Source organism: Oryza brachyantha, chromosome 4, assembly GCF_000231095.2.
Source record: "Oryza brachyantha chromosome 4, ObraRS2, whole genome shotgun sequence".
Classification (NCBI taxonomy): domain Eukaryota; kingdom Viridiplantae; phylum Streptophyta; class Magnoliopsida; order Poales; family Poaceae; genus Oryza; species Oryza brachyantha.
Window position 1 is genome coordinate 5,551,059 of NC_023166.2, and position 120,014 is coordinate 5,671,072.

A 120,014-nucleotide genomic window follows, 5' to 3' on the forward strand; every position below is an offset into this window, starting at 1 on the left:
TGATAAGATCAAGGCCTACCTGGCCCACATACGGTAGAGTCTAGTAATCCCAGCATACAATATGGATATCATCAAACTCATAACCGATCAAGTACAAGATACTGTTGCCCTTGTATAGTACCCCTTCTCTGTACGGATAGGTACGGTTAAGGATTCCCCATATACCGGTATGCTACACCAATCATATGTGATGGACCATGGTTATGACCCATCATACATTATGTGTCGCAAGTTATAAATCCAATCGGTCACAAGTTATCTCATTTATGACCAGCCATTCATAAATAATTAATTAGTTACATTATAATTTTTGACCTATTTGAGATGAATCATGTCAAATGGATCGCACTAATCTATCCCAAATAAACCCCCATAGACGTTCATATCTTCCCATCTTCTCATTTCTACTTATGCTTATAATCTGAAATTTGAATTTTGAACCTTAAATTTTGAGTTAATATTAGGATTTTTTAAGTTTATTTTTCAGCCTTGTCTTTTAACTGCTAAGAATATATATATATATATATATATATATATATATATATATATATATATATATAGTCTAGCTACGGTGAGTTGCAACTCATAGGCTGCTCTATGAGTCAGGGTCTAAAAACATATCAAATTACCTCTAATTTTGACTTATATGACTTACTAGATTCTCGGTATCAAAATCTTGTAGCACGCAAAATTTTTTATTTTTGGAGATTTTTAAGTATTTTTTAAGATTTTTAAAAGTGACCATACTATATTAATAAAATAATCAATGTGTTATGTATCACTTTTAAAAATCTCAACAAAAATACTTAAAAATCTTAAAAAATGAAAAAAATTTACGTGCTATGAGATTTGATACAAAGAATCTAGTGAGCCATATAAATCGAAATTTTAAGGTGATTTGATATGTTTTTTGGACACTGACTCACGGAGCAGCCCGTGAGTTACTACTGTAGAGTATATATATATATATATATGTGTGTGTGTGTGTTATACAGATAAATTATTTTTTGTTTCCAAATAATCAGCCAAACAATCACCCCAAAGACAGTGTTAATTAATTATTATGCGCCGGTGATTCGTTCCATTTCACGTGCTGTGAATAATACAAAGTTTGAGTAATATTAGAATCAGTTATAATATATAAATTGTATATCCACCGGTCATCAACCTTTGAGATACATGGGCTGTTGATTTTACCCATAAATTTCAGTTGGAATGATAACGTATTATGTTTATATGTAAAAAATATATTAGTACTCGTGGTTTGATGTGTGCTTTTCAAACTAACAATAAAGATCATGTAACTGCTTTCTAAGGACAGTCTCAATACATGTTTCATGAGGTGCCATGCATATTAAATATGATGTCACATTAGCAAAATTATTGACTTGGTAATGTCATTAAATGACCGAGTTTCATGAGATAAGAGAGGGGTTTCATTCCCATAAAACTCATATGGTTCGGTTACCTAGTTTATATTCTTGCTACCATAAAACTATGCATTAGGACTGGCCTAACACGCCAGCGTTCGGCCGTTTGTCTCTTCTCACGCAAACTTAACTTATTGAGCCGTTTGTCTCGGTTTGTACATTACCGGCACGAGCAGTTTACAAATTTCTCCTTTAAATTTCTGCCACCTTAAATTTATTTATAATAATTTACAGATCCAGCTACAGATCGGGCCGGGGTTTTGGTTTTTTTAAAAGTATCAGAACTGTCTAAGAAAAAGATGTTTCATTATTCATAAAAATGGTTTCAACTATAATTATGAAACACACGTAAATCATACTTTAAAACATTTTTTTGCTTTTTAGAGTACGAAGTATCACGTTTCAACTATCGAAACATACAATAGATCTTATCCATGAAGACCAAACATAAAAACATCGTCTAGAATATTTTAATTTAACAATTAGAACCATCGAAAATTAATTGACTAAAACATAGATAAAACCAAAAAAGGTACCGTTCCAGATGTATTTTTATCTTCAACAATATCCATGAAACAAAGAGCGTCCCTATACGTACGATGGTTTTTGTACGATCTGTGTATGATGGTCCGCATAGCACATCGTGCGCTCCTTTCGTCGGCGGCTCTACACCAGCGCTGTGTGCGTCGTACATGGATCATACGAAAAGAGATTGTACGCATCGCTATTTCCATAAAATAAAGTCACAGAATGTACCTATCTAGATTTGGCTAATTGCCTTATTGCTCCTGTGAGACTCTTGTACTTCCAACCGAGGGCACTGTCAGGCACGTGCAGAAACTCAAGGTCACATGAGCGAACAACACTTACGTCGGGCGCACGAAGAAACTCACCGGCGGTTGCACTTGCACCCATAGGGAGGACGTCAATGGCTAGCCGCCTGCACAAGGATGAATTCTTTTTTTTTATGATTTTTAGAGAAGGGTTTTTTTTTTGTCCAGCACCTATATCCAACTGGATATATGCAGCCATTTTTTTAATTTGAAATTCGGAAACTTAATCCAAATAGAAAAACTATCCTCTTAAATACGTAATCTGAAATTTATGCTCCTATAGAGATTTAAACCCAGAATTTTAAATGTTACTTATAACCATTAGGCTTCGTGTCCTTCCACGCAAGGATGGATTCCTGGCATGGAAGACACTATGGAACTCGACTGACACAGTTGCGACCACTGGCCGGGAGGGCGTCGACGCCGACGAGGATGCAGGCTCATCCACGCTGATATAGGGGAGCGATCGATAGCGCAGCACCCTTTGCTGTTTGCATATACACCACACATTTGTTGCATATACATACACCACACATTTCTCTTGTGCTATTTCTCATAGATTATTTTCAGTTTTATCTAAGCTTTTTTTAAGTAAAAAAATGTATACGTAGAAACTCGACATATTACCTTACTAAAATAGATTTTTAACTTTCTAATGGTATTTGAGACACATGCCCCCAGCCGCAGGCTGCCTCACCCTCACCTCACACTACGCTAAGTGATATGGCAACAACAAGAAACTCCAAACAAGACGGCGGGCGACGGAGCCTCGCCGGCACCGCCGCACTCGTCACCGGCGGCAGCAAAGGGATCGGGTAAACTTTCTTTCAAACTCAGCCACCACCTCTTTGCAAAATAGCATGGAAATCAATATCCCAAATACAGCTAGCTAGCTCTCCGATAAACTCATTGTCTTAACTATATATATATATGCAAGATGGTCAGCAGAACTGTTGTTTCTTTTATTTTTTTTTTGAAAAATCGAATCAATATTGCAGATCCTTACGTATATGCAAGATCAATAGTTGTCCACGAGGTCTTCTTCATCAATCATCGATCAGTTTGATCGATCTTTAATTACTTCAGTGTTTCACATATATACACATGCATGTGTTGTAGGATCGAACAAGATCAAACAAACCTACCAGAGGGGGGTGAATGCTAGGGAAAAACAAAACCCAAAAATCTTTCGCGGAATAAAAGATTACCTCTGTCGAAGAAATTGACGCAGGCTTGCTACCTTGATCGCGTCGCTCCTGTGTCGCCGCTATCTTGATCGCGCCGCTCATGTGCCGCCGAGCAGATCATCGAATCGCGCCACTCCTATGACGTCGATCGGATCGTCGGAATCCAAAAAATCACCAATAGATGAAAGCCGAAAACGTAGATTGAATGATCTTGACTTTATTGCATCAACTGGTATTTACAAAGTGCACCAACAGCACTCCTATCAAAATCGTCGATCTAGAATCAACAACTAAGTCTCACAAAACCACACCGGGGGCATACCCCTCGGTCTCTATTTATATCGAAAAGTCTATCACCAAATAGGAGTAGGACTCCTTATACTAATATGGCTCATCTCTTAGTTTTCCTAATCAAATCCAACATGCCAAAATCAGCCGTGCTACAGTAGTCCGACTGCTACAGTACCCGCCGCGCTACAGCAATCCGATCCGGTTGCTACAGTGCCGCGCGCTACAGTAATCCGGTTGCTACAGCATCGTGCGCTACAGTATCCGATGCTGCTACAGTGTCCGAACCTGTAGCAAATTCCTTTCCTTTTCTCATCCAGTTTTGATCCGATTTACTTCCCGATTTTTTCGGCGCTTACACACATAACATGTGAAGCCCGTTACGATTCCATCTCACACGGTGTTGCTCCACCATGTGCCAACTCGTATTCAATATCACCTGGCATCCTCGATCGTCCGGACCTCAGCTTCTCCCTGAGCCTAGTCACGATCCCACCGCCATTGACCGATATTGACCTCAAGTCACCTGCACAACTAGAGACAAACCAACCGTTTCCGAGCACAGATATCGCAACCTGACTCACATTAGTTACACACACTCGCACCAACACCTTAATTGTTTCCAAACCAAATTCAATTTATAAACCAAATCGCAAGCCAATTGTTCATCAGAAAATATTAATCATGCTTATGATCTTACAATCTCCCCCTTGATGAACACATTGGCAAACACTTCAAAATTTGTTTTGTTGTTTTTGTGAAGTAACTCCAAAAAGCATGCAATGCAAAAATCTCTCACTTTTGAAAAGAAAGAAAATCCTTTGAGTATGACAATTATGCACAAAAGTTTTTTTGTTACCTTGTTCTCCCCCTTTTGACAATAAATTCATCAATGAAGGTTTTTTATTTTCATTTTTTCTCGGAGAGCTTTGCAATGTACCAATAGTAACTCAAGAACTTGTATTGTAATAACAAGGTAGAAAAAGTGACTAGCTAACTAACAAGCATGCACTAAAGTAAAACCATGAACTTGAGATATGGCAATTAAGATCAAGATTAAGAATTCATGATTTCAAAGAGTTATAATGCAACATCGGTACAAGCACATAGATTGAAAAATAAATACTGTACATATATACCCATTGTATTTATCACTCTTTCTCAAATTAGCTCTAGCACAAAATTACCAAGAGAATTTTTAACCTTTTTACTTGAGCCTTTTTGCTCAATTATTCCGGGTACGTCCTTGTTGTCAAGACTGTTTCCAAGGATTCGGCACCCATTATTTTTGCTCACATCGAATACGTCCTTGTCGTCAAGGCTGTCCAAGGATTCGGTATTCATTTTTTTCTCTCAGATATTTTTTATTCTCTTGAGCAATTTAAAAAGCTATTGAGGAATAACAAATCAATAAAGCATATATATAAGTATTTAAAAACAACCTATATGCTAGCATCAATATTGCATATTTACTTAATTCAAGTATAGAATTTAAGTGTCATGCATCATCTCCCTTAAAAGCAATATCAAAAGCTCATGTATAAACCAAAAATGCAGACAAGCTAGATTACTAATCATATTCTCTAACAAGTATTGCAAGCAAGTACTACAATATACTAAAGGCACGAAACAAAGCTCTTCCTTTTTTTTGATTTTTTTTGGTTTTAAAACACACCATGCATTAATTAAAACATGTATGCAAAAACAAAATCAAAAGAGGAAAATGCAACACGGAGCCAAAAACTCCCCCTTAATTGATGCCAAAAGGATGAATAACTCCTAATTCTCCCCGAAGAAAAGCAAATCGAGAAGAATCCAAAGGTTTCGTGAAAATATCAGCCAATTGCAATGTAGTATCAACAAATTTTAATTCCACATCTCCCTTCTCAACATGATCCCTCAAAAAGTGAAAACGAATATCAATGTGCTTAGTGCGTGAGTGTTGAACAGGATTCTTAGCAATATTAATAGCACTTGTATTATCACAAAAGAGAGGACCTTTCTCAAAAGTAAGACCATAATCTCTCAAGGTTGAGATAAGCCACAAAATTTGGGAGCAACAACTAGCAGCAGCAACATATTCAGATTCAGCAATTGATTGAGCAACATTAGATTGTTTTCGAGAAGACCATGCAATCAATGAAGTACCAAGAAAATAGCATGTACCACTGGTACTCTTCCTATCAATTCTACAGCCTCCAAAATCCGCATCCGAATAACCACTCAAGCATATAGAAGATGAAGTAGAATACCAAATTCCAAATTCAAGAGTGTGTTGTAAGTACCTCATGATGCGTTTAACCGCTTGGTGATGTGAAGCTCTCGGAGAAGCTTGAAATCGAGCGCACAAACACACAGCAAATTGTATATCCGGTCTTGAAGCAGTGAGATAAAGCAATGATCCTATCATACTTCTGTATTCCTTTTGATCAACCGCTTCACCATCTTCATCATGATCCAACACAGTAGCAGATCCTATAGGTGTAGTCATCGGCTTGCAATTGTCCATCTTGAAACGTCGTAAAAGATCCTTGGTGTATTTTGTTTGATGCACAAACGTACCTTGAGGTGTTTGTTTAATTTGCAATCCCAAAAAATAAGTCAACTCGCCCATCATACTCATTTCAAATTCCCTGTGCATCGTTTCAGCAAACTCCACAACCAAAGGGTGAGATGAACAACCAAAGATGATATCATCCACATAAATCTGAACGAAAAGTTGATCATCACCATGCTTAAGAACAAAGAGAGTTTTATCAATTTTTCCCATTATAAAACCTTTAGCAAGTAAAAAGTTTTTAAGCCTATCATACCATGCTCTAGGTGCTTGTTTCAAGCCATACAAGGCTTTAGACAAACGAAAAACATGGTTGGGAAAATCAGGATTTTCAAAACCAGGTGGTTGTTTCACATAAACTTTCTCCTGTATATAGCCATTTAGAAAAGCACTTTTAACATCCATTTGAAATAATTTAAAACCTTTTGAAGCAGCAAAAGCCAACAAAAGTCTAATTGCTTCAATTCTAGCAACAGGAGCAAAAGTTTCATCATAATCCAACCCTTCCATTTGAGTAAAACCCTGAGCCACAAGTCTAGCCTTGTTTCTAATAATTAAACCATCCTGATTTTGTTTATTTTTGAAAACCCATTTAGTTCCAATAATATTATGACCAACAGGAGGTTCAACTAAGTACCAAACTTTATTTCTTTCAAAATTCTCAAGTTCTTCATGCATGGCATTAATCCACGATTCATCAGTTAAGGCATGAGTAACATCTTTGGGCTCAAAATTAGCAACAAAAGCAGAATTCACATGAAAATCACGAGTTATTACCTTCGACCTTGTAGTACGTTCATCCAAGTTACCTATTATTTGTTCTGGAGGATGTCGTAGTTGAATATGAAGTGGAGCAGTGGCTTCAGATGAATTTTCATGTTCTGTACCCTGTTCTGACGAACTAGAGGTTTCTGGAGGTCCACCACCATCCGCACCTGAAACACATGAGGAAGATCCTCCGGGCCTGTTTGACCGCTCTTCTGCCTGCGGTCTGACTGACATTGTGCCACCGGTCTGACCAGCCGACAATTCGTCGTCGTCCTCGTCATCACTTTCCTCCACAAATATATCCTCCCCCTGAACCTGTGATATTGTACCTGAAATTTCGGGTCTAGTACCTGGACTAGCCTCATCAAAAGTGACTTCACAAGTCTCAATAATTTTGTTAGTTTCTAAAACAAGTACACGGTAACCTCGAGAATGGGCAGCATATCCTAACATAAGTCCATCACGAGAGCGTGATTCAAATTTATCTAAAATCCCAGACTTTAACACAAAGCACTTACACCTAAAAACACGTAAATGAGAAATCTTAGGTGTATGTCCAAAACGAAGCTCATAAGAAGTCTTTCTAAGTTTTGATCTCAAGAAAACACGATTGGAAATATAGCATGCAGTATTAACCGCTTCAGCCCAAAATTTCCTAGATGTACTGTACTCATCAAGCATAGTCCTAGCCATCTCAACCAAAGAACGATTTTTTCTTTCAACCACACCATTTTGTTGAGGAACCCGGGGAGACGAAAATTGATGTTCAAGACCTTTTTCATTGCAAAACCTCTCAAAAGAAGCGTTTTTAAACTCTCCACCATTATCGCTTCGGATGGTTCTTAAAGATCCAGGAAGTTGAATGGCCAACCGAAGATACAAGCTTTTAAAGTGTTCAAAAGCCTCATCTTTGGTAACCATAAAGAAAACCCAACAATAACGAGAGAAATCGTCAACTATAACCAACACATACCACTTTCCTCCAACAGATTGCACTCTAGCCGGACCGATAGTGTCCATGTGTAAGAGCTGTCCTGGTGCATCCGTCATCACAGAAAATGTAGGAGTATGCGAGCATACAACCATTTTAGCATGACGACATGGCGAGCAAACCAAATCAACATCTTTTTTAAGTTTAGGCAAACCACGAATAAGATCTGAACCACTAATCCTAGTTAGATGATCAAAGCCAATATGTCCAAGTCTGCGATGCCAGAACATCACATCTTTAGAAAACTTGACAGATCTAGTTGCAGTGATCGTACTAGTAGAAGCATCACCGAAGATGATTGAATCCTTCCTTGATGCCCTCACGAGAGAGGAGAACCAACTTTTATCACCGGTCATATGTCGCGAACAACCGGAGTCCACAATCCACACGTTCTCCTTCCTCGCCAAAAATGCCTATGCATAAGCAGATGCCGAAGTCTCAGTACTGGGGTTAGATAATAAACATTTAGGAATCCAGTACTGAGACACACGACCAGATCTAACAGGAACATAACCAGTAGAAAATTCAATATGTTTCCTTTTAGAAAAATGCTCCCAAGGCTGGTTTAACTGCTTAGGAACCTGCGGTCTGACCAAAGCTTTACCACCGTTCTGACGGGGGTTATAACACCGGTTTGACTGCTGGTACTACTGCAGTCTAACCGCCTGCCTCGAGGTAAAAGCAGATTTTTGCCATCTTTGTTTTGCAAAAGCAATTTCCCGTTCCTTTTTCTGCTTTCTAGCAAGTCTAAAACAGAAACCAACAATATGGCCATCTTTGCCACAAAAGGAACATGTATACTTATCACAATGAGTTGAAGCACAAGTTGATATAGCAGGTTTAACATTAACAACCGATGTAGTACTAAAGACAGGTTTGGCATTTACAATAGATTTAGTGTTAAAAGCAGGTTTAGCATTCACGACATGTTTAGCACTCACAACTTTTGATGAAGAAGCACTCAAGGAAGACATGATGCCAGCAGATTTAGATACAGTGGTCTTAGGTTCAGGTTCAGTCAAAATTTTACCATTCTGAACAATACTTAAAACAGTAGGAGGATGTCTAGAAAAGTGAACATGAGGATCAAAACCTAAACCACGATTGTGTGTGCTAACTTTAGATTGGTCAAGAATCATGTTGAGGTTCCTTTTTCCATCAGAAAATCTTTGCAAAGAACTTTTTAAATAAGAAACCTCTTGAGTTAAACTAGCACAATTTTTGCAAGAAATCACTTCTTGAAAATATTCAACACTAGAAGGACCAGTTACCTCGTTGTCATCGTCAGAATCCTCAAAACTTTTAGACATGAGACAAACACCAGCAATGTTCATACTCTTGTCTTCTTCTTCATCATCTTCAAACTCAACGTCACTGTTTTCTTGAACAGCTGCAAAAGCTTCATCCAACGCCTTTTGATAATACTTCTTCATCTTCATATTCTTGATTTGTTTCTTATTCTGCTTGGCATCTTTGGATGCATCTTGAGGTTTAGCTTCTTCCTGTTTACCTCTTCCAAGCTTGGGGCACTGAGAACGGATGTGATTCGGTTGACCACATCCAAAGCATCGAATTGGTCCTGCTCTTCTCCTGATCCTGATATTACTCACAGCTCGAGAAATTCTGTTAGCAGCCAAAACCAAGTCCTCCTCACTGATCTCTTCCAGTTGATCATCGGACAAGGCGGTAAAAGCAGCAAAGGCTGCCAAAGAAATAGACTCAGAAGAAGATCCATATGAGGATATTAAAGCAGTAGATTTCAAATCAGTCCTTTTTGAAAGAATATTCATCTCATATGTTTTCAATTTAGTATAAAGAATATCCAAAGTTAAAGCATTCATATCAACAGACTCTTGAATTGAAGTAACTTCAACATCCCAAACTTTCATATCAAGGCCATTCATAAAGTGACGAGCAATCTCAAATTGAGAATAGTTAACATCATAAGAAGCATCAACAGATCTAAGATCACTCAAGATTTTATTGAAACGAGCCAAATAGTCATCCAAGGATTCTCCAAGTTTCATCTCAAATTTTATGTACTCCTTTTTGAAAACATCCTTTCGCAACTCTTTGATATTTGAAGTTCCAGTATGAAAATCATTTAAAGCTTTCCAAATCTTATTAGCAGTTGCAAAATGCGAAACACGATCAAAATCGGAGCGAGAAATCCCATTCAGAATAATATTGCGCGCTTTGCAATTATTTTCAAATTCTAATTTTAGAGCCGGAGTATCAATGCGTTCAGGAATCTCATAAGATTGATTAACTTTAAGCCAAATATCATAACCCTGAGATGTAATATAAATTCCATCTTTTTCTTCCAATAGTCAAAATCAGATCCATTAAATATGTGAGGTTTGTTTGAAAACTTTTCAGCCATGGCAAACAAATCTAAAAATCGGTGAAGATCAAATAGAAAACGAGGCTCTGATACCACTTGTAGGATCGAACAAGATCAAACAAACCTACCAGAGGGGGGTGAATGGTAGGGAAAAACAAAACCCAAAAATCTTTCGCGGAATAAAAGATTACCTCTGTCGAAGAAATTGACGCAGGCTTGCTACCTTGATCGCGTCGCTCCTGTGTCGCCGCTATCTTGATCGCGCCGCTCATGTGCCGCCGAGCAGATCATTGAATCGCGCCACTCCTATGACGTCGATCGGATCGTCGGAATCCAAAAAATCACCAATAGATGAAAGCCGAAAACGTAGATTGAATGATCTTGACTTTATTGCATCAACTGGTATTTACAAAGTGCACCAACAGCACTCCTATCAAAATCGTCGATCTAGAATCAACAACTAAGTCTCACAAAAGCACACCGGGGGCATACCCCTCGGTCTCTATTTATATCGAAAAGTCTATCACCAAATAGGAGTAGGACTCCTTATACTAATATGGCTCATCTCTTAGTTTTCCTAATCAAATCCAACGTACCAAAATCAGCCGTGCTACAGTAGTCCGACTGCTACAGTACCCGCCGCGCTACAGCAATCCGATCCGGTTGCTACAGTGCCGCGCGCTACAGTAATCCGGTTGCTACAGCATCGTGCGCTACAGTATCCGATGCTGCTACAGTGTCCGAACCTGTAGCAAATTCCTTTCCTTTTCTCATCCAGTTTTGATCCGATTTACTTCCCGATTTTTTCGGCGCTTACACACATAACATGTGAAGCCCGTTACGATTCCATCTCACACGGTGTTGCTCCACCATGTGCCAACTCGTATTCAATATCACCTGGCATCCTCGATCGTCCGGACCTCAGCTTCTCCCTGAGCCTAGTCACGATCCCACCGCCATTGACCGATATTGACCTCAAGTCACCTGCACAACTAGAGACAAACCAACCGTTTCCGAGCACAGATATCGCAACCTGACTCACATTAGTTACACACACTCGCACCAACACCTTAATTGTTTCCAAACCAAATTCAATTTATAAACCAAATCGCAAGCCAATTGTTCATCAGAAAATATTAATCATGCTTATGATCTTACATGTGTGTGTACAGGCTGGCCATCGTGGAGGAGCTAGCGAGCTTCGGCGCGACGGTGCACACGTGCGCCCGGAACGAGGCTGGCCTGAGAAGACGCCTGGAGGAGTGGAGCGCCAGGAAGCTCGCCGTCTCCGTCTCCGTCTCCGTCTGCGACGTGTCGGTGCGCGCCGACCGGGAGGCGCTCGCCGGCAGGGTGCGCGCCATGTTCGACGGCAAGCTCGACATCCTCGTAAGCGCCAAATAACAAGAACGCATATGTGGTACGGCTGGCTTTGTGTCCATCGATCGATCCCTGCCTTTCGCCGTACGTGTGCAAAAGCAACAAGAATGGCCACGTCTGTGCGTGCCGTATGATATGTGTGTCTCAGCTAACGGCGGATCTAGGATCCGAAGGTCGAGCGGGCTGGCCTTCTTTCTCATTCGGTCTTCCCTCTTCTTATTTCTCCCTTTTTTTTCCCTGCCCCTCTCCTATTTTCCATATGAGATCCGTAGAGGACTCGAACCCCGCTAGCCCCCGCTAGATCAGCCCTTGGCCTCAGCCTAGCTTGCTTATGTCAATCTAATGGTGACGCGCCAACGACAGCCGTGGATCACTCTGTTCTTGGTTAAAAATTAGTCCTTGTCTAGCCATATGTTTCGAAAAGCAATTTTACAATTGTTGAAAAAAATACCAGAAGATACTATATTTTTTAGCATAAAATTTAACACCTTTAGTTACTTTTGTACGTTGAGGTATTAAAACCAAGCGTAAATTTTAGTATCTCGAGTTACCTTCTCAACGTTTAAAATTGGCTATTTTTAACTGTTTCCGAAAAATACATATCAATGCGAAAATTTTGATGTGTCAGGTACGTACGTACTTTTATATCGAGAATGATAAAATTGCCCTGTTCAAATTGTTTTCTCGATATATTGAAATTTGAAAGAGTATTATGATGTCTGCATTAGGTCAACAATGCTGGCATGTTCTTCCTGAAACCGGCGGTGGAGGTGACCGGCGAGGAACTGGCCTGCGTGATGGCGAGTAATCTGGAGTCATGCTTTCACCTAAGCCAGCTGATGCATCCTCTTCTCAAGTCCTCCGGGAAGGCCAGCATCGTCAACATTTCCGGCATATCATCCATCACCGGATTCCCAACTCTCCCCGTCTTTGTCTTCTCCGCTGCAAAAGGTAAGCTTTTTTTTTTTTAATTAGGCCTCGATCCAAAGTGCAATCTAAAATGCCTAGCTTTCAGGTGTAATTAAGTACAAAAAGTTAATATTGTGTATGGTAATCGCAGGTGCAATGAATCAAACTACCAAGAGCCTAGCTGTTGAATGGGCGAGCGATGGGATACGAGTGAACTGCATCGCGCCCGGCATCATCGATACGCCCCTTATTGACACTGTACGTCCACAACAACACCCCGCCCGCCCCCCCCCCCCCCCGAAAAAAAAACTTCACTCAATAATATCAAACTCTGTTTGATAGAGCCATAATTGAATTGCAGTAATCGTCATGCATTAAATGAACTATTATTATTGATATTATAAAAAAATAAATTTAAATTATGAGAATGTCTACTATCCTTTTATAAATTAAGTAACTAGAGATATCAAATTGTAGTTTAAAATTTTGGTGCCTCGAGATACGTATGTATAGATATTAGGTTTTAACCTATATAATTTGGTAACTTAAGGTAGAATTTTAAGGATCGTAAAAGAAAACTCTTTAATGATACATAGAATTGTACTCTAAGCACATATATTTGGACTCTAATTGCATATTTTTATTTTTTGCCTTAATATTATAATTTAATGGACCTATCCTAATATAAAAAAAATTCCACTCTCTAGAGCTAGGAATTAGTTGTCGTAGCTATTTTAAAGCATATTTTCTACTAAAATGTTAGATTTGTCTGAACCATAAAATAGAAATTGATAAGTTATGCATGTTTCGTGCAGTTCCACTGAGTTACTGCTAATTTGTTATCGACTGCAGTTCAAGAGCGGAGGAGATGATCCGCAATATCATGGAGTGAGTGGAACGGACTTCGTTCGAGAGGACATGGCGCGCACACCGATGCGGCGCGTAGGCAAGCCGGAGGAGGTTTCGTCACTAGTGGCATTCCTCTGTATGCCAACGGCATCTTATATCACTGGCCAAATTATCTGTGTCCACGGTGGCCCGATAATAGGCTATAAGTCAACTATAAGCATATTTTAAAGAGATAAGATGGGAGAGAAAAAAAAGATGGATTACTAATTTGTAGCCAGCCGTATATGGATTCTAAAACAAAATATATGTATGATATGTGGGACCATGTATTAATGTTTTATAGATAAATATTGTATGAGTTAGCTATTAAATTAGCTATAGATGAACTAGAGCCAGTAGTTGACTATACTATTGAACTTACTCTTAAGAGCAAGTTAATACTCGTACAACCAACCATTGGCTATAAACTAACCAACTTAATAGTCCATTCATACGATAGTCATATACTACACAATTAATATATAGTCCCACCTATCAGACACATATGTTTTAAAGTCCGTACTACAGCTAGCTACAAATCTGTAGCTCGCTGCTCCTCTCTCTTCTCACCTTAAAATACACTTATAGCTGGCTTATAGTCTGCTATTGTACCTGCTCTAAAACCAACCAGGACACCAGCTTATTAGAGCAGTACAATAGCTATAAGCCATCTATAAGTATATTTTAAAAAGAAAAGAGAGGAGAAAGAAGAGATGTGTGCTACTAATTTGTAGCCATATGGGACCATGTATTGATGTTTTATAGCTAACTATTATATCAATTAGCTATTAAATTGACTATAAATTAATTTGAGCCAGTACTAGTTAGCTATACTATAGAACTTGCTCAAACCATATTAATCCACGTCACCTATGTACGTACCCTACTTTATCTTTCCTCAAAGCTGAAGCATATAAAATACGGGCTGGTTTCGAACTTATCAATGAGTTTTCTTTTCCGGTTATTAATAATAGTAAGTGTATCAAAACCAATCAAAGTGTGATCGAAGTATCATAAAACTAAGAATTTAATGGCGTATATAATAAAATTACATGTTTAACATCAATTTTTCCCAAAGCTACAACTTATGTAACTTGAAAAGGACAATAGCAGAACTCTAAAACTATAGTTCTTTGATATATTGTTTCACAACTAAATATGTTGTTTTATGATAAATCCGTAGTTTTTTAAGAAAATTCTGCGTCTCAATTATTTCTGAAATGCTTAATTTAAATGTAGAACAAATGATATATATATATATATATATATATATATATATATATATATATATATATATATTCCTTGAAAGGTAGTATCGTAATCACACATATTTAGTTTTATAAAAATATTTTTACAAAATGTTGGTTATCGTAATATCACACATATTTAGTTTTATAAATTTATTTTTCCTCGAAAGGTCATTTCGCCTTTTGAAGGAAAAAAATGCAAAACCTCATATTTGTAAATGAAAAATAATTTGTTAATAAACATTTATATACATATTATTAGCGATATGAAAGCATATACCAGAAAATAAACTACAATAAAAAACCGAAAAGTAACTCTAAATTTAAAACTAAAAATATAAATGAGAAGTGATTTTGACCGGAGGGAGTATTTTTTAAATAAATTGTATGTATATGTGCTTTCAGCCGGCTTAAACTTGATTTTTTTTATGGACAGTCATGTTTCTTGTCCACATTAAAAGCTATGATGTTGGACGTGTCTTTGGCGATGCAGCTATAATCTGAGGGTCCGTTCAAACTTCCTACTCCCTAGGTTATAAAACAAATCAACATTTTAGTGTTTTTATATAATATTTAACTATTCCTCTTATTTAAAAAAATATAATTAATATTTTTATTTTTATTAGATGATAATATATGAATAGTATTTTATAGTATTTTATATGTGACTAATTTTTTTAAAATTTCTTAATTTTTTTAAATAAGATGAATGATCAAAAACTTGACGTGAAAACCAAATGGTTACCTTTTTCCACGGACAGATGAAGTAGATAAGGCCTTGTTTAGTTCACAAATTTTTTTTCCAAAAACATCACATCTAATTTTTGGACACCTAAATAAAACATTAAATATAGATGAACCAAAAAACTAATTGCACAATTACGGTAGAAATCTTGAGACGAATTTTTTAATCCTAATTAGTTCATGATTAGCCATAAGTGCTACAGTAACCAATATGTGCTAATGACGGATTAATTAGGCTCAAAAGATTCGTCTCGCGGTTTCCAGGCTAGCCGTGAAATTCGTTTTTTTATTGGTGTCCAAAAACCTCTTCCGACATCCGGTCAAACATTTGACGTGATACTTCTCTAAAAAATTTTCTCAATCTAAACACCACCTAAGATTGCCTGTTTTCTATGAAAATTTTCTGTATAAGAAGTTTCTTTTAAAAATCAAATAAATTTATTTTAACATCTTAATATTTAGTTCTTAATTTATCATATACATCGGCGTTACCTAAGGCCTTGTTTAGTCCTAAAATTTTTTTTCCAAAAACATCACATTAAATTTTTAGACACAAGCATTAAATATACATAAACATTAAAACTAATTACATAGTTACAGGGGAAATCATGAGACGAATCTTTTAAGCCTAATTAGGACATGATTAGTCATAAGTACAACGTAACCAACATGTGCTAATGACAGATTAATTAGACTCAAAAGATTCGTCTCACGGTTTCCCGACGAAATCTGAAATTTCTTTTTCCATTCATGTCAAAAATCCACTCTCGATATTCAATCAAACGTTCAATATCACAAAATTCTTTTTTACCAACTAAACAACCCTTAACATATCTATAACTCACGTTGCTCGCTGGCTTGCAAGGCAACAGTGACATGATTGGCCAACACACGCAACACGCACCCGCGATACCAAGCTGGCTCGAATTGGGGACGTGCGCTGCACCACCTCCGCCTTTCCCGTCAGTCAACCAGTCAATCTGATGTCCCGTCAACAATACAGTTTACCATTATTTCACCCCATCATGCATTTCGTTTTTTAAAAACATCGAATCAAATATATCGGACATACAAACATATTAAAAATAGTCTAATCATAAAATAAATTACAGATTTCGTAAACAAACTGTGAGACAAATCTTTTAAGCATAATCAATCCGTCATTAACATATGTCGGTTACTGTAGCACTTATAGCTAATCATGTACTAATTAGATTTAAAAGATTAGTCTCACGGTTTTTTTCATAACTATGTAATTAATTTTATGTTCATATATATATTTAATGTTCTATTTAGATATTCAAAAATTATATTTTTAGACAAACTTTTTAAAAACTAAACAGGGCCTCAAGACATCATCAAATATCCATAAAAATATAGAACAGGACTAAAGTATTACGCACCTTGTGGCATGAACATGTATACACTCTTTTGTACATTACCCTTGTTATCCCAAAATGAGGGACAAGCTCCCGGGCACTGTGCACTCATTTTGTTATAAAAGATGGGACAAACTCAACATGAAGGGAATCGGATCTAGCTTTTCTCAAGTCAAATAGCAAGCAACGCGCTAGGGCCTCGATAGGCGGTGGGGGTGTAAGTGTAAACGTAATAATATATTAGTATATAATTAATTAATTATTAAAAATATAAAATATATTAATATGATTTTTTAAAACAACTTACCTATAAAAAAGTTTTGTAAAAAGTATATTGTTTAGCAGTTCGAAAAATGTATATGTAAAAAACGAGAAAGATAAGTTAACTAATGGGGCTACCGTACACGGCCCAGGGCATTACACATCTTATGACCTGAAGCTATAAAAACTCTTTGTATCTCTTTTGCCCGTGTGAAACTTTTGCTCCAATCTCACCCAGGCCACGTTCGTTCACCCCATAAGTTAACTTACAGCCTCGTTTTTCGTACGTACGTTTCCCAAACTGCTAAATGATGTACTTTCTGTAAAAAAATTATAGGAAAGTTTTTTTAAAAAATTATATTAATCTATTTTATATTTTTAATAATTAATAATTAATTAATTATGTACTAATCTATTACTACTTTTTTCATGCTAGGTTAAGTTAACTTACCCTCCGCAAAACGAATGTGGCCTAGGGATGGTAATTTTGGTACGGGTACCGGGTACTTATGGGTACCCAATTCGATGGGAACGGGTACGGGTATAACTTTTTATCCACGGGTAGTACCCGTACCCGACCCAGATCAACACGGGTATGGGCACGGGTATTTTTTTCCTATCCACGGGTAACCCGTCGGGTACCCGAACATATTGAATTTTGGCTAAAAACTTATTATGCTATTCATGTAATAATATTTGTGATATACTCTCTTTTAACTAAAAACTTTCATGTGACCCTTGAACTTTTGGTGTGTGATATAATATTAATGGTTAAATATGAACATTAGTACTTTCGTCCCATAATAACCTCATTTTTTGTTTTTTCATATCCAATGTTTGACCATTCATTTTATTTAAAAATTTTTTGCGATTAATATTTTTATTGTTATTAGATGATAAAATATAAATAGTATTTTATACGTGACTAATTTTTTTAAGTTTTTGTATAAATTTTTCAAATAAGACGAATGGTCAAACGTTGGACATGGAAAAAATGAAAAATGAGGTTATTATGGGACGAAGGTAGTACATAATGTGCTATTATTATTGCTATGATTAATTTGTTATATTTCTTGTAATATTTTATTATGAGCAATATGTTGTATTTGTTGAACTTTTCATGTGTGATGCAATATTGTATTATGAGCGGTATGTTGTTTGTTCTATATGTTGGAATGATTATTTTGATGTTCTTTTAACATGTAAAATGATAGACCCGACGGGTACCCGATACCTGCCCGGTACCCAACGGGTACGGCTTTGGGTATCCTATTTTACCCGTGGGCATGGGTATGGGTAGAAAATTCTATCCGCAACCTTCGATTTGGCCGACGGGTAATTGCTTTACCCGCACCAAACCCGACTCGTTGCCATCCCTACCCTGTCTCCGGTAGAACTCAGAAAGGGTGGCCAATTGGTTGCCCACTTAAGCAATTCACGCTCTGACAATATACTAATCACATTTCTCATTTTGCATCAATCTCATGGGCTAATTATAACTGCAGAAAATAGTGTCACTACACTGGACATGATCACCTGTGGCGGGCCCAAACCCTTATCTGTGACGGTTTTGGCCATGGTCAGTGATCAGTGGTCACTGGTGAGTGGAGTCACCTCTGACGGGTGGAAAGCCGTCAGAAGTGATTCACACCTCTGACGGGTACATACCTTCCGGCTTGTCAAAGGTGTTGATAGCCCGTACCCTTTGGCCAGTTAGGACCCGTTACAGGTAACACTTGTGACGGGCCCAAAGGGTAGTGACCGTCATAGACAAGTCACCTCTGACGGTTCGTTAGCGAGAACACGTCAGAGTAGTTACTACCTATGACAGATTTTAGTTCTAACCCGTCAGTGATGAGTTAAATTTAGAAAAAAAATAAATGCTAAAAGTTGGCTAGCCTCAGGATTCATTAGTCATGCCCTCTGAAGAATAGACATATACATAGCAGTAAAAATCACAGGTAAGTCACAAATACTCAAATAATGCCCAACTTTACATATTCTCTCCAACTTGACAAATTGCCCAACTTCACATATACCAGTAATTTCCAACATATTCAATTGAAATACCACAAATTCATACCTTGTATATACATTTGAAATGCCACAATTTTGCCCAGCAAAATGCATGAAAGCCACAAATTCTTACCTTTTATATATATGACCTGTCATATTTAAATTCGAGAAACAAATGGAATAGTCCAACGTACTTAGTATTTGATCAAAATTGAAGAAATTTTAGCGAAGAACCATAATATTATACATATGAGAGTAAATTACATTGCATTCATACCACAGAAATATAAAAACAAGGACAACTTGTATTGTGCTCAAATGTACATCACAAGTTTATGGTTAATTGTACATCACATTGAATTAAACTATTCCATTTGATCCCCTTCAAAATGGGATTGTGGACAGGAAGAACCAGACTCATTGAGATGCCTCGGACAATGCTTGATTAGTACAAGACTTCGAATGTCTTTTGGGCTGAAGCCGTCAACACCGCGTGCCACTCCCTCAATCATCTATACCTCCACAAGCTCCTCAAGAAAACTGCATATGAGCTTGTAATCGGTAAAAAACCCAACGTATCCTACTTTCGTGTCTTTGGTTGCAAATGCTTCATTCTTAGCAAAAGGCCTAGATCTTCTAAGTTTGCATCTAAAGTAGATGAAGGCTTCTTACTAGGATACAAGGCAAACGCACGTGCCTACCAGGTCTTGAGAAAAACCACTGGTATTATTGAAGTCTCAAGGGACGTGACGTGTAATAAAACTAATAGCTTTCAAGTAGAGCAAGTTGAAGTGAATGATGCAAGAATTGGAACTTCATAGGAGGATATAGCAACAAGGCCGTTGGAGATGTAAGACAAGAACAAGACATTCGACAAGAACCCTCAATCCAAGACGATCCCGTTTAAGTTGGTGATGGTGGTGGCAATAAAGACCTTGGGTATGGGATTGATCCCGTGGGCGCAAGTGAGTAAGAATCGGCTCTGGCCCCCACGGTGCACTATCCTCAAATTCACCAAACCGTGCAACGCCATCACATGTGAAAAGGGGTAACGACTCGATCCCGAATTGCAAGTTTTTGTGAAAATTACTCCTTTGTTTCATCTTTGGAACCAGTGAAAGTGGAAGACGCAATTGGAGACCCAGATTGGGTAATAGCCATGCAAGAAGAGCTCAATAACTTCAAGAGGAATGAAGTATTGTCACTTGTGTAGAGGCCCAAGCAAAATGTCATCGGGACCAAGTGGGTTTTCCGGAACAAGCAAGATGAGCATGGAGTCGTCACAAGAAACAAAGCCTGGTTAATGGCCCAAGGTTTCACTCAAGTCGAAGGACTTGACTTCGGTAAAACCTTTGCGCCGGTTGCTCGCCTTAAGTCCATTTGAATTCAATTAGTTTATGCCACTAACCATGATTTCAAGTTGTATCAAATGGACATCAAGAGTGCCTTCTTGAATGGACCAATCTCCGAATTAGTGTATGTGGAGCAACCACCGGGATTCGAGGATCCGAAGTACCCCGACCATGTCTACAAACTCAACAAGGCTCTATATGGGCTCAAGCAAGCTCTAAGGGCATGGTATGAGTGCCTTCGCGATTTCTTAGTCCAAAATGGCTTTGAAATCGGGAAGGCCGACACTACTCTCTTCACTAAGAAATTGAAAAGTGATTTATTTGTGTGCCAATTTATGTCGATGACATAATATTTGGTTGGACTAACGTTTTCTTTAATGAAGAGTTTAGTAGAAAGGCCAAGAGGTTTGAGATGTCTATGATGGGGGAGTTAAAGTTCTTTCTTGGACTACAAGTGAGACAACTCAAGGAATGCACATTCATATCGCAAGCCAAGTATTTGAAGGACGTTCTTAAGAAGTTTGATATCGATGGCACCAAACCCATCAAGAACCGATGCCGATAAATGGGCATCTCGACCTTGACATAAATGGTAAGTGTGTGGATATGAAGGTATATCGTTATATCATTGGTTCACTCCTTTACCTTTGTGCATCTACGCCCGATATCATGCTTAGTGTATGCATGTGTGCTAGATTTCAAGCCTCTCCTAAGGAGTGTCATTTGATGGCCGTTAAAAGAATCCTAGGATATCTAGTTAATACTCCAAACCTAGGGCTTTGGTACCGTAAAGGGTGTAGTTTTGAGCTAGTGGGCTGTTCCGATTCAGATTATGCCGGGTGTAAGGTTGATAGAAAAAATGCCTTAGGAACTTGTCAATTCCTTGGGCGGTCTATAGTCTCATGGTCATCCAAGAAACAAAATTTCATAGCCTTATCCACCGCCGAAGCAGAATACATTGCTGCTGGTGCGTGTTGTGCCCAACTCCTATGGATGAAACAAACCCTTCAAGACTTTGGATATACCATGACTAGGATCCCTCTCCTTTATGACAATGATAGTGCTATTAAAATAGCAAACAATCCGGTCCAACACTCGAGAACTAAAGATATCAATATCCGACACCATTTCTTGAGGGACCACGAAACCAAAGGAGACATTTCCCTAACCCATGTGAGAACCGAACACCAACTAGCTGACATTTTCACCAAGCCCTTAGATCAGAAAAGGTTTTGAGTTGAGAAATGAACTAAATATATTGGATTCTCGCAACGTTGCATGAAAATCAAATAAGCTTCTCAATAGCTAAAGCCAATTTCTTGCATGAGTTAAAATAACATGAGTCTTCGTATTTTTAGATGTCAATTCTTCTATAGAATTGGTCTTAAATACCAGGAGAAAGACTCAAACATTCCCCAATACAAAACTTCAAAGTCAACACCTCTCGTCGAGTCTCGCTTCAGCTTCTTGCAATGTTTTGTGAAAAACATTGTGAAAATCTTGTGTGATTTGCGAAAACTTGTTTTCTAGATTGCGGAAAGGTTGATGTTTGGTTGAGGACCATTGTTATGTAATGTTGATTGTACTGGTCCTCAAACAAAGTCAACACCTCTCGTCGAGTCTCGCTTCAGCTTCTTGAAATGTGCCTAGTCTGCTTAGGCCGGACTGTCCGCCCACCGCCGGACGGTCCGACTAAAGCCCTCGGCCTGCCTGTTCTCAGGCGGCCGGACGGTCCGGCCCCCAGGGTATATAAATACCCTGAGAGGCCGACTCCAAGTCAGTTTCTCCCCTCAATCTCTCTCTCCCTCAAACACTAGCTTCCTCTCAACCCCCTGAGGTGATCTCACGATTCCATCGTCGAAACTCCGTCGGGCTCCATGTTTCTCCTTCCATTGGAAGTGAGGAATACATCCTTGCGATAAGGATCGACGACTCTCAACCCAAGGTATTGTATCGATCTGTTCTTCGATTTTCTACGTTCTTTTACCTCGATCTCTCAATCTGAGGACGTAGGAAACATTCCAACCATATAGGGTCATTCTACTAGGTGTCTGTTTAGCCTATCTATTGCGAAACTCAAAATGCATTGGTCGATTATTTTTCCCTGCTAAGGACCAGACGATCCGGTGTTCTTGATCGGATGGTCCGGCCAGGGGACTCGGCCTGGCCGAGAGCCCTGACCGGATTGTCCGGCCCCTGTCAAGTTCTAGGCCTATGCATACCTTGGCTCTATCTTACACTCAAATATTCATACCTTTCTTTGATTCCTTGTTTCCTTGTTTGTGTAAAATCATCATGACTCGTGGAGGGAGCGGCAGCAATGTGCTAGAGAAAGGTAGTCGACTATCTTAAAAACATGGCAAGAGCAAGGATAGATCGTGGCAAGGCTCCGGAGCAGCAATTAGCAAACAATTCAAATTATCGGTTCTACACTCAAGTCCAAGTTGATTGGTATAACTCCGTGTTTCTTGGGAGGAAGAAGTCCTCTATCATGGAAATGAAGTGGATTGACTAGGACATCATGAAAAAGCAATCCAGTCAAGAGGCAAAGATAGCTGTTAATCTTTGCCATCAAAAGAATCTTGATGCTTTGATGAGCTTGGAGCATAACTGGAGTGAGGAGCTCACTGGACAGTTCTATGCAAGAGCTTATTTTGAGGACAGTGATGATGGCTCAGAAGAGAAGGTCAAACGGTTGATGGAGGGACTTGAATATTCCATCACCATCTCACAGTTTGCCTCTGTTCTTGGGCTTGATGCTTCTAATCTCTCAAAGATCGACCTTCACCTTCAGCCCGCTCTCTCTCCAAAAACCATCCGAAAGCTCTATGTGGATGATAGTAACAAGCTAACCTTGGGAACTGTCAAGGGACTTCTCCCTCACTTTGACTTGCTACTAAAGATGATCAAGACCACCATCTCTCCCAAGAGTGGCGATAAGTTAGCCCTCACAGCTCGCTATGCTGCCTTGCTTTGGAGCATGCGCACCTATGCGCCACCTTTCAGCGTAATGAAGTATATCTGGAATGAGATTCAGGCAATTGTACTAGATCCTTCCAAGGGTGTAGCTTATGCTCCGTTCCAGCACATAATGATTCATAGGGTGACCAGCTTCTACTTTGAAGGGGAGTATGTGCATTATCCGTATCGTCCTCAGATCCCTCAAGGGCCCAAGATTTTTGGATCAAAGGGACGCCTAGTTGGTTCTCCTCTTAGCCACCTCACACCTCTTCTCCATCCTCGCCCATCACGAAGGCGCTCTGAGTGATCTTCGGCATTTGCAAGAAAAATGTCGTCAAGATCAAGTCCAATGAGCACAAGATCAATCAGATTTTGCGCGATGCCAGCCATGAAATCCCCCAAGAATCTGAAGATGAAGACTATATCGATCTTTTCAAGGCTTATGAGGCGGATTTGGCGGCAAGGGCAGCTGGTGCTTCCTCCTCTCGCACTCCTCAAGACAGCGATGAGGATACCGAGGAAGATGACGACGATGAGAACAACGATGCTGATGATGATGATGTGAGTGATCCTCTCATTCCACCCTACAATGCTTCCTTTTTGGTGCCTTGATGCCAAAGGCGGAAAAGTTGTAGGGAATTGAGAGGGGTCACCATCTTTTTCCTTGCTGACAGACAGTGTCGGCCGGACTGTCCGCCCTGGAGCCGGACAGTCTAGCCTCCCCCTCTCCAGAACAACACCATACTATCAGACCTTGTTTAATTTTGTTTAAGTGTTCTTGCTGGGTTGTAATGACTGTTAAGTGTTAGCTCGCCTTAATTTCCTTCCATGTATGCCTGAATGATTGTTGAACCTTTAAGTGTTTATTTGTGGATTAGACTAAATCATTATCTACATGCTTGTTTGTATTGATGGCATTTGCCTAGGGGGAGCTAGGATTTATTATTCTCTGCTATTATTGTTGTTTCGGCATGATTTGATTGGTATTGTCATCAATCACCAAAAAGGGAGAGATTGAAAGAGCATCTAGCCCCTAAAGCGGGTTTTGGATGATTAATGACAATCCTAGTCAAAGCATGTGTGTGCTAATCTTTGGTGAATGCAGAGAAGTCAAGCGAAGTTTAACTCACGCTCCAATGCGAAAGTTTCAAGATAAACTAGAAGTAATACAAAAGCGTTTTTATTTTTCGCTTTGAGTCTTAGGAAAATTCGTACTATTAAGAGGGGTCACCTAGTCAACACATGCATCCATGAGTGCTTAAGTGAGTGTTAGAGGCTAGGAAAGAAAATTCCAGAGAACCTAGACCGGACAGTCCGGCCCCAGGCAGCAGCCAGAACCCAAGTGTGGCCCGGATGGTCCGGCCCCTGGGCCCGGACAGTCCGGCCCATGTAACTTTATCCAATGGTTAGCTGACGTTTGACAGCACTATATAATCCACCTTGGGATTCTAGCCGTTGGAGAGGCTTTCAGTTCAAACTGTAGGGTTCCTAGGGTTGTTCTAGCCCTCTCCAAGCCTCCCCCACCAATCCCAACACCTCCTATAGTGATTAAAGTGAGAATCTAGCCTAGGTTGTGTTGAGAGGGATTAAGAGTGACATTGAGTGTTCTTGAGCATTCAAGTGAGTGATTGAGTGATCTTGAGCGACCAAGTGGATGCATGTGGAGACGTCGATGCCTGTTACTCTTGGAGTCTGCACTCCTAGATGGATAGGCGTTGCCTGCAAGCCTCCAAGCTTTCTAGCTCGCCTAGGATCGAGTTTATAAAGGTTGGCACCTAAGCTTCGCAAGGAAAAAGGCAAGTTATTTAGTGGATTCTTGTGCTTCTTCTTACAAGGTTGTCGGCTAGAGCGAATTGCATCTTAGGGCTAGGCAAGGGGTTGATCTTGACCTTGGTGATCGATCAAGGGTTTGATAGTGCCTAAGGGTGAATTCGGAGACTCGTGTTGATTTTGTGTGAAGAAGCCAAGAGAGGAAAAGGATCGAGAGAGATCCCGCTTAGTGGAGCGCCTCAACGGAGTAGGATGTCTCGTGTCCATATTTGTGCTTTCCTTGGTTCCCTGTTGTTCCTATGTTCTTTCTGAGTTCATTTTCCACACACATACACTACATGTTCGCAGGAACTTCACCAAGAAAGGACTGAAAAGTCCCTCCTTTCACTGACCGGACAGTTCGGTCTTCATATCCGGACAGTCTGGCTAGAGCTCTCGATTTAACCTGAGGGCCCCAACCGGACGGTCCGGCCCCTGAGCCCGGACGGTCCGGCTGTAGGCTATCTTCCTGGGACTTCAATCATGACCAAGCCATCGCTCTCCCTCCTACTCCCCTAGACTCCTAGCCTTAGCTTGGTTGCCCCACACACCTGATGCTCCTATGCAGATCTGCCACAGGGTGGCATGAAGCGTTAGATGTAGAGGGCGAAGAGGGAGAGGAGGGGAGCCCAGAGATGGAAAAGCAGAGGGAAGAGGGCAGTGACTGCCACATTACCACAAAACTACTACATGCCTACAATCACTGTTACTATTGCAGGATTAGAGAGGAGAAATTATTACTACCTTCTAACAAGATCCCTAGGAAGAACTAAAACTTGGATCGCATCTATATTTCTCCACGAAACCTCATATCATTCTTTCCCATGAACTTTTCTCTGCTTCACAATTGCAGATACAAGCCATGGTACTGGAATCTGTAAATTAGATAATTAGACTTGAGAAATGTACATGAAAGCAAAGCTTTTACCTCACTCAATAAGGGCTTTATTCCTACTGCTGACGACGTAGAGAAGGTCTTCGAAGTTCTCTCAGCAATCTTGGGAAGTATGTATTGATCTGGAGACATATACAAGAAAATAAGTCTGGACATTCCATATCTATTGCTAGAATATGTTACTCCCTTCCTATTGCATAAACTACTAAAGCCGATCATAATAGTTGAGGATTTCATAAATACCAGTTTTCTCTAGGCTCCAATCAAAATATTCGTCACATACTTGTTGAAGTTGTGGGCAAAAAAAAGGATGATGTCCACGTACCCTAAGGAGATACAAGAAATAAATCATCGGCACAAAACCATTTAGTAACTGTCTATTATCATTTCCCCATGAATCACCCAAAACAGACAAGACAAAAAAAAAAGGCGAGCACATACTGAAAACAAAGCATCATTTCAACCATTGGGAACCAGGCTATCTGAGATAAATAAACCATATAGTGAAGTAGTTTTCCACGAACTTTTTTACCTCTGCACAACTTCCGAATCAGGCGAGTGACATTTTGGCTCCAGATATGCATTTATTACATCACAAAATTAACCATCAGAGTCTTGGGTCATCCCAACCTCGGTAAAACAAGGGCAGTGCATAAATGAAGATTTCTAATCCTGTCCATGACATGTTTTGAACAGAGCTAACTACTTAAATAATTTTAGCAAAAACCACATCTGATTATTTTTTTACCAATGGAACTTGCTTTGGGGCACATGTCATCCACTTTGTTTCCAATATTCCTTCCCCTACATTTTCTTGTTAGAAAGTCTTGGGCACAAATCGTACAGAGTAATTGATGGCACTTATAGAATACCATGACCTCCTATCCCAGAAGAAAGGAAGAGATGCCCGTGGAAGAGATCATATCGACTAAGAGATACAATTAATCCCACTAATGGTCCCTGTGCCACAATCAATTCGAACAAAAACACCAAGTATGAAATGATGTCCTGTTGGACAACACAAAGATGTGATATGAACAATGTCAACCGAAAAGTAGAGGATTTCATATCTTTCATGCACATCTAGAGTAAAAATCTACAGCTTGTTAGCAAAGCGCCTCCCATATGGTGTTCCTGTGAGCTGGCATTTCTTCCTCATCGCCTCATGAATGTCAGGCACCTAACAAATTTTCACAGTAGAAGTTTTTAGGGAAACCACTTTAGGATTATAATCTGTACCATATTAAAAATTAGGCAAAATAGAAACTTTCACATATTTTCACAGGATAGACATTAAGAAGATCGAGGTAACTGAATGCTCACCAGCAGCATGGTGGCGTTGAGCGCATAGTGGATGGAAGCGGGGTCGCCGCTGTAGTCGATGGCGAGGTGCGCCAGCTCCATGACTGGGGCCGGCGACCACATCACCATCCTACCTGCCTCAGCCGCATCGCAGCCCTGCACAAGAACATTCCTTGCGCCTCTCCAAGTCACTCCTTCATTACTAGGGAAAAAAATGACAATTCATGCATATCTAATTGTACTAACAATGTGTGCATGCACTTACAGACACCTATTAATCAGCAAGAAGGTTTCAGCACGTATAGGTCTGGGTCATCCTCAAATTCTGTGAAAGATGCATATAAATCACTTTATTTTCACTTCAACATTGGTGAGCAAGTGAGGTCCAGCTCACAGTTAGATATGTAGTGAGAAATGAAAATTATTGTTATCAAATATAGATTAAACTACCTGGTACAAACAGTATTAGGAAAGGTATACATCAACATGAAAAACATTAACATAGTGCACGCAGAAATGATCATTATATCTAACCTGGATTATCAATCCATGGGACCTTCCATTTTCCCTTGTAGTTAGGGGATACACCTTTCATATACATCCTACTGTTACATGCTTTTACCATAGAGAAGACATAATTGTGCAAATCTAGACAATAATATGGCTTTGGCTGCCAATTAAGTATTATATTTGAATAAGGGGCTCCTGACAGTACCTTGCAAGTATTATAAATATCTATTGTTAAGTCAAGGAACCAAACTTTCTACCAACCAGAGCAAAGGTCAAAACTGGTGATTTAGGAAAACAAAAAAGGAAGTTAAGGATACAATTGAGAAGAATATGAAGCCCAGGTGAGACCAGCTATGTTCTTCCATGGCAATATCAAAGCCCATATAAATGAAGCTGAAAACTGAATTCAGGAATTTTTTATTAAGAGCAAAGAGAATTTTTTTTGTATTACTCAAATAAAGCTACTGTGCTTACACGAATGTTTCCGCTAGAGATGACAGTAAGTGAAAGAAGGCAGAAATGAAGTGCGGCGAGTTGTTTGAGAGATTGGGAATATGTATAGTGCTTCATAACCTGAGAAAAAAAAATAGCAAGTATGATCACAAAAAATCTAGCGGTGGAGCAAACATGCTTTCCATATAATACACTGAATTGCAATGTTGCATATTGTACATACCATCCCTATGAATAGTATAGAAACAATTCTTGACAAGCCAAGTCCTTATGCTAACATAAACCTAGAATTGATACAAAACTTTTTAAGGAAAAAATACAGAAAAGGGATAGGTGAAGTACTGAAGTGTCCTTACCAGAAGCAAGGGAAAAGAACAAAAAGGCAGTACTCCATGTTTTGAAGACTGAAACAGTTAAACAACCCAACAAGCTTAGCACTGGCAACATAAATTAATCATGACAAAGTTTGTCAACTGAAAACAAGTAGCATGACATGACTTACTTGTCAATATCCAGTCCAGCATATTTAAATGGGTACAGAGTGGTTAAAGTTTCACAAGATCTAATAGTAAAATCATTCACAGTAAAACAAGCAACGGGTAAATGGGTATATAATAGTACATAAATGTTGCAGTTAGCACTATTTGAAAGAAAAAATGATGCAATTTACACAAAGCTACTATAAGGAGGAGCCAAAGGACTGATAACACAACTGACATTAAAAACCATAAGAAGGATTTTAACAAGTATTCAAAACAAACAGTTCAAAACATGATTACAAGGAGAAAAGGAATAGTAGAATTCATATTCTACCATGTTTTCTTTGCTGCTATTATCTAAGAGAACTTTTCTTGTGAAATTATTTAAAAGGAGAAAGATTATGAATCATTTTATGAAGATATGATTCAATGCACACAGATCAATACTAAGTACTGAGTCTTTCATGTTTTGCAAACAGAGTTTTCAACGTAGAACCTAGGAATAGGACATAAGAGCAGAGATAAATCCAACTCCAACACCTTTAATCAGACATATGGAATGGTTACATAAGCCAACTGATTGACAATGACTTAAAAACTACTGGATCAGTGCCAACTAGTAATGGAGAATATATTGCTGTCCATAAAATTTCATCCCTGAATTAGAGTAGATAATTATTTTTGGCATTGACTGTATAAAACTAAATTGAGCTTGCTAGAGCATTGAATCAACATGCTAATATGATGAAAATGTTGAATATTCATGTAATGCCCAACAGTTATTATGTACACTACTGCGCTCTTAGATAGCTTACAAATATTTACAACATTATTCTTACCAATTCAAGTAAAATAGTTCTGTTATGGAATATATGATGTTAATTAGCTTGCGTATACAACAGAACTAATCTTATAAGGAAGGCAATGACAATGTCAAATGTCCTTTAGATTTACTTCAGAATTTTGAGCTGTGGTGTACCTGATGACATTGAGCCAACAATGGTCTCAAGGAACTAGAAAACCATCATAAAGAAATTCTCCCCAGCTGTTGTTTCACTTCTGATTGATGACATTGTCCTGAAGAAATGAATAGATAAAAGAAAGAAATGCATATGTTCAATGACCTTTCCACAAGTGTAATCGAAAGAGGCAGATCTGTAAAGAGAAATCGCCATCTGCACTCGCTAGATAAGAAGATACACAAGTTAGTCATGTATACAAGAAACTACTCACAACCATTGCATGCACTCGAGAAGTAAAAACAAACTGCATCGTTTGAAACAAATTCTCCAAAACTAGAGCGTACAAGTTAACATCAATGCCTAGCTCCTGCACAGAATAATTTCAGGAGTTGCATCATTAGTACAGATTCCCAACATCCACATGGCCACTCATCTTCCCACATCTTTTGACATGCCACATTTAAAACAAGGAACATCTTTAAATGAAAATAGATTGTCAAAGAACAACACTATCAATGTACCTAAAAATGAATAACAATGGGTGCATTAAATAGTTTCAGTATGTTACATGAAATATCCAGTAACTTTATCACCACAAACAGGTAGTAATGATTGGTTTCCAAGTTCAACAGAAACACTACCAAAACTATGGTGGGGAGCCACTAGGAAACAAAACAATGTTAAGATTTTAGCACATTCTTTATCAATTACCTGCACGAGGATTTATTCTCCAGGAAGGTTGAATCTTTCCTGATAAAATTTGCTTTCAGGTTAATTAATATTCGTTGAGCAACCAGGTTACCAATTAAAATTCAATTACATTAACCACCATTTTTCACTCTAGCAGTGGGGCACCATGCATAGTATCAGCACTACTAAGAAATGAAGATGACGCATGTCTTTTACGAATGAGAAAAAATAATTTTAAAACCTCTTCAAGCAACAGAGACAACCTTTGATTTATTGACTTCTTACATCCTCATTAAAATTTTCTTTTTGTAATATCCTAATGCGACAGTACAGTGATATGTGCTTCTTGTATCTGGACCTACTGATGTACTATTAGTTGGAAGTCAGGGCTAAGAATACTTTAAGTCTCCTTGTTAGTTAGGCACGCTTCCTTATAGATGTATTACATGTTTTAGGATTAGGATAGGTTCCCCTGATATAGAGTTTTTCTCTTATTGGTAAAGCCAATAAATACAATCCTAAAAAGCAAACATCTATGCGATTTCTTTCATAAAAGATTAAGGCATCCCATGCAAAGTTCTCGGTTCCCAGTCTATGTCTATATAATATCCTAATCTACTTATAACCAATCAACCATGCAAGGCAGTAGTATCCTGATATGAACCATAAATATACATGTCAAAGAATGAGATATGTGGAAACAGAAAACACCTGGAATATTGACAACACAGTGAAAGGATCGGTTGCAGATATAAGCACACTGAACATGAGATACTCAACAATGGAAGTTTGTACATTAGAAATGCGAGCCCACCAAGATAGCTGCAGTATGATAGAGGTTGACTAGTAAGATAACATACTTCAAACAAAATTAGAACAAAAGGGATTTTGAAATTCTTACACAAGACACAAGAACTCTTGTTAAAACAGAAGCAATGAAGGTCCCAAGGAAGGTAAAAGTTACAGTGGCCCCAAAATTTGCAAAGAATGGTTTCTGTAAAAAACAAATTATTTCAAGGAAAGAAGTTTAGATAATTTAAATTATTGCCATCATGAGGTACTTTCCGAGGATAAGTTGAATCCTGATTGGGTACATTGAAGTTAAGGAATCCATACTCGACATTATGAAGTAGCATTTAAGAGATGAAGTAAATAATCAAAGTAGATAACAGCATAAGGAATTATGAGTTCTGAATTAGAAAAGTAAAAGGATATAATATTATAGGAGGCAATAAGAACAAGAAGAAAAAATCGTCATTGAAGTTAAACCACATCCTGCACATTGAAGAATAACATACTCACATCATGCATAAGATCCTGATAACTACAAACCTAGTATTGGTCTCTGTATTTGAAATATTAGCAAGCCCACCGACAACTAGACCTGTGACAGAATCATTGAAGTTCCATAGTTAAAAGAATGTCCACAGTGTGCATCAGCAAAATGAAGTTGATATTATGAATCCGGTATAAAGGAAATCATATGATAACTAAGAATATACAAAATAATTAGAAACTCAATTTATTTTCATGTTGAAATTTTTACTCATGTAGCTGCGCTGGATTTGCAACAGTACACCTTATATGCAAGCAAAACATGGACTGTAGTTCACCTTGATCAAAGGATAACTACTCCTAATCAAGACATATAAATCAAGCATGTATCCACAAAATTGATTTATTATTAAGAACTTCTGGTTTTGTTCATATTTTATTTATGATTCTAATATTGACTTTCTTGAGAGTAACATAAACGCAAGAGAAATAAGAAATTCCAACAAACTTCCATTTAAATCCATTTCTCAGACATGAAACCTGCATGGGTCATAGAAATGCATGACAGGTATATGCAACATCGCTACTTCTCCATACCATTGGGGAACAAGGTAAAACAGAAAGAATGGAACTAGTTCCTACCCACAAATGAACTATCTAAAAAATCAACCAAAAATATTCTTACAACACCATGTCCTTAAATATATGTGTTGTTGTTGTTGTTGTTATACAGAAGCATGTGAGAAAAATTACTAGCAAATGTGCCAATCGAAACCTAATCAGTCAATAAAACAGACATTGCGTTTCCATCGTCCCCTGTACTCTAGGTTTGATATCATCTAGGTTTCCATACACCGTCATCGTCATCATCGCATGACTCAGGTTGATTTAAGATATAAAAAAAGAAAATACACGCCATCGTGTGCTATTTTTATTACACATCGTAAAGCCATTAAAGTAATAGTTGGTTCAATGTTGCTAATAGAAGATAGGAAATGTCAATATGTGAGGATGTTCCTAATGAAAAAAGCTTGAATAGGTAAGATGGATCCTTTCTCTGCACTCTATTCTTCTCATAATATAGAGAACATATGATTCGATATAAATAATGTTATTTAATGCATTTCAATAAATTAATATTTCAATGGAATTCTTGAATATTAGAAGCTGGATTTGTAGGATAGATCTCTTTTGGAATAGAGTCATGGCCCTCGAAAATGCAGGTGAAAGATTACTTGACAGGCTTGGTTTATATTATCAATGTACACTAGGAAATATGAAATAGCAGACCTCTGGTTTAACTTCATCAAGATCTTCAATATATTCCTCATCCCAGTCTTTTGGCTGCAAGAAAAGACAATTACAACAGAAGCTTTTGCTGAAATTTCTCAGGACAGCATTTCTTTGAGTTCAGCAATATGTAGGTTTAGTGGCATAAAAATGGTACCATAGATTGCATTTGGCAGTAATTTCAATCTTGATCTCCAGGTTACTGATATGTAAAATAAATCAACAGTCCAGGCTAAGTATTAGGTTCCATGCAAGTCAATCTGCCAGCACCTCAAACGAGGGAATATATTGATCAATAATATTAACTCCCATCACAGGAAAGAACACTTGATAGACATGATATTCATGGAGGAAAAAATAGTGACTACTTAAACCCAAAAGACAATCGTTTGAGTTATGAATCACCCATGGGGAATTATCTTAATTACTGTTTCACAATAATGTTCTCTATATTGTCTTTCCTTTGCAGCATGTGTTCTCTCATGTGTTTGTTGATGCATTTAAAATTGCAAAAGACGAATGCAGCAGAAGCACAAATTCATGCTCGATGTCCAAAATAACAGATGCAAAATCAACTGTACTGTACCTGAAAAATGAGTATCCTAAGAAGATTCTCGTGTGAATGGTGATCTCGGCTAATGTACAGCAGCTCCTTCCCTATTGCCTCCAACATACACTTCACTAAATCATCTTGAGCTTGCAGAACTTCAATTTGGGAATCTTTGACCTGCCTTGAGTATTATTCACTACACCAAATGCAGTGAAATTAGAGAACCATATTTTGCATTAGTTTACTATGAATAATTCTATGACGAATGTGCCATTATATCAAAGGGTGAAAATTCAACAATATTCATGATGATTTGCAATGAGTAACTTGGTAGTTCCAATGTTGCAGAATCACAAATAGAATAAACTTCCATGATGAAGAACAGTACAAACCGAAAGAAGAAATAAACATTTTCTTCTCGACATCATTTTGCTTCTCTTTCCGTTCATATTCTTGCCTGATCCTCTTCTTTTCAGCTTCCATGGGCTGTAGTTTCTCGATTTGAAATTCCTGAGGAATTATACTTCCCATTAGATCATTGAAAAGGTAAGTCGACGGAGTAATTCACATTGAACAAAAATTATTAGTTTTCACTTATTTCTTAATGGTAGTAAACAGCCATGGAACTTTTAAAATTAAGGCAAAAATTGAACAGTTGTAACTGTTTAGCTCATTAAGCAAAATGCAGGATATTTCACAAGTTCATTTAACCAACATGAATAAGCAAAACTCAGAATATGCCACAAGGGATAATGAATGCAATGGCTTGGACCCAAATACACAACAATCCGACTCTACCCAATGAAATCGCCCATGAGCATAGTGCAGACTACAACTGCATGTCCCCCTAATCCCTATGCCCCAACCAAGGCCTCCTCCATCGTCCGATCTACGCTCAATGTGACACCATCCACTCTGCGATCCCCGTAAGAGCAGATCCGCTGTTTCGGGACCGCCAGATCTCCGCTGTCGCGCAAAGAAACCCAAACCACGATGGATCCCCTTCAAGAAGACATTAATGTAGTGCAGGCGGGCGGGCGGAATAGAGGGTACCTCAGCGGCGGCCGACTCGATCTCGGCGACCTTCTCGATGGCCTCCTAGCGGATGAAGTCCGTCATCTACTTGAGCTGCCGTGCCACGTCACCGTTGTTTATCGTCGTGGTGCTTGGAATCCACACCACCCCATACCCTTCTGCATCATGCCCCTTAAGCATGGCGTCCTTCTCGCCGCCGTCACCAAGATGATACACGCACCTCCTCGACGCAAGTCTCAGTAGCCACCGTGTACAGCCTCGCGGCATGCAACGGGCGCGCCTGAGCTCGCCCTTGCGCGGCACTGAGCGGGAGAGTGACACGGATGGGGCAAGGACGGCGCTGCCAGCAGCTGTCACAGCCGATGCCGCTAGGCGCAGCAGCAAGGCAGGGGGAGCGAGGTAGGGTTGGAGAAATTTTCTAGGAGACGGAGCAAAGGCAAGATAGTTAATCTGACACATCCACACGTGGTGGCGCCCAGGCTCTCATCCATCCATCCGCCCATCTCGGATCCGACGGCCAAGATAACTCTGATGACGTGGCCCGTACTAGCATCTCCCTAGACAACTCTGATGACGTGTGTTCAGGGTAGACCCAGGCTATAAAGAACGAAACCCTAGGACTCGGGACACGGGCTCTCCGGGTTCCTAGGACATAAACCTCGGGAGTCGGAGTACCCGGGGTAGCCTCAAGACCCAGGCCTCCGGAATGGTCCCTGAGGCATCGCCCTTTGGACTTTGGGTCCCCGAGCTCCTCGTGCCATCGGCCTTTTCAGGTCGCCGTGTACCGGGGACATTGACCTCGAGACTACGGATCCCCGGGCCCTCGAGATAGCCTCGGGACCCTAGAATGGTTCCGGTCCTCGACCTTGGTACTCCGGTTCCCTAGAATGGTCCCCAGGTCATATGGCGCTGTTCTTGTATATAATATACATTGAAAAGTACATTGGTAATGAGTGCGACAAAACCGTGAGTGGTGAACGTGTAAATTCAATGGCAGGTGCGAGTTGTGGAAAACATGCAAGCCTAAGGAGATGGAGTGTTAAATCGATTGTACAAAATAGAAATCATTCATAAGTAATTCATTGGAATTTGAACAACCGTATCCACATGTATGTTAATACCAGAGCAATATTATTTAACTTGACTGTATTAGTGTTTCAAATGAGAAAAATGAGAAAAAACGGTCGCTTGTTATATGATCAAAGCTAACCAAATATTGGATTTTACTGACAAAATAGTAAGGGCAAAACCTTCTTCGGCACATGAAATTTGGAACAGTGAAATCAAGATGGACCTTCTTTGACAAGGTTTAGCTTAATCAAATGCTTGGAAGAAATGATGCTGACATAATCATAGCCACTCCAATAATCCAAAACCGATTTGGGCTGGCAAGAAAGAAGGAAACAATTTTATAAATGTGAGTCTAGATGTTGAAGAGTGTGGAGCTGACATTGATTTTTTACAAGATTAGAGTAGATATATATAGATCGGCCACCACAAGTACTTAGAGATCAGAGGCTTAACGTTATTGACGGTGCTACTCCTCTTCGTAAAGAAGAAATGCACCAATTTCACGTAAATACATATCCTATTTGTCTTTTTCAACAAGCATATAACTCCAAAGAAAAATGAACAATAGCCAACTAATAGAAAGGAAAAATAGCCTGGTTTTTACTTATTTTTTTATTTTCTAGCAAAATAAAGTAAGGTGTGAATTAATTAATTACAAACAAAGCAAGAGTGGCGAGCGACCTGGCTGTTGGAGATGGGGATGGCAGTTCCATCATTGGTAAACCATTGAACCGAAATTGCCTTCCAAATCTTCTGAGAAAAAAGTAGAGAAAAAATATCACCAAGCATGATGAAATAACTCAAATCATGCAATTCTCCTAAGTATTTGGTAATCATGGAGTAATTCAGGACAAAACACAAAGTTCTATCCACCTAATTAATCAACCAGGTGTAAATTTTTCCATGCGTGTCTGAAGAACAAAGGCAAACGGCATTTAAACATCGTACCATCTGTGAAGTAATAGATAGAGGATTGGCACAAATCTATCGAGCACATGTCTGTATTTGAACGAATCAACCTGTAAACACTTAGCCTACCTGCCAACCTCGAATAATTTCAGCCTGATCAATATATTATATTGGAAAACAAAATAGACAAAATCAGAATCCACCGAGTTTATGGATACGATAGCACCACTCTTTAATCTCTCTTAAGAAGTGAACGAAATCATGTGTTTGTAGACAGATAGGGAAAGATCCATGTATTACGTGTTGCACTGCTGCCATCACCCACCACTTCCCGTGAGGAACATCTGCTTCAGTACTATTTCAACTCATTACGTTGTATCAGCTGATCTAAAAAAATAAACATGGAGACGGTAAGACAGGGTTCAAGGTTGAAAAGTAAGGATGGAGCAGTCCATAGTTCTTGTGTAGCTTGATGGCAGAAATCACTAGGTTAGGATCGGAGTTAGACAAGAAACAGAAGATAATGATAAAAAACTGCAATCTGAATGTAGAATGATCTATAATTGTTTACGATGACAAAGCGAATAAAAACGAATGGTTCAACACATTACCATCTAATATTGCTACACCCATGTCTCTTGTTCCCTTAAAGAACATGCTGCAGCAGCTAGTACCTACAGAGGAAAACCTGCAAAAAGATGTTAATTTTTGTCCTTTGACTCAGACCCATTAAAGAATTAGCAAGCAAGGGAAAAAAAAATGGGAATTCGTCTATGAATTTCTTCCATGTAAACAGATCTTGGTGACCTGCACAACTCTACCAGTTGCTGGAGCAGTAACTGCATCCAGGTCACCTCATACATCCATCGATCCTTCCATAGCTTTCATATATTAGTCTGCCATATCATTATACAGTAGAAAAATAAACATAGAAGTACTGGAACAAATGGTGCCATTTTCCCTAAACAACACGTAATAGAATAGCCCATAAAATGTGTATAAAAACAAAAAAAAAAGAACATGGCAACCAACCTCTTGCAAGGATCCTAACTTTATATATTGAGGTGAGCCATCAACTGCAATAAGAGCTGGCTCACAATGTTTGATAGCAGCATGCAGATCTTTCAGATGCCCCCACTTTGGCTGCTTTAATATACCTGAAAATAGCAATTCATGGATCTCAGCTAGCATGTCTCAGCTGGCATCTCAGCTAGGTATTTTAGCTTCTTCATTGTTCTGCTTGCCAAGAAGCTGAGTGCCTCTCTTTGCCTTCACCTCTATACCGTGGAGATATTTTATTGGGCTGCCTTCACTGTCATAGTAGCGTCCAAAAATTTTACAAGCAAATCTGCATTATAGGTTGACAGATGCTATAAGAAACATCATCTAACAAGGCATTATTTTACTCAATCCAGAATTTCTAATCAAGTCAAGGTTCATAACCTATAAATAACTTGAAATCATTAGCACGTGTACTTCATGCAAGCTATGTGTACAACTAAATGCTATAGACTCACTATAATGAAAAGTTTCTGAACTGATGCCAAAGCTTTTCTTTTGAATCCAAAAGATATCACAGCTAAGGAAGAATCTAGATCAGATGCTGATTTAGCAGAACATTCTTTAGAAGCTACACCATCTTCAACTTCTTGATAATATTGAGTGAGCAGGAATGAGATGCAGTTCTTTACGAAAGATCTGAATGCAAGCTTCCGTTACACCTGATATAATGGATATCAGAAGAAACTCCAGCAATATCAGAACTTAGAAAGCAACATAAGAAAATTGCATGAGTTCGATGCCACTTTAATAACAAAAGAAAAGGATAAGGAGAAGCAGCAAGAAGAATTAGCCAATAGATCTAAGATATTCTTTGGTGATTCTGGATGTAGATCATACCAGAAGCATCTGTAGAAGAGATTCCCTGGAAATTACCGAGTCTAATGACTCTGTTACAAAATCAGAATAGAAGGTAAGAACGTCTTCGTTTATAAAACATATATACAAAAACAAATAGAAAAACCAGCCAAGTTCATGACTCGTGTGTATAATTTACCTTTATATGCATCATGACGAGGTACAAAATCAGCCTCAAGTGTACCAACGAGATATTGTAGTAGCACCATATTCTTTATATGCTATTACAAAACAAAGCAAGGTCAACTTCAGGCCTAAAACAGCAGCAAACAACAAAAATAACGGAAATGAATATTTTTCTGAATGAATGACTCATTTCATTTACTTGCAATTTCTTTAAGCTATACCAACATAAAAAGATATATTTGTCAGTTAATAAAACAAAGCTGATTTTAATAAAGTAGGTTACAAATCTAGCTTGACTGTTTTACTGCAGTAGCTTTCAGAAATAAAAAGGGAACTTGACCTACTGCAGGAAGTATTGAAATCAAACGATTATTGACAGCATAAACACACCTTCACAATAAAAATATTTAATGAAGAAACTTCTTCAAGATACACCAAACCAGTAGAATGATTTTCTATAGTTTAAAATTTGCATATTTAAACTTACAACCATTACATCAAAATATCAGCAACAGAAATATCAGATAGCAAAATTGCAGAAATAGCCATGTAGTTACAATAACATGGACATCAAAGCTGTACATTGCAATATTCAAGCAAACAACAAATAATGGGTTTCAAGCTGACAGTACAATTTCAGAGGTGTTATTTCCTATGGTCTTCGCATTTGCATGATGGAACTTATCCTCAACCATCAAATTTATTGGAGGTAAACCTTCCTGAAGTTGAGTAAAAAAATTATTTTTTAAAAAACTCATGATACACACACTGTTTGAACACTGTAAATTCATCCATCAGGCAGACAGGCCAGAGGAAGCGCCACCGGGCCGGCCGAATCTGCAGCCTCCTGGGTAGGATGCATCGTCGGCCAGCCCGAATCTACTGCCATCATCGTTCTTGCACATGGGGAGGGGGAGGAGACCGGCGGTGGAGGGAGCAGGAGTACGACATACCTGTCATCCTGGTGACTGGATCCGGCGGTGACACGAAGAGCAGCGGCGGCAAAACCCAGCCAATTATTCACGTATTCCACACATCGCCATCTCTCTTCTTGGAAGGTTATCTACTTATCTGCAATACACATCGTCATCTTTCTTCTCGGAAGATTTCTGCAAGAGAACTTTAAGTCTGAATCAATCAATCAGTAGCCAGTCTTACCCAGCCAAAGGCTATGCGTTCAGTTCAGTACCGTCTCTTTGAAACATGCATAAAGAAAACAATACGATCAAAGCTGTACATTGCAATATTCAAGCAAACCACAAACAATTGGTTTCAAGTTGATAGTAGAATTACTGAGGTGTAATATCCTATGGTCTTCACATTTGCAGCTCCACCAGGGGTTGCACGATGGAACTATCTTCAACTATCAAATTTATTGGAGCAAAATCTTCCTGAAGATGAGTAAATAAATTATTTTTTAAAAATCCATGATACACACACTGTTTGAACATTGTAAATTCATCCATCGGGCAGGCGGCCCGGAGGAAGAACCACTGCCCCGGCCAAACCCACAGCCTCCCCGGCCGGATCCATAGTCGACCAGGCCGAATCCTCCACCGTCGTCATCCTTGCACATGGGGAGGGGGAGGAGACGGCGGTGGAGGAGGGAGCAGGCGTGTGACATACCTCAGTCCTGGTGACTGGATCTGGCGGCGGCAAGAAGAGCAGACACGACAAACTTAGCTCTCGTCCAGCTGACGGACACGGCAGCCTGTGGCACCACCGCCAACAGCGGGGAGGGGGCCGGAGGAAGCGCAGCGCAAGCAGGCAAGGCGTGTCTGGGGAAGAGGAACTTGGGGAGCGGCGGGTGGTAGGGAGCGGAGTGGTGGGTGGTGGAGAGTGGCCAGTGGGGAGGGGAAGGGGAGCAGCAACAGCTTGACGTCCATCAAGAAAAATCTTACCAGATAATAATTCTGTAAGCTTCCACCTCTGGCAGAAACGAGTGACAGCAAAAGCACTGTCTGCGGCTGGCCTGTGAGGTAATGCTCCACCCCAGTCAGCATACCTATCACCATTGGCACACTATGTTATGCTCAAAAAAAAATTGCAGGGCATGAGTGTACTTTGAGAGCTATATATTATTAAGCAACAGAAAATAAAATCTACACAAAACAATAGAGCAAAATAAAATCTCTCATTTACCACTGTTTGGGTTACAGCCATCACAGTAGGACTTATGCCAGTAAACATGAAATTGTTCCTAAATTTCCAAATTTCCGAGCCACAAGTACAATAAGCAAGTTGACCCTTTTTAATCTCTTTCAATGCTTTTCATTTCACTGCCTTTGACCACCAGCTAGAGAAGCAGTTCATGTCTTGGCTTCATGACATAGGTCAGACCTAACTTTTGAAGGATTAATGACAAAACGCTTGAAGGATTAATGTTGGCCAGCATTTCTTTTTACGACAAAACCCAAAACTAATTCTCTTATTCAGATCTACACATGGATTATGTAGACACGTGTTGTAGTATCTTTTGGAAAGTACAAATATTAGAGAATAATATTTTCTAAACTGAAAACTTGATGTGTCACAAGGTCTAACACTGGTTTAAACTCATGGAGTCGAGATTTTGCTATGTTTATCCCAATTCAGAATAAAACATCTTATCATCCCCAGTTTCAAAATTTTCATAGTAGCAGATGGAGCAAAACTAGATCTGATGGAATCCAGGAAGGAACCACATACCATCCATCCCAATGTTCAGTCCATATTGTTGGCTTATTGTAAGAATTTGGCTTAAAACCATCGCAATAAAATGCATTGCACCTATCGATCTGCCAAAAAGGATGAATGACTACTGACCTACTTCATATGATTAGCAACACAATATTAACAAGAATCAAAAGATTATGAGGTCACCTACAATTTCTTCTGGAGCATCAGTCTGCCTGCATATTACCCAAGGAATGCTAGTGTCAAGCCCAATTTCCTTCTGAGCAGCCCTTAGCATATATCTCTTCCCTGCTTGACCGAAATTTCCTTGAATATTCCCATATTCGTTTTCAATCTGTCAAAAATTTTCCACAGAAATGGACAGGATAAGTCATACGTCCATTTTCATTTTAACTTTTGGACATCTATGGTACAATTAACAAAAAGCGTAAATGATTATCAGCAGTTATATAAGAATGTCACATATACTCATCTTTTGGTTTTGGAATGCGCAAATCAGGTGGTGGTTGGTTAAGTGACAAGGTAACATGGGAGACTTAAAGAAGGGGAGAAAAACAGGGTGCATATGGTATTGTGGTTCTATTATTGACCAATTGGTCATGGTGACACATGTACACTGGCTGCTAATCCTAGTTTTCTTTTTGCATCAACTCGTCTACGAGTCCCCCAGGCAAACCCCACATCAGATGGATAGAGGACCTTTCATGTAGAACTACATGAACAGGTGGTTTGTACCCAACAATTGTCCCTCTAAATTCACTACATAAAGACAACTTGCATGCTTACAACAATGTATGTCACAGTTTTCCCTTCATAAGAATGGAATTAAGTATTCAAATCATGCATATCACATAATTATCATAATTATATTACAAGTCTAATATCCACCGATATTGCAGTTTTGCAATACATAGATACAAAACAGTGGCTGAGCAAATATTGTAGCATCCTGTAACACCAGATGGTGTTGGAGATTATTAGCCAAACAGTCTACTTACGTAACATACCTAAAAGATAATGCTTTCCTTGTTCCTTAGAATTCTATGATTATTAGCCAAACAGTCTACTTATACATTTATGTCAGAATTGCTGCATGTCAAGGCTAGGTCTATAGATATTTCATTGAGTACCAATTTCATTGAGTACCAAACTAGTAATTTAATGTCAGTCTAACAGTCTACTCATACAGTTATATGAGAATTGCTGCATGTAAGGATAGGTCTAGAGATATTTCATTGAGTATCAAACTAGTAATTTAATATCAGTGTAGAAATAACATGACTGAAGCATCAAATTAATGTAGACAGAACACAAGACTACATTGTTTCCATTACCAATGAATACAATTCACTGCACCATCCAGCGTAATACATTAATTGGATCACGAGTACTTAAGTTGACAGTTTGCCATCTGAATTCCAAATAAAATAATATTGATTATAATCTCAAGGATTTGTCTCTTGAGAAGGTATCACCTATATTTAGCAAGGCAATATAGAGCATATTCTCTGGAAAAGGCAAAAGTAGCCAAGTTTCACATCCATGGAAAAATGTTCAACAACTGACTAACTAGGAAATAACATCTGAGAATGGTTTAAATACCTGTTGTAATATAATGGGACCACCTTGCCAAGAATAAAGTTTCTCCTCTTTCATCGAAGCGACAATTTTTGTCACGAAAGTCTGCACTTCAGCCTGTAAACGTTTAGAAGATTTAGTGGTTAGAAGATGGTGTTTGCACATGCCCCTTGAAAAAACATTACGTCTTATGTTTCCATACGGAGTTTTTTTTTCCTGGTGTTAAAATCTTGAAGAGTTCGCAGAACATAAATTTATTATCAGATGAAAGTAATATGATCTATAGAGGACATGTGTCAATGTTTTACCTTGAATGGCTCATTGTCAGTTCGGAACTCTATGGCAGGGATGTCACGTAACCAAACAGGGAAACCACTGCAGAAATGGGCAACAAAATAAAGATAGGATAAAGATAAAGAAAAATATTCCTGTAAGAATTCTCAATAGGAGAACCATAAGTACATAGGACTGTGTAATTTTAAATTTAGAGCAAAATACAATGGAAATAAACAGAAAAGTTGTTGAATTGCAAGAAGAGAAAACACACATGTCTGAAGTAATAACGAACGGCCTAGAGTACATAATGGGAAAATTTGTGGCTCTCAAAGTGTTTGGACTAGCTTTATTCATGAGAGTAATTGTGAAGCTGGTTTTTCTATGCTGGCCTATATGAGAACAAATTAATAGAGTAAATTAGTCATAGAGCTCCTAGAATTAACCTCCTTTAATATTCTTGAGCAGCACTATATTAAAACATAAAATGGCCAATGAAATGTGCATGACAATATTACATCATCGCACAGTCCAGGAGCACACGCAGGAGGCACTCACATCCACCTCCACTCCACCCAACACAGGTTGATCGCCGCCGACGGATTCTGGCGCCCAATGCCCAAACCAACAACCAACCATAGCAGAGGCTAGGGGATCATGACCGAGCCATCGCTCTCCCTCCTACTCCCCTAGCCTCCCAGCCTTAGCTTGGTTGCCCCGGACACCCGATGCTCCTGTGCAGATCTGCCACAGGGTGGCAGGAAGCGTTAGATGTACAGCGCGAAGAGGGAGAGGAGGGGAGCCCAGACATGAAAAAGAAGAGAGAAGAGGGCAGTGACCGCCACATTGCCACAAAACTACTACATGCCTACAATTACTGTTACTATTGCAGGATTAGACAGGAGAAATTATTACTACCTTCTAACAGGATCCCCAGGAAGAACTAAAACAACTTGGAGCACATCTATATTTCTCCACGAAACCTCATCATTCTTTCCCATGAACTTTTCTCTGCTTTATAATTGCAGATACAAGCCATGGTACTGGAATATGTAAATTAGATAATTAGACTTGAGAAAGTTACATGGAAAATGTTTGCTTTAGACGAAGCAAAGCTTTTACCTCTCTCAATATGGGCTTTATCCTACTGCTGACGACACAGAGAGAAGGTCTGAAAACCTCCGAAGTTCTCTCTCAGCAATCTTGGGAAGTATGTATTGATCTCGAGACATATACAAGAAAATAAGTCTGGACATTTCATATCTATCGCTAGAATATGTTACTCCCTTCCTATTGCATAAACTACTATCGCTAGAATATGTTACTCCCTTCATAATAGTATCGAAAAAAAGGATGTTGTCCACGTACCTTAAGGAGATAGAAGAAACAAATCATTGGCACAAAACCATTTAGCAGCTGCCTAATATCATTTCCCCATGAATCACCCAAAAGCGACGACAAAAAAACGGAGAGCGCATACTGAAAGCAAAACATCATTTCAACAATTGGGAACCTGGCTATCTGAGATAAATAAACCATATGGTGAAGTAGTTTTCCACGAACTCTTTTACCTCTGCACAGCTTCCGAATAAGGCCATTGACATTTTGGCTCCAAATATGCATTTATTACATCACGAAATTGACCATCAGAGTCTTGGGTCATCCCAACTTCTGTAAAACAAGGCAGTGCGTAAATGAAGATTTCTAATCCTGTCCACGAACTTAAATAATTTTAGCAAAAACCACAGCAGATTATTTTTCTTACCAAAGGAACTTGCTTTGGGGCACGTGTCATCCCCCTTGTTTCCAATATTCCTCCCCCCTATATTTTCTTGTTAGAGAGTGTTGGGCACAAATCGTACAGAGTAATTGATGGCACTTACAGAATTCCAAGCCTTCCTGTCCCAGAAGCAAGGAAGAGGTGCCCGTGGAAGAGATCATATCGACTAATAGATACAATTAATCCCACTAATGGTCCTTGTACCACAATCAATTCCAACAAAAACGCCAAGTATGAATTGATGTCCTGTTGGACAACGCAAAGATGTGATATGAACAATGTCAACCGAAAAGTAAAGGATTTCATATCTTTCATGCACATCTAGAGTAAAAATCTATAGCTTGTTAGCAGAGCGCCTCCCATATGGTGTTCTTGTAGCTAGCATTTGTTCTTGTTCGCCTCATGAATATCACGCACCTAACAAATTTCCACAGTAGAAGTTTTTACGGAAACCACTTTAGGATTATAATTTGTACCACATTAAAAACAGGGCAAAATAGAAACCTTCACATATTTTCACAAGATAGACGCTAAGAAGATCGAGGTAAATGAATGGTCAACAGCAGCATGGTGAGGTCAAGCGCACGGTGGATGGAAGCGGGGTCACCGTTGGAGTCGATGGCGAGGCGCGCCAGCTCCATGACTGGGGCCAACGACCACATCACCATCCTACCTGCCTCAGCCGCATCGCAGCCCTGCACAAGAACATTCCTTGCGCCTCTCCAAGTCACTCCTTCATTGCTAGTAGGAAAAAAATGACAATTCATGCATATCTAATTGTACTAACCATGTGTGCATACCTATTAATCAGCAAGAAGGTTTCAGCATGTATAGGTCTGGGTCATCCTCAAATTCTGTCAAAGATGCATATAAATCACTTTATTTTCACTTCAACATTGGTGAGCAAGTGAGGTCCAGCTCACAGTTAGATATGCAATGAGAAATGAAAATAACTGTTATCAAATATAGATTAAACTACCTGGTACAAACAGTATTAGGCAAGGTACACAGGAACATGAAAAACATTAACATAGTGCACGCAGAAATGATCATTATATCTAACCTGGATTATCAATCCATGGAACCTTCCATTTTCCCTTGTAGTTAGGCGATACACCTTTCATATACATCCTACTGTTACATGCTTTTACCATAGAGAAGACATAATTGTGCAAATCTAGACAATAATATGGCTTTGGCTGCCAATTAAGTATTATATTTGAATAAGGGCTCCTGACAGTACGTTGCAAGTATTATAAATATCTGTTGTTAAGTAAAGGAACCAAACTTTCCACCAACCAGAGCAAAGGTCAAAACTGGTGATTTAGGAAAACAAAAAAGAAAGTTAAGGATACAATTGAGAAGAATATGAAACCCACATATGTTCTTCCATGGCAATATCAAAGCCCACATAAATGAAGCTGAAAAGCGAATTTAGGAATTGTTTGTTAAGAGCAAAGAGATATTTTTTGCATTACTCAAATAAAGCTACTGTGCTTACACGAATGTTTCCGCTAGAGATGACAGTAAGTGAAAGAAGGCAAAAATGAAGCGCTGCGAGTTGCTTCATAACCTGAGAAAAAAAAATAGTAAGTATGATTCCAAAAAACGTAGCGGTGGTGCAAATATGCTTTCCATATAATACATGAATTTGCAATGTTGCATATTGTACATACCATCCCTGTGAATAGTATAGAAACAATTCTTGACAACCCAAGTCCTTATGCTAACATATACCTAGAATTGATACAGAACTTTTTAAGGGAAAAATACAGAAAAAGGATAGGGTGAAGTATAGAAGTGTCCTTACGAGAAGCAAGGGAAGAGAACAAAAACGCAGCACTCCATGTTTTGAAGGCTGAAACAGTTAAACAACCCAGCAGGCTTAGCACTGGGCCACTAGCAACATAAATTAATCATGACAAAGTTTGTCAACTGAAAACAGGTAGCATGATGTGACTTTCTTGTCAATATCTAGCCCAGCATATTTAAATGGGTACAAAGTGGTCAAAGTTTCACAAGATCTAATACTAAAATCATTCAGAGTAGAAGAAGCAATGGGGAAATGGGTATATAATAGTACATAAATGTTGCAATTAGCGCTATTTGAAAGAAAAACTGATGCAATTTACACAAAGCTACTATAAGGAGGAGCCAAAGGACTGATGACACAACTGACATTAAAAACCATAAGAAGGATTTTAACAAGTATTCAAAACAAACAGTTCAAAACATGATTACAAGGAGAAAAGGAATAGTAGAATTCATATTCTACCATGTTTTCTTTGCTGCTATTATCTAAGAGAACTTTTCTTGTGAAATTATTTAAAAGGAGAAAGATTATGAATCATTTTATGAAGATATGATTCAATGCACACAGATCAATACTAAGTACTGAGTCTTTCATGTTTTGCAAACAGAGTTTTCAACGTAGAACCTAGGAATAGGATATAAGAGCAGAGATAAATCCAACTCCAACACCTTTAATCAGACATATGGAATGGTTACATAAGCCAACTGATTGACAATGACTTAAAAACTACTGGATCAGTGCCAACTAGTAATGGAGAATATATTGCTTTCCATAAAATTTCATCCCTGAATTAGAGTAGATAATTATTTTTGGCATCGACTGTATAAAACTAAATTGAGGTATTTGATCGTCGGAATTTAGCTCCTCAAAAGGGAGAACTTTTATGATTGATCTTGCTAGATCATTGAGCCAACATGCTAATATGAAAATGTTGAATATTCATGTAATGCCTAACAGTTATGATTGTACTCTGCTGAGCTGTTAGGTAGCATACAAATATTTACAGCATTATTCTTACGAATTCTAGTAAAATAGTTCTGTTATTACTCTGGAATATATGATGTTAATTAGCTTGCGTATACAACAGAACTAATCTTATAAGGAAGGCAATGACAATGTCAAATGTCCTTTAGATTTACTTGACAATTTTGGGCTGTGGCGTACCTGATGACATTGAGCCAACAAAGGTCTCAAGGAACTAAAAAACCATCATAAAGAAATTCTCCCCAGCTACTGCTTCACTTCTGACTGATGACATTGTCCTGAAGAAATGAATAGATATAAGAAAGAAATGCGTATGTTCAATGACCTCTCCACAAGGGTAATCGAAAGAGGCAGACTTGTAAAGAGAAATCGCCATCTGCACTCTCCAGATAAGAAGATACACAAGTTAGTCATGTATACAAGAAACTACTCACAACCATTGCATGCACTCGAGAAGTAAAAACAACCCGAATTGTTCAAAACAAATTCTCCAAAACCAGAGCGTACAAGTTAACATCAGTGCCCAGCTCCTGCACACAATAATTTCAGGAGTTGCATCATTAGTACAGATTCCCAACATCCACATGGCCACTCATCTTCCCACATTTTTTAACATGCCACATTTGAAACAAGGAACATCTTTAAATGAAAATAGATTGTCTAAGAACAACAATATCAAAGTACGTAAAAATGAACAGCAATGGGTGCATGAAATAGTTTCAGTATGTCGCATGAAATATGCAGTAACTTTGTCACCATAAACAGGAATACGAAATTCCAACAAACTTCCATTTAAATCCATTTCTCAGACTTGAAACATGCATGGGTCACAGAAATGCATGACAGGTATATGCAACATTGCCACTTCTCCATACCATGGGGAAATAAGGTAAAACAGAAAGAATGGAACTAGTTCCTACCCGCAAATGAACTATCTAAAAAATCATGCGTTTCCATCGTCCCCTTAACTCTGGGTTCAGTATCATCTATGTTTCCATACACCGTCATCGTCATCATCGCATGACTCAGGCTGATTTAGTATATAAAAAAAGAAAATACATGCCATTGTGTGCTATTTTTATTACACATCATAGAGCCATTAAAGACAGTTGATTCAATGTTGCTAACAGAAGATAGGAAATGTCAATATGTGAGGATGTTCCTAATGAAAAAAGCTTGAATAGGAAATATGGAACCGTCTGCACTCTGTTCTTCTCATAATATAAAGAAGATATGATTCGATGTAAATAATGTTAATTAATGCATTTCAATAAATTAATATGTCAATGAAATTCATGAATATTAGAAGCTGGATTTGTAGGATAGTTCTAACTACAAAACATTTTGTCCTTTGGATCAGGAATCTCTTTTGGAATAGTCATGGCCCTAGAAAATGCAGGTGAAAGAGTACTCGACAGGCTTGGAAAATGTAGGTTTAGTGGCAAAAAAAATGGTAACATGGATTGCATTTGGCAGTAATTTCAATCTTGATCTCCAGGTTACTGATATGTAAAAGAAATCAACAGTCCAGGCTAAGTATTAGGTTCCATGCAAGTCAATCTGCCCGCACCTCAAACGAGGGAATATATTGATCAATAATATTAACTCTCATCACAGGAAAGAAAACTTGATAGACATGATATTTCTTAGGGAGGAAAAAACAGTGACTACTTAAACCCAAAAGACAATCATTTGAATTATGAATCACCCATGGGGAATTATCTTGATTACTGTTTCACAATAATGTTCTCTATATTGTCTTTCCTTTGTAGCATGTGTGTTCTCATGTGTTTGTTGATGCATTTAAAATTGCCAAAGACGAATGCAGCAGAAGCACAAATTCATGCTCGATGTCCAAAATAACAGATGCAAAATCAACTGTACTGTACCTGAAAAACAGTAACCTAAGAAGATTCTCATATGAATGGTGATCTCGGCTAATGTACAGCAGCTCCTTCCCTCTTGCCTCCAACATAGACTTGAGTATTATTCACTACACCAAATGTAGTGAAATTAGAGAACCATATTTTGCATTAATTTACTATGAATAATTCTATGATGAATGTGCCATTATATCAAAGGGTGAAAATTCAACAGTATTCATAATGATTTGCGATGAGTAACTTGGTAGCTCCAATGTTGCATAATCACAAATAGAACAAACTTCCATGATGAAGAACAGTACAAACCGAAAGAAGAAATAAACACTTTCTTCTCGACATTGTTTTGCTTCTCTTTCCGTTCATATTCTTGCCTGATCCTCTCCTTTTCAGCTTTCATGAGCTGTAGTTTCTCGATTTGAAATTCCTGAGGAATTATACTTCCCATTAGATCATTGAAAAGGTAAGTCGACAGAGTAACTCACGTGGAACAAAAATTATTAGTTTTCACTTATTTCTTAATGGTAGTAAACAGCCATGGAACTTTCAAATTTAGGGCAGAAATTGAACAGCTGTAACTGTTTAGCTCATTAAGCAAAATGCAGCATATTTCACAAGTTCATTTAACCAACATGAATAAGCAAAACACAGAATATGCCACAAGGGACAATGAATGCAATGGCCTGGACCCAAGTGCACAACAATCCGACTCGACCCAATTAAATCGCCCAAGAGCATACTGCAGACTACAACTGCATGCCCCCTAGTCCCTACGCCCCAACCAAGGCCTCCTCCACCACCCGATCTACGCTAAATGTGACACCATCCACTCTGCGATCCCCGTAAGAGCTGATCCGCTCTTCTAGAACCGCCAGATCTCCGCTGTCGCACCCAGAAACCCAAACCGCGACAGATCCTCTTCAAGAAGACATTAATGTAGAGCAGGTGGGCGGGTGGAATAGAGGGTACCTCGGCGGCGGCAGACTCGATCTCGGCGACCTTCTCGATGGCCTCCTAGCGGATGAAGTCCATCATCTGCTTGAGCTCTCGTGCCACGTCACTACTGTTTATCGTCGTGGTGCTTGGAATCCACACCACCCCATACCCTTCCGCCTCATGCCCCTTGAGCACCACATCAGCACCACCCTTCTCGCCGTTCTCACCAAGATGACACACATGCACCTCGTCGACGCAAGTCTCGGTAGCCACCATGTATGCCTGAGCTCACCCTTGTGTGGCACCGAGCGGGAGTTACACGGACGGGGCTAGGACGGCGCTGCCCGCGGCCATCACCGCCGATACCGCTAGTCGCAGCAGCAAGGCGGGGAGAGCGAGGTAGGGTTGGAGAAATTTTCTAGGAGGCGGAGCACGTGAAGGGTGGTGGAGAGGAATGGGTGCGTGTGTGTTAATCTGAGGCATCCACACGTGGTGGCACCCAGGCTCTCATCCATCCATCTCGGATCCGACAGCCAGGACAACTCCGATGACATGGCCCGTGCCAGCATCTCCCTAGACAACTCTGATGACGTGTTCAGAGTAGAGCAAGGCTATAAAGAACGGAACCCCGGGACTCGAGACACGGGCTCCCTGGGTCCCTAGGACATCAACCTCGAGAGTCAGAGTCCCCAGGGTAGCCTCAGGACCCAGGTCCCCGGAATGGTCCCCGAGGCATCGCCCTTTGTACTTTGGGTCCCCAAGGTCCTCAGCACATCGACCTCGCGACTCAGAGTCCCCGGGCCCTCGTGCCATTGGCCTTTTCGGGTCCCCGAGTACCCGGGACATTGACCTCGGGACTCCGGATCCCCGGGCCCTCGGGATAGCCTCGGGACCCTGGAATGGTTCCAGTCCTTGACCTCGGTACTCCGATTCCCCAAAATGGTCCCTAGGTCGTATGGTGCTCCTCTTATATATAATTTACATTTAAAATAAGTACATAGGTAATGAGTGTGACAAAACCGTGGGTGGTGAATGTGTAAATTCAATGGCAGGTGCGAGTTGTGGAAAACATGCAAGTCTAAGGAGATGGAATGTTAAATCGATTGTACAAAATAGAAACCATTCATAAGTAATTCATCGGAATTTGGCGATAGAGTTTGAACAACCATATCCACATGTATGTTAATACTAGAGCTATATTATTTAACTTGACTATGGGCCTGTTTGGAGGAGCTTCTCCCAGCTGCAGCTTTTCCCAAAAGCTGCTTTTGCCAGAAGCTGTCCCAAACGGTCTACAACTTCTGAGAATCTATAGTTACAGATTCTGGAAAATGAACTAAGAATCCAGAAGCTGGAGAAGCTGGGTTTAGGAGCTTTTCCCGATTCCCAGAAGCTGGCTACCAAGCAGCAGCGTCTCAGAATCTAAAGCTCCCCCAAACAGGCCCTATATTAGTGTTTCAAATGAGAAAAAACGGTCGCGTGTTATATGGTCAAAGCTAACCAAATATTGGGTGTTACTGACAAAATAGTAAGGGCAGAACCTTCTTCGGCACAAGAAATTTGGAACAGTGAAATCAAGATGGACCTTCTTTGACAAGGTTTAGTTTAAGCAGGTGCCTGGAAGAAATGATGCCAACCTAATCATCGCCACCCCAATAATCCAAAACCGATTTGGGCTAGCAAGAAAGAAGGAAACAATTTTATAAATATGAGTCTAAATGATGAAGATTGTGGAGCTAACATTGATTTTTTACAGGATTAGAGCAGATATATTTAGGACATTTAGGTCAGCCACCACCATTGTTCATGGCAAGACAACTGCCTAAAGATCAGAGGCTTAACATTATTAACGGTGCTACTCTTCGTAAAGAAGAAATGCAACAATTTCTCGTAAATACATATCCTATTTGTCTTTTTCGACAAGTATATAACTCGAAACAAAAATGAACAATAGTCAACTAATAGAAGGAAAAATAGCCTGGTTTTATACATATTTTTTTTATTTTCTAGCAACATAAAGTAAGGAGTGAATTAATTAATTATAAACAGAGCAAGAGTGGCGAGCGACCTGGCTGTTGGAGATGGGGATGGCAGTTCCATCATTGGTAAACCATTGAACCTAAATTGCCTTCCAAATCGTCTGAGAAAAAAGTAGAGGAAAAATATCACCAAGCATGATGGAGTAACTCAAATCATGCAATTCTCCTAAGTATTTGGTAATCATGGAGTAATTCAGAACAAAACACAAAGTTCTATCCAGCTAATTAATCAATCAGGTGTAAATTTTTCCATGCATTTTTGAAGAACAAAGGCAAATGGCATTTAAACATCGTAACATACGTGAAGTAATAGATAGAGGATTGGCACAAATCTATCGAGCACATGTCTGTATTTGAACGAATCAATCTGTAAACACTTAGCCCACCTGCCAACCTCGAATAATTTCAGCCTAGCCTATACAAACAGGTTGTGCACTACAAAATGACACCATCTATTGTACTACAAGAAAAGTTACATAAAAGACATGCCACCTATGTATGGAAGAAAGCTATCTGGTACTAATATTGGGAGAAATAAATCACTATTGAACCAAACAATTCTAGTTGAAAAGTAACGTAGAATCTAGACAGCTAAGTTATGAGGGAGCTGGCAAATACAAAAGAAAATACATGACTGGTTAGATTAAGTTTGGAAGCACTCCTTTGTTCTACAAAAACGACAACAACCCTTGTGGAGTTGTGGTTGGAAGGTACGTGCAAAATAACCGAAGCAGTAATATTCATCAACAAGAAACAGAAATACCTTTTACCATGCTATAATAAATTCAAGATTGAAAACTCTGAAACAAAATAACTATATCTCTGTATATCCACAAATAATTTTCTAATTTTGGAAGCGGTAAGAAAAATTGTACGTATGATCTATATTTTTTTGGATGAAAGGCTCTCATGTGGATTTAATTATTCCAAAGCGAAATAAGTACTTACAAGGCTAGGGATATAGGCAGGTGCTTTCCATCTACAGCCACCAAAATCACATCAGTGCAGAACACTACAATTATTACGCATAAATTTTAGCAGTGCAAAATATTGTGATTGTAATGTATTTCATAGCCATATCGTGTAACCTGGAGTGTAGAGTATTGTAATGCATAACAGCAAACAACAGGGAAAATGAAGTTTTCATTTATAAACATTCAAAACAAATATAGATAATGAGCAACAGAAAAGAATTCCCTTTATATGTTGAAAACTATTCCATCTGTTTCACATTATAAGACTTTCTGCCATTGTCTAGATTCATAAGTGTCTACTAATAAATCTAGACACATATCCAAAAATATACATTGATACATGGATGAGGAATGGAGGGAATCTAGAAAGTCTATGGATACATTGATACAAAAATATACATTGATAAATGAGCAAATCCAGAAAATCTTATGGAACAGAGGGAGTATAATTTAAGCATCATACTGAACCCATAGGGGCTATCGAAATTGACGTTGAAAGAAGAGGAAGCATAACTCACCTGGTTAAGCCATAGCAGTGCCTCTAAATAAGAAGTCAGTATGTTGTACGGACAAAATTGCTAGACGCGATATAGTTGCTTTATGATAGGAGGCTATGGATAAGCTGATCATATAAGATACAAGGCTTCTTGCATGGGATTTAAGGGGCCTAAAATCAAATAGGGAAAATCAGAGCACCTCCAATTTGGTTAACTGCAAGGACCTGGATTAGACCGTACCTACAAATAGTCTATGGATCTAATAGTGCTCCTTTTTGGCTGCTGAAAGTACAGGACTATGGATGCAACGAAAAAAACATGGAAATAAAGGAATCGGAACATTAGAACGGATTGATTAATATATTAAATTGAAAAACAAATAGACATTCAAAATCCATCTAGTCTATGGATATGAAATCACTACTCTTTAATCTATCTTAAGAACTGAATAGAATCAAGTCTAGATAGATGATAACCAAACTATAGATAGCGAGAGCATGGAGCCAGAAACTAATGCGTAAATGAATACAAAATTGAATATAAACATAGGTAAATTTCTTACATTTCATCGCCAAACTCCTCATTCATAATTTCCTTGATGTTCTCTCTAAAATGCATAAGTATCCACCGATAAATAATAAAAGAATATTAATAAGAACTGCCATTATATGTATCTAAGCAGTACATCAGGCTGATCAATATATTATATTGGAAAACAAAATAGACTAAATCAGAATCCACCGAGTTTATGGATACATTAGCACCACTCTTTAATCTCTCTTAAGAATTGAACGAAATCATGTGTAGGTAGATGATAATTAAATTGTAGACAGAGAGGGAAAGATCCATGTATTACGTGTTGCACTGCTGCCATCACCCACCACTTCCCGTGAGGAACATCTGCTTCAGTACTACTTTAACTCATTACGTTGTATCAACTGATCTAAAAAATAAACATGGAGACGGTAAGACAGGGTTCAATGTTGAAAGGTAAGGATGGAGCAGTTCATAGTTCTTGTGTAGCTTGATAGCAGAAATCACTAGTAAGGTTAGGATCGGAGTTAGACAAGAAACAGAAGATAATGATAAAGAACTGCAATCTGAATGTAGAATGATCTATAATTGTTTATGATGACAAAGCGAATAAAAACGAATGGTTCAACACATCACCATCTAATATTGCTCCACCCATATCTCTTCTTCCCTTAAAGAACAAGCTGCAGCAGCTAGTACCTACAGAGGAAAACCTGCAAAAAGATGTTAATTTTTTGTCCTTTGATTCAGACCCATTAAAGAATTAGCAAGCAAGGGAAAAAAATGGGAATTCGTCTATGAATTTCTTCCATGTAAACAGATCTTGGTGACCTGCACAACTCTACCAGTTGCTGCAGGCAGTAACTGCATCCAGGTCACCTCATACATCCATCGATCCTTCCATAGCTTTCATATATTAGTCTGCCATATCATTATACAGTAGAAAAATAAACATAGAAGTACTGGAACAAATGGTGCCATTTTCCCTAAACAACACGTAATAGAATAGCCCATAAAATGTGTATAAAAACAAAAAAAAAAAGAAGATGGCAACCAACCTCTTGCATGGATCCTAACTTTATATATTGAGGTGAGCCATCAACTGCAATAAGAGCTGGCTCACAATGTTTGATAGCAGCAAGTAGATCTTTCAGATGGCCCCACTTTGGCTGCTTTAATATACCTGAAAATAGCAATTCATGGATCTCAGCTAGCATGTCTTTACCATTTAAATAAACCAAAAGACACAAATATAACTTTTAAATAGAATGAGATCAGGTCCTAATCCTAAACCACCCAGAATTTGTTTAGAACTTCTACACACCATACTCATCAATTGGAGCATCATAATCGTAGCTTGTTATCTGAAGTGGACCACCAGCAGTTCGTGGAAAATTTGTTCTACCAAAGTACTGCAAAAATGAAAACGAACTGTTAGATTTAATTAAATATTAAACATCATCATTGTTCAGAAAACTATTCAAAATCAGTACAGTCAAGCCTGAGGGGGGAAATACTTCATGATGGTCATAAAATATCAGCAATAGTTGAAGGCTAAAAGCATACTTAAATTAGCATGACAGAAATGTATACAGGTGTGTGGGCACTGTGGGTTATAAAAGTGCCCATACTTCTCCATTACAATGCCATACTCTGTCCATTACAAAATATAAGCTTTTCTAGAAATTCAAATTTGTAAGAAAACTAGTAGCATATTGCCTGTACGTCAGGGGCGGTACTAGGGGTAGGGCAGATTGGGCTAGAGCCCTACTCCTAGGCCCAAATATCCTTTAAAATTATACTTCAAAATTTGAAAAATAAATGATAAAGGACAAATTTATGCAAATTGTACTAATTCAGCCCTACTCTTGTGCAAATTATAGTTCTGCCACTGCTGCACATTGCAACGGGAGTTTAATTAAGGAAAATTATCATTAACCTATTATTACCACCATTTTCTACATATATTATCTCTCAACTGGGGATAGGGATGCACCTAGGCGCGCCGCTTGGAAGCTATTTAATTATATTTAGCTTGGAGCGCGTTTAGATTTTTTGCTGTTACTCTGTTAGGTACATTAATTAAGATATATTTACACTCCTTAAGCAGGTATCGCAGGTGGGCCATTATGAAGGAAGGCCTATTTGGTTGTTGAGCCGCTGTACGGAGAACTGTGAGGATACTCCCAATGGTCTAACTTACATGATTTTTGTCTGTCAAATTAGGGAAAAGCAGAGGCCAGTTCATTTGTGTTTTCAAGTGAGAATGTGATACATTGTAATGGGAGGTTTAATTTCATCAGTAAATTGTTCATCAGTAAAATAGTAGTTGTTGAAAATCAATATCAGGGCACTTCACCACCCTCTTGCTAGCTCCATTTCGACTTACAGCTAGGTATTTTAGCTTCTTCATTGTTCTGCTTGCCAAGAAGCTGAGTGCCTCTCTTTGCCTTCACCTCTATACCATTGAGATATTTTATTGGGCTGCCTTCACTGTCATAGTAGCGTCCAAAAATTTTACCAGCAAATCTGCATTATAGGTTGACAGATGCTATAAGAAACATCATCTAACAAGGCATTATTTTACACAATCCAGAATTTCTAATCAAGTCAAGGTTCATAACCTATAAATAACTTGAAATCATTAGCACGTGTACTTCATGCAAGCTATGTGTACAACTAAATGCTATAGACTCACCAAAATGAAAAGTTTCTGAACTGATCCCAAAGCTTTTCTTTTGAATCCAAAAGATAACACAGCTAAGGAAGAATCTAGAGCAGATGCTGATTTAGCAGAACATTCTTTAGAAGATACACCATCTTCAACTTCTTGATAATATTGGCTGAGCAGGAGAGAGATGCAGTTCTTTACGAAAGATCTGAATGCAAGCTTCCGTTACACCTGATATAATGGATATCAGAAGAAACTCCAGCAATATCAGAACTTAGAAAGCAACATAAGAAAATTGCATGAGTTCGATGCCACTTTAATAACAAAAGAAAAGGTTGATAAGGAGAAGCAGCAAGAAGAATTAGCCAATAGATCTAAGATATTCTTTGGTGATTCTGGATGTAGATCATACCAGAAGCATCTGTAGAAGAGATTCCCTGAAAATTACCGAGTCTAATGACTCTGTTACAAAATCAGAATAGAAGGTAAGAACATCTTCGTTTATAAAACATATATACAAAAACAAATAGAAAAACCAGCCAAGTTCATGACTCGTGTGTATAATTTACCTTTATATGCATCATGACGAGGTACAAAATCAGCCTCAAGTGTACCAACGAGATATTGTAGTAGCACCATATTCTTTATATGCTATTACAAAACAAAGCAAGGTCAACTTCAGGCCTAAAACAGCAGTAGACAACAAAAATAACGGAAATGAATATTTTTCTGAATGAATGACTCATTTCATTTACTTGCAATTTCTTTAAGCTATACCAACATAAAAAGATATATTTGTCAGTTAATAAAACAAAGCTGATTTTAATAAAGTAGGTTACAAATCTAGCTTGACTGTTTTACTGCAGTAGCTTTCAGAAATAAAAAGGGAACTTGACCTACTGCAGGAAGTATTGAAATCAAACGATTATTGACAGCATAAACACACCTTCACAATAAAAATATTTAATGAAGAAACTTCTTCAAGATACACCAAACCAGTAGAATGATTTTCTATAGTTTAAAATTTGCATATTTAAACTTACAACCATTACATCAAAATATCAGCAACAGAAATATCAGATAGCAAAATTGCAGAAATAGCCATGTAGTTACAATAACATGGACATCAAAGCTGTACATTGCAATATTCAAGCAAACAACAAATAATGGGTTTCAAGCTGACAGTACAATTTCAGAGGTGTTATTTCCTATGGTCTTCGCATTTGCAGTTTCACCAGGGGGTTGCATGATGGAACTTATCCTCAACCATCAAATTTATTGGAGGTAAACCTTCCTGAAGTTGAGTAAAAAAATTATTTTTTAAAAAACTAGTGATACACACACTGTTTGAACACTGTAAATTCATCCATCGGGCAGACGGGCCAGAGGAAGCGCCACCGGGCCAGCCGAATCTGCAGCCTCCTGGGTAGGATGCATCGTCGGCCAGCCCGAATCTACTGCCATCATCGTTCTTGCACATGGTAAATCTCTCATTTACCACTGTTTGGGTTACAGCCATCACAGTAGGACTTATGCCAGTAAACATGAAATTGTTCCTAAATTTCCAAATTTCCGAGCCACAAGTACAATAAGCAAGTTGACCCTTTTTAATCTCTTTCAATGCTTTTCATTTCACTGCCTTTGACCACCAGCTAGAGAAGCAGTTCATGTCTTGGCTTCATGACATAGGTCAGACCTAACTTTTGAAGGATTAATGACAAAACGCTTGAAGGATTAATGTTGGCCAGCATTTTTTTTACGACAAAACCCAAAACTAATTCTCTTATTCAGATCTACACATGGATTATGTAGACACGTGTTGTAGTATCTTTTGGTAAGTACAAATATTAGAGAATAATATTTTCTAAACTGCAAACTTGATGTGTCACAAGGTCTAACACTGGTTTAAACTCATGGAGTCGAGATTTTGCTACGTTTATCCCAATTCAGAATAAAACACCTTATCATCCCCAGTTTCAAAATTTTCATAGTAGCAGATGGAGTAAAACTAGATCTGATGGAATCCAGGAAGGAACCACATACCATCCATCCCAATGTTCAGTCCATATTGTTGGCTTATTGTAAGAATTTGGCTTGAAACCATCGCAATAAAATGCATTGCACGTATCGATCTGCCAAAAAGGATGAATGACTACTGACCTACTTCATATGATTAGCAACACAATATTAACAAGAATCAAAAGATTATGAGGTCACCTACAATTTCTTCTGGAGCATCAGTCTGCCTGCACATTACCCAAGGAATGCTAGTGTTAAGCCCAATTTCCTTCTGAGTAGCCCTTAGCATATATCTCTTCCCTGCTTGACCGAAATTTCCTTGAATATCCCATATTCGTTTTCAATCTGTCAAAAATTTTCCATAGAAATGGACAGGATAAGTCATACGTCCATTTTCATTTTAACTTTTGGACATCTATGGTACAATTGACAAAAAGCGTAAATGATTATCTGCAGTTATATAAGAATGTCACATATACTCATCTTTTGGTTTTGGAATGCGCAAATCAGGTGGTGGTTGGTTAAGTGACAAGGTAACATGGGAGACTTAAAGAAGGGGAGAAAAACAGGGTGCATATGGTATTGTGGTTCTATTATTGACCAATTGGTCATGGTGACACATGTACACTGGCTGCTAATCCCAGTTTTCTTTTTGCATCAACTCGTCTACGAGTCCCCCAGGCAAACCCCACATCAGATGGATAGAGGACCTTTCATGTGAACTACATGAACAGGTGGTTTGTACCCAACAATTGTCCCTCTAAAAATTCACTACATAAAGACAACTTGCATGCCTACAACAATGTATGTCACAGTTTTCCCTTCATAAGAATGGAATTAAGTATTCAAATCATGCATATCACATAATTATCATAATTATATTACAAGTCTAATATCCTCCAATATTGCAGTTTTGCAATACATAGATACAAAGGATTATCCCTGTTTAGTTAATCCAGTGAGTACATGCACAAGCTAAAAAGGATTATCCCTGTTTAACAAGGATTGCAAGCTTCTAATATGTGTGCATGCAAGTTCAGAAGAATCAATCTTTTTTGTCTGACACAAATTTAAGGTAGAACTGATGTGGAGTAAAATGCCAAGATATAAACAGACCCGAAGTTCCATTCTGCACAAGCATATGGGCCGATACGAAGAAAAAGAAATAGACCTTCGGCGGCAACCAGCTTTGCAAATTTCACCAGATCAAATCTTTCTTCAAAGTAAAACTGGGAAACATGTACGGGAACAAACATAAGTTAACACTCAAGGACCAAATGAGCCAATGGAAATGAATAACTGAATAACTATGTTACCTGACCTTTAGCTGGCTCATGCCCATTCCAAAAGACATAGGTCTCAATTAAATCTGCGCCACCCTCCTTGCGCTATGCAATTAAACTGGGCCACATCTGAAATAATTGACATGTCAATTAAATGATTACTAAAACAAGGAGTAGGATGCAGAAATCACCAACTTGTGACTAAATCTTGTAGTGAGTAAAACGGGAAAAAATAGGAGCAGCATATGCTTGAACAAAAACAAAAACTGCTGTAAGAAAAATATTAACAAAAAAAGTCAGGCCAATAGATATTTACTTAATGATAAATCGATACGCTCAAGCCCAAACAACTAGCAAGCAACGTATTGGAAAATCACGAGTGGTTTAATCAACATGGCAGGTGGAAGCAAGATTTAATAAGATGACAGGATTAACAATGTGAAGCATGCCTCGAAACTGCAGCATACCGAAACCCCGAGGTTTCAACACCTAAAATACGGGCTGCACAAGACGACCAACTAAAAATCTATAAAATACACATTGAAAGGAGAAATTATCAACAATTCACAGCAAGAAAGTCCTACAATTCCAAGAAGAGCAAAAATTCAGCCCCAGTTCCTCCAACAAGGACCATTTCAATTTCTATGATCCACCGAGCGGCTACCAACCGCAGAATCCCAGTAGTCCTACAGTCCAGGAGCACACGAAGGAGGCACTAGCATCCACCTCCACTCCACCCAACCCAGGTCGAATCGCCGGCGACCTCACGCAACCCCCCCCCCCCCCCACACACACACACACACCACGGATTCCAGCGCCCAATGCCCAAACCAAGAACCAACCACAGCAGAGGCTAGGGGAGAAGATAGGGCGTGGCATGGACGGCCTCACCTCGGGTGTGGCGCTCGGGTAGTGCAGCCCAGCGGAGATGAGCATCCTCCGCTTGCCCCCGATGAGCACCGCGCGGTGATCGTACGTCACGTTGAACGACTCGAAGAAGTTCCCGCCGTCGTCACTCCTCTCCGCAACCACCTGCCTCACCACCCCCTCCCCCGCGGCGGCGGCGGAGCAGGAGCAGCCAAGAAGGAACAGGACGACATTGACGCGACCTCCACGCGCCATTGTCGCTGCAACCACCGATGCGCCAGTATTCTCCGCACCTCCTCCATGGCATATGCACGACGAGGAAGTCGAGAGGACCGGAGAGGAGGAGAACCACGAAGGGATAGGGTTGCTTGCCTACCAGTGGCGAAGCTACGAGCAATCACGCGTTGGGAGGCCGTCGCCCTACCCGTGGCTAGCAAGCAGGAGAGAGAAAGGGGGGGATGGTGGCAAAGGAGCTCACCGGGTGTGCCTCCGCCGACCCGCGTTCCGCCCGCAGCCGCCGCGCTGAGCTCCGCCCGCCACGGTCGCCTCCGCCGCCCCTCGCGGCACTCCGCCTGTCGCCGTCCCGCGCTCTCCCGCCGGTGCCGCGCCCCGCGCTCCTCCGCAGCCTCCGCGTGGTGCTCCGCCCCCAGCCGCCGCCCCGCGTGGATATCCGTGCTCTGGCCGCGCCGCCGCTCCGAACTCCTCCCGACGAGGCCACCCCGCCGGCCGATCTCCTCCCGGCGAGGTACGCCGCCACCCGAGCTCTGCCTCGGCCGCGCCGCTGCCGGATCTGCGCCGAGAGAGAGAGGGGAGATGAGAGAGGCGATGGTATTGGGGTGAGAGGCAATCGGATTGGGGATTAGAGAGCAGTGAATGTGCCTGCAGGCTAGCTGTACGCTCGCGATCGCAACGGCTATTTTTTTTTAAGGTAGTTTGGTTACAGGGATTTTTTTAGTTTGTCATCGGATGTTCATAGGTTAATTAGGTCTATTAAATATAGACTGATAACAAAACTGATTATATAAATAAATGCTATTTTATTAGACAATTTTTTATGCCTAATTAATCCACGATTAGTAAATGTTTAACGTAGCATCACATTCGCCAATCATAGACTAATTATGCTCAGTAGATTCGTCTCGCGAAATAGTTCAGAGTACGGGGTGCATTTTATTAATAGTCTATATTTAATACTTTTAATTAGTGTCCAAATCCAAACACCCCCTCAGGCTTGGTTCAGCAAAAACATCACATCACATCGGATATACGAACACATATTTGAAGTATTAAACGTAGTCTAATTACAAAATAAATTACAGATTCCACCAACAAACTAGACGAATCTTTTAAGCCTAATTAATCTGTCATTAGCACATGTATGTTACTGTAGCACTTATCACGCAAAAGATTCGTCCATTTAGATGTTCACATATATTTAATGCTCCACTTGGATGTCCAAAAATTTAATGTGATTTTTTAGGAAAACTTGTTGGGAACTAGACAGGGCCACAGGGAAAATTAACTATTTGCCACTCTTAAAATGACAACTAACACTTTTAAATTTGATCTTATATTTTTGCCACTAGAGAGCTTAATAGCATAACACATCACATTACCAATATGGACACATGCTTAAAAAGTCCATTTTGCCTATGATTCCACCATTACCCATCTACTCCCGATTCATGTTCTTCACTATCTTTTTTCGTCATGGAGGCAAAAATATTGGTGCACCGGCCTGCTCCTTCCCAAAGCATGTTGTTGACGCCACCGCTAAACATCATCAATGATTGCGCAAAATCAGTACCGGTGGTGTGCATAACCATGAAACGCAAGAAGAGAAAGAGAGAGGAGAGGCATGGGCGGAGACAAGGGATGGATCCGGTGGTACGAGGACCAGCCAAAAAAATTCCTAACATAAGTGCATATATATTTAATTGTTAATGCCAATTTTTTGTAAAATCGCCGTTATGGATTGAAACGTGATTAAAGACCAGATCGGAAAAGAAAGGGTGAATCGATTGGAGACAGGAGGTTGAAAGCGGCATGGATGCAACCGATAGAGTTTGAGTCGGATAGAAATTAGAGTCCGATTGGGCCCGAGGCTTAGGGATAGATTCGGTATTAATTGCGAATCCGTGTAAATTAGGTAGCTTCTATTTTAGAGTTTGTTTGTGATTTTAGACTTAATTAAAGTCCGAATGTAATAGGTTAGTTACTAATACAGATCATTATCCGGTTTGGTAAGTTACATTTGAGGGTATAAATATGTGTGCTCGGGGTGATTGTAAATCATCATCAGATCAATCACATATCTTCGGCGCATCGCAAAATTCTCGACTTGGTTGGGCTTTCGGTGCGGGATTTGTCAGTTTCCCAATGTAAGTTTCAAGTTCGTCAAAACTCGTCAATTAGCTAGAACAGGACTGTCTCGGTTAAGTCCGATCTCCTGCCTAGTTGATCGACGGATTGAGTTCTGTTACTGCTTTAATCTATTTTTTAGCTTGAAGTAGTAGTAGTTCTCAACCAAGTCCTCGCAAGTTCATATGTTCGATCTGCTGGCATGAAGCTAGTCAACTTGATTCTGTCTCGGTTTGGTCTGATCAATCTAGTTGGTTGGGTTTATGTTATCAAATTGGATTAATTACTCATAAGGGCTTATCGCGTAGTTCTAGCCAGCATTATCCCGAGTAATCTGTTAATTTATTCATTAAGTTCATCGATCTTCATATTCCTATAGGTATATTGTATTAGATCGCATATTGTCTTGGTTAGGTCCGATCTATGCGTGTTTAGTTTGATCTGCCTATATGAATCTGTCCGATCGGCTGAGATTAATGAATGAGTTGATAGGTTGCGCTAGTCTGCTATCCTATTATTCGTACATTATAATGCTTGGCTGATTTCATGCATGGCTATACTTAGATCTGTATTGTCTCGGTTGAGTCCGATTTTCTAGGTCTGTTATGAGCATGTATGCAATTGATTATCATTGTTCTATGCTAGTAACTGTTATATCATTCCAGTTTACATTAAAATTCTATGTTTAGTCTCCTATCGACTGCTGATTTTATGTGCGATAAGTACTAGATCGGTTCGATCGACTGATTAATCTTAAAACTGCCTTGGTTAAGTCCGATCTTTTAAGATTAATTAGCTGACTTGTTTGTTCGGTGGTTATCCTACTTCTGATTCGATCGATTGATAATATTTATATATACCATCATGAAATTCCTGTAAAGCCGATCGTCTAGCTCATCGACTAGGGTCCTGGGATGGTATCGGCTATTTGGCCGATAGCAGTTTCGGTTTGGATTATTTTCCATGTCATATCTTGTCAGTTACAGGATCAAACTAACTGGCACGCCTAACAATTCTAAGAATTAGGTCCTGCACTAGAGTGGTCCAAGATTAACTCCTAGGCCTATGTTTGTGACCGTTGTTGTTATTTTCAGCGTCAACATATTTTTTGCATGCCCGGTGGGACAAGTGCTGAGAATACCCAGTTCGAACCACAAGCTAGTCAAGAACTCACGCATCCAAGACAGGAGTGATGGCCACGAAGGGAGTCAGCTCAAAGAACATCCTTCCCGTCACCCTCGACAAACTCAATGACGAACAACGGGCTCTGGTACAACTGCACATGGAGAGCTTCCACAAGCTGTGCCTTGAGTCATTCAGCATGACCAGGGGCGGCCCTGTCACGTCCAGAAATTCCTCACACGAATTTCTGAACTTAACTATGTATTAAAATCCCTGTCCAGGACCATCGAGGATACACAAAAAGACAATGTTGATTACATAACCATTCGTTCTTAGAAATAACTGAAAATAACACTTAATCTATTGAGAATGCAGTGGAAAAGATAACGTAGACTAGCTCTAGCGGGCACGACTCCAGTCCACATGCAACACTTCGACAACGGAACAACTTACTCTAGAGAGTCATCTCCATCGGATTCAATTTTTAGCTCTAAAGGGGGAAATTACGCAAGGCTGAGCACAAAGCACCGTGCTCAACAAGTAGCACGGAAAAGGAGAGTAATAAATGATTGATAGGATCATCAAGGATAGGCTAAGGTTAGTTGTAAAAAAACAACATTTAATAAATAAAAGAGATTAAACTGAATAAAGGTAAATAAGTAAACAAAAGAGTAAATACATAAATAACAGTTGTAAAATACCACATCACTATCCCACGTTACACCACGCTGCAACAGGTCCAATCACTACTCAACGCTACACCACGTTGCAGTAGTCCCAAATGGCAACCAGTTTACTCAAGTCATTAAAGATTCGACTAATCACAATGAATCTGGGAGTCCGCCCGTGACCGTGGGCACGGCTATTCGAAGAGATTGTACTCTAATTAGAGGTGTACTACTGTACCCACAAGACACGACTCCACTACACTTGAACGTGCGCCGACATGCCACCATGACATACCGGAAAGGAGACCATGATAAGACCCATCACATAACCTTTCCTATATAATCGCACCGCACTTCAGGTTTCACCCCTCCTTTACACCAAGTCGGACAGTCCCCTCTTGTGCTTTGATGAATCCAAAAGCAGTAGAGGCCATCGTTACACCACGATGTCCTGTCCATACTCCATCATGCTCACCCTTACATTGGTACGTCAAATAGATCGAAGCCATGCTTCAAATCCCACCTTACCCATTTCGGCATGTGGTCAGCACTAAATTACTTCCAAGGTTTCCCGTGAACCAGTCCTTAATTTCCATGGGTACGACTCTCAAAACCATGCACCCACGACCCACTATTATCAATATTTTAGTTGGCGTTAACCCGAACCGGGTAATGAATCATAATAACAGCTATTTAGAACTAGTAATGATTAAGGTGTGATCCCATGAGCTACTTGTACTAAGCATGGCTAAGCATTACCTAGGCGTAACTCCACTCAGTGTACCACTGGTAGGACATGAATGAAGATGGATAAACAACGGTATAATAATAGGTTACCCGTAAAATAAATACAGTAAATACTTAAACGGAATACAGTAAATACTTAAACGGAGAATTTGCAATAATGGGTTCAATGTGATCAAAGATGAGTTCCACCTGCCTTGCTCAGCTTCTGGAGGGATGATCTCCACGACGATCTCGAAGTAAACCGACGCTTCGGCGGGGTCCGAATCTAAGCGATAAAGCACAAAAGTAAATAAAACAGGCACCAACTCTACTGAAATAGCACAATAAATTATTTTTAATGGATTCTTGGTAATTTTATGAATTTAATGAAATTTGAATGGACATAAGCGGAGACCGAATGAATTAGTTATGAATTTTAGAAGTTTTCTATGTTTTGAAACTAAATAGAAAGTCCTAAATCAATTATTGCGCAATAAAGCGGGCTGCTGACGTCAGCGTTGAGAGAGGAGGCGCTGACAGGCGAGGTCCACAGGCAGCGAGAGAGAGGGGTGGGGACGATGACACGTGGGCCCGAGGAGGGGAGAAAGGAAGGGAGAGGCGGCTGGCTGACATGGGGGCCCACACGGAGGGGAGAGAGGGGGAGACCGATGGGTGGGGCCCATCGGCAGGGGCAGGAAACAGAGGGGGAGGATGGCGCCGGCCGAGTAGGGGAGGGCGGCGACGTCCAGCCGGGCGGCGACGTCCGGCCGAGCGGCGAGCGGCGGCTCGGTGGTGCTAACCGGCGGGCGATGGAGACGGCGGCCGCGTTGAGAGGAGCGCGGCATCCGGCAAGCGACGTGGGGGGGGGGACGACGACAACGGCGTAGTGAACCCGGCGGTGCTCCGACGAAGGCGGGGTTATGTCGGTGATGGCGAGGCGAAGGGAGTGACGCCGAGATGACGTGTCGGCGGCGGCACACAGGCTGGCGGCGGTGGCCGGAAATAAAAGAGGGGAGGGGAGTTGCTCACTGGTGACGCGGAGGGCAGTAGCGAGTCGGCGTCGAGCGGGAACGGGTGGTGACGGCCATCGGCGCGCGAGAACAACGACGACTCGTGAGATCGATCGGTGGCGGCGAGCTTGGGTGTGGCAGCGGTTCGGGCGGGTGGAGAAAGGCGGCGACGACGCACTGTGGTGGGGGATTTATAGCGCGGGGGGGGGGGGTGGCATGCTAGGGCAGAGGCGATAGTTAGAGACCGAAACAACCATGGGTGAGGGAGGCAGAGATAGTTGCGGTGGCGGTGGATAAAGCCCCGCTCGGCCACGGTGGCGGCGCGGGCTGGCTCGGCCGAGGAGGGGAGGTGGACTTCGGCGTGGGTGGCAAGCTAGGCTAGACCAAGGGGCGTGCAGGGCCGAGGCGGCAAAGGCGGGAGGAGGGAGGCATGCTGTCACGCTCAGAAATTCCTTACATGAATTTTTAAACATTATTGTGTACTAAAATTCCTGTCCAGGACCAGTCGGGGTACACTAATAGACAGTGTTGATTACATCACCAATCATTCTTAAAAACAGAAACAAAAGATAATTGAAGTCTAACGACATGCAGCGGAAAATAAATAAAGGGCTTCTGGCTCCAGCAGAGCTTGGCTCTACTGCACACGCAACACCTCGACGACGAACATGCATCAAATATCAGAATCGCCTCCATCTGAACAGTACTCTACCTCTGAAGGGGAAAAACGCAAGGCTGAGTACAACCACATACTCAACAAGCAGTACGGGAAAGGCGAAATAAATGAATGCAAGTACAGTTCAAGGAGAGGCTAGCGTTAGTTGCACAAAAGCAGCAATTTAAGTAAAACAGAGGTTTAAGTAGGATAACAGGATTTAAATAAATAAATAAAACAATTATAGAAAGCATCAACACATTGTTCGACGTTACACCATGTTGCAACAGGCCCAAGCCCTACTCAACGTTACACCACGTTGCAGTGGGCCCAAGTGAAAGCCAGTTTACTAAGGTTATTAATGGTTCAACTAATCACAGTGAATCTGGGAGTCCGCCCGTAACCGTGGGCATGGCTATTCGAATAGATCGTACTCTGATCAGAGGTGTACTACTGTACCCACAAGACATGACTCCACTGCACTTGAACGAGCGCCGACATGCTACCATGACATACCGGATAGGAGACCGTGATAGGACCCATCACACAACCCTCCCTATTTAAGAATACCGCACTTCAGGTTTCACCCTCTCCTTTACACCAGGTCGGGCAGTCCCCACTTGTGCCTTGGTGAATCCGGAAGCATCAGAGGCTTCCGTTACACCACGATTGCCCGTCCATACTCCATCACACCCACCCTTGCCTTGGTACGTCAAATAGTTCAAAGGCATGCTTCAAATCCCACCTTGCCCATTTCAGCATGTGATTAGCACTAGATTACTTCTAGGGTTTCCCGTGAATCGATCCTTAATTGTCATGGGGGTGACTCTCAAAACCATGCACCCACGACCCACCATTATTAGTATTTTAGTTGAAATTATCCCTGACGGGCAATGAATCATTAACAACTAAAATCAGTCTAATACTGATTAAAGATTCCCATGTGCTACTTGTTCTAAGTAGGGCTAAGCATTACCTAGACCTAATACTACTTTAGCTACCACAAGTATAACACGAATAAAGAATGAATAAACAACATCATAATACAATAGGTTGAACCCAGAAAATAACATAAAGTAAAGTACAGAAAATACCGTAAATAGATAATGCATGTTTGAATTAAGAAAGCGAGAATTTGACAATAAATAGGATCAATATGGTCAAAAGGAATGCCACTTGCCTTGCTCAGCTTGGTGAATTTGTCTATGGCGACGAACAGGTCGGTGAAAACCCAAGGGGCCCGCTTGCAGGGCCTGACGATGTCGAGTCCCCAAACAGTGAACGGCCATGAGATTGGGATAGTTTGCAACTCCTGTGCCAGCATGTGTGTCTGCCTTGCGAAGAATTGGCACCCTTCGCACTCTCTGACCAGTTCTTGCACGTCCGTGATGGCAGTCGGCCAGAAAAATCCTTACATGTATACCTTTTCGACTAGTGTCTTGGTGGAGGCGTGATTGCAGCAAAGGCCCGAATGTACCGACTGGAGGATTTTCTTACCTTCGCTGGGAAGCACGCCGCGCATGAGGATGCCTGACGCGCTTCAACGGAGGAGTTCCCCATCTAACACGATGTAGCAGTAGCTTCGTCGCCTGACGCGCTCGGCTTCTGCTTTTTCTGCTAGGAGCTCTTCCTCTGTTAGGAACATGATGAACGGGTTCTCCAGTCTTCAATGATGGCCACGACCGTGCGGTCATCGGGGTCGACTCGAGCTCGGCCTTCCTTTTGACTGTCAGCTCCATCATGTGCTCAACGAATATGTCGGTCGGAACTTGCAAGCATTTTGATCCAAGGTTGGCTAATTCGTCAGTGACTTTGTTATTGTGCCAGAGAATGTGAACCAGCTCAAGCCCATCGAACTTATTTTTGAGTTTGCGAACTTCCTGTCGGTAGGGTTTCATGTTTTTGTCGATGCAGGTTCATTCATTCATGACCTGGTTGATGATTAATTGGGAGTCGCCACGGACAATCAGCTGCCTAATCTCGAGGGATATAGCTAACCGGAGCCCGTGGAGGAGTGCTTCGTACTCTGCTACATTATGCGAAGCCGGGAAGTGAATCTGGAGCATGTATTTAAGTTTGTCGCCGTTGGGTGACATAAGTACCACTCCGGCTCTTGCCCCCGACATGCATAAGGAGCCATCAAAGTACATTGTCCAATGTGGTAACTCTCCGGGCATGGTTTCCAGCTGCACGTCGGTCCACTCAGCTATGAAGTCAGTGAGGGCCTGCGATTTGATTGTGGTTCATGCCTTGAAGGTGATGTCGTACGACATCATCTCTAGTGCCCACTTCACGATGCGGCCATGTACCTCCTTGTTGTGTATGATGTCGCCGAGCGGGTATGACGTGATGACCGAGACTTGATTAGCTTGGAAATAGTGAACTAATTTCCTTACCGTGATTAGGATGCCATAGAGGAGCTTCTGGACTTGGGGTATTTCACCTTGGATTCCCCAAGTACTTCGCTAACGAAGTAGACCGACCGTTGTACAAATTGTGTGTGCCTTTCCTCCTAACGCTCGACCTCGAGGACCGTGCTCACGACTTGTTCTGTGGCTAAGACGTAGAGCAGGAGTGGCTCGCACGGGTTTGGTGAAGCTAGCACGGGAGGAGTAGTGAGGTACTTTTTGAAATCCTTGAAGGCCTCCTGGGCTTCTGGCGTCCACATAAAGTGGTCCGTCTTCTTCAATAGCTTGAAGAAGGGCATGCTGCGTATGCCAAGTCGTGAGATGAATCAGCTGAGCGTCGCCATGCATCCGGCCAGCTTTTAGACGTGTCAGAGCTCACTAGGTGGCTTCATGTTGAGGATTGCCTAGACTTTTTCCGTGTTGGCCTCGATGCCTCGTCGAGAAACGATGAAACCGAGGACCATTCCGGAGGGAACGCCAAACGTACACTTCTTAGGATTTAATTTCATCCTGTATCGTCGAAGGTTGTCGAAGCTTTCCTACAAGTCGGCCAACAGGTCATAATTCTCCCTTGACTTAATGATCACGTCGTCAACGTAGACCTCCACGTTGCGCCTGATCTAATCGTGGAGGCAACCCTGAATCATTCGTTCATAGGTTGCTCCAGCGTTCTTCAGACCGAATGACATCGTGATGTAGCAATACGCGGTAAATGGTGTGATGAAGGCGGTTTTCATCTGATCCGACTTCCTTAGGCTGATCTGATGACAACCCGAATAGCAGTCGAGGAAGCTGAGCAAGGCATAGCCAGCCTCGAGTCTATGACTTGGTCGATGCGCGGTAGACCAAACAGATCCTTAGGGCAGGCCTTGTTAAGGTCCGTGTAATCCACACACATTCGCCATTTGTTGTTTTTCTTTTTGACCAAGACTGGGTTAGCCAACCACTCGGGATACTTGACTTCTTTGATGAAGCCAGCCACGAGCAACTTGGCCAGCTCTTCCTTGATCGTGTCCTTCCTATCTTGTGCGAAGCGGCAGAGGCGCTGCTTGATCGGTTTAGCATCGTCTTTAACATTCAGCGAGTGCTCAATCACTTCCCTAGGAACCCCCAGCATATCAGATGGTTTCCAAGCAAAAATATCTTTATTATTTTGGAGGAAAGTGATGAACGTGAGTTCCTATTTAGAATCTAACTGAGTTCCTATGAATGTAAATTTGGAGGGGTCGGTCGGGTTGAGGACGATCTGCTTCTTCTCGCTGGAGGTGATTTTTGTAGTCTTTTTGGACGACAAGTCATCATCTTCTGGCTTGCGAGTCAATTCTTCGCGTATCTGTTCTCGGCCAGCCTTCTCCTCGACTTGCTGCGTGATCTCGTAGCTCTCTGTCTCACAGCTGAAGGCCTGCTTGATGTCGCTGCGCAGAGTGATAACCCCGTGGAGCCTAGGCATCTTGACCATAAGGTAGGTGTAGTGTGGGATTCCTATAAACTTCGCAAGTGCGGGCCTACCGATGATGGCGTAGTACGCGGTCTCGAAGTCAATGACTTCGAAGCAAATGTTCTCCGTCCGGTAATTATCCTTTGCGCCAAAGGTTACCGGAAGAGTTATCTGCCCGAGGCTGCGTTCGGCGAGGGCAGAGATAAGTTAACTTAGCTGACACGAAAACGTAGTAATAAATTAGTACATGATTAATTAATTAATAATTATTAAAAAAATATAAAATAGATTAATATGAATTTTTAAACAACTTTCGTATAGAAAATTTTTGCAAAAAATACAACGTTTAGCAGTTCGAGAAGCGTACGCGCGGAAAACAAGAGGGGTAAGTTAACTTGTTGCCCTGGCGAACACAGCCTGAGTGGTGCTGCCAACAACCTAGGAATGACACCGTGAAAGGGCGCATTACTAGGGCGTAGCTCCGACCTCGGGATCTTCATGTCATCGAGCGTTTTGGCAAAGAGGATGTTGAGGGCGCTTCCGCCGTCGATGAGTACCCACTTTAGCCTGACGCTCTTGAAGACTGGGGCTAGCACCAGTGGGTATCGCCCCGGGTAAGCCACTCGGTCAGGGTGATCCAAGCGGTCGAACGTGATTGGGACCTCTGACCAACTCAGGTACTAGGGACGTGCGCCATTGTGGTGTTTATCTCCCTTGATGTGAGCTTCTGCTTGCGCTTCGACTCGTATACGAGCGGGCCACTGAAGATGTGGTTTAGCTCGGCTTGCGGGTCCTAGAAGTCGTCATCCTTCTTGTTGGCGGGCTTCATCTTGCTCAGCCCGACGGCTCCCGACTAGCCTTTGGCTAGCTGTTCTGCGTAGTGATGCATGACAAAGTAGTCTTTGGCCAGGTGGGAGGACTTCAGGTGGTAGGGGCACTTGCTGTTCATGACTTTATCATAGTCAACCATCCTTGGACGTTGGATCGGCTGCCGCTCAGCGACGGTGACCAGCTCCTCTGGCTTGCGTTTCCGTGAGTCCGAGTCCTTCTTGTGCTCCTTTTCCTTTCCTTTGCTAGACGGTTGTCCCTTCTCTTCGTGCTTATCTCCCCGCAAGGCGGACACCGCGTAGGCGGCCGCTGCGTAGGAGTTAGCCATATCGAAGAGGTCCTTGACAGTGGTCGGCTCCTTCCTAGTAAACTTGGTGATGAATTGCTCATCGCGCACTCCCTTCCGGAAGGCGGCGATGACCACGTCATCTTTGATATCCAGGATGGAATTGTGGACCTCCGAGAACCATTTAATGTAGGCCCGTAGAGATTCACTCTTCCTTTGTTGGACTTGGTACAGATTGTACTTTGTCCTTGGCCTTTCGTACGTGCCCTGGAAATTGGCGATGAACCGGTCGCGAAGCTCTGCCCATGAGTCAATAGACCATTTGGGGAGCCCCGACAACCAATGTCCTGCCAAATCGTCCAAGGCGACCAGTAGGTAGTTGGCCATAGCTTTGGTGTCGTCTCCTGCAGCCCAGATGGGCATTGAGTACATCGTGAGCCAAGCCTTTGGGTTAGTGGAGCCATCGTACTTTTTTATGCCACTCGGCTTGAAACCAGTCGGCCAAGTCAACAGACTCAAGTTCTTGGTGAATGCCGGGACGCCATCTATCATGTCACTGTCCAAGCTCTCGGGTGACTGATGCTTGGATGCCTGGCTATGACTGCGGTGGTCCCGGTCACGATGACGACTGTCCCGATAGGTTTGGCATCGATGTTCGATCTTGTTGTGGAGGTCGGCGAAGTCCTCCTGATCGAGGCGCCACTTCTCGGCCCTAAGGTCTTGGCGCTACGGGTCCAGTCAGTGAAATTGGTTGTCGATACGGTGTTGCCTCTTAGCGCCATCCCTCCTTTGCGCCGAGCCGGGAGAGTGCCGCCGCGATCTGTTTCCGTATGACTGTCGGGGACCAATCGGCCGTCTGGAGACATCCGTCTTAGATCTAGGAGATCTAGACGATTGTGCCTCCGAACGAGCCACTGGAGTTCCTATCGTGCGTTGAAGGGAGTGTTGGATGGCAGCAGTGGTCACCATGGTCTTGATCTTGTTTATTGTTTCTACCACAGGTAGATTTGGCTATGGAAACTGCTGGATCACGTCACCGAGTAGATCGGTGACCGTGAGGACGTTCTGCTGGGGTGTCTTGAAGACGTCATGCCCATCAACTTGCGTTTGGAGCAAACGATATATTTACAAATGAAAATTAATTTGTGAATAAAATTTTTATTACGTGTTCTTAGCGATCTAATTAAAAGCCAAGACGAGAATATAAACTACAATAATAAAAACCCTAAAATCTACTCCAAATTTAAGGTTGAAAAATCAAAATTTGGCTTATAAGCACAAGCAGAAGCAAAAACATCGGACTAGAATACTTTGGTGTACCAAGAAATCTGAGAATCACCTCAGAAATTTCTAATAATTTTTAAGCAAGTCATGAATTAAAAAAACATGTTTGGTTGAATTTTTAAGCGAGATTTTATTCATTGTACATATAAGAATATATTTATCTATGTAAGAATGAAATGTCTCTTTGATGGACCATGGCTTGTTCAGATACCACCAATATGCACATCATATGTCACCAAGAAAACTGTGAGATAAGTGATCAAAGTGCCACAATCTAACCCGAGACAATAATAACATCAAACGGCCACCAAAATTGCATACAAACTTCAATTTAGGTCTATGAGTACATTATGGAAAGATATCAGAGTCATCTTTCTAATGGATCTGACATTTTCTCCAAATTACATCTGAGTCATTCATAATTGAAGAAACAAGTTGTCGCACCACGTATGTTGCCTCTATGGACTTGTAACTTCGTCTGGAAGCCCGGTCCAAATGGTCGTGGCTCATGTTGTGTATGCACCAACCAAATGGAGCATGATCTTAGGAACCCCGGGTCGTCATCCTAGCACTTTAAAAAGATAGATACATCTTTAGGATTTCTCGGGTTTTGTTTAGATTAATGTTTAGGCATTGCTACATTACCTTGTATATGTGTGTGTTGGCCCACTATCTAGTTTTTTGTCTTCTGAATCCTACCTTATTGAGTGTTTCAACATACCATGAGCACTAGTTACTATTTATAATTCATATTATTTTTAACTTATTATTACTTGTTTTTTGATTTCCTTGATCTGCCCCTGGCAAGATAAGAACCAAGAGAGGGGTTTAGTGCAGGCAAATATAGAGTACTTCCATACCAAAATAGTACAATGCCCATGCCTAGTGTGGTTTAGTGCATGCCCCAATCCAAAATAGGGCTCATATATGAAAGAAGGGTGTCGTAACTTGTAAGTGTTATAAAATATTTGGGGTGATCTCATCCATCCAAGGGATAGATCTAATCCATCCAGATACAAAGGAGGTTACCAGAAGGAGAAGCATGATTCACGTGTATATTTCTCCAATAGCGTCTCTCTAGAATGAGTACGACGTTTCACAAATGTCGTACCCCATGGATTCACACAGTATCCCAGGTATATATTGAATTGACGATGAATGAGAAGATTGACCCCATTCCTTTTCCTCTGTCGTACTTTCTCATTTCAACACGTTATCAGCGCTTCGCTCTTCCCCATCAATCACAACAAGAAATAGAGGAAGAGAACATGAATAGAAGAGAAAAAGGAGGTATGATGCCAACATTTGGCATGACCCTTGTCCCTTGATGTTGTCTTGGATCTCCCTCGTCATCAGCGAATTCATCGTCTTCGCTATCTTCTTCGCCAATGCGCCATAGTCGCCGACACAATCTCCATCGCCAGTCTCACCATTGTGTTGCCTCCTCGCCATCGACGGTACAAGTAGTCAATGGTGCAGGCATGGGCGACGATGACCACGGCAATCGACGGTGGCCACAATGCAAGCCGGCGAAGGCCACTGCGCAAGCCGGCGACGGCAACAGCGCAAGCCGGTGGTAGCCACGGCGGCGCGAGCGTTGGTGTTTGGGCGACACGCAGGCGACAGCACGTCCCAGCGCGGGCGGCGGTGACTGCCCGACGTCGGCCATGGCACGGCGGCGCCGCGCAGTTGCGCGGCATGCGGCCCGGGCGGCGTCGGTTGCGTGGCTTGGCGGCATGCGCGGGCGTCATTTGCGACGGTTCCGGGCAGCGACATTTTTTTGGGGTGGTGGCGTTTATTTCCAGGGGGAGGCATCCACGGCGTCGTTGGCATGTGCGTCGTGAGGACTAACACCCCCCAACGGCGTCTCCCCTATGGGCCGGCTCGGCCCAAGGTCGTTAGCCACCTCTAACCGGCCTAACAGGCCTGGCCCCTCTTGGGCTGGCACGGCCCAAGGCCGCCCCTCCCTGATGCAACCAGCAGGTCGACCGTGGCCTCTCCCCTCTGGCGTGAGAATGGCAATGGGTAAATACTCATCGGGTATTGCTATCTCATACCCATATCTACTAGTAAAATTTCGTACCATTAAAATACTCATACCCGTCATGGGTAAGAAAATTTTCCCATAGCCATATCCGCTTGGGTAAACCTTACCCATCGGGTTACCCATATACCCGCAAAAGTTCAAAACAATCTAAATATCATATTTTCCATATATTATATGCATAGACGCTAGATATTTAGGACATCACACATTTATATAGTGTGTGGAAAAGATATGGATTGTTTAAATACCTATCTTTTTGGTTAATTAGGCTAGGCTAATATGATATTAGGTCATGACATGCATTTAAACTTGCGGTTATTTATTACCCATGGGTAAACGGGTATGAGGATCATAAGAACGTTTCCATACCCGCGTACCCATCGAGTCAAAGTATTTGCCCAATTACTTACCCACGGGTAATATATTTAGCTCATACCCATACCCTAATGGAGTAAATACCCATCGGGTCTCGGGTCGCGGGTCCCCGTTGCCATCTCTGCCGCGAGCAGTGGGCTAACCCAAGGCCGCCCCTCTCCCCAGCAGGCCGGTGCGCCCTTAATGGTGGTGGGCTAAATTTCCAAATTTTTGGCCAACCACCACTTTTATTGGTTTTTATTTACTTTAGCGTTCTAAATATTAGTCCCAATTGGATTTTAGTCCCTTTAATTACTGCAATTTTCTAAAAGCAGTTCGTCAGTGTAATTACCTTTATATAACTGACTTTTTAGTCCCTGACGTTTATGATATTTACATTATTAAATATCCTGCTTTTACTAAATTCATTTATTGTCTTAAATAAAATGCCTTCGTATATTATTTCAAGACATGCTCCTCTATCTTGCTTTATTAAAATTATAAAATTCTTTAAATTTTGTGTTTTAGTTTAGTAACTTCTCTTAATTATGTCTCACATAATTAATGGAGAATTTAATGCATGTTTGACTTTAATAATTTGACTTGGCAATAAAACCACATGTAGATGGAGTTCTATATTTTGGTCACAAATGATCATTACGTGAAATTTTTGCCCATCATTAAGCGGTCTACATAGATGATTACCAAGATGGAGTCTCAATATTTTTGGTGAATAGCCGTCTTAAATTTAGGCAACGAATATCTCGCCCATCACTAAAAGGATCTACATCTTATAACGATTACCCGCATGTGTTATTCCAAGAATATGTTTGAAAAACATTTGTATGGTCTATTACCTACAATCATTTTCAACACATGACAAATTATGACATCTTACATTTAGCATTGAGATTACAACTTCTACATATCAAGTTTTCTTAATTTACCAAATTAATAAATGTTAATCATGATTGTAGGGACAATGACAATCAGAGAGTTCGATGAACTCGTCCTTGATGGGAGTAACTATCCAATTTGGGCTTCGGATAACAAGATAAACTTTGCTTTTCGTGGGATTAGTAAGGCAATTGAGGACCCCATCGATGGGTACCCGCCAGTTGATGACAAGAAGAAAATGATTGCTATTTTCTTCCTTCGGCTCTATATCCATAAAGACCTCAAACATGAGTACAATTTAGAGATAAAAGCTCTCAAAGAGCGCTATGATCAACAAAAGGAACTCATTTGGACTGAGGCTAATTTTGAGTGGTCTCAACTACGCCGGCAGGATTTTAAAACTATGGTAGAGTTCAACCATGTTGTTTATTAGATTTGCTCCAAATTGAAGTTTTGCGAAAAGGAGCCTACGGAGGCAGAAAAGATAGAAAAAACTCTGTCTACTATGCTTCCGGAGGACAGGATACTGAATCAACAGTATCGAGCTAACAATTTCTAGAAGTATTCTCAGCTTATACATACATTGACTTAGGCAAAAAAACATCATGAGCTTTCTCTCAAGAATGCTCAACAGCGCCCTCCTGGTTCTACACTTCTGGCTGAGGTTCACTTCAATGCTAAGTATAATGCTAATAATACAAAAGGATTCAAGGGAAATTCTTTGAATGATCCCAAGAGTTCAACCAAAAAACACAAAAACAATAATAGGCGCAAATTCAAGGGTCGAAAGAAGGGAAACGACAAGGGAAAGGCACCACAAGCCCGTCACAATAACAATAAACATTGCAACAGGTGTGGATCTGACTACCATGTCGCTAAAGATTGTCGTATCCCAAACCATCTTGTCCTCCTGTATCAGAAATCCCTCAAGGAGAAAAAGTCATCTGAGGAACTAAGATATAAAGCTCACTTCAATCTTACAAATGAAGCTAGACCAGAGGTTGGAAGTTCTCAGAAGGCTCCTATTGAACCAGAGAATAATCTCGATCTTCCACCAGAAGACATTGGTCCACTTTCTTCGACAGATGACATGCTCATTGAGTTTTGCTCAATGGATCCACTTGGAGATTTACAGTAATCTTAGTGTATCTTACTTGAAGATGAAAAACTTTTAAGTATTAGTATGTGTGTTACATACAATGATATCCATGTATTATGTCAAAACAATAGTTGTTGTAATAAGTAGATAAGTACGAACTCCCTTATGTAATAAGGTTGTAAGACTTTTAAGTCATTAGAGTATGTACTATTAAAGCTTATGTAAAATCATTTGTATTTGATGTTTTGTTACTTATTGTATGTATAGAATAAAGAATTGTTTACTAAACAATTTTCTTTCTTTCAATATAGATGTCTCATGATATCACTCCGATTGGAGGGGAATTATGTTTTGTGGACAGCGGTACCAGAAATTCTATACCTAGAAAGATCAAATACTTCCAAACTCTTAAAAAGAGAGAAGAGAAAGTTTTGACAATCGCTGGACGTGATGCTGTAATAGTTGGTCCTAGACGAGCAATTATTACACTCTCAATGGGTACACAAATCATAATCGAGGATGCTTTATTGTATCCTGATTCAACCCGTACCCTACTAAGTTATAGATATATCCGTCAAAATGGGTTACGCATTGAAACCCATATGGATAATCGAGAAGAATTTCTTCTCTTAACCAGACAAAACGGATATGGCAAACATATTTGCAAAAAAATTCCATCTCTTGCATCAGGTTTGTACTATACATACATTAAGCCCATTTCCCATGTTGCGTATAAAGTAATTTTTCAAAATGTCGATGCATTCCACACTTGGCATGATCGACTTGGGCACCCAGGTATCGGGATGATAAGAAAAATTATTGGCAACACTATCGGTAATAATTTGATACTGGAAAATTTCCCAAATCCTCTGATTTTGTATGCATTGCATGTGCTACATGGAAATTAATTTTAAGACCTTCTTATCTCAAAATTATAGCTGAACCACTTCGATTCCTTAAACGTATTCAAGGCGATATTTGTGGTCCTATTGTGCCACGATCTGGACCGTTCAGGTACTTTATGGTTTTGATCGACGCATCTACAAGATGGTCTCATGTGTGTCTAATATCAACACGAAATCATGCCTTTGCTAAACTTATGTTCCAAATCATAAGGTTAAAGGCAAGTTACCCTAAACATAGGATTCAATCAATCTGTATGGACAATGCAGTCGAATTCACATCTCATGCTTTCGATGATTATTGCATGGCTTTAGAAATTCATGTTCAGCATTCAGTCCCATATGTCCATACACAAAATGGTTTAGTTGAATCATTGATCAAAAGAATTAAACTTATTGCTCAACCATAATTGATGAATTGCAAACTACCTTCATTATCTTGGGGTCATGCAGTACTGCACGCTGCTGATCTTATCCAACTACGACCAACTGCATATCATGAAACTTCCCCAATGCAGTTAGTACGTGGAAATCCTCCAAGTATTTCCCGTTTGCGTAAGTTCGGTTGTGCTGTCTACATACCAATCTCACCACCACAGCATACTGCTATGGGCCCACACAGGAAAGTGGGGATCTATGTGGGATTTAAATCTCCGTCAATCATAAAGTATTTAGAATCATTAACTGGTGATCTATTTACTGTCCAGTTCGTTGACTCTATTTTTGATAAGGAACATTTCCTGGCATTAGGGGGAGATTTCAAGTACCAGAAAGAACGTCAGGAAATTGATTGGAATGCTCAGGATTGCAACTATAGAAACTGAACTACAAGTTTAGAAAATTATACATTTGCAAAGACTTGCAAGTAACCTGCCAGTTGCATTTACCAATTACAAAGGTGTGACTAAATCTTTCATTCCCGCTCAGGAAAGAGTGGAGGTATCGAACAAAACCACTCAACTTTCACTCTCTAAAAAGAGAGAAAGAAGTATGGTGACTAAGCGAGATACAATTACTAACAAGCAAAGAAAGATGGTAAATACAAACCAGCTTTCAGTTGGTACACACCGAATTGATACTAGATATCAAGCAGATCATGATAATCTACAACCTAGCTCAGTTGTACACAATGCTAAGACTAGAAATTCTGAAAACCATAGACACATTATGTTGGGAAATAACAATGAGTCTATAAGGGTTGATGAAATTGCCATCAATTACTGACACTGGAAATTCTATTGATAGAAGAGCTACAATTGTCGACAATAAATTTTTCGAACAAATTGCTGATTACCTCCAAATTGATCCAGAACCTAGGTCTATAAAAGAGTGCCAAAAGCACTCTGACTGGAACATATGGAAGGACTCAATTGAAGCGGAATTATCTTCGCTTTATAAAAGAGATGTATTCTCGGCTGTTATGCCTAACCCTCGTGGTATCTTTCCTATGGGATATACAAATGGGTTTTCGTTCGGAAACAAAATAAAAACAATGAGGCTTTAAGATATAAAGCAAGGCTTGTAGCACAAGGTTTTACGCAAAAACCTAGCGTTGATTTCAACGAAACTTATTCTCCAGTTATGAACGGTATAACTTTCAGATACTTGATATCATTGGCAGTACAAAATTGTCTATCTATGCAGTTGATGGACATAATGACAATATATCTTTATGGGTCACTTGATTCAAAAATTTACGTGAAAGTTCCAGACAGAATCGACATTCCAAATCAAAAGGTAAATCGTAACATGTATTGTGTTAAGTTGCAGAAGTCACTTTATGGCTTAAAACAATTGGGCAGAATGTGGTACAACCGATTAAGTGAATTCCTATCACTAAAGGGATACACTAAAAAGATGATTGCACGTGCGTCCTTATCAAAAAAATCCCCCACAAGATTTTGCATTATATCAGTATCTGTTGATGATTTAAACATCATAGGCAATACACAAGATATAAATGAAGCACGTCATCATTTAAAGACAGAATTTGAAATGAAGGATTTGGGTAAAACCAAATTTTGCTTAGGTCTACAACTTGAGCATTTACCTTCAGGAATCCTTGTGTACCAAAGTGCCTATACCCAGAAAATATCGGAGAAATTCAATATGGATAAGTCATATCCCTCCAAAACTCCTATGGTGGTTCGATCTCTAGACGTAGAGAAAAATCCATTTAGACCAAAAGAAAATGGAGAGTATGTTTTAGGACCTAAATTTTCATATCTTAGTGCTATAGGTGCACTGATGTATTTTGCAAATAGTACAAGACCGGACATTGCTTTCACGGTAAATCTATTAGCAATATACAACGCTGCTCCTACCCATCGCCATTGGACTGAAGTTAAAAATATCTTTCGATACCTTAATGACACAAGAGATTTGGGACTGTTATTTAAGAAAAAAACCAGGATCCGACTTTAATTGGATATACAGATGTTGGTTATCTATCTGATCCCCACAACGCCAGATCACAAACAGGATTAGTATTTTTACAAGGTGGAACTGTTATTTCATGGAAATCTTCGAAGCAAACCCTAGTAGCCACTTCTACAAACCATTCTAAAATAATTGCATTATATGAAGCATCACGTGAATCTGTATGGCTTCACAGAATGATTAACCACCTATTACCATCTTGTGGTATTGGGTCATTAGAATTACCAACCATTATATATGAAGATAATGTCGCTTGTGTTGTTTAGATGGAAACTGGTTATATTAAGAGCAACATCACTAAGCATATTACTCCTAAATTATTTTATCCTCATGAGCTTCAGCAACACGGAGATAAAAATCTTGCAAACTAAGTCATGTGATAATCTTGTTGATTTATTCACAAAATCTCTACCACATTGCATGTTTTCTAAATATATCGAAGGAATTGGTATGATGAGACTTAAAAGTCTGTAGGATTCAGGCAGAGTACCTCCCTAAATAATAACCTATTTCCGTTATATTATACTTTTTTCTTTGTATGAGTTTTTTGTCTTTTGGATTTTCTCATTCAAAGTTTTTAACGAGGTAATATCACCACAAGCTCTTAATATATCATGTTATTCTCCTTATTTTTCCCACTGGGTTTTCGAGGAGTTTTTACCTGATATATCTAAATAATGCATTATAAAATATCTTTCCAAGATTTTATTTACAGATCTTTCAAGTTTGGATTCGATCAAGGGGGGAGTGTTATGAAATATTTGGGCTGATCTCATCCATATAAGGGATAGATCTAATCCATCTAGATACAAAAGAGGTTACTAGAAGGAGAAGCATGATTCACGTGTATATTTCTCCAATAACGTCTTTGTAGAACGAGTACGACATTTCACAAACGTCGTACCCCACGGATCCACACCGTTTCCCCTGTTTGTATTGACGATGAATGAGAAGATTGACCCTGTTCCTTTTTCTCAGTGGTACTTTCTCATTTCAACAGTAAGCCCTAGAGCGCAAGTTTCTTGTGAAGTCCAAATAGGATTGGAAATTTTTGCAACAGAAAAAAAAGAAGAAGGCATTACACATCATTTACACAGTACTCCGAAAACTTGAAAGGTATGTTTCATGTAATCATGGATAAATTAACAGCAATGACAAATCAAATCAGAAAACGTACAGCTAGCTCATGGTTGGATTTGTAATCTCAGATCTTATGCATACACAAGTTGTAACACAATCCACTATGTCAAGTTGTTTCAGAATTTCTTTTCATATCATATAGATCGCATACATTAAAAAAACGACATAGTGGAGAAATTAATGGAAATAACAAATCAAATCAAATCAGAAAACGTTCAGCTCATTGTGAGCTTGTAATTTCATATCTTTATGTGTACCTCAAATTGTAACACAATACTCTATGTTCCAAAATTGTTCCAGAATTTTTCATAATATATACTACTCTCTCTGTTTCACAACGTAAGACTTTCTAACCTTGTCTAGATTTATATAAATGTTAATGAATCTACATATATATAAATTATATATATTCATCAATTGATGAATTTAGACAAAACTAGAAAATCTTGTAATATGAAATGGAGGTAGTATCTCCTAAGGATTTTTACCTATTTTATTATATATGTGTTTGATTCATTACGGTACAAATTTAGAGAATATAAGATATCTTATAATATAAAACAAAGATAATATATCATGTATATTAAAAAATAGGGGCATTTACAAATTTGCCACTGGTTTTTCTAAATTGCAAGGACGTCACTCGTATAACAATTCTAATAGTATTTTTGGAATTTTCTAATGGTAGTTTTACAATAACATATCAAACCAGTGATAAATTTACAATTGTCCATGAACTAATTTACAATTGTCCCTCGTTCATGGAGGAGTTAAAACTCACTTCCATCTGTTTAGGTGGCATCAGACCACATTGATGGCCCATTTATAAAACGCCAGCTTTGGCTGCAACTTGGGGAGCATGGTGCACGCGCAGAGATTATTTGGCTCACGACACGTGCAAGAGATTGCTGGGATCCCACGAGCAGAAATTCGAATCCAATAATACTCTCTCTGTTTTTATTTAAACCATTTTAAATATAAAAATATAATAACATCCATAAATTTAATTTTTATTAATCAAACATTGCCTATATTTGCTTTAATCAAAAATATTGTTATACTTTTATATAAACATAGTTAAACTTTAAGAAAAAGTAGCTCATAAAAAAACAATCTTACCATATAAATAAAGTGTTAATTAGATCCATACCATTATAAATTTGCTAGTTTTTAAATATACCATTACAATTTGTCTAATTGTAAGATGTAATTATAATTTCAGAACTATTAGAAATATGACATTACATACCCTTTCGGTGTATTTAAAAAAAAAAATGGACCACATTGTCCATCTAATATTTACTGCACCCTTGGCATGTCTAAGGACAATTTAGTCCAAAAATGATATATCTGAAATGGTTCTAGAATTATAGTGGCATCACGATTAGTCGAATTGTAATGATATATTTCAAAACTAGCAAATTTATAATGACATGGATCTAATTAACCCATAAATAAAACGGAGTGAGTTAGGAGGTGTTTACGTGGGGCTAAAATTTTTTAGTCCATGTCACATCGGATGTTTGGACACTAATTTGAAGTATTAAATACAGAGTAATAAAAAATTAATTTAATAAATGAGAGCTAATCCGCGAGACGAATTTTTTAAACCTAATTAATCCATAATTAGCAATTATTTACTGTAGCATCACATATGCTAATCATGAATTAATTAGGCTCAATAGATTCGTCTCGCAAATTAGTCCAAGGTTATGGAATAGGTTTTATAATTAATTCACGTTTGATAATCTAAATTAGTGTCAAGACATCCAATGTAACCTGTACTAAAAAATTTTAGCCTTCCAAACACCACCAAACAAATGAGACCCCAATTAAACAAATGAGATATGTCCAGAGAAATAATAGGAGATCTCAAAGAATAAAAAATAAATCAGACTCGGTGCATTCCACGAGCTAGCGAAGCGCCTTATATAGCGGAACCATCGCTCGGTTAGCTGACGGCGGCAAGCAGAAGAGGAGAGAGCGAACAATGGATCACTCCACCTCTCTGCTCCGGCTCATCTTCCTCGCCCTCGGCGCCGCGCTCGTCGTCCTCGTGGTGCGCTCCTCGTTCCACCTCCCCGACGGCATCGACGCGACGACGGCGGCGGCGTCGTCCCTGTTCGATGGCGCCAGCTGCACCAGGTTCTCGCCGTGGGCGTGCCGGCAGCAGGGGCGGCGTCCGTCGTCGCGCGAGTCCGACGTCCCGCGTCACCCGCTCGACCCGCTCACGGTGAGCGAGGTCAACCGCGCCCGCGAGCTCCTCCGCGCGCACCCGCCGTTCGCGTCGGCGCCGTCGTCGCTGTTCGTGCACTCGCTCGAGCTCGACGAGCCGGAGAAGGCCGTCGTCAAGGGGTGGCGGAAGGGCGCCGACCCGCTCCCGCCCCGCCGCGCCGTGGCCGTCGTGCGGTTCCGCCGCGAGTCGCACGTCCTCGCGGTCGATCTCAGCGGCGGCGGCGGCGCGGTGACTCCTCTGCCTATCCCTGCCTCCGGCTACCCGATGATGAACATGGACGAGCAGACCAGCCTCTGCTTCGTGCCGTTCAAGGACGCGGCGTTCAACGCCAGCCTTCGCCGCCGCGGCGTCCGGCCCTCCGACGTCGCCTGCCTGCCCATCTCCCTCGGCTGGTACGGCCCGGCGGAGGAGAACCGCCGGCTCATCAAGAGCCAGTGCTTCTCCACCGAGGGCACCGCCAACTTCTACATGCGCCCCATCGAGGGCCTCACCGTGCTGGTCGACATGGACACCGCGGAGGTCCTCCACGTCTCCGACCGCGGCGCCGGCATCCCCATCCCCGCCGCCGCGAACACCGACTACCGGCACGGGCACTCCTCGCCCCCGACGTCGGCCGAGGCGCAGGGGTGGCTCGGGTTCCAGAAAGTCCGGGCGCCGTCGATGGAGCCGCCGGCCGGGTCGCCGGGGTTCGAGCTCGTCGACGGGCACACTGTGCGGTGGGGCGGGTGGGAGTTCCACCTCAAGCCCGACGCGCGCGCCGGCATGGTGGTGTCGCGGGCGCGGGTGCAGGACCCGGCCACCGGCGAGCACCGCGAGGTGATCTACAAGGGCATGGCGTCGGAGCTGTTCGTGCCGTACATGGACCCGACGGAGGCGTGGTACTTCAAGACGTACATGGACGCCGGCGAGTACGGCTTCGGGCTGCAGGCCATGCCGCTCGTCCCGCTCAACGACTGCCCGCGCCACGCCCGCTTCCTCGACGCCGTCCTTGTCGCCGCCGACGGCCGCCCCTACGTGCGCGACAACATGATCTGCGTCTTCGAGCGCTACGCCGGTGACATCGCCTGGCGACACTCCGAGAGCCCCATCACCGGCATGGACGTAAGCGCCTACCTCTACCTTCCGTTCTTCTCTTGCTGCTTGGCGCCAACACTGCGAGTCATGCTGCTGCCTTCGCTTAATTTCAATTCACTTGCCTAGTGCCACTGCTTAATTACTTCAATTCTACTGTTTCTGCTTTTGAAACTAACAGCTTTTAAATGGTAAGACGACCATAGACGAAAGTGTCATGCTTATATTTACGATATAAATTCTTATAGATAATGCCCTTTCAAAAAAATATTTTTAGTTTCTTTTTAAAAAACATTAATTAGGTTAAACTGTACATATAATTAGTACCACCTCTGTTTTTATTCGACGTTCACCTTTTGACTTATTTTAACTATTTGTTTTATTCAACTTTTTAGAAATTTACTGAAATATAAGCCATGTTTAAAGTTGCTTTAACAATAAGATAAATTATTAAAACATAATTTATAATTCTGTAGTTTTCTGAATGAAATAAATGTGTAAAAGTCATTCTAAAAATTTAACCAAGAGTTTACAAGCAGGTGTAGTACATGTGGGTGAAGTATCATCGATCGTGGCATGAAGACAACCGTAGATGTTGCTTGTGTTTTGGCTACTTGCAAAAAGTTGGTACAGTTTTGACACAGATTGGTGATGGATATTTTAGACTTTAGGATAGTGAAGAATATCGTTCACATATACCGTCAACGAGTACTCGACAAGATTCCAATCGATTCCGATATATGCAAGCTTTATTTCAGGGTCGAAATAGACAGGTTAGAAGCCTATCACCATCAAAATTTGGACGATATGCTTATGCATACATCATATTTAGGAGTTTATATAAGTGAAAATAATTTTGCTATTTGTCATTTACTGATTTTCTTGTTTGTTAGTGGCTATATAAACAAATAATTATCTTGCAAATTAAAAATCAGCAACTTTATGATGAAGTCATCTGACAGAACCTTTTAGTTTGCTTTGTTTTTTTATTTCCTGGTTCAGATTGACGTTCCTTTTCACCTTAAGTTAGGTATAATTTTCTTTTTTTATATACCAATTATGTACTTCAAATAGAGGTTAAAAGTTCTAAGTAAAAACATTGCTTCGTTTCAACCATCTTAAAACTAATAGAAATGTGATTTGGGAGAAAAGGTGAGTTGTTGATGCGGATCTAATAATTGAGAAAGTGATTGGTAGGGGGGAAAAACCAACAACTTGACGGACTGATTTTCCCAAATACAAGATATTGAACATTCCTAATGACACACCTCACATATACTGTCCCAAAAGGATTTTCAGAACATAGCCCTGAAAACAACGTTAGAAAAGATGGAGTTTTATTGGTTCAATATCGCACATCTACCTTATCATAATAGTCCGAATTTTAATAGGTAACGTCGTTTACTTATATAATTATCTTTTTTATTATTACATTTATTACTAAATATATTTTAATCATAGCTTAAATTTTAGCATATTCACACAGAGTGTTTAAATAAGATAAATAATAAGACATACATAAAAGCGCCAATAGCTTGGTGTATCGAAATACAATACGGAGGGAGTACAATTTACTTAGTACACACCTTACCATTTTACACTAATCATCGGTTTTGTCAACCAATGACAAAAATAAAATGGAAGTGGGTGGAAAGATCACACGAGAAGTAGGCGTAGCTATCGAATCAGGCCACAGACGCAGCCATGGGGCAGCGCCGTTTGCATTCTTGTGCAGCCCTGCTCTGCTCTGTTCTGTTTGTATGGATACGTGGCAGCAGCTTTGGCAGATGGTGAAGTACGTGTAACGCTTTGCTTTGTCTGGGAATCTCTGATATGATGCGTGTGTTGTGTGGGTGGTGTGCTGCAGATAAGGGAGTCGCGGCCGAAGGTGACGCTGGTGGCGCGCATGGCGGCGTCGGTGGCCAACTACGACTACATCGTCGACTGGGAGTTCCAGATGGACGGCCTCCTCCGCATCAAGGTACGCCAACACCCCGCTTTCTTGCTACTCCGGGCTGGCTATTTTTGGGGTTTTAAGAAAAACAAATGTTGTATTTAAAAACGAAAAATAATTTTCGAATAAAACTTTTATATATATATATATGTGTGTGTTTATAGCGATAAAAAAACAAACTAGAAATAAATTACAATGAAAAGACGAACTGAAAAATCCAAACTTATAATACATTTTTAAATTTTTATTTTATACATAAGAGAAACCAAAAGATAACGGCCTCTAATTCATATAGTCAATCTAATAGCCAATTACCTACGAAACACCAATACATGGTCTCACATGTCATACTTGGAGCCCATATGCAACTCGTTCATCTTTCTTCTCTCTTCTCTTATATTTTTAAAATATGGTATAAACCTGCTATTGTACCTGCTCTAAAGAGATGTCTTCATGTGAATAGTCAAACGGTCTGTTGCCTATTCGTTTTTGTTGTTACTTGTTAGCTAAATTTTAAATATTTAATTTTAAATTTTAAATTTATTTTATGGTCCTTCTACGCAGTTATTTTGAAGCTGTACTTTTAGTTCACCATATATAAATTTTATTCACAAATTATTATTTATTTTTAAATATGTCATTTTGTTTTTTTTTAAAATCGAACAATCACCCCGTCTGACATGAGAAATTATGGGCAAGTATAACGCATACACGTCAAAATTGAGCCGAGAAACACTCTGTCAGATCATTCCCACTTGTGGACGAAATTTGATCTCACATGTTTGCTAACTAATGAGTAGCACGTTTATGCATGTTTAAAGACTTTCTTGTAATACGCCTTTTTATGATTTTATTTCGTATAAAGAAAAAAGTCACATGCCCTCGTGTTCCTATTTCAAAATCCATTCTCCAACATCTCAGCATCAGAGCAGGCAGAGAGATCACCATGTCAAAACAATCTATCTGAACATATAATCAGCCAGCTTAAAACCTGATTAGTAGTACCAGTTATCACCGAACAGTACTGTCATCATTATTTTTTAAGAAAACACAAAGTACACTGGTGGAGCATCAGCATCGTCGTCTATCTACCCCGTGTCCACTAGCAGCTGTCCCTCTCACCTTGCGATTGAAGAGACTGTACTGCTAGTGTTTACACCATAATACTGGCTAGGGTCGCGTTCGACTCTCCTATTCCTTATGCAGATTCTATCGTTTCTCGATGTATTTTTCTGAATTTTTTATAGGAAAATTATTTTAAAAATTATATTAATCTATTTTATAATTTTTATAATTAATATTAATTAATCATATACTAATCTATTACTATATTTTTCACATCGAATAACTAACCCTTCTTTCCCACCTCCCGAACGCGGTCTAGATGCGTTTATATATACCCAATATTTTACATAGTAATATTTAAATATTGTAAAAAATGTAAGTATTTTTAATATTAGTTATTATATCATTAATTGTTTTTTATTTAAAGTTCTACCTATTTTACCTCCCTTAACATTCATCCTCATCTAATTTTAATTATTAAAAAATATTATATAGTTTTTTAACCTCCACCTAACATTCATCCTCATCCATTTTGAACTACATAAAAATATTATATAGTTTTTTAACATTAATTCATATTAAACAACAAATATTTACATTTCGAGACAAGAGTTGGAACTAGCTAGATGCAGGCAGATTCTCCACAGTGGCCAAGAGATTCGTGCTAGCAAGTGGGATCTTTCACATCGTACGTAGGATGCACACGTCAAGTTTGATAACTCTCACAGTCTTGAGATGCCAACAACTTTGCGTGCAAAATCTGTCGCTGGAAAATGGGTGTCGTTGTTTGTCCCCTTTGATTAGAAATATATATATATATATAATGGGTGTCGTTTTCATCGCTTTGATCTGCAGAAACAATCGACCAATTGGTGCATGCATGTTTTTCTAGTATCAGTCCACATCTTCCCTGCATGATTGTTGCACACCACTGTTCATCTTTTTGTTGTGGGCAGGGTAAAACATTTGATAATTGGTTATTTTGGTAAATGCATATGTATTCTTCCTTTTTGTTGGTTAGGATAAACTATCCGAGAACCTAGTTTGTTCCTACTTGTGCAAATTTTGATGTTTCTTGTGACTCAGTTTGGTGCAGAGATGGACTATGATAATCTTGTTTGCTCTAAAGATTTCCAAGATATTAAAGTGTTTGAGGACTCATTTAATTTTTATTTGTGTTGCATATGTAATATTGTCACATCCTAAAAGTCTCGAAAAAATTGGAAACCCTGACAGGTAGATAACATATTTTTTCTAACAATAACATAATCTACCACACAAGCTAAATATAATGTTTGGTTTTGACATAAAAAAACGTATAACACAATATAGCACATCAGCGACAAAATTAAACTGAACTGCGAGTGTGCAGAATTCAGCTGATGTACTATAAACTACTACTACCTGTTGTTTTAGATAATACTAGCCCCTTTTTTCATATGGTTTTTCTTTTAAGCGAAGATTTGAATTTTAAAACTTATTTTTTAAGTTAATTGTGGGTTTTTTTTCTAGCACACTTCATTTTCTAGCATATAAAAGCTGCTTAGATTGCTAGAGACTCATATAAAAGATTTACTATACTTTATTTTTTTAATCGTTAATAAGCCGTTCTTATGCTTAATTTCTGCAAAACAATGAGGTTGCTAGTTAACTAGGTGTCTAACTAACTCCTGGTGCAATGACCATGATTGCAGGTAGGGCTGAGCGGGATCCTCATGGTGAAGGGAACCCAGTACTCCCACATGAACCAGGTGAATCAAAACGAGGACATGTACGGCACCCTCCTCTCCGAGAATGTCATCGGCGTCATCCACGACCACTTCGTCACGTTCCGGCTCGACATGGACGTCGACGGCGCCGACAACTCCTTCGTCAAGGTGGAGATGGCGCGGCAAGACACCGCTGCCGGCGAGTCGCCGCGGAGGAGCTACCTGAAGGCTACCCGGCGGGTTGCAAAGACGGAGAGAGATGCCCAGGTCCGCCTCAAGCTGTACGAGCCATCCGAGTTCCATGTGGTGAATCCCACCAAGAAGACACGGGTTGGGAACCCTGTTGGCTACAAGGTTGTCCCAGCCGGCACAGCAGCTAGCTTGTTGGATCCGGAGGACCCACCTCAGAAGAGGGGTGCATTCACAAATAATCAGGTGAGATATAAATCGCTTTTCTCTAGAGTTCTCTTTGTTTCGTAACGCAAGATTTTTATAGCATTTGTTAGATTTATATAGATGCTAATAAATCTAAAAGCATATACAAGCTATATGCATTGATCGATGGATGCTAACTTTTTTTGTGTAAAAGTTATTGCATAATTCCTCTTTAACTCCATGCATTCCAAACAAAGGCATCATTCATAATAAATTTACTATAGCTTTGCTAGGGTCAATAAGGGATCTAAAAGGGCTTAATCTATCTATCACACACTATACAAGCTACATTTGGTTATGAATTTGATTGGCTTTTGCACCACAGATTTGGGTGACACCATACAACAAAACAGAGGAATGGGCAGGTGGTCTGTTTGTCTACCAGAGCAAAGGGGAGGACACACTGGCTACCTGGTCTGAAAGGTACCAATCAACCCAACCCAACACTTCATCTGTTGTAACCAACCCAACTAGAGACATAACTAACCGTGTGATCTGGTCGATCGGATCACACGATTACGTGGGCTAACAGGGACCGTCCGATCGAGAACACCGACCTGGTGCTGTGGTACACGCTAGGGTTCCACCACGTCCCGTGCCAGGAGGACTTCCCCATCATGCCCACCGTGTCATCCAGCTTCGACCTCAAGCCGGTGAACTTCTTCGAGAGCAACCCCATCCTTAGGCAGCGCCCGACCCGCGAGAACGACTTGCCGGTCTGCGCCGCCGCCACCGGCACCACCGCTGCCTGAGACGACGACCGTGCATGATCATGATGCTTCAGTCGATCGATCAACCCAATATATGCTGTTCATAGTGAAAAGGATGTTTCGGTACATCTACGACTGAATTTGGAGCGAGCTAGCCATGGCTGGCTGGCTTTGTGTGTAGCTATGCATGTATGACCAGATGTATCTTCTCTATTGAAGACTTGGAAGTAGCTATTGGCTTCAAGGGTTCAACCAAGTTTCTGTTGAAACTGCAATCGCATGAATTCCATTCTCCAGTTGACTTTATTATTAGCAAATTCAATTTTCACCGTCTTGTTTGGGTCCGTCTAGTGATCAAATGTTTGAAAATTTTAATCCTATCAACAAAATCCGGTCACTGTTGTTGGATGATAATCTGAAGACGTGCATGCAAATCAAAAAGCTTATACACACCCCCTGCAGCCCATACATTGCGCGTGTTTGACAGAATAACAGAAAAATTAAATGTTTGATCAATAGCAAAAGTGCCAAAGCTTGCGTCCTTAGAGTTTGGGCATGCATAAGCTCTTGAAGGAAGTAATTAGTAAGTATATATGGGATTCCATTTGTCCATTTGCGTAGCATCAATGTAAAAGGAATCAACCGCACACAAAATCTTTTCATCGAATCAGATTAGTCGAACTTCATACAATATTATTCTGCAAGGGAGGAAACAATATTGCAAAAATATCATGAGAAAAACAGTAGGAAAAGGATAAAGGATTGTACTGGTGCAAGCTATTTGTCAATGACAAAGGATGCTCATCTCAGCCACCAATGTCAACAGTCGTACATCCCAAGATCTTTTCTTGTTTGAAAGATAGTACGATGATTGCTTATTTGAAGAATAGAGATAGATCACAAGGTCAAGGAAAGACATATAAAAGTTTTATTCTCCCAAAAGTAAAACAATTCCTTCGATTTATTAGGTCAGTCTCAATACATAGTTACCAAGACCATAAACTAGGTAACCGAGCCAGATGAGTTTTATGCGGATGAAACTCCCTTATTCAATAACTCTGTCAAATCAACAATTTTACTGATGTGACGATATAATTAATGTGTATGATACCCTCGTAAAACATACATTGAGACTGACCTTAGCACCCATTGAGCCGGCATCATTGCTAGTGGCAGTTATGGAGACCAGCTGTATTGTCATCGAACACGAGACCGGCCTGCTCTCTACGAGGCTGAAAGCCCCTTCGTAAGGTTGGCCAATTTGCCAGTTCTAAAAATATTAACAGCAAAATTTGGTTTTTGACTATTATTTTGTAGATGCGTTAACTTGGATATAGTTGGTCAAAAATGCAATTAGAAGTGATGAGGAGAAGTTGGTAACAAGGTCTGGATCGGACTAAAAGCAAATATTGGATTAAGGATAAAAGGCCGAATAGTACAAGGAGGAGGAGTCCGATCAGCGAAGGATATGGATAAGTGTTCGGTTCGGGAGAGAATATAGAGTCCGTTTATGGAAACGGATAAAAGTAACATATAGGTAGTTAGTTCAGTTATTTTGGTTTGGCTAAGGGAAATTAATTCGGGAAAAACCAAGATTGAGCATTAGTTTCGGTTTTTATCATTAACAAAATTTGGCATATCGACGTTGCAACAAAATTGATAGGACCTGAAAAAAATTAAATAAAACGTCCCTCGTTTATGTCTTTTTTTGACAGTGCAATAATCAAAGATGACACCAAATTGCAAATAATTCTCTTACCATAGCATCATAATTGCATAATTTCATAGGTTCTCTATGCTCCTAGGCATGTTCAACCGTGGCCCAACCCAATGGTCCAGGCCCGAAGAAACCCAACCTAAGCCTACATATTGAAGCCCAAAAAAGCCCAAAATTTATGGAAACCCCAAAGAAAGCCCAAAAAACTTTAAAAGCTTGGCTCGGCCCAAGAAAGCCCATGGGGTCATGCTGGGCCCGTGCTTTGATTTTCCTAGAATTGTCAAGGTTGGGTCGGGCTTAGGCCTAGGTTTTTTGTCTAGGCTTTTTTCATGACCGGCCTAGGTTTTGAATAGACCTATGTGCTACTAGGCCTTTAATGTAATGTTGTTATATTATTTTGGTTTTTTCAGTTATTACAATTAACCAATAACTATAACCAAATTAATTGATAATATTTTGGTTAGTCCTAATTGTGACCGAAACTAGTGACCAGAAAATTTGGTTCCAATTAGTTCAATTCAGTTTTATATGCCCACTCCTACGGACAGTCACCAGCCCGCATGACTGCACCACAGGCAGGTTGCAACACAATAGCCACAAACATCACTAAACTTGGTGCAACGGCCCAAAACGCTCATCGCCGAAGCACTAACCCTAGCTATGAACCCATGTCAGGCAAGTATGCAATGCACAATGCACATGGCCAAATGGATCGTTCGGCACAGCACAACCTAGGCATGATCGGGCCCGTGCCGAGATCAGTCAAGCTAGCACAGTCTCATCTATGCGTCGGGCCAGGCCGGGCCTATCCACGGGCTGCAGTAATGGATAGGCACAACCCAATAAGACTCGGTCCATGTTGGGCCAGTCTGAAGGCACTACAGTCCACCGTGCTTCATAGAATAAGTCTATTGTTCCTCCCTCATCTCTTTGGGTTGTGTCTTATATGGCTGGAATAAGTTTATTTTCCTCTCTCTTCTCTTTGGGCCATGTCTTATATTGTTGGAATAAATCTATTTTACATCCCTCTTCTCTTTGGGTCATGCCTTAGAGAGAAGGTTATTTTGCCTCCCTCAACTATAGGATGAATTCGATTTTCGTCCCTCGACCATAAAACCAGGTACAACGCATCTCTCATCTCTTAAAACCGGTGCAAATAAAGTTTCAAGACAGTATTGCATCCAATTTTTGCTAATGTAACTAGTTTGACTCGATCATCATCTAGCGTGGCACTGATATGTCATTAGAGATAAAATTAAAGGATTAACAATGAAAATAAAATATACAGGACACATATGCCAGTCAAACAAAAAAAATATTATGAGACTGGCAGACTCGGCATCGGCATCGTCACTGGTGGAGTTCCTGCTGCACCAGTCTACACCATGGCGGAGGATGTTGTTGCTGCAGGGGTGTTCTTCATGCCCACTGGGATACCGGGGGTTACACAACTCGGTGCAGTGGCGTCGCTCGCTGCTAGGGTGGTCGTGAGGGCGAGGCCTATGTCGCAACGACGGAACATTGATGTGCGGGGCTCCCTCGATGGCTTCTCCAACGCAACTAACCTCTGCTTCCGTGAGCTATATGTCATGCTCTTCCACACCGAGCTGCTCGTCTCCTACATCGTCTCCACCAGTTGTGCCTGAGCCCTGCTATGGAACCCCCACCTCATCGCCTCCTTTCGGACCTCAATGCCGAACTTGTCATCATCCTCAACGGCACCGGCCTCCCTCGCCGGCAGCATCGTCGCCTTGCTCCGGTACTTCCTATTAGTCCTATTAAACCCTAGCAACACGAGTGCCCTCTGGGATTGGTCGTTGGCGGGCAACAGGAAGTAACTTCTCTCGTTTGGTGGCAGCCAGCGATGACACTTCCTACTCGGCGCCAAAGGAGTTATCATGCTCAATTTTTCTCTATTTGATGTGTGATCCTGTTGTGGCATCCACTAGGCAGACATGGGAAATGGTGAGGTGGAGGAGGGTAGGACCCTATTTTTATTTATTTATTTGACTGATATATGGCCTCCTATATCTTATTTTAATTTTTAATCTTTCTATTTTTTCTCTAATATCACATCAGCGCCACACATGATGATGACAACGTCAAACTAGCCATGTTAGCGCCACGTCAGTGAAAACTAGACTTAATTCTGCCTTAGAACTTTATTTGCACTGGTTTTGAGAGATGGGGAATGTGTTATATCTAGTTTTGCGGTTGAGGGGCAAAAATCAAACTCACCCTATAGTTAAGGGAGGCAAAATAACCTTTTCTCCATACCTTATATAGCTGAATTAAGTTTATTTTGAGTCTCTCAACTATTTTTCTTCCCTGCTGATTAGATTGGGCTGCGTTGGGCTGACCCACCGTGCCCAGGCATCAGCCCAAGCAAGACCTAACTATTGGGCCATGCTTGGGTCAAGCCATCAGACCTCGGCCTTCTGGCCATCTTTAGCCACAACTATGGGTGGCACAGAGGGCACCACACGCATGAACCTAGACAGCACAATCGCCATGACTTTGTCGCCGACCATGAGAGTTAGCCACTAGGCGCTAGTTGATAGTTGCTATGATGTCGCTCCCATGGTGTGGCGGTTGTTTCTACGCTTGTCCCGTTGTAGCCACCGTCGTCGGCCACAGTCGTGCGTCGCCATTGTTGGGTATGCCACAACATCGCAAGTCACGCGGGTATTTCTATATTATCATGCTTATAATTTAGCCGATAAGGTATTTTTATATTATATATCCCAAAAAATCATGCAAAGCCGATTGTCTTAGTCCATTAGCTAGGGTCCTGAAGCAATATCGGCTATGTAGCCGATAGATTTTTTGGGTTTAACAGTTTATCCTTGTTTTTCATATCTTGTCAGCTACATGATCAAACTAATTGACACGCTGTTAACGACGGATTTTGGACAATAGCCGTTGTGGATTAATGCAAGATTAGAAACCGAATCGGACAGGAAAAGGGGAATCGACTGTAAGAATAAGTCGAAGTCAGTATGGGTTCAACCGATAGAGTCTGAATTGAACAAGGATTGGAGTCCGATTGGGTCCAAAAGTTTAGAGATAGATTCGGAACTAATCACAGTCCATGTAAATTAGTTTTATCTATGTCTTAGAGTTTGTTTAGGATTTTATATCTAATTAGAGTCCGTGTGTAATAGGTTAGTTGTTAATACGGATCCATATCCGGTTAGTTTAGTTAATTTCTAGGATATAAATGGGTATCCCGTAGCTTTGTAAAAACAACAATCAGTTTATCTAATACAACTTTGGTGCATCCTCAACCCTTTCGACAGAGCGAGCTCTTGGTGCGGGGTTTGTTAGCTTCGCAATGTAAGTTCGTCTTCGTCAACCCATCAATCGGCTAGAATAGGTCTGTCTCGATTTAGTTCGATCTCCTGCCTAGCTGGTCGACGGCCTATCTGAGGCTTCTTATTGCTTTAATCTATTCATGGTTTGAAGTAATGACAGGTTCTCGGTCAAGTCCTCAGGAGTTCTTTATTCGATCTGTTAATATGAATCTATTCAACTTGATTCTGTCTCACTTTAGTCCGATCAATCTAGTTGGCTAGGTTTGTGTTGTCAGATTGGATCAAGTACTCGTGAGGGCTTATTGCTGGAGTTCTAGCCATCATTATTTCGAGTAATTCATCAGTTTATTTATTAAGCTCACCGATCTTCATGTTCCCTATAGTTATATCGTGCCTGACTGCATAGTGTCTCGGTTTGGTCCAATCTATATAAGTTTGGTCCGATCTGGCTATAGGAATTTGTTCGATCGGCTAAGATTAGTAAATAGATTGATGGGTTACTCTGGTTTGATATATGATTACTCATTCGTTGTAATATTTTACTGATTTCATGCATGGTTAGGTTTAGATCTGAACTGTCTTGGTTTGGTCCAGTCTTCTAGGTCTAGCTTGGGCATGTATGTGTTTAGTTATTCTTGTTTTGTATCAGTAATTTCCATAGCAGTCTAGTTTACTTCGAATTCCATGCTCAGTTTACTATTGGTTACTGACTATGTGTGCGATAAGCACTAGGTTAGTCCGGTCGGTTGATTAACTATCTTGGTTGAGTCTGACCTTTTAAGATTAATTAGTCGATTGAGCTATTTGGTAATTATCCTACCACCGATTAAGCCGATCGGGCATATTTTCATCTGTAATCACAAAATTCATGTAAAGTCGATCGTTTAGCTCATCGGCTAGGGTCCTTAGCAGTATTGGTTGTTTGGCTGATAGCGGTTTAGGTTTAAGTGCTTTCTATGTTTCATATCTTGTCAGTTACAGGATCAAACTGACTGGCACACCCATCATCTAAGAATTTAGGTCCTGCACTAGAACGTTATAAGAAGTGATTCTCATGCCTTCGTGTGTGACACGTTGTTAATTATTTCCAGTGTCAACACACGCCTAGTTTTTCTAGAAATTTAGGTCTTGCACTGAAGTGGTCTGAGAAAGCCTTCCAAGCATTCGTGTGTGACATGTCATCAGTCCACTTTTGACGTCAACACATGGATGATGAAAAGAAGATCTTTGAGATTGAATCATTTGGTAAAAGGCCAAGGAGAAATTCCAAGTCCAACCTAGAAAATTCCAGCAGGTAGAGCTAAAATCGCATTGGAAGAAAAGGTGTTCTCAAGTTTCTCTGACAAAATGAGTACAACTCAAGCATGAGGTAGAGGCATTGGCCGGTACGTAGTGTTATTGGTCTAGTAAGTCCCTGGTGCTGACAGTGTCTAGCAGAAATAGCCATCCAAAAACTTTGATTTTCATGTTTAGTTTACTTTGCCAGATTCATTTGAGAGGCTGAGGTGGTGTTAATGTCTAGAACGAGAGCTTGTAGAGAGGTATATTTAGCATAGTTCCAAATGTATATCCATGAGTCATTAAGATCAGAGAGATTGATTGATTCAAGATAGGACTGTAAAATGTTATACTCCTGATAGACTTGAGGAGAGAGTGGCAAATGGTATTGATCTTGCGTTTCTCTTGCCAAAACTGAGCAATTGTGTCCCCTTGATGCTTGGAGAAGGAGAAAAGTCCTGGTACAAATACGATCTAACAGCGTCATCCCAACGGTCATCCCAAAAGCAGACAACTTTCCCTAACCCTAGCATGGGTTTAGCAATGCCCTTGAAGAGCACATCATATTGGAAGATATCTTTCCACCAGAAGGAGCCACAGTTTCCAACCACTTGAGTAGCTTGTGATGAGTAGTAAGTAGACCAAATAAGGTTAACCCAAGGAATGTCCATATTGTTGTAGAACTTATGCAAATGTTTTAGGAGAAGGGCTTTATTCTGCACTCTGAGATCAAGGACACCCAAACCACCTTTGTCCTTTGGTCTACATACTTTAGACCATGCAACAAGAGATTTTTTTAGTAGAATTGAGGTCCTTTCCTTTCCATAGACAATGTCTTTTGGCCCTATCAATTGACTCAATAGCTGAGATAGGCAGGGAGAGTGTGCACATGTAGTATGTCGGCATAGAAGATAACACAGAATTGACCAAGGTGAGTCTATCCCCATACAAAAGGGAGGCAGAGCTAACTGTTAGTCTTCTCTCAATTCTGTTAGTTGAAGAAGAAAAATCTACAACTCTTGGCCGTGTTGTGCCCAAGGTAGTCCAAGATAAGTGAATGGCAAAGATCCAATAGAGCATTCGAAAGTGTTAGCCAAAATTTGAGCCTTTCCTTCAGAGATATTCATTGGGATCATGCAAGACTTAGCAAAGTTCACTCGTAGGCTAGAAGAAACAGCAAAGGAATTCGGCAACGCCTTTAATGTAAACAACTGAGTTGCCATCATTGTTTATTTATTGGAGTCAATTCATTATCGAACAAGTGGAATCAATGTACTTTTTGCTTATAAGGACAAACTGAATCGATGTATGCTTAAATACTGCAGGCCTCTGCCTATGGGCCGATTATAGATGGCAAGATGGGCCGCTCAACCAACATGGCCCAGGCGCAATCGGGCCTGTGCCGAAATTTGTCGAGCTGGCACGGCCTGATCAACACGCTGGGCTATCCGGTGCTGGCCCACAAGCTACACCAAAGACTTAGGCATGACCTAATAACACTCGGGCCGCCATGTAGGCACGATGGTCCATTGTGCTTATTCAGTAAATAAGTCTATAATCGTCCCTCGCCTCGTTGGGCCGTGTGAGTAAGTCTATTTTCCTCCCTCTTCTTTGGACTTTGTCTTGTATGGCTAGAATAAATCTATTTTACCTACTATTCTTTTTGGCTAAACCCTATAGGACTAAATTAAGTCTATTTTAGGTCCCTTAATAAAATTTTCCCTACTAGTTGAACTGGGTCGTGCCGGGTCGGTCCATCATGCCAAGGCATCGGCTCATACATAACCCAATTGTCGGCTCGACACCAGCCATGCCGTGCCGTGCAAATGCCAGGCCAAATGATCGTGCTATGGGCTAGGCCGTCGGGCCTTGGGCCTTATGGCCATCTATAGGTCCGATTGCTTGTGAGTTGCAGGTTCATCATGAGAAAGCCGCGGAACAATGCACACACGGAGCAACGCGCAACTCCATGGGTGCTGCTTCGGGGTAATGCGTGTATGACGCAACATCAACGGGCGAGGCGGCCCAGTTGGGGAGCAGAGAGATCGTGTGCACGGTGACTTAATGTAGGGCCATGATGTATCAAGACAAAAATAACTGTATCTATATCTATTTATACTATTACTAGAAAAGTGCCGTGCGTTGCAATGGGAGAAAGCTAAAATTAATTCATATTTCAATATCGGTCGAAAGAATTACGGAAGTTATAACCACCAAATATATTCCCTCTGTCTCTCTCTTCTATTTGAAGCTATTAAATTTTGGATTTGCATTTGACTGCTCGTCTTATTCAAATTTTTTTCATCCAAATATGGAAAACTATACGTTATGCTTAAAATTTATATAGTAATAAATCAAATCATAAAAATAGTTAATAATTACGTGCTTTTTTGAATAAGATGAATGATCAAACATAGACTTAAAAGTAAACAACGCAAAATAAAAAGAAAAGATGGGGTATATGTATAAAATCACTATCGGAAATATATCCATATGTATGTGTACATGTTAAAATAGATTGATTAATGTGGTATTAGCATCACAATGAGATATATCAGTAAGAGTGAATTAATAACTTGACAGGAGTTTAGATCGACTCAGTTCTGTGAGCAACGTGTAGTGAGAAAAAATCAACCTGATCATGCGCTCGCGGATGACAGCGCGTAGCCCACTCAAGCGAGGCTAGCCCTGTGCTCACGCGTGGCCCACTCGGGCGACGCAGACTACGCGCATGGCCCACTCACTGGTCTTGCGCTCGTGTATGACGGACGACGCTTGCAGAGAACGAACAAAAATTTTCTAGCAAAATTTTTACTCTTTTTTTTATAATAGTAAAGAATATGAATTCTTAATATAATTATGGCTACCTTACTGTATATTAATTACGATCTACTCACCTCTATTTGGATGGTGTGTGATTTAGGTCAGCTTATAAATAATTTAGATCGCCAAACATAATTACAGCTACCATAATATATATTAATGACGACTTACTCCTATCTAATTAACAAACAAATCCACCTATAATAATTAGGATGTGTGATCTAGGTCAGCTTTATAAATAATTTACCGATCACCCAACTGTGAAATTTTAGCAGAAATCAACTATCATTAATTGGACCTCTAAACTACATACAGAGCTATATATGCCAACAAAATAACAAAGTCGAACTGCTTAATTAGTTCTTTTCTTGGCGAACAACTAAATTATTAGTTACCTTATCTTCCATATTCACGGCGGCATTACATTGACGTCGAGGGCAGTCGCGCCTTGATCATAGATGATATATTATTTATACGTAATACTACTGCATATATATTGATCTATATATAGGTAGGTGATTTGGTACGTGGACAAAAATGAGCTGGTTGCAGCGATTGATCGGATGGCGGGGGTGAGGCGGTACGGCACCGGCCCAGTGCAAAGCACGCGAGCGTGGCTCAGCGTGGACAAAAATAATCTGGTTGCACGCGATTGATCGGACGATGGGCCCATGAGTCCAGGTGAGGCGGTACGACACTATGGCGCCAGCCCAGCGCAAAGCGCGCCCGAGCGAGGCCTAAAGCAGATGAAGTCAGCGACGGACGAAAAAGTTAGACAGAATTTTTACCGCTTTTTATAATAGTATAGATATGATTGTGCCAACTATTTGCCCCAGGTCCGCCTGTGTCCTTCCGACTTCGGAGTCGTCTGCGTACATCCTCACGCGTTTACGCAGCATGCAGGCCGGCCCGGTAGGTCCATCACTGTGAAGCACATTGATTAGACCGAGCTATTTGTTTAATTTTTATAATCTAATGCATTGATTAGACCGAAATATTTGTTTATTTTTTATAAAATATATTTATCACTAGAATCAGCTAATCCATCTTTTTTACGCAATTGACTTTTTTATTTATGTTGAATTCGTCTTATTTAAAAATTTTGTCTAAATATGCAAAATTATAAATCATACTTAAAGTTACTTTAGTAATAAATCAAATTATAATAGAATAATCAATAATTATATATATATATTGAATAAGACGAAGGGTTAAAGTTAACGGTGTCAAAAAAAATCAGAGGGAGTAAATCACACCTCAACTTTCATCTACCAATACCTATAAAACATCTATTTATTTTTCATAAAACACTATTACTTCTGTTCATAAAACACTATTATATATATATATATTACTTTATACATATTACACATATAATATATGTGACGTTTGGTCGGCTTTACCAAGTGAACATCTTCACTCTATCTATATTTATTAAACATGCTTTATTAATTCTACCACATAACTTTAAATATGTTTTTGTTTCATATTATAAAACTTTTAGTTTTGCTGTAATTTTGACATTTTGGTCCTTTTAAAAAACTTATTTTATAAATAGACCTTTAAAAAACTTACTGTACAAATGAACCTTTTGACCGTGCCAACGTCATTGGCGTCGTCGTTGTATAGAACATTAACGCTGTCCTCCGGCCACATGAACACAACATTATCACTTGACATTGGCGCCGTCCTATATAATAATGATGCCAATGACGTTGGCGCGGGCAAAAAGGTCCATTTGTGCAATAAGTTTTTTCTTAGTTCATTTGTAAATAAATTTTTCAAAAGGACAAAAATGTTAAAATTCCAGTTTAGTCTTAGCTAGGTTTCAATATACATGATTTAAATATATGTCTATGTACATTTAGCATTCATATGAATCTAGACAACACTAAAAATCTTAAATTGTCAAACGGAGGGAGTATGGATTTTTCAATATAAGTTTTCAATCATCCATGATCCATCCAAATGGATTTAAAATATTTTCACCCGTGCAACGCACGGGCAATTTTTCTAGTTAAAAAAAAAGTATATATGCACACAACCTTTTCATATGAAGTTGGTTAAAGACAAACTTTACATCAAAATTGTACCCCGAATTTGTTTTTAAGGTTGAAGCGTTCCTTAAAAAATCTTAGATCCATCTTTATTTGAAATTATTTAAAGTGCTAAACAAGCATTGAGATCAAAAGACTAACGTATTCAATCTAGAGAACAACTGTGATAGTGAGATGGTAAGAAGCAGTTTGTCGATGAGAGAACCGGATCCCACCTTTTCATTTATGCTTATGCTTGTAAACCAACATTTGAATTTTGAATCTAAAATTTTAACTTGATTTTGGGGTTTTTTTATGGTAGTTTATTTTCGAGTCTTAGTTTTTAGATTGCTAATAGCTTATATATATATATGATTTATAAATTATTTTTTATTTTTAAATATATTGTTTGACTTTTTCATCCCCTCAGCCGTGCCCTGGATCATTATCCTACTTTGAGCCGTGTACCATATACTTGGTCGGTACGTAAAGTTAAAAAAGAATCGTCGGAAGACAATTTGTTGTTCAAACTTCAAAGGGGTTCTTCATGTTTGAGTTGCCGCTGCTCCAAGGCACAGGGTGTTATTGACTTGAGTCAAAACACGGTTTCAGAGCTGACAAAGTGATAATTCTAGTGTACGTTATATCGGTTGTAGGAGAGAGTAACATATTTGACTTTTGCCTCGTTCAGCGTAAGGCTATTGTCGGTGGACCTTTTTATTTTCCAGTTTTTAAGTGTGACACGTTAAAATTTATGCATTTCACAGTTTAATAGACTTGGTAGACCATTAAATTCCTGCATAAGAATATGATCAAATATGCCATATAAATTACGGATAAAAGAAATGTTTGACTTCAATGTACTTTTATTTCGGCTTTCGTTTGTTTGGAAACAACATGAGTTTTCACTAGGATGAAAGAGTTCTCTTCTATTTTCTAATTAAATTTTTGCTATATCATCAAAAAATCTGATGTGATACCTAATTAATGCCAATGAAAGGGCCACTGAGAATGGCCTAAGGAGGAAAGAGAGTTAGTTATTCGGCATGAAAAAAACACAGTATAGATTATTACATGATTAATTAATTATGAATTATTAAAAAAATAAAATAGATTAATATGATTTTTTCAGCAACTTTATTATAGAAAATTTCAAAAAATACACCGTTTAGTAGTTCGGGAAGCGTGCGCATAGAAAATAATGGTATATATATAGATAACTTATACATGGCTGCCGAACGGGGCATTTGTAGTGGGCTATTTAGGATGCATTTGTAGGCAGCTTATTCTCATCTTTATTCTGAGCATTTATGATTACGCTTTTTAAACTATTAAGCACACGTTTTTTTTATAAAAGCTTTTACATAGACATTTATCATCTCTCACCATTCTAAAACACATAACACATCTCACCATTCTAAAACACATAACACGTGTACTCCATCCATTTCAAAATATAAGCATTTCTATGATTTAAATTTTTATCATAATATAAATATTTTTTTCATTGATTCTCATAATTTCAATCATTCGTATGATTTCGGACCCAATCAGATGACTAGAAAATGAATCTAATCAATTTAAAAATAAAAATATAATTATTGAAGTGACTAAAAGAACATGTATATGGTAAACAACGTAGAAAATGTTTATATTTTAGAATGGAGACATTATTGCTTCATTCCATGTCTATATTATTAAATAAATATGAAAAAGATAATATTTTATCTTCTAAAAAATCCAGCCTTAGAACATCTACAGTGTACGAAAAAGTGGTCATTATACATAAATGATCTCATATGAGTTGAGTTGTCTTTATATATTATTATGAGGGTGGTCATTTATAACAGTAGTGACTAAAGTACTTCTTAGCCATATGGCTTCCTATAAGAATAAATGTTCTTACATTCTTTTCTCATTTGTGACCCACTTTATTTTCTATGTATAGACAACCATTGTCTATTTGATATACATAGCTAAATAGATAATTTGTACAATGGATATCCTACTTGCTTATATGTACAACATTTAATACACTATTTTTTATGTCTTTTATTTGTTGCATGCAACCAATACATGACGTTTTCTCTAGAAAATATTACATGTAAATTGGAAGCGCGCGTCCAAGTAGTAGACGAACAAAGAGACAAGAGACAACGTCTATGTTTTTATTGAGTTAATGATGCCATCTAGGATGATTAATCTGACGTGGATGTATATAGACGACTATTATTTCATTGTTGTACATACCCTAATATTACCTATAGTGGGCTCCACTCATAAAGATGTCTTTATACCTTGTTCATGCCCTCGTTCATTTAGATTAGTACTTGAAAATAATGATGTTCGACGTATTGTATAGATGATGTTAGTTAGCCGGCGTGAAAAAGTAGCAATAGATTAGTACATGATTAATTAATTATTAAAAAATAAAATAAATTAATATAATTTTTAAAGCAACTTTTGTATAGGAGAGAATCTGGATGGAAAGTTAGATCGCCGAACGCGGCCTCGGTGCTGTTTAAAAACAGGCAAGATAAGGAAAAGTAGGGGAATAAAAAGGGTTACATGGGCTGACCTGGGCCTGTGCTCCACCCGGAACTCAGGTTGACACTGGACTTCTGGAGCCACGCCCAAGCGCCGCCTCATCAGCGCAGCCGAAGTGCCAAACTGCCCATCCAAGCCATCCATCCAGCAACATCCTCGTCGCCCGCACCCCGACCCCCAGCCCCATCGAGAAGGAATCCCGCACGCTCCGCGAAAACCCTAGCGCCGACCCGCCCGCCCGCCCGCACGCACGCACGCACGCACGCCGGCCATCTCCGCCTCCGCCTCGCCTAGCTCGTCCAGTTCGCGGGAGACGCCGGGGATGGAGCACGACCCGCAGGCCGCCCCGCCGCCCGCCGCCCAGGAGGTCGACGACTGGGCGCGCGACGAGGACGCCGCCGAGCCGATGGCCGTGGACCCCCACCACGCCGCGGACGCCGAGGACGGCGAGGGTGTGGCGGATGCCGCTCCTCCCGCGCCCCCGGCTGAAGGTTCCCTCTCTCTCTCTCTCTCTCTTCTGCCTTGTGCGCGTGTCCCGCTATGCTGTTATGTTGGCTGATGCGCTTAGATCTGAGCTCGTGGCTCGCCGATCTGTGATTGCGTCCTCGTCTAGGTTTACTAGGGAGGGTTGTGAGTAGCTGCTTCGAGATAAGGGCGTGTAGGATGATGATGCAGCGACAGTTTCTTCTAATTCCGCTGGGGTTTAGAGTAAGGCCAACTAGAAATTGGGTCACTAGATCTGCCATGCTTCTGCGCTCCAGTTGACAGTTCTGTGTATGACTAGAATATGCGATGTTAGTGTTATTGAGCTTATTGTGCTTGTGTCTGTCTCTCAAATAAATTCCATATCCTACAACTGAAACATATAATGTTTTATGACATTATTAAATGGACAATGCCTTGAAAGTTGGATTTCCTTGATGCCAAATGAGGGCATATCTGCAGATATGATGAATTTGGTACCTTTCATGTCTTTTTAGGTTTTCATCAAAGGATATCAAAGGATAGCGCTTGTTGGCTTTTATTGTAGAGTTTCTTGTAGAAAAGCACAACAGTCAAATTGTAATTATGGGGGAGTTGCTAAAAAAGAGAAGAAAATGCTTCGAAACTTCTGTTGGTGCTTATTCTTACCATGTTTCCCAAATTTTTCTTCCTGTTTCAGTCCAGTATCTGATCAATAGCTCTGTTAAACTGCTGTGGCCAACTGCTCATTTCAATGAACCCAGCAATATACCCAACTGACCATATTTAGTTTCTCTCTCTAGCTCTCTAATTATGGTTCATGAGTTACATCATATTCCTCTACTACAATTGCCAAAATCTAGAAAGTTCTTCCTTATTTAGTTCGTACTGTTAGAATGATGTTTATGGGAGTTTATTTTCTTCAGAATCTTTCTTCTTAATAATTATCTCTACTTTCAAAGAGGCTCTTGTTTATTGAGTCAATCAAAGTTCTTGATCACTATGGACTAACTTATGGTTTGAACTGTCATGTCAGATGTTACGCAAATCCAGTCATCACTCCAGTCGTTGGAGTTGAAGACAAATGGTATGTGTGATTACCTTATTCAAGCTGTTGTTGCAGTTACTGTTACCTAGCACTCAATTAAGATTTTACACCCCTGGTTAATTTATTGCTCAATTTGTTTCAAATTGACAAATGCCCATCTGTTCTCCGTGTAATAGCAACACTCTACCTGTAAGCAGTATTAGGATTCAATTCCCATCGCACTGTTGTTGATCTAGATTATGCGCTTTTAAAGCTAGTGCTAACTACTAAGTTAAATTGAGTGAAACAATTTATACTCTCTTTTCCAATTACTAAGCTGTTTACTAATGATCCTGATGGTTTCCTTTTCTTTTTAAATTTCTTATGTACAACTTTCTATTGATCCAGCTGCTGCACATGAGGATGCTCAAGAGGTAGTAGAGGAGGAAAAGGAAACAAAAAGGCATTTGAATGTGGTTTTCATTGGTCATGTTGGTAAGTTCTTTTTCTTGCCACCTGCCTTATTTTTAGTTTTATTTGTCGGTGTCATGGTTTGTTAAGGCTGTAAGGTGACCTCACACTGCCTTAGCATCTCCAACAGAAGTCCTATACAGGTCCCAAAAACCAAATATTAGCATTATGGGCTAAAACATTCCGCCAACAGCTACCCAAAATAATTCCCAATTTTTTAGCATTCCCAAACAACATCATTTCTTGGGCCAAATTTTGGTCTCATACTGGGATTCCCAATCCAAGAAAACGCACCAAACTTTTCACTGGCAATATTTTTTTACCCTCTCACCCTTCAACAGATAGCTTCCTCCTTCATCCATCGTTGCCCCCCCCATCCGCAAAAGTAATTCAGAACAATGATTGACACTAATCAATAGTAGTTCAGTACGACAATTTTAGTACCAGTCAAATTAAAAAAACGGTCCATCTTGTGTGTGATTAAGATGATAATGAGCTCACTGGTCGGCTAAGGGAATCAAGGAAAACATGCATGTCGGCTTGTACGTGTGGTCAGCTTAAGATGCACATCTGAATATGTCATGCTAAGATATTTCTATTCAGTATGATATTAGGGCTAAATAGTATTGTTGCATACATTGTTAACGATTGTCAGACACACTAAAACTACTAGGTAACTCGTCGAACCGATACAAAAATTGCGTCCTACGTGGCCAACTAACAGATTTTAGGAACCAATTTTAGGAGATTGTTGGAGTTGGTAGATATTTTTGGGGACAATTTTTTTTTATAGGATGACCCATCCTAGATTATTGGGGGTTAATTTTTAGTCATTTGTTGGAGATGCTCTTACCGCTAAGGCGTAAGGTGAGGCGACTCCTTAGATGGTTGAAAACTATTAAGTTGACAGACAAAATAGAGCCTAATATGACAGCAAATTAAACTTTTAGAACAGAGGGGAGTAAGGGAGGGGAAAGGAACAGAGGGGAAGCAAACAGATGGGAGTAAGGGAGGGGATTGGAACAAAGGGGAGGCAGACGATCAGTAGATGAGGAAGTAAACTTTTAGAACAGAGAATCAAAGATAGATGGTCACAACAAAGCAGAGTAAGCAGAGGAGACGATGAAGGAACAAAGCAGAGGAAGGAGAAGAACAGAGGAAGAAGCAGAGCAGGGGAGATGAGAAAAATACTTGGATCGTCCTTGCGAAGGATCATCGCTGTGGCGTCGCCAGAGGATGGGGTTGCCGTGGGGTCATAACTGCCCCCTCTGGCCCTTTGATCTAATCTGTTCTAGCGCACACTTTCCTTCTAGTGCCAAAAAGAAGCGCCAGATTGCTTTCCCTTCGTGTGCAAAGTCCAGCGCCCCAATCTTTTTTTCGCGCGCGCGGGTCCGCCATGGCAAATTCATACCTCTCTCACCCCTTCTCCTTCTACAGCGTCCTTTTCTCTCACTATAGCGAGATTACTCGCCATGGCGATGCCCTTGCGACGCCTTATGGTCAAGTCAGACGCCCTAGACAATCTGGCAAGGCGTGGTAGATACCATGCGCCCTGGCAGCGCCTTACCGCTGCATCGATGCCTTAGTGATGCCTTAACAACCATGGTTGGTGTTAGCCAGATGTATTCGTAGAAACTTTCTCTATTGTTGTCTTGTATTTCTCTGCCAGTTTGTAGTGCATCTATCAGGATTGCTGTCTTGTATTTCTCTGCCATTTTGTAGTCCATCTATCAGGGTATATTCTATTATATAACACGTGAGAATCTCGTCTTGGATCATACAAATATACAATTTTCATGATCTTGATCGTACTTAATACTTCTTGTTAGTATGCTTAGACCTTGAAAAATGTTTGGTCCATGCTAATTCTCACCTTCAGGTTCTCTCTGATGATCTTGAAAATATGGGATTGTCATGCAAGTTTCAAGAAATAAAACAAAAATGTTCATGCAAAATAGAATTTATCATGCTACTAGCTAAAAACCCGTGCTTTACTATGGAGAAATATGAATTATACACATGTTAGTATTGTTCGGAACTTGTATTTTGGAGATGAAAAATAGAACCAATATATAGGACTATTTTAAAATATTTTATATACATAAAGAAGTAGTGGGTAAGACAATATATAATATAGTTTGTGGATGGTGGATTCACTGCCACCACCATTACTTTCTTTTAGAGTAGTATAGATAGTATTCAAATCTATTTTGTGTGACAGTGAAAAGCATAATAGGCAAATCTTAACACAAACCTAACCGCCACCACTACTGGTAGGCAATACGATCCAATATTGGTATTTCCTGATTCTGGCATTCAAACGATGCTCTTTCTTTACTCATATTGTAACGGCTTGTTAACATCTTTGTCTAACTGGGTACCATGTAGTACATGATTTGGACACCAGGCTTTGCAAAAACTACACTTAAAAACCAGGTTGCATTTCCCTTAAGCGGATTATTTTGACTAGTTTTGAGGGTTGATTTCTAGATTTGGACAATAGTTTGGTTTGGTTAGTGTGTATTGGTGAGGGAGGGGTGGGGGTAAAGCAGACTTTACTATGGAATTTATTGAAGTGGAAAAAAATTGAATAGATTTTCAGTTACAAGGTGTTTGCAGTTGAACCATACCCATTCCATGTGTTGCCTGCCACTGTTTGTGGGCATGGGCATAGTTATTTCTACTTGTTTTTTGTGGGATGTTTGATGATGTTCTGTACCAATCCTTTTGTTTGCAGTAGTTCTACATATTTTTCTATCATGTAATACAGGTACAGCAGTCTATTGTTACAATCTTGTGTTGCTGCAGTAGATCCATTGCTGCTCCTATCTTATTTTTGTTGTTTCATATTCCTAGATGCTGGAAAATCAACTGCTGGAGGGCAAATACTTTTCTTGAGTGGTCAAGTAGATGATAGGACCATCCAGAAGTATGAAAAAGAAGCAAAAGATAAAAGCCGAGAAAGTTGGTGAGTGTTCCCTTCGTTTTTTTTATCCAGACATATAAATTGGATGCCTTTTTTTGAACTCACTGGTTGGTCATTGTACTATCTTGATTTATTTCATTTGCCATATGAATAAAGCAAAGCATTGGCAGGTGCTTGCTAAACTTGCAATTAATTCTGTTATTATTCCTGCTTTGACTAAAGGGAAAGAAAAAGTAAACATGGCAGCTGCTATTAGATAAGCTACAGGTCTAAAAGTGTTAGTGAGTAATAAAACTAAGTCTAGCATGAAATTTTCCTGTGTTGGAGTAATCAAAGGTTGTTTTGAGCTAGAGCTTAGCAGTTAGTATTGAACTCACACCTATTTCTAGTACAGCTGTACAAGTTGCAATAGCTCCTAAATACCATCAACAAGCTTACACCTATAAGACTGTTGTAACCTATAATCTGAAATACTTGCAGGTACATGGCTTATATCATGGACACAAATGAGGAAGAGCGACTAAAGGTACCTCTTCCATAATCGTATATATCTTGGTGTTTTTGTACTGCTGTATAAAATCGTGGCATGATCTTGAAATGCCACATCGAGGGATAATTTGTTATAAGACTTGTTAGGGCATAACCTGATGCATACTTAGTCAGCATGGAAATAGTTTTTCATTCTGCAGGGCGACAAGGATCCTTTCAAGGTGCTTTTGTTTTATAATAATGCTGCATCTTACTTTATTTTGTTCTTGTTCCTGTTTTTTTTTCAGGGGAAGACTGTCGAAGTTGGTAGAGCCCACTTTGAGACAGAAACTACAAGATTCACAATTTTAGATGCACCGGTATTTATCTTTCACCATATTAATCTTAATGTGATACTGGTATTTTCTTTCACATTGTCTTGACTAATTAAAAAGGGAAGTTTGTGTGCACTATACCCATCGCACTCGTAAAAAATATTCATAGAACTATGCAGACGCCTGTAATATGCAGGTTACCACTTGATCTAATGTGACTTGCATATCCAATGTATTAAATAAGATCAGATTTTTTTTTTTGAATTCAAAACTTACGGCATATAGATCCATCATAGGGTATGGGTGCTATGCTGGTTTACAATGATATGAACACTTGTATTTGTTAGGTTGTTTATTGTTTTTCATAATGATAGCTAACTGCATGTGCTCTGCTACAGATAAAAAATATATTATAATATTGCCGAAAATAATATTGCCGAAAATATATAACAATATATTTTCCATGAAATTTGTTACCCATCTTTTTTCTTATATATTCATCTTAATTTTATCTTATGTGACTACCAATTGAGCTTTGATTAGTCAAAGCTTTTATAAGTTGTCAGATAACACATCAAAATCCATCAATTCTAAGAGTGTGAAGTTGTGATTCTTGATTTGGTATCCTGCCATCACCAATGATGCTGCTGCTTTCTGTGTGAACTGTCTATCCTGCCACCGCTAGTTAAATGCATTGTTGTATCTTTTATATGCTATTTGTTTACATGCATGGTATAAATTTGCAGGGTCATAAAAGTTATGTTCCAAATATGATAAGTGGTGCATCTCAAGCTGACATTGGTGTTCTGGTAACTATATGACTTGGAGCTTCTTTTCTTTTTGCTGAAGTTCTGCTTATCTTTGATTCCTCTGGTAGTAAGTATACTGCTATCTTTGTTTTTAGGTTATATCTGCTCGAAAAGGTGAATTTGAAACTGGTTACGAAAAAGGAGGACAAACTCGTGAACACGTACTGCTTGCAAAAACTTTAGGTGTTTCTAAGTTGATAGTTGTCATCAATAAGATGGATGAGCCTACTGTAAAATGGTCTAAAGAAAGGTAGACATTCTCTTACATTATATTTAACAATTTAAAGTATTTCATTATGTTTTAGGTATGTCTGGGGAAAAATAATATAAATTACTATCTGTTTTAGGTACGATGAAATTGAATCAAAAATGGCTCCTTTTCTCAGAGCTTCAGGGTACAATGTTAAAAAAGGTATTATTTTTCTTTTGATCTGCCTCACACTTTCATTAATAAACATCCATTTCAAGCTGAAGCCATTGTTTTGATGTGACAATTGAAAGCTGAAATTTTCGTGAAGATATACGCTAACCATGACACTAGGGAAGCCTAGGATTTTGTTCTGCTCTAAGAGGTTTTTGTACTTAGCATGATTTGTTTTCGACATGAAAGCACCTGTCCAAAGTCCAAACACATGATGTAGGTTTCCATCGTCATAGCTGATTGTAATTTGTAGGTATTGCAATGATGTACGGTGACGTATCCCTTTGTTAGGCGTTGGGGTGTATGATGATAATCTCAATTGGCCTAACTTTTATAGGCCCTGTGCCACTGTTAGGATCCCATCAAATGGAGAAATTCGATTTTGATTCACATTCATTTGGATTTTGAGACTTCTGGAGTACATTTTAAATTCAACTTTTTGTTTGGGCCTGCATGAAATTATAACGTAAGAATCGAAGTAAAAGCTATATTTGGCTGTTTAAATTGGGAATCAAATCCAAGAAGTAGCTGAGTACAAATCAAAACCGAATCAAAGGAGATTGGAGCTCCATACCTGCAGAACTGGCAGGGGTTCTGAGCAAGGAGATCCTCCCACTATTCTGCCACATCATCCTGACTGCCAGGGCTCCAGGAACAAGGGTAGTGCACCAACAATGACCGCAAGTATACACAAGTTAACAATTGATGTTGCCATGGTAATTGGTGTGGGTGAGGAAAACAAGTCTAGCCTGAAGAACCAAAGTTTTTTTGATTCCTGTTGTACTATGAAGAATTGCCTTATCTGCGCTCTCACTGGAAGTTAGATTAGAATCATGTATTCCAATCTATAATGAGCCAACTACCCTTCAAACACCATTTCAGCCCCAAGTGAAAATAGTGCCTAAGAGGTTTTGACATTTGGCAAACTACTTCTCTTCTAATTTAATTTGCAAACAATAACATTATTATTTTATTTAACCTTAATTTGATTTGTTAGACAAACTGCAACTATTATTTATCTATGTTTTTTGCTGCTTGTGTACCAAAAAAATAAGTACAATGCAACACAGTATAGGCATAGCAACTGCAACTGAACTGATCCTATATGATATTTCTTACTGTTTCCTTTGCTTTGTCATCAGATGTTCATTTCTTGCCAATATCTGGTCTTCTGGGAACCAATATGAAGACCAGGATGGATAAAAGCATTTGTAGTTGGTGGGATGGTCCATGTCTTTTTGAAGTCCTGGACCGTATTGAAGTTCCTTTACGTGACCCCAAAGGTCCAGTCAGGTATGTAATTATGCCTTTTAAATGATATATTCTCCTTTTTCAAAAAGTTAACAGTTTCGGATATGATAAGTTCTCTGATGTTCAATGTTTGTGTAGTTTTGTGTTATTAATGCAACTCTGGTCTTTTTGTGATAGTTTTGTCCAAGTACATTTAGTTTTGTGTAATTTACTTTTTAATGTTAGTAATAAATTTACATGCTAATGGCATTTTATTTATACCACTAATTTACTTGACAACATAAGGATATTATTTTCTCGCAATGCTGTGAATGAACTATTTCACGCACTATATTTCCCTATTATTTTTGTTCTTTTGTGCACATGTAAGACTCAGATGCTATATGGAACCTTTACAGTATGTACATCAATAATGCAGGATGCCAATAATTGATAAGTATAAAGATATGGGCACTGTAGTGATGGGGAAAATAGAGTCTGGGACTATCAGAGAGGGTGACAGTTTGTTGGTCATGCCAAACAAGGTATTACATTTTCTTTTTTTCTTATGTAAAACTCTTGGCATACTTGGGTGCCCTTTGTAGTCTATAATGCACTGGTGCCATATGCTCTAGCAGACTAATGTCATAATGTGTCCTTTTCTAACAGACTAACGTGAAAGTCATTGGCATAAGCTTGGATGAGCATAAGGTACGCCGTGCTGGTCCGGCAGAGAATGTCCGTGTCAAATTGTCTGGAATTGAAGATGAGGACATTATGGCTGGTTTTGTACTCTCAAGCGTTGGTATGTATTTTCTTCTAGAGTAGTGAATTGATAGAGGGTTCCTATCAGGTTTCCCTACTAGGATCTCTTAGAACATTTAAATGACATCCTGTTTTTGTTTTAATTCTTTGTTGAGTTATTATGAAATAATATTGGTAATATTCCTTAGTAATTTTAGCCAGGTTTGAATTGATTGGAACCTAACCAAGTAGCATGTTGATTTTGAATGTTTTTATATTGGGGAATATTTGAATGGAAAAGGTTTAAAGAGTGTATTGCTAGATTTATATCACTAGGATGAAACCCCACACAATGCTACGTGACAGTTGCATGAAAGCTGCAAAGTAGATTTGTATTGTAGCTTGACTTGTTGATTTCTTGTATTATTTTTTTTTGTACTTTGTGGATCAATTATTCGAAGGCTCTAACTAATTGAGACAATAGAGATAGTTTGTACCTTGTATCGATCATCCAAAGGTTAGAAATGATTGATCTGACTGTGTTACCTTATCCATCAGCTAAACGCTAGGATTTGTGGTTTCATGAGAGGAATACAGTTTGCACCTTAGATGAATCGATCAAATGCTAGAAATAACTGAGATGTTGTGTCTTTGTGATAGAAAATTAACATTAAGGGGACTATCATATTATATAATCATATAGGATGATGAACTATCAGCACCATATCTTGAGACCCAATAAACTAACGCCCTGCTCACCATATTTTGAATTGTGGATATTTGTTCTATTGCATCTTGTCCAACTCAGTACATCTGGTATTCTGCTATAATTAATTTACTTGTGCATAATATGTTACCTGTAGAAATTTTTATTTATGCAAGTTGTTTAGTTGTCGTTTGGTGGGTCATTTCCTAACTTGCATTTTGTTCTGATGCTGGTAATGTACATCCATGCAGCTAATCCTGTCGGTGCTGTCACTGAATTTAATGCTCAGTTGCAAATTCTCGAGTTGCTTGACAATGTAAGTACCTCTTGATCCTTCTGTTACATGCATAAGAGAAACTACTGCATGCTCATCATAGTTGCCAGAATGGTATGCAGTTTATGATTTGTATTCTAATCTGGAAAATGCATGCCAATATGATGCATCTGACTTTAAATTGGAATATGCATACAAATTTGATGTATCTTGGATCTGTACTTCTGATGGATTTTAAGGTAGTATCTGTTTCACAATGTAAGACTTTTTAATATTTTCTAGATTCATATGGATATTAATTAATCTAAAGATATATACAAATAATATACATTGATCAATACATGAATCTAGACATAGTCAAAACTTCTTACAATATGAAACGGAGGGAGTAGTACATGTTTGTTTGCAGACATAATCATAAAACATATCTCTTTAAGTAAATTTTATTTGGCAATTTCTATTTAATTTGAATGTTATTTATTTCAAGTACTAATGTTTGGAACTTCTTTTACTATGTGTGTCTCATATCTATCCATGCATCTTTATAATGGTCATGACATGTTTTAGTTTAATATAGCACCAATATTTGAGCTCTAGATAAATTTGAAAGTTATGGCAGTCATTTTTCTCCATTATAGATTGTATTTACTTTCTGTATTCCAAATTGTAGCAACCTAGTACGAGATGTAACACATGTCCAAATTCATAGTACTAGGATGTGTCACATCCAGTACTAGGTTGCTATATTTTGGATTATGTCATGCTCTTTTGCTCATCATAATTTTTTTATTTTGCTGTGTTAGGCTATTTTCACTGCTGGTTATAAAGCAGTATTGCATATCCACTCTGTTGTTGAAGAGTGTGAGATTGTTGATCTCATAGAGGAAATTGACATGAAGAAAAAAAAAGACGCTGATCCCAAGAAGAAAAAACCAAAGAGGAAGCCTCTTTTTGTGAAGAATGGTGCTGTTGTAGTTTGCCGCATTCAGGTATTCTCGCAAAACTTCACTAATACTATAAATTTGTAACCGTTTATTGAAGATTAAAACTAATTCTAATGTGTTTTGCAATTAGGTCAATAATTTGATATGTATAGAGAACTTCTCTGATTTTCCTCAGCTTGGAAGGTTTACACTTCGAACAGAAGGCAAGTACATGCATTGAAATATATTATGATTTGATTTCAGAATGGGTAGAGAAGCGTATGTGTTATGCAACAAAATGAACCAAGTCAGCAAACTCCTGTTCCTTTTTTTATTGCTGCAGATTCATTTGTTCATAAAATGTGTCGACTACTATATATGTTACTCCCTCCAATAACATACAACGAGGTTTAGGTTTGCATGTAGTTAGACTTATGTTTTGACTGTCAATATCCCTATAATTGGGTTAAGTTCCTTTTTCTCTCCTGCCTCTGCTTGAAGTCCAATTTCTCTGGGAATAGAAGACCAATTATTTTTAAACCACAACTTCCTAAGCTGGAAGAGCATCCCCTGCCCATTTCCATGGTTTATTTTTGTACACATGTTGTTTTTTCTGCTGATGTGGAATGCAATTATACTTGTTTCAGTAATGTGTGCACCTTTTAGCTCAACGATAAACAGCAATAAACAGCAAAAAACCACAGCCATATGAACCAGAACTAGTACTTCAGATTTTCGAAAATGATATCTAGACTTGACTTGAGGAAAGTAGTAGTGATAATATAGTACTGCATTTCCTATTACAAGCCACTTTGAGTTTGTCCTAAGCAAATCCCTTTAAGTTTGACTAAGTTTATATAAGAAACAGCAACATTTTTAACACAAAATAAATATAACACAAAATATATTCAATGGTGGAATTTACGAAATTAATTTGGTGTTGTGGGTGTTAGTATATTTTTTCTGTAAACTTGGTCAAACTTAAGACAGACCCGAAGTGATTTGTAATATGAAATGGGGTGGGTATTGATAATTATTATTGGAAGTTGCATTTTGGAAACTGCATCCAAAATGTTCATGACTGGTTCTGATATTTATAGTATTTTTTTTCAGTTTCTAGTAATTAGTTTTCAAATCATATGCTAACCCGACCATTGGCTACTTAACCTTTGATGATTACAGGGAAGACTGTGGCTGTAGGAAAGGTTGTTGCTGTTCCTCCAGCTGGGAACCCAACATTTTCAGCTTAAGCCAATTTTGAACAGGAGGGTGAGTAGAGAATAGAAACCTCTATAATCTAGTAGCAACTTATTTTCTAAGCCTGAGTTGTATGCTTCTGGCAGGATGTATAATGAGAGCTTCTGGAAGCAATGAGATTGCTTGAGCATACATTTTTTCCAGCCCGGCTTGAAAATCATCAATCATTTAGGCATAGCTGTTATTATTAAGATGGGTTGCATAATTTATAGCTCTGGTTACATGTTTGAGAGGTTGTAAAATTAGTATGGGTGTATCCCGGCCCTAACCTTCCAATTTGAATACCAGTGTTGCGAAGGTTTTTTGTGTGCACAATCTTTTGCCCCTCCTGGGCATCCGAACAAACACAATTTTGATATGCTCACTTGAACCAGTTTGGTTCTTATGATTTTGAGGTGTCACATGTATTTTAGTAGAGTAAATTTCACAAAACCTCCTGATTTTGGGGCATACGAATTACGAAACCACAGTTTCTGGTGTTTTTTTTTTCACAAAACCACATGATTTGAGGTAATGGGTATCCCAGGACCATAGTTTGTCTTGCCGCCAATTACATGTTTTCTCTGAGCTGTCTTCTTCCCGTCAGTTTCTGTCTTCTTGCCGCCAATTACTATTTGCCACTTCTACCAACGTCCTCTCCTTAAATTCCATTCTTACGATGTTTCTAATTTTTTGCCATCATAGGGCCGAAGAATCAGCTGAATCCACGTGTGCAGCAGACATGCATGGTTATGATAGAGAAGATTGGTAGGCCTAGTACGCACACGCTCACATGTAGATGAACACTAGAACACTGAATGGATATTAGTTGTGTGAGTGCGTTAACAGCCGGTTCAAAAGTTCATGCATGCGTGCATGTGATTTTTCAACCGGTTATTTTGAGGATGTAATTTGAGGTTTTGTTAACTTTCCACACTAAATAAAAAAATATTCCCCTATTTTATAAAAAAAATCTATTGAGAAAAAATGTAATTTCTAGTATTTCTAGTACTTGATATCAAAACGTCCTCAACATTTGTTCTTAGATTAAGTTCTCTTTGAAATAAAAGTGGACTTAAATTATCAATCTTTTACTTGGAATCTCTCTCTCACACACACAGATATATATATATATATAGGAAGCCTCTATCCTATCATTAGGTGCTACACTCTCTTCACGTCTAAGATACAGAAACACCTTTATACATATTTTCTTCTCTCTTTCAACAGAAAGTAGTTTTACTAGTGTCCATACTTTCTGTTGGGTGGGAGCAGAAACAGTTATAAAAATGTTTTTCATCGTGAACGTGTAGGGAGTAGCTATACCTGGTAGTAGGATCCCTTCATGTCTAAGAAACAGAAACACTTTCGTAACTGTTTCTGCTCCCACCCAACCGAAAGTATAGACAATGTTAAATCTAATTTTTCTATATATATATATACATGGTGGCACTACACAACACGCTACACAGGTGATACGCGCTATGAAACAACGTAGCGCGTCACACAGCAATCAACCAATCAACTTTTACGTCAGCCCACCTACTTCCACCACCACCATACCGAAAAAAGCTAGTGGAGTTAAAATATAATTGATATATACAAGTGTTTGAGTTAAAAAATAACTTATATATGCATGAGGGTGTTTATACGATACGCTGTGGAGTTAAAATTTAACTGATGCCAACAGGAAAGGAACGCTGTGTGTTTACTGGTTAAGGAGTTAAAAAATTACCTGATGACCCCACAGCTTGTAGTCCCCAAAGGTTTGCGGAGTTAAAAATTAACTAATGACAACATGAAAGAATGTGTTT

At 39.8% G+C, this 120,014-nt stretch overlaps 4 protein-coding genes and 3 long non-coding RNA genes across 36 annotated transcripts; 4 read left to right on the forward strand and 3 right to left on the reverse strand.

Annotated features, from left to right (window-relative positions):
- Positions 1 to 2,986: 2,986 nt before the first annotated feature.
- Positions 2,987 to 13,806, forward strand: LOC102700892 (tropinone reductase homolog At5g06060-like). Its single transcript, XM_006653167.3, has 5 exons — positions 2,987 to 3,078; positions 11,571 to 11,784; positions 12,504 to 12,726; positions 12,836 to 12,946; positions 13,574 to 13,806. The coding sequence occupies exons 1-5, from the start codon at positions 2,987 to 2,989 to the stop codon at positions 13,759 to 13,761; spliced, it is 828 nt and encodes a 275-aa protein (XP_006653230.1). The 3' UTR covers positions 13,762 to 13,806.
- Positions 13,807 to 19,502: 5,696 nt separating this feature from the next.
- LOC107304068 lies at positions 19,503 to 26,997 on the reverse strand. Of its 2 annotated transcripts, XR_001550067.1 has the most exons (4): positions 26,769 to 26,997; positions 26,480 to 26,562; positions 26,270 to 26,358; positions 19,503 to 19,759 (listed from the first exon to the last, which is right to left on the reverse strand). It is a non-coding gene; the product is annotated as an uncharacterized LOC107304068 (long non-coding RNA). The 2 variants fall into 2 exon arrangements; XR_001550066.1 differs by having other exon boundaries at positions 26,480 to 26,997.
- Positions 26,998 to 27,164: 167 nt separating this feature from the next.
- On the reverse strand, positions 27,165 to 61,708 carry LOC102711248. 29 transcript variants are annotated; one of them, XR_005811629.1, is made up of 29 exons: positions 61,634 to 61,708; positions 60,776 to 60,871; positions 60,576 to 60,688; positions 59,662 to 59,804; positions 59,484 to 59,572; positions 58,010 to 58,091; positions 57,853 to 57,902; positions 38,280 to 38,483; positions 38,038 to 38,110; positions 37,795 to 37,919; positions 37,584 to 37,658; positions 37,374 to 37,450; positions 37,063 to 37,149; positions 36,802 to 36,891; positions 36,535 to 36,606; positions 34,140 to 34,257; positions 33,784 to 33,943; positions 33,355 to 33,457; positions 33,198 to 33,251; positions 31,534 to 32,016; positions 31,344 to 31,454; positions 29,960 to 30,057; positions 28,858 to 29,063; positions 28,725 to 28,785; positions 28,523 to 28,621; positions 28,366 to 28,448; positions 28,073 to 28,273; positions 27,560 to 27,863; positions 27,165 to 27,416 (listed from the first exon to the last, which is right to left on the reverse strand). It is a non-coding gene; the product is annotated as an uncharacterized LOC102711248 (long non-coding RNA). The 29 variants fall into 29 exon arrangements; XR_005811625.1 differs by having other exon boundaries at positions 37,570 to 37,658; XR_005811637.1 differs by having other exon boundaries at positions 31,534 to 31,626; positions 31,965 to 32,016; positions 37,374 to 37,658.
- On the reverse strand, positions 43,379 to 55,742 carry LOC102711965. The gene is made up of 24 exons (XR_005811653.1): positions 55,406 to 55,742; positions 55,092 to 55,178; positions 54,798 to 54,842; positions 54,476 to 54,531; positions 54,257 to 54,405; positions 53,713 to 53,743; positions 52,794 to 52,865; positions 50,099 to 50,216; positions 49,799 to 49,902; positions 48,344 to 48,439; positions 48,090 to 48,187; positions 46,923 to 46,970; positions 46,789 to 46,849; positions 46,614 to 46,685; positions 46,468 to 46,533; positions 46,176 to 46,375; positions 45,913 to 45,966; positions 45,617 to 45,807; positions 45,216 to 45,529; positions 45,098 to 45,154; positions 44,904 to 45,003; positions 44,701 to 44,811; positions 43,891 to 44,076; positions 43,379 to 43,434 (listed from the first exon to the last, which is right to left on the reverse strand). It is a non-coding gene; the product is annotated as an uncharacterized LOC102711965 (long non-coding RNA).
- A 16,070-nt stretch (positions 61,709 to 77,778) lies between the features above and the next one.
- Positions 77,779 to 78,831, forward strand: LOC102712523. Its single transcript, XM_015835900.1, has 2 exons — positions 77,779 to 78,099; positions 78,286 to 78,831. Exons 1-2 carry the CDS (start codon positions 77,779 to 77,781, stop codon positions 78,829 to 78,831), a joined length of 867 nt encoding a protein of 288 aa, XP_015691386.1.
- A 6,379-nt stretch (positions 78,832 to 85,210) lies between these two features.
- On the forward strand, positions 85,211 to 92,775 carry LOC102702003 (primary amine oxidase-like). The gene is made up of 5 exons (XM_015835830.2): positions 85,211 to 86,610; positions 88,448 to 88,561; positions 91,294 to 91,743; positions 92,069 to 92,166; positions 92,276 to 92,775. The coding sequence occupies exons 1-5, from the start codon at positions 85,264 to 85,266 to the stop codon at positions 92,493 to 92,495; spliced, it is 2,229 nt and encodes a 742-aa protein (XP_015691316.2). The 5' UTR covers positions 85,211 to 85,263; the 3' UTR covers positions 92,496 to 92,775.
- Positions 92,776 to 106,436: 13,661 nt separating this feature from the next.
- Positions 106,437 to 118,609, forward strand: LOC102712798 (eukaryotic peptide chain release factor GTP-binding subunit ERF3A). The gene is made up of 17 exons (XM_006652078.3): positions 106,437 to 106,659; positions 107,667 to 107,717; positions 108,066 to 108,152; positions 110,985 to 111,096; positions 111,535 to 111,580; positions 111,831 to 111,902; positions 112,604 to 112,666; positions 112,762 to 112,916; positions 113,014 to 113,078; positions 114,230 to 114,380; positions 114,757 to 114,862; positions 114,987 to 115,122; positions 116,019 to 116,083; positions 116,845 to 117,030; positions 117,116 to 117,188; positions 118,147 to 118,233; positions 118,308 to 118,609. The coding sequence occupies exons 1-16, from the start codon at positions 106,491 to 106,493 to the stop codon at positions 118,212 to 118,214; spliced, it is 1,605 nt and encodes a 534-aa protein (XP_006652141.2). The 5' UTR covers positions 106,437 to 106,490; the 3' UTR covers positions 118,215 to 118,233; positions 118,308 to 118,609.
- Positions 118,610 to 120,014: the final 1,405 nt, after the last annotated feature.

Excerpts from the sequence above, each read along its gene's own strand:
- LOC102700892 (XM_006653167.3), top strand. The coding sequence starts at position 2,987 with ATGGCAACAACAAGAAACTCCAAACAAGACGGCGGGCGACGGAGCCTC. Across the intron at positions 3,079-11,570 it reads GGCGGCAGCAAAGGGATCGG|GCTGGCCATCGTGGAGGAGC; the intron begins GTAAACTTTCTT and ends GTGTGTGTACAG. Across the intron at positions 12,947-13,573 it reads GCCCCTTATTGACACTGTAC|TGAGTGGAACGGACTTCGTT; the intron begins GTCCACAACAAC and ends AATATCATGGAG.
- LOC102712523 (XM_015835900.1), top strand. The coding sequence starts at position 77,779 with ATGACAATCAGAGAGTTCGATGAACTCGTCCTTGATGGGAGTAACTAT. Across the intron at positions 78,100-78,285 it reads GGCAGGATTTTAAAACTATG|GCAAAAAAACATCATGAGCT; the intron begins GTAGAGTTCAAC and ends ACATTGACTTAG.
- LOC102702003 (XM_015835830.2), top strand. The coding sequence starts at position 85,264 with ATGGATCACTCCACCTCTCTGCTCCGGCTCATCTTCCTCGCCCTCGGC. Across the intron at positions 86,611-88,447 it reads GCCCCATCACCGGCATGGAC|ATAAGGGAGTCGCGGCCGAA; the intron begins GTAAGCGCCTAC and ends GGTGTGCTGCAG. Across the intron at positions 91,744-92,068 it reads GTGCATTCACAAATAATCAG|ATTTGGGTGACACCATACAA; the intron begins GTGAGATATAAA and ends TTTGCACCACAG.
- LOC102712798 (XM_006652078.3), top strand. The coding sequence starts at position 106,491 with ATGGAGCACGACCCGCAGGCCGCCCCGCCGCCCGCCGCCCAGGAGGTC. Across the intron at positions 116,084-116,844 it reads TTCTCGAGTTGCTTGACAAT|GCTATTTTCACTGCTGGTTA; the intron begins GTAAGTACCTCT and ends TTGCTGTGTTAG. Across the intron at positions 117,031-117,115 it reads TTGTAGTTTGCCGCATTCAG|GTCAATAATTTGATATGTAT; the intron begins GTATTCTCGCAA and ends TTTTGCAATTAG.